This window comes from Haliotis cracherodii, unplaced genomic scaffold (genome assembly GCF_022045235.1).
Source record: "Haliotis cracherodii isolate W230 unplaced genomic scaffold, xgHalCrac1.p SCAF_5, whole genome shotgun sequence".
Lineage (NCBI taxonomy): Eukaryota > Metazoa > Mollusca > Gastropoda > Lepetellida > Haliotidae > Haliotis > Haliotis cracherodii.
Genome location: NW_027266308.1, coordinates 66,604,473 through 66,748,651, shown reverse-complemented (window position 1 = coordinate 66,748,651; position 144,179 = coordinate 66,604,473). Strand labels below are relative to the sequence as shown.

Sequence of the window (144,179 nt, the reverse complement as noted above, 5' to 3'; positions counted from 1 at the left end):
ATTAGGAGACAATGAACATGTTACTTGTTCTGAACTATGCGTGTACATTAACTTACCGTTTCAAGCCCATGAGATGTTTTCCATTGAACATAGAATCCATAGTTTCCGATGAATCATACTTGAATGCACAGATTGATAATGCTCCCCGCCATGGTTGTCGGTACAGATAACACGCGTTTGCACACAGTAACCCTACTGCATGCCCGTGTACGACTAAAACAGCATGAGAAAGCATTGAGTACAACATATCGGGCTAAATGGAAAGAGGACTCAGTATAAGTAATGTCCGTTAATAAAACGTGGATTTACTAATGCACATGGAATATATGAGCAGTCTAACAAAATTCTCATTGTGGAAAACTGTCTTTCTGTTACAAAAAGCTCTCCACGGATTTATTTTTTATCTCTTCCCTGTGTGTAGCGACCTTCTGTTCTACAAATTTCACTTTCTTTTTCACATCAGGGATGTTTTGTTTCAAAGAGGCAATTATTGATTGAATATCGACTTTCATTTGCATAAGAAGTTCAGATAATCTGTTTTCCATCGCCTGTACAATATCCAGCTGTGGCCATTTCCGACGAGTCAGTCGTTTGGACATTCAAATTCTCAATATCAATTAAATGTTCAGAGTCGTCCAATATTATTCACGGAAAATATTTGACCCTTCTATGTGTCATAGTCTCTGTTAATTGGTGTAATTTAACCTTCCATTTTGGCTGATTATTTGATTAAATCCATGGGAAGGCGAGAGTGTGAGTGAATTAAAATCTAACGTCGTATCGGAATTATTCCAGCCATATAGCGACGGGATCAGGTTAATATATTCACAACTGAGTCCTTTATGCAAAAAAACCAAAGCAAAATTGAGCATAACAATATCATGTGTATGGTTTTAAAACATGGGCTGTAGGACACCAGTAACCAAAGCAAGGCCACCTCTACTTCCTTCACTTTAGACACAGGTAGTTGTGCACATTGCTAGCTAATATTAAAAAACCCTCAGCATTGAGTTGGCTCAAAACACTGGTCGATGATAGTTACATGCATTATGATAGGATTATGTGTCACACACGGGCACAATAATTTTACGAAACTTGGACAGAGCCTTCAATAATGTCAGCATTTAAGAATTCACATACATATTTAAAATGTATTATACCGATTAATTTCTTTCAAGTAGCTGATAATGAGATGCCCGCAGACATGGCAAAAGTGATCTTGACGGTGAACCTTTCATCATGGGATACACTTAGGAGGTTCGTCCTCATCTGTCTTAAGCAGATATTCGTGTGTAAGCCGACTGTGGCCAATACGACATCGTCTTAAAACCACATTGTCATCTCTTGACTGATAACTTAAGTAGGTATGACCGATGGTTGGTTTTAATTCATGAAGTTTATTCCTTCCTACCTGGGTGTCCCACCCTTTTTGCATGAGATTCCGATGGTTGGTTTGATGGATGGTTGGTTTGAAATCACTGTACAGGATAAGTGGTTTAGCTGCAGTATCAGCTTTTGAGTTACCTGTTATGCTTACTTGATTATAGTTCTAAAATGTCTAGGATAATAGGGTGATAAGATGAGACACATTTTAGTTCCCGAAGGCAAGACAATGAATCTGAAAAGATGATGAAATTTTTAGACTGTTTTTGATGCTTGATATAGGTCAAAGCTTTAAAGGTAGCTTTGGCCTAAGCAGTAAAAATTGAACTAAACTACCGGGAAAAAGAAAGTTTTCACCGACTTAAATTGACCAAATACCAAAAACAAAGGCATATGTGAGATTTATGATGATTAATTTATAAACAGAAATCATTTTCCATGAATTAGAATGAAAATGCATTGTAATGTCGATATTGCATTCTCTGCAATACACAAAGAAAGAGTAAAGGGGTCCAAATTAAAAATTACACAAATCAGAGGTCATTGAAAAAGTGCATGAAGAGTCCATTAATGACACAGTGGTCAGGTAACATGTCATCAATAGCGAGTGTGACCACCCTGGGCATCCATGCACGCCAACACACGCCTCCTCATTGACGTCGTCAGTCGGCGTATAACGTCAACAGGAATCCTGTTCCATAAGTTCAATAGAGTCTGTTCAAGTTCCTGTCAGTTTGCTTGAGGCGGTACATGTTGTCTCAGCTGACGATCAAGATGATCCCAGAGATGTTCAATGGGGTTCATGTCTGGAGAACAAGGTGGCCAGGGCAATACGTTGACGTTAACGTTGTTCAGGTTGTCTTCAACAATTCGGGCAGTGTGAGGCCTTGCATTGCCTTGTTGCAAAATTAATCCTCTTGGATGTGGCATCACAACAGATCTCAACACTTCATCCCTGTATCGCTGAGCATTCAGGTTTCCTCGGATGATAACTAGTTATGTTGTAATCGGGCCACAAATGCCACCCCATACCATGACGTGTCCACCTCCAAACGGGTGAACTTCTCAAATGCAGTTTGGCGCCAGTCGCTCTCCACTTCGTCGAAAAACTCGAACTCTGCCATCGTTCCTGAACAGACAGAATCGACTTTAATCTGTAAAGAGCACTCTCGCCCAGTAACGTCGCTGCCACCAAGGTACAGTTCGTGCACATTGCAGTCTGCGTTGACGGTGGAGACGGGTCAAGGCCATTCCACGGAAGGGTCGGTAGGCTCGTATACCAGTCGTACGAAGTCGTTGAAGGACTGTTCGTCTGCTGATGGCATGCCCTCGTGCTGTTGCTGCCGTTGGCGTCGCCGTCGAACATCTGTTTCGGGGGTGAATCTGCCGGATGTAGCGGTCTTCGGCCAGTGTTTTCACTCTCGATCTTCCTGATCTTGGTCGGTCTTGATTCTGTCCTGTCTGTTGGTAGCAGATTATCAACTTGCTGATGGTTGTCTTGGAGCAGTTGAAGGTTCTTGTCACCATCCTTGGATCCATCTGTAAAAATGGATCTGTGAGAATTATATTTTGATCGTAATTGGTTATATGAATGTTGATATACCAAAGGATTAGTTTCAGACGATTTTATCTGGCTTAGAGTGAGATCTACCTCTGGCTTCACCATATGACAGGGAGGAGAAGAAAGAAGGTGATATAATATTTAGATCTATTTCAGCTGCAATGATGTGTTGTAGAATTCTGATTCCAAGTGGTGGAACAAGTTGGATAGATTTTTAAACAGTCTTTAATATTGAGGGTGGAAAACGCAATTGTATGCTGGATTTGCTTTATTTCAATGCTATGTAGTCACGTATTGCAATGAAAATTAAATGCGGCGCTGTTTGCAGTCGTGGATTACTTGAGGGCAAATGCAGTATCGACTCTACTCTGGCCAGCAATGAGCCCAGATTTGACCCCCCCACCCACACAAATAGGGGAGTGCTTAACTTGTTTTCTTTGTGTATAGAATAGGCATTTTGAATAAATTTATTTTTTGATTATGGAAGCATTTAGCAAACTTATGCCATGATAACAGATAGCCGCCTATATCATAAAGGTACCCACACCAAAACTGTCCATTTCCTGTGCGCAGTTTCCGGTTTAACGTTCTTCCGGTGTAATGCATTCTTTGTTGACGATGTTGTGACTCAATGTGACGCCTCGAACAGGACGTCTTGCTCGTAGACCTGCTGCTTTTAAACGGTTTCGTACGGTCTGGTCGGACATTCCGCGCATTCCGGGTATTTGGGATGCGGTTGAGGTGTCTGTGGTTGCCCATTCACAAAGGTAGTTCAGTCGGATGCAGCGATCTGGGGATGGGGTGGTTACTCTTGTTCGTCCCGATCTCGGCCGACCATGTGTTGACCCATGCTATTGAAGCTGATCCCATAGCCTTGTAATGGTGCTTGGCACTGGATTGAAAACCCTGGCTGGCTACAGTTGATCGTGATTCACCTGCTTGCAAGCGGCCTATCACGTTGTTTCTTTGTTAATCTTGGCATGTTGTTGAACTGTCAATGTTTGATTGACGCAGATGCCAGGCAATCAAAATCCCTCCACTTCAATACCATTCGTTGTGCTTCTTCACATGCAGTTCGTGCAGCTCCAAGGCCCTTTTGTTGATGCACTGGGGGCGTTTTTTTTCCGAATCGTACGTGTTTTAAATGGTTTGCATGTCCTTGTCATGCTCATTTTGATCACTGATACTGTAACACATTAAACCTCTACATTGTGCTCCTCTTGGTCCGCTAATTTTGCTATTATGGTGAAAAAAATATCCATATTGCGTGTTTGTATAGAGCACATATTTCCAGGAATTGGGAGGCAATAGTATGAGGGTAACGATATTTTTCTGTGCATTGTCATTTGCAGAATCCCGAGGTCTTCCATTAACTGCCCAACGAAGGAGGGTTGGTGGAAATGCCCTGAAAAATAGCCTTACTGTGATTCTAGATAAATTGAAACCAGATGATGTCACTATTGAACGTCATATGACGTCAGCACTAACAACGGGCGTAGTAATGGCCCGTTGTCAAGCAATATGAGAGCATTATCAAGTTATATTAGATAGCTACGCGATAAATCGCTAAGAACGATGAAGAATGAAGCGTGGTTTATTTCACAATAAAACGTTGTTCTATCATGACGTCATTTCTGGAGATTCGAACATGCGCTCGCAACACGATGACGTTATTTGTGAGAGGGGAGTGTCTAGTGAGTTGTTCCCCACAGACGTAGCAGGGCAACACAGATGGCTGAACGATCGCATCCAAAACCGGGAAAGATATGACAATCGGTATTGGGAGAAAAGGTACGGGTAATGGACCTGAGGCTTGTGAGAATATGCGGGAAATATCCAGCTGTGCATTAAATGGACTTGTCGAGGTAGGATTCTATTGTGGGAGTCATCATTATTTAAATAGGGGTTAAATAAGCTTGTACATATTATCAACAGCCTTAAAAAGGCTGTGCATAATGTTGATATTTCATATAAGACATAAACGACGAGTGGGATTTGTTTATCGTACAATAACTCACTGCGCCCATCCGGGTTTATTCTCCCCGCAGTGTTATATTATAATGGCAACGCTATTTTTCAGGGCATTATCATTTGCAGAAGCACGAGGTCTTCCATTAACTGTCCGACGTAAATTATATTCATTTTAGCTTTCAAAGTAATGTAAGGCGTGATGTTTTGTAGTCAGGCGGGAGCAAATGAAAATCTATTAATTAATGTTGTATGGCAAATTGTTCTGTGATAATTTTGCTTTAAGGAAAGTGCTAGTCGTGTGTAATATTGCCTTATGGAAAAAATCACTGGCTTGTGATTATTTCTATAACTGACGGTATGGCTGCGAATAGCTCCAATACTGCTGATGCGGCTTTAAGCAATATTACTCACTCACTGACGGTGATAGTTTTGTTTCCAGCCTTCGGCCACTTTCATGTGTTCACTATCATTTGACATTCATGTACATATTTTCATTTGTTAACTTATATTGATAATGTTTAGGGTTTTAATTTAGCTTACATAGGACACTGGAACAACGGGAGGGGACTCTACTCTGCTCTACATAGGACTTTGTGTATGTAAATTACATAGCATTTTCAAGCTGAAGTCATAATAAGTTTGCTAAATGCTACTCGGAGAATGAAGAGCATGAACGAAGCTTGACCAAAGGACTACTAACATGCGCATGAGCCTTGACCTTATGAAATTACGCATGCGCACGGACAGCGACCAAAACGCGAGAACGCCAGATCGTAAGAAAATGAAATGTCGCACTCTCGAGTTTTCGGAAAAGATATTTCTTGTACATGTATGTACATGTTTACATTCCGCCGACATGATTCAGTGAATTTTATTAAAAAAATATTAATAATAAAAAATTGTTAGATAAACCAGGAAAAATGGATTACCGATGATCCAACAATTGTCTCACACATCCATAAATCTTCAATTGGATTATTTCAAAATTATAAAGCCAAACAAATTACATAGACTGTTTGTGTTCTAAAAAGTATTTTTTGTTGTCTTTTGTGTCTGAATAGTTTTTGTTATAACTGCTTGACTGCATTGTATTTGCTGTGCAAATGTTAACTGACAGAACATATTACAAAGCTGTTTTTTTAAAAATGTTTTTCTACACGTTTATTTAATCTTTAATTTTACCTTAATTTAATACTTAATGCAAGAGCTCATGAGCATCGCATAACTAAAAGTGCCAAAACCATTTCTATATTCATAAGATATATCTACCAAAAGCAATATCAGGCACACGTATAACCAGTAGTCCCTTCACACACATACACACAAACACACACATAAGTGGTTAGTGAGTGTGTCAACAGGTGTGTCAATCGGCGAGTGCTTTTCTAAAATGGAGAGCCAGTATTCGTTATATTGAGGTTTCTGGTCATATTCAAATACAAACCAAAAGGAAAACAATGCGCGAAGAGTTCTACCTAACAAAAGTAGCATCAAAATACACGAACACAGATGTACAGAAAGGTATGTAGTTATGTGAGATACTCTCCTCTTTTGTCAACACACATAATGCTGGTGTCACCGCTTGGTGTGGGACACGAATTCACTGAAAATCCACTTCGGAAAACCCACTGAGCTTCAAAGGTAGCATTTAAACGGTTGAAATACGGTGTTGTAGCAGCAGAACCTGTAAACAGTGAGAGTTCGAAACCCATAATCAATAGTTTCAACACACATAATGCTGGTTTCATCACCAGTCGTGGGATACAATTTACCTGAAAAGAAAATCAGCTCGGAATAACTTCTACGTTTCAAAAGGTAGCATTTAAACGATTGAAATACAGTGTTGTCACAGTAGAACCTGAAAGCAGTGAGGGTTCGAAACCTGTATTCAACAGTTTAAAATTAAGCAGTCAGGGTTGCTATATTCTCCTCTGTCAACACTCATAATGCTGGTGTCATCGCCGGGCGTGGGACACGATTTCACTGAAAACAAAATCAGCTCGGAATGCCTTCTGCGTTTCAAAAGGAAGCGTTTAAACGATTGAAATGCAGTGTTGTCACAGCAGAGCCTGTTAACAGTGTTTGAAACCTGTATTCAGCAGTTTGAAAACAAAGTCTCTCCCATGACAAACTAGCGAAATACGAATATGACATGCTGCATACAATAGGCTAAGCTTGAAAAAGATGTTTTCATTACACTGTTGGACATGCATTCTCAAACTTATATTTTCCCTGAACTTTTGTGCACTTTAACCCATAACCTCTAGGGACTTCACAGAAATATGTATTTCATATGCACTTTGAAGTGGATAATTATTTTTGTAAAAATGAAAGCGCTGTTCAACTTTCTCTTCTTCATTATGTACATCCCTTTCTGACAAGGCAGTGTAATGGGTTTTCTCTGTTTAGTGTAATATGAGGTACAATTAAACCTTGATTCTAACAATGCTGAGTGCAGCGTTAAACAACAATCAAACAAACAAATCGTATACCCAGTCTGATTGACAGCGTGGTTCAAATATATATGACATTGAAAGTTATCAATAACCGACAATCAACAGTGTAAACAACACTATCAATAGCCAAACAAAGCATAAATAAATCTCTTTTCAAATTGATAATCAAATCTTTTCAACTCTTATCAATCGGCTGGTCATGCGTGGCCCGTTCATGAATTGTATTTGCACGAATTATATTTCTGAATTGCCATTTTACTTTAGACCTTGGCCCAGTTTATTACTAAAATGTCACATGATTTTGGAATATATGATTATTTAAGTAGCCAAGAGTTTTATGCCCAGAAGGCGGTGGCTTATGACCCTATACATTGGTTTAATTCTATCATTAACCATGGCTTAAACCCCAAAACACACAACAGTGGTTGTTTCTGTTGAGCTTCAGTAGAAGTTCAAGGTATTGTGTTTTCACAATGGTTCGTAGTCAGGAATCTTGTGCTGTCTGTGAGCAGTGGTATGGAAGTTACTGTATTTAGGTGGTTTTGGACAGCTTGGTTCCCTGGGTATGTTGCGCTGACGCTACGCTGACCCAGGCAATGACTGCACAATGGCCGCCTCCACCAGACGAACAAACATGGCGGACACGCCATGCATTTACTACAGAAAAACACTAGAACGGGTGGTTAATTTTTTTCCTGGCATTTTCGTGAATGCTCTTGCAATGTATATGTCACGAGAATAACGTCCATTGTTACTTTTTGTGAAGGAAAACATTATTTAAGCTTTTTCGAGACTCGAAAGTGGTCGTCACATCGGTGATATGTAAACGATAACACCCCCCATTTTCAACAGTGATATGTGCGTTAATATTTCGTGTCAGCTCACTGTTGTCACGAAATCGTGTACATGATACATGGAGAATTAAACGAAAACGTCAATGAAATACCGTTAGCATCTTTATTTCAGCAAATTTGATAAAGCAAATGTCGCCGATCATGCCCTGTTTTCTTCCATTGTGTCCGCCATGTTTGTTCGTCTAGTGGAGGCGGCCATTGTGCAGTCATTGCCTAGGTCAGTGTAGCGCCAGCGCAGCATACCCAGGGAACCATGCTTGGTTTTGGAGTGAAGTGTAACCTGGAATCTTTTGGAACAGCTAGACCGATCACTGTAGAAATGTGTCGTTTACTTATAATGTAGAGGATGGTTGGGTTTAGTACATGTTTGTTTCTCTGTTTAAATCAATTTCTTCTCTTGTTCTAACCCAAGCCTTGTTTTCATTGGCTGTTCAAACTGTGCACTTTTCATCCATCTTGCACTTGACACCACACCACTTTAGAAGTCAGTCAACATTTGGACTGGGACAGATCTTTAGATAAATAATTCGATTGTTAAGGTTAGTAGTATAAAATTGCTAGTTAATATGTATGTATGTATTTGTATAATAATATAACTTGTGTTTTCTGTGGTATGTGGAATGTTATTTCTGTATCATTAACATGCTTATCTCTGGTATGGTGATTGTGTCACGATATTGTTAAGTTAATAATTAAATGAGGCTAAGTAAACATTATAAATGCTCCTCATCCTTCTTCTATATTTCTGTGTGTGAATATTTGAGTAAATGCGTTGATTTTAATAATTGTGTAAATACAGTATTTGTATGCTACATGTATGTCACACCTGGTGTGATAGTTTGTAGTTAATGTGGTTACACTTCGAGTATATTCAATATCGTATATTTATATCACATTCACAGTTGACACTGTATATAGGATTGTGCTGATAACTGTATACGATAAACATCCCAGTGTCACCCACAGGGTACGGGTAATTTACATGTTTGTCGTTTCTCGAAATATATATTGTAAATATTGTATCATTCCAAATGTATGCTCAGTTAATAAATTGATATAGTAATTTCAAGAGAGTGGTAATTGTATTTGTAATGTTCATTGTATTTAACAACCATGGACCATGGTTTTATTGTATCTTATAAGTAATGTCGGGATCGAGTTATCGCCCTTGATGAACTGTTTGTTTACTTTTGATGAACTGTTTGTTTACACTAGTCCTTTAGAAAATGGCATCACCAGTCTTATGTGTCCGCCATGTGCATTGATGACTGCCGTGCAACGTCGATTCATGGAATGGACGAGGTGAGTCCACACTAGGGAACGCCTGAAGCAGTTCAGCTGCAGATGTCGGCCTTTGTCAGACGTTATTCATCGGTCTTTGAATCTCGTCCCACAGGTGCTCAATGGGATTAAAATAGGGGCCGAGGGCAGGCCACTGCATGGTCCTGATGCCATTCTGCTGGAGGAAGTCTCTTGTTGCTCTCGCAGTGTGGGCACGGGCTTTATCATGCTGAAACTCCAACGTGCCAAATGAGGTATGTTGTGTGGTCTCAATACTTGTTCAATGTACCGAGCTGCTGTAACACCATTGCCTCTCCCAGGACCGATGCAGTTTTACGTAGGGTGACGTTTCTTTTGCGGTTGAGTATATTTGTCATCACAAATCCCGGTTACAGAAATACTTTGAGAAGCTTACCTCAAGACCAGCGGTTACGTGGAGATATTATTATCACTGACTCAATTGCTATTACCACTGTTATTATCTTTTACTTTGACATTGTACTGCCATTGAATTTTGTACTACAACTCTATTGAACACACAATGCCTTTTAGAAAGTGGTCCCATATAACAACTGTTATATTTGGGATAACACTTTTATGAGTAAAGTACAGATACTCGTAATTGTTTTGGTTGAGTCCCGTCTCAAACCACTCAGCCATCAAGACCGAGACAAAAATGAAAGTCCGACAACGTGTAGTCTAGGTCACGTACTTTGTGTATCCCTCTGACAATTAATTATATACCATTCCTTTGTTCTTTGATGGTTTCACACTGAATTCTTTTGTCGACATACTTCTGGGTTAACTTATTATTACAATATGGAAGTCAACACATCACAGAATTTTTTTATGCTCTCTGATTCAGGCGCAGCGCACGTTCTGATCGTGACCTGAGCAGCGGGTTGGGTGGTTGTGCCTACCAAGTTAAACAAAAGACCTCTACTGGTATTACTAGAATTATTAATATTACTGTTTTGTTTACTGCTGATACATGTAATAATTTATCATAATAATAATACATATATATATATATATATATGTAAAGTTTTACAAGTATACATGTACCTAGACATATTAAAGCAATGCTATAAAATGCCTCATTCATTCATTCATTCATTCATTCATTCATTCATTCATTCATTCATTCATTCTGTTTACCTCCATGCATTCATCACACGCACCCTCACTTACCAAAAATGAGCTCTACCGGTATTACTAGAATTATTAATATTAGTGTTTTGTTTACTGCTTATACACGTTACAATGAATAATGCAAGAGAATAACCAAACTTGATGATTTTCTGCCGAAAGAGATTCCACTTAGCATAAAGAGCAAAATATCTATGAAAAATTTATGAAAATCAGTGATGACAGGGTTTTCGTCAAAAGAGCAACATATCCTGCCCTACCATTTGCTTTGAAAAGTAAGTATTTATTGCCGCACAAGCAGGACATGCTTGACCGTGATTCTTTCATCGCAAGTGATGCAGAATGGAGGATCCTCACCTATTAATATATACATGTATTCGTGAGTATAGCGAGAATGGTCAATACGACATCGTCTTAGAATGACGTCTTAAAATCTGGGCTGACAACCCAAGAAGGTATAACCGATATTTGCTTTTATTGCATGTAATTTATTTATACCCACTTGGGTGTCCCACTTCTTCTGCATAAGATCTCTGATGAAACATCTAATGACAGGTTTATAATCACTCTATGGTAGAAGAAGTGGTGTCACAGATTTGTTGAGTGCTGTTTTTGCAGCAGCATCAGCCATTGTATTACCAACGATTCCATCATGGCTGGGTAACAAAGAAAAGACGATGTCATACTGGCAAGTAGCAAGGTTATTCTGTAGTTCTAAGATGTCGAGAAAAATTGGATGCTGACACGAAGTATTTTCAATAGCCTGAAGACAGGAGAGAGAGTCTGAAAAAATTATGAATTCCTTGTGTTTAGTCTGTTTATTATAATATTCTGAAGCAATTAAAATGGCCTTTGATTCAGCTGTGAAAAATGGATGAGTTATCAGGTAATCGAATTGATAAAGTTCTGAATGAATAGACAAGGAAAGATGATGATAAGGTATGTTTGGTCAAGGTACTCCTATGGAGCTGGTACTTATCCGCAAATCCAAGGAAAGGGATAGTAGCTAGACCGAGGATGGTAATTTGGGGAAGCATTATCATAGAAGTACAGAGGAGATTTTTTCCAATCATGGGTTTGTGTATGAATTATACAGAGAAGAGTTCCAAACAAAAGCCCAGAGGCAAAAGGCAAAATGGAAGAAGAGGAGTGTGCGAAGTGCGAGGAGTGTCCAATAGAATTAGTTTAAAGTTCTTCCCTCCAGCCGGAAACTCAACGTTAAACCAAACCTTATGAAATACATTGGACATAAAAAGCCACATAACCAATTTCATCTCATGTCATGAGCTTGGGAACTCTGCTCTGAATGTAAACACTCATTCGGATGGACAAAGGATGCCGAGGACATTAGTGAATGATATTCAATTGCAAGTGGCCATGGGGAAGATAAAGTCTAAGCATTATCACATAAACGTTGTGCCTTAAATGCAAGTAAACACGAACATGTGAAGTGCTTACACATATGAATAACTAACATATAACATATATGTAAACCTTTTGCTTGTACTACAAACATCATAACTTATGTTTACCTCCATCTTTAGTAAACCACCATACACATATGCTCAGTGATAGTTGCAATACTGCATCTCGCAACAACTGCATGCATAATGAATGTCTTCAGTCATTCCAGGTGTTTCAAAAACTCAAACGCTACCTTTTGAACACCTTTCGGGGATATTCAGAGCTGATTTGTGTCCCACGCCTTGCAATGACATCAGCATTATTTGTGTTCAACAAGGAGAGCACAAATAAGTTCTTTGAAATGTGGCATGTATACGACTTAACATATTCAGATACCATTCAATAGATTCACAACAGCTGATAAAAATGAAAGCTCAGCTACTTGATTTCGCACGTTTTTTGCTTCATGGTTATACAAAAGATTCATTATATTTCTAGAGTACGTCACAAATGTCACAACTGTATACAAATCAAGTGTATTATTTAAACTAGGCTATTTATTCCAAATGTTGTCATTGGTAGAATCCACATTGGAACAAGAGTTTGCCACTAACGTGGCTATATCCCCCCGACCCTGTTGCAGAATTTATGACATAATTAAATCTAAACAAACCCTAACCTTTTTTAACCGAGGTGGAACTTGTTGTTATGGAAATTGTTAAAAAAAGAAAAGTTTGCTACTAACTTGGCCAAGTCTCCTGCCCCACAAATGAAGTTTATATTATGTCAACAATAGTGAAATTTGATCACACAAGCACATACATTTGAAAATATTCAAAATTTTGTAAAGAGTGAAAGGCAGCAGGGTAGCATCTACTTGATGTAAATGCAAATTATCCTGAAGAAACAAAATAAAATGCTGCAAAACACAATTTCACAAGTTCAAGAAAGAAATGAAACCTTTTTCACAAGATAAGATTCCTTAAACAGGTTAAATGGGTATCAAGTTGATTTTTTTGGCATATAAAAGAAGAATTCATTTCTAAAAGTTCATCTTGTTGCCATGGAAAAATAAAATTGTCTCAAATTTCGAAATAGCAAAAGGCACCAGTTCAGCATGTACCTAGCAGACATGCAAAGTTTCATGTAAAAATATTGAACGGTTTCTGAGTTATGCTCCGGAAACGAAACGTGACGACGTACGTACGGAAAGTAGCTGGGCGGGGGATAATAAATCCATTCTCCCAGCCATCTTTCATCCAAACGCATCAAATACCATAACCCTATACTGAATCATCACTACATTAGTTGTTTGATCGAAGAACTAGGTTTATGAAATAATGCCACATATAGGGCATAAGTGTGATAACTGAGGAAGAAAACTTCCAAAACCATGAGTACTTTGGGTTGACTGTAAAATCGGAAGACATTTCCATTCCTCTTTTGTAACGGATTCTAAAACACCAAAGAAATTCCGAAAAAGAGAGAAAAATTGCGGGGTCCAGTAAATGTACCATCAAATCCCTGTTTCAACGATTAACCATAATACTTAGTACAATCTAGAAAGGACTTTCTAAATAGTCAAAGAATGTATTTGAGACAAGTGGTATCAGTACCATGTGGATTCTCAGTTTGTTTGTTTGTTGTTTAACGCCATATCCCAGCAGTATTCCAGCTATATAACGGCGGTCTGTAAATAACCGAGTCTGGACCAGAAAATCCAGTGATTTACATCATGAACATCGATCCAAGCAATTGGGATCGATGACATGCATCAGCCAAGTCAACGAGGCTGACCACCCGATCCGCTGATTTGCTTAACATTTTGCAAACGCACAATAGAACCAAATTCAATTCTGTAAGATCATTTGAGTTTTCAGCTTTGTACACCACTTGCTACCCTGATCCATGGAAAAAGTATTGTTACAAAACGTGATGACCATAGATACAGTTATATGTCTATCTTAACCGGTGCATGTAGATTTATCAAACCCGAAAGCACATGCCATCAAAGGTTTACTGAAAACACAACATGTGACACGCTGGACCTGATAAGGTATATGTACAATTTTGGTGCAAGACATTAAGGCATAAGGTGGGCATTTCCATGGGCAGCAATTGTGCTCCCAGCATGATGTGTTCCTTTTTGCTTTTGAATCGGAATTTCTGATCAGATTGGCCAAGTCAAAACAAGGTAATTTGGCCAAAGTTAAGCGTTAGGTATATCGATGATCTAATAGTGTTCAATAACAATCAAACAGCCAATCGGGTGGTCACGCTCGCTGACATGATTGATGCATGTCATCGATCGAAATTGCGTGGATCGATGCTCTTGATGTCAATCGCTGGATTGTCTGGATTATGCTGTGACAACACTTTCATACCAATTCAAACACCCCAGTGCACAGACGTTACTGAGAGCCTATATTTGTGCCTGCTGCTACTTTTGTAAAATGTCACCACGTTTTCATTCTGGATTATACTTGAATATGGCCAGACACTTGAATATAACGAATACTGGCTGTCACTTTTCTTATTCTGCCAACAGAACGACGTCCTGCGAATTCACCTTTTTTCTGGTATTATGTCATCAAATTATGAAAGCCCCAACATTGTAGTGTCATTAAACATTTGTGAATAATTGCTTGTAATTAGTTTTGTAGTTCTGCTATTTGGCAGTGTTGAATGCTGTACTGTAATCCAAATTGAGCACTGTATGGATACTTGAGAAATGCATTTAGAAGATCAAAACGCCAAGAGAAAAGATGAACGTCGACGAAGTTACATCACTGTGAGATATTAGCTAGTCACATACTACCGCAATTACTCGGAAACAACTTTGAGTTTGTGTGGCGATATTGTCTTTCTGTGTCTACTTGTATCATTATGATTAACCATTTGTGAAGAGAGCGTATGTCAGAAAACACAGAATCTTACATTGTAGCTTATACACAGTTTAAGTGCATCCATTGTTGTGTAGGTATCCAAACGGTCGAACCCCCATCCTTGTTAATGGACACGCCAAGTTATCACCAATAGGCTAGCCAATCCCCTCACCACCCCGCCCCCTATTGGGTAGGTATATGTGCAACGGAATGCTTTTCAAGTACGCCTGCTTTATCGCCTAAAGGATCACATGATAAATGTGTGTTGTTACTGTTGCTATATGGCAGTGTAATGTGTTGCTTGATTATGTTGTAACTGTATTACATCGTTTCTGTTGAGATTCAGTTGATGGTCATAGCATTATGTTTTGGCAGTGGGTAGTTGTCAGGAATGAAGTAGTATGTACTGTACGCAGTTGTGTTGAAGTTATTTGGATGCTTTTGGAGTAATCCTAAATCTTCTAGAACATCTGTAGACTATAATTCAGGATGATATGGAACTTAGAATGTATTTAGCCTATATATAAATGGGGAAGGGAATGCCCCTCTCGTCTCACATTATATCAAGACCAGTGGTTAAGATCACGTTTTCTAGGTACACATTTGTGATTTTGCAAACTAAAGTAATGAGTTCTGACCAAGTGTAGAACTTAACGGCAGAGAAAAACAAGACCCGGTTATCTGATGAAACAGATTTTATTGGGCGTAAGATGCAAAATAGCGTTCAAATTTTTTTATAAATGCATCATAGAAAATCAGTGATGACACTAGGTGTTCGTGAAAAATGTAGGTACATCCTGCCCTAATACACACTTTGAAGGCAAAGGTGTTGTCGCCGATAGGTTTGTTTGTTGTACAACGCCGCACTCCTCCAGCTATATGTCTTCAAATAATCGAGTCTGGACCAGATAATCAAGTGATTGACATCATGAGCATCAATCTACGAAATTGAGACCGATTACATGCCTCAACCATGTCACCGAGTCTAACCGCCCGACCCCCTTAGGCCCCATTAATCGCCTCTTGCGTCAAGCAATAGGTGAAATATTACTTTAACGCTATAAATTATTTGAATTAAGTTAACAGTGAAACGAAATATGTGAAAAGGTAGTCTTAAACACACCAATTTGTATTTGCAAATATTAGTTTTGATCAAATGAAAATGTTCTCGTCCTTGCGCAAAACTTTTAATAACGCTATAAATTAGTTGAAAAGCATGCCACTGCATGATAAATAGCGCGAGACATTTATAAATATGGTATGGCAATTTCAAACCAATCAGCTATCCACGATGGCACTTGTCGCTTGATTAAAAAAACTAACCTGGGTTCTTATTTTTGTCACAGATGTCACTTTTGTTAATAGCTTTGATGAGTGAGCGTCAGAGTTCATGTGTCAGAGGTTATGTGTACAAGGCTTTCCCCTCAGTAAAAAGTTTGAGTTTGGAAACAATATTTTATTTCATTTTTTCTTCTTTAGTATACACCAATGAATTTAACATGTTGAATTGTGTAAACACCTTTGTCTGAAAGAGTGTCTAAAGCCTGGAAAGTTTCTGGACAAATGTGTTTTTTTTCTGAATTATGATAGGACCTGTTTAATTCAATAAGTCAGTCGTGTGTTTTCGCAAATATGTATCCTGGCAGGAACACAGAATTGAAAAGATTGACCAAAGAGCTACAAAAATGATATGTTTGGGAAGCCACTTGATCAACAAATAGACTCTCTGATTTGAAGTTATTTCATACATAAGCTCAAATGTCTTTTGATATATGGTCGAAAAGTGAGGTGAATACATGGCGTCCAAAATTATGGCACTGATATAGCAACGTGTGTGTGGCTGCTTGTACATGTGCCACGACCGAGAATGACGTCAGAGCCCCCCAAAGTTGGGATTACGTACAAAACTTAAGCTTTCAGAATCATGGACAATAGGCAGAGTATATAAACAATCGCTCACGTTCAATAACAAGTCATTAGTAGCGTGTGTGAACACCAAATGCCTCAATACACGCAAAAACTCTTCGACGCACAGAAAAAGTCAGTCGTCTGATGAGGTCACGTGGTATTTGACGCCATTAATCTTGGAGGGCCAAGATCAGTTCTTGCCGGTTGGCTGGAGAGTGTGTTCGTTGTCGAACACGATGATCCATTAAGTCCCTGAGGTGTTCTATAGGGTACATGTCGGGTGAGCGTGCTGGCCACGGCTGGACGTTGACGTTGTTGGCTGCGAGGAAGTTAGTGACAATTCTGGCTGCATGGGCTCTAGCGTTGTCAGGCTGATAAATGACACCACAGATCTCTCCCCACACCATGACACTCCTTCCACCATATGGTACGACCTCCTGCACGCAACACGCCGCCGTTGGTTCACCCCTTCGGCGATAAACACTTTGTCTTCCATCAGCCTTAAACATACAGAATCGACTTTCGTCAGTGAAGACAACCCTATGCCAGTACCCTCGTTGCCAACGTCGTACAGTCCGGGCCCAGTCGCAGACGACGATGTTGCACTGTCAATAGCTGTCCTCTGTATGGTCTAAAAGCTCTGATTCCATGAGCCCGGAATCTCCTGGCCACTGTCTGTTGACTAACCCTGTGATCTAAGGCATTTGTTGCCGTTGACGTCACTGTCAGGAAGCGATATCGGAGGTGCAAGGTATGCAAGTACCGGTAATCATGGGGCGTGGTCACTCTGGGTCTGTCTGTTCTTGGCCTGTCAGCAGTCCGTCCTGTCTGTCTGTAACGTTGCATCAAGTTGGTAACGGCAACACGGGAGCAACCGAAGGTTCGTGCAATATGGGTGTGGGTGGCTCCCATCTGTACCATACCCAAGGCTCGTTCACGTTGTTCGACTGTGGGTCGTGGCATTTCTTTTGTGTGTGTTTTTTTTTTATCACTTTGGATGTCTGACTTGCCGTTGCAATCGTTTGATACCCTTACCCGCACGTACATTTGCAGTTGTCCGTGGTGCACGAGTTTTTAACAATTTCGCGTGTTATCTCGCAAACATGTAACAGACGCATACCATTTTCTGCATACACTATTGTTGTATTTAGGTTATGTGTTTTAGATAGACTTCATCGAAAAAAAATTTATACTTTGTCTGAAAGTTATATTTTCAGTTGGTAAGGTTTATTTTGGACGTCAGTTTATATGGTCGCAAGGAACATAGAGAGTCGGGCTGAATAAAGCTAGACTTGCAAAACAATAATAGACTTAAATGGAATTTCTTTGGTAGTTTGGCGTGCTTTGCTTTTATACTAATGCCCAGCCTCTGAAAATATAAGGGAAGGGAAATAATATGGTTCGTGGACTGTGAGATGATCTGAATTGACTGATAGGCATTACTTAGAAGTTAACGGATGACAAAGTAGATACAATTTATGGATAACAACTTCTTTAATACGGTGAAGGCGAAGTTTCGGTTTCACACTGATTTACACTGATAAATATGGAAGACTCCTGGTAGTCTGGAGTGACAGCTCCAGCCGTATTTCACTAAATGATAACCAACCTATCCGATACACAATAAATCATCCTTAAAATCCTACTGTAGTGGATTCAATTCTAATTCAAGATCTAGAAAACAATGCCATTACTTGGAGAATTCTAAATTTCATTCACTCATTCCTAACTGACAGAAACATAACAAGTTATCGCACATGGAACAATATCAGACACACACACCCATTAGAAAATGGCACCCCACAAGGGAGCATTTTCTTGCCGAAATTATTTAACTTTATGATTGACGACATTTTTCCAAATCACCCAAATCATCATCATTAAATTTAATTAAAAACAAAATGTAGTCTGCACTGGATAATATTCAAAAATGGGCTTCCAAGTTGGGATTTCAAATCAACACTAAAAAAACTATTGGCATCTTATTAAAAAATAACATATTATACTCCCAATATGTACTCCCATATTATACAGACAAATTATACTCACAAACTACACTTAAATAATGAAGAAATTACATTGCAAAAAGAAGCAAGATTCCAAGGAGTTATATTTGACCAACACCTAACCTGGACACCCCATATATCAAAATTGCCCACTTCATGTGAAAAAAGATTTAAATTTAATGAGAGCCATCAGAGGCAATGACTGTGGGTTAGACAAACAAACCCTTCTTAGCATATACAAAACACAAATACAAACATAAATTGATTATGACGCTGCGGTCTTAAGTGGTATTTCTACCCAAAATCACAATTAACTCAAATCAATTCACTATAAAGCCTTTTAAATAGCCACTGGCAAATCTACAGCCCATAAATTAAAAAAAAAACCATCCAGAAAATGCCCCTTACCTCGACCACCTATACAAACTTCTACAAACACATAACCTCACCAATATCAGCCCTACCCCCCATACCCCCACCCCACCCCACCCTAACACTATATACGAGACTTACCGGTTCCTGAAAAAGACACCTCACTTCACAACATACTCCTTTCACAACCAAACATTTCCCCTACAGAAAACAACAGCAATAATATTAAATCACATTAAATCTGCCTGGCCATCTCATACACACATTTATTTAGATGCATCTCAAAACAAAAACAATAAAACAGGGCTAGTTTCCATATAGGCCAGGACCTCCCATCACCACAAACTATCATTACAATAACTACTCCAGTAACAACACTAGTACTGTTGAACTCCTAGCCATACATTCAGTAAAAACACTTAAACAAAAAACAATTTCTTAATCATTTCAGACTCACTTGGTGTATAAAGCAAACTCAAAACAAGGTAGAAACACTTTTATGGATAACAACTTCTTTAATACTGTAAAACGCGACGTTTCGATATAGATCCTTATACCATGGTCAAGCAAGACTGAAAGAGGGACATTGTACAGAATATATAGTTGGTGGAGGATTAACAGTAACAACAATTCAAGAAATCATACATTCACCTAAAAAGGCCCACTCAGCCACTGAGGCTTCCACAAAATGAAAGTCCGACAACTGGTAGTCTTGGTCATGTACTTTGTGTACCCCTTTGTGCAGCGTGCCAATTTACACTTGTCAGAGGGGTACACAAAGTAGTGACCTAGACTACCAGTTGTCGGACTTTCATTTTGTGGAAGCCTCGGTGACTGAATGGGTTAGATCGCTGACTGTGTGTGCTGGCGATTAGGTGCCTCACTTTGGGCGTGGGTTTGAGTCCCGGACGGGACTCAACCGAAAAATGTACGAGAATCTGTACTTTTCTATGAAAGTGTTATCCCAAATGTTACATTTGACCACTTTCTAAATGGCATTGTGTGTTCACATTTTGTTCATGTTGCTATGTAGTTTTTGTTGGGTGATGTTTGCAGACGGTGCTGATTTGAGATTTTATACTTTGTTTGCTTGGTATTCTTTTCTGCTTTTGGAGATGTAGTCTGGGATTGGGCGGGGGTAAGGGATGGTGTGTGTGTGTGTGTGTGTGTGGGTAATGAAGGTAGATTGTCTGTGGGGTGCCGGTTTGATTGGGTGTTCGTAGGGGGAGCTGTTGTATATCAGCTGTGACTGTTGTTTATGTGTTCAGTTAAGTCTTCTTGTCCATCTGATGTGTAATTTAGTAAAGAAATGGTTGTTGGTTTTGGTAGATCTGATTGTTTAGTTTCAATATGTGTTTTATAGGGCATGTGTTATGGTTAGATATGTGTCCTTCGGCTTGTCATTTTATACAAAAAGTGACCCAAGTGCACTCCTCCATAGCATGGTTTAGTGAGCCGCACCTGGGACAGAGGGGGAGATTTTTGCAGTCTTAAGATTTGTGGCCAAAAGATAAACAATAAGCATTGGGTAGGATTTTTTTAATTTGGGGGCGACGAAGGTTATGTGTGTGGGCAGTGTTGTTGACTGTTATAAAAACTGTTTGAGTGGTTGTTCTACCTGGTGTGTGTTCTTTCCTGTTTATAGCCTTAAAGTTTGTGATTTGGGGTTGTGTTTGGATCTGATTTGCAATATGTATGGATTCTTGAATGTCTTCTGTTGTGTCTTTGTTGTCTAGGTATATTACTCCTTGTATTTCTGTCTGCCACCTGGGGATCTGCCATTCATTATTGATTGGGCTGGAGAATATTGAGATTGATAGAAAGGGGATATCATAATTACGCCTGGTGAAAAAGATGATTGTAGATGACAAGAGAGAAACAAAACGAAGTTGGTGGAAAATGCCGAGCAGTGCAGATGAAGTCCGTGAGCAGGTGAGGTTGTTGCAATGGCGGCTTGGTCTATTAAGACGGTGTGGTGGGCCGGCCTCGGTATCCGGGCCGGCCGGGCTGAAGACAGTTGAGTATGCAGAGATAGGGAACTTTAGTGGTTGGAGTTGTTAGGATGATGATGATGATGATGATGATGATGATTATGATGTTTTTTAGGACATAGAGCGCTCATGGGCTTGATGTCGTCCGAAGACCATGATAAACAAAAATGGGACTGAATAAGGAACATTGTAGAGAATATATATAGTTGGTGGAGGATTAACAGTAGCAATTGCATCCATGAGTGGGATAACATGTGTAAATAATGACAATAGAAGGATAATACAACATGATTGACAGAGAACACATGGGTGGAAGTCAATGGGACATGAAGCCAATTAAAAGGATTAGTTTGCATAGGTTTGGTGATCATTGCTTGATGAGTTCATAGTAGGCAGATGGGATGAAAGACCTTGATCTCAGTTGATTGATGGCTTGTGGGGGCAAATGTGGACAGCCTCTGTTCGTTTTCTTTTAGTTTAATCATGGAGGTTGTTGGATAGGATTTGGACGTTGTCCCAGTTGATGTTGTGATTAGGACAGTTGCTGATATGGTCCGAGAGGGCCGATTAACTGTCTGATTTGATGGTTGAGGTTTAGTGCCCAAACACAATGCAACAGAACACAACACAAACACAACAGAAACAATACAACACAGTCACAATCACTGTTAAACAATAAAGTACACTGCCATATAACATTTTAAACCTGCACAATTGTCATTTAGACTACAAGTGAAGATCCAGGCTAGAATAGGTCTTCAGCTAACCATGCTTGCCATAAAGGCGGCGATGCTTGTCGTAAGAGGCGACAGAAGGGATCGGGTGGTGAGGCTCGCTGACTTGGTTGATGCATGTCATTGATCTCAATTGCGTAGATAGATACCCATGATGTCAATCACTGGATTGTCTGGTCAGGACTCGAGTATTTACATACTGCGGCCTTAAACAAAAAAAACAAAGACACAAACAAAGCTATTTAGACACATTGATTAACATTCAAGTTCAAATACGTTTCTCCTGTACAAGCAAGTAATATACATACATTTGATGCTTGTTCATTTTTTTCCATATTTACATTGTATAAACTAATGATTCGTGTTCCTGTAATGGGTAGTGTTTTCGAAGGAAATATTGGTTGATTTGTTCTGTTTGTCAGATATGAGCTTATTATGAGTTATTAGACTTCTTCAGGCAGGTGTATTGCTCTCATTATTTGATGACAATTCAAACAACAAAATAATCAACATTTTACCATTACTATAGAATATAGAATATACAATAACTCGCAATCAGTGGCTTCAAATCAAAGTAACATATCTCTTATAGATAAACAGACAATTTGTGTGGTGGTAAATTATTGTCTTAAGCTTTACACTAACAATCCCAAAAGAATAATAACTCTATTATTACATCTTTGTGCCCTTTTCTTGTCCGCCAACAGGACAAACACGAGACTCGAGATTTGACCCTGATCCACAGATTCTCCATTCTTGTCAGTTCTTCGTGTAACACTGACACTAGTACTTCCCCTGATGAAGCTATTTATAGCTCAAATAAGAATATCAAATTGTCCTTTGTTCGATATCAATATATTCTTATAGTTATCGTCGATGCATTACTACACAATCGTCTATTGATTGTAATCAATACAGTGAGGTGAGGAGAAATGGTATTTAACGTCGCGCTCAAGATCTTTATTGCCGTGCGCCAGACAGGGTAACACCAAGTACCATCTTTTAATGTTTCTTGGTATGGCGCTGCCGGGGATCGAACACCGGACCCTCCGCTCTCCGGGGAACTAATAAACTAATAATCTTGGTGTGTCTTTGAAGGAAATTAAGTTACAATTTCCACGAGGAAATGAGTCTTCAGTGAATTCGTACGACCTTCTCGGGATTGTCTTCGCCAGAACTGTGTCTTTTAAAGCAGCTTTTACCACTCTGCAGAGTAAAGAGAGTAAAGCTATGAGAACATGATATAAGATCAAACGTTCTCATAAATCAAGTCACAATAGGGAATTGCATTGGTCATAGATTTGTCTGTGATGTGTCATAATTGGAATATCCTCCACATTTTTTGTAAGCTTTACTGGGGCCTTGAATCTTGATCAAACAGCTTCTCAGCAAGAGTCTTATGACGTTGCCTGAAGTACTTATAGAAACTGATCTTGACGATTATAGTAGGTTTTACCCTATTTCTCAATTTAAGGTGTTGGGCACGTTCGATCTGAACGGACTGTGAGTTGTCGAACTCTACAGTGATCTCCAGAAAAAACATGTTCTACAATTTCTGTATCATTCCAATGGTGAACCATGACTCCCACGTATGAGAAGGCTCCTCCGCTGTCTAACCTTGTTTCAAGTTTATGCAACTGTGCTGTTAGCTTCTTGTTAGCATGGTTCCCGTACCTCTGGTTCTTGGACCGGGGTTCAGCTCCATGTCCCCAAACAACTCAAGTCCACGGGGAATGAAGACCATAATACACATTCACCACCCTGATTCTCTCGGTTGATACACGTGTATTGCACTGTTCATATTACCTTAATAGGTAAAAAACAGCCAATGTGTGCCCTCCATGATGATAGTGTGTCTCCAATTGTTGTTGATTTGTATCAAGACTCGTGCGCAAGCGCGTGCTGCGTTGTCTGCACAAGGAGTTCGTGAGCCGTATTATGTGGCAAGGCTCAGGTATAGGAAAGTTCAGATTTTCTGTCACAAGTTTACATGTTTAATGATTCGCAAAAGTTCAGTTTCGTCCAGAATATATATATATATATATATATATATATATATATATATATATATATATATATATACTCCTGGGGTGCCCAGGAGACTTTAAGTTGAGCGCAGGTTGAAGGTTTTCACTGCATTTTCGGCTCGAAGCAAGAGCTCCAGTCCTGTCCTGTCTTTCCATGTTGACGCATCTTTTGGGATACTAGTGAAACATAATTCTCGCGTGTACATGTTTACATTCCGCCGACATGATTCAGTAAATTATATAAAAAATATTAATATAAAAAATCTATATATAAACCAGGAAAAATGGATTACCGCTGATCCACCAATTTTCCACAACATCCATAAATCTTTAATTGGATTATTTCAAAATTATGAAGCTAAACAAATTACATAGACTGTTTGTGTTCTAAAAAGTATTTTTTGTTGTCCTTTGTGTCCGAATAGTTTTTGTTATAACTGCTTGACTGCATTGTGTTTGCTGAGCAAATGTTAACTGACAGAAAGCTGCTTGCTTTAAAATGTTTTTCTACACGTTTATTTAATATTGCTTAATTAATTAAATGCTTAATGCAAGAGAAAAATGGAGCTCACAAGCATGACATAGATAAAACTTGTGGAATACATCTTTTGAAAGATTGTACGTGTTTGTAGATTGCTTGGCGCTTGGCATTGAGGGGATAAAACACGATCGAGTGGGGTCAGAGTCAGTGTCTTTATGATAATCCATAATAAACTGAGGCAGTATACCAGTGGCGGTGATTGTGTAATTAATGCCATGTGGATTCTGAAAGACTCAAAGGATTTGCTTGACTTTTTGAAATCTCGGAAAAGAACCAAGTTCCATTCTGTCAAACATTTAATTTTTCAACTTTGTAACCACTATCCCACATGATAAAAGTAAGACAAATATTAATTTCTTGATCCATGGAGCAATTGTTACAAAACGTGCTGAACACCGATACAGTTACGTATCTATATTCAGAGGTTGAGGATAATTTGTGAAAAATGAAAGCAAATGCCATCTGAAGTTTACTGAGAAAACTATATGTGAAATGTTAAACTTCCCCATTGATACCATCTACATTGTACGTAGAATTTTGGGGTAAGACATATAGGCAAGAAGAAGGCATCCCCAGTGGGCATCAATTTTGCTCCCCTTCTTGCGGATCTGTTTTTTTTATGCGTATGAATCATAATTTCTGTTGGATTCAAAACAAGGTAATTTGGCCGAGGAGTTTAACTTAAGCTTCGGGTATATCAATGATCCGATATCGTTCAATAAGCAGCGAATAGCCCAATTCTCTTCCACTTAACTAGAAATAACGGATATAAGCTTCACTATTTAGATCTTTGCATAAAGATTCAGAGTGACAAAACACTCCCCACAAGACTGTGTGACAAGAGCGATGACTTCAACTTTCTGAAAGTCAACTAAACCTTCATGTCGAGCAATATCCCAGCAGCTCCAACCTTTGGTGTTTACATTTCGCAACTTTTGAGATTCAATCGAGCATGCTTATTCTACCAAGATTTCAGAGAGCATCATTCAACCCTTGCTCAGAAATTGTTTAATCAAGACTACAACAAGCTACAACAAGCTTTTGAAACGTTCTATGGTAGACATGTGGAGGACATTTCCAAATTTGACTCATCAGTGACAAAAATTATGTCCGATGCAATTCTCTATTTTGACTTGTACCATATATTCCCATGTTTTTTTCCAGGTGATCAATGGACTTGCCATTGTATGTGTTCGTGATGGGTGCCACCGATGGGGCAGGATACGCTCACCTTTTCATTGCAGGATACGATACCTGGTATCATTGCTATTTGCTATTGATTTATAAACACATGCTCATGATATAGTGTTGCTTTAATTACACATTGTAGATCTGTATGTAGGGACTGGACGTGTCACGTCAGTGCAGGGGACGGTGAATGGGAATTTTGCAATGCAGACCTGTATTTAGCGAGCTGACTTTGGTATAAGTATGAGATGAACGAGAGAGGTGTTGCATAATATCCGCTCCATGCACAACATCAGGGGCCACAAAAACTTACTTCACGCTTCATGATTTATGACTACGAACAATTGTTTATGTAATATACACGTTATCCAAAGACCGATTAACTGTGCCACCATGGCTTTATAGTCAAGTAAGTTTTGAGTAAACCTTTACGCAATATAAGTACAACCTGTAGTGGCTTCATAAACACTGAAACACACACACACACACACACACACACACACACACACACACACACACACACACACACACACACACACACAATGGTAAGTGAGTGTGTCAATGGGTGTGTCATTGGGTAATTGTTTTTCTTAAAAGGAGGGCCAGTGATGTACAGTAAGGTGTGTTGTCATGTGAGATTCTCTCGTCTTATGTCAACACACATAATGCTGGTGTCATCGCTGGGCGTGGGACACTACATAATTGGTAGCGTTTAAACGAGTGAAAACGGTGTTGTCACAGCAGAATCTGACAGCGAGTGTTCTAAACACATAATCAATAGTTTCAACACACATGATACTGGTGTCATCACCTGTCGTGGGACACAATTTCACTTAAAAGAAAATCATCTCGGAATATTTTCTGCGTTTCTAAAGGTAGCGTTTAAACGATTGAAGTACATTGCTGCCACAGCAGAGACTGTAAACAGTGAGTGTTCGAAACCTGTATTCAACAGTTTAAAATCATGCAGTCAAGGTTGCTCTGTTTTCCTTTGGCAACACTTATAATACTGGTGTCATCGCTAGGCGTGGGACACGATTTCACTGAAAGGAAAATCAGCTCGGAATGCCTTCTGCATTTCAAAAGGTTGCGTCTCGTGAAGATCCGGGGTAGAATATGTCTTCAGTAACCCATGCTTGCCATAAAAAGCGTCTCTGCTTGTCGGAAGAGGCGACTACCGGGATTGGGCGGTCAGACTCGCATGTCATTGACCCCAAATGCGTAGATCGATGCTCATGATGTCAATCACTAGATTGTGTGATCGATAATCAAGCATGCTCTTTCTACCAAGATTTACGACTCTTGCTCAGAAGTTACAACATTTAAGGACTCGGGGTCTGATGGGATGGTGTAAATCCTGCTGGGAAAGCGTGCAGGTACCACAAGTATATTTAGTTGCTGGCAATCTATTGGTTGTATTTATATAAAGTAAGGATAAGAATTCATGGATGAACAAATTCTTTATCACAATTAAGAGCGACGTTTCTGTGTAGGTTCTAACACCGTTATCAAGCAATGGTGGTAACGGTGTTCGAACCTACACCAAAAACGTCGGGGAAACGTCGCTCTTAATTGTAATAAAGTTGTTCATCCATAAATTCATATCCTTACTTTGTACTCCAACTTCTAAATGCCTATAAAAGAACGTATTTATATTGTGTCTGTGAATAATAGTGTATGCTTTTAAGTGTTCTTGATCTAATTGTTGTATTGTCCTTCGCTGACAGGTAATTATACAGTTTGGGTATATTTATTGGTAGTATATTGCTTGTTCTCGTCACGATATGGCTGAAATATTACCGATGTGACGTCAAATTTTAACTTCCTCACTCACTCAACCACAATCCCTGATCCATATGATTTTCCTTTTCACCCAGCATTTACTGTAAAGCTATAACTCGAAATTAGGTCATGAATTTCCACAGCTTCAGAATCTCCATCTCATCTCATCTCGTCCCATTCTTACCGTTGGGGTGATCATAAGCTCACAAGGAATTTGAGGGGCTATTCATATGGGAGGAACCATTTCAAGAGTAAATTAAATGACGTGATGGTCGGACATAAATTTCAATCATTAAAACGCTGCCTTGCTGCCTTTTGAAACGCAGAATGTATTCTGATGGTAAGCTGTTTCACTTTTCAATCAGATCGTGTCTCACCACGAGATAACACCAGCATTATATGTCTTGACAAAGAGGAACATATCGAAGTTCTTGTATATTCACATTAATATCATACTAAAGATTCATAATAACGTTCAATGTTGATTATATGTTTTGGCCGCTCACTATTTATATGTTGTGCTGTGACAATACTTACCACCGAAATCGTATTTCTCACATGTAACTGTTGTTATATGGCAGTGTAATGTATTGCTGAATTATGTTGTAATTGTAATACATTGTTTCTGTTGAGATTTGGTAGACGGCCATAGCTTTAAGTTTTGACAGTGGATAGTTGTCAGGAATGAAGTACAGACAGACAGACAGTTTAGTCAGTAATTTAGGCATCAAGGCCCATAGTACAATGCAGATTGGATATCAACATTCGTCACGTGATGTACATGATTAGATTTTAAATCAAGTTCCACATTCCTCGTTATAGATACAGGAACAGCATGGATCATATCAGGATTTCCAGAGTTTAGCAGATTTATCATTAACTGACAGTCTATAAAAAATACCTTGCAACATGGGGAGAAATTTGTACCTTAAATGGAATTCCACAATTACGAGCGTGAGTAAGACATTGTATTCATTCTCTACTTCTCTGCATGAACAGTTTGTACAAATAGAGTTCACAATATCACCGTCTTTGGGCCTTCGATATACATTTACATTACATTTGTGCAATGAAGGAATGAGTGAGTGAGTGAGTGAAAATTATCGTCCCATCGGCAGTATTTCAGCCATATCGCGACGAAACAGTTATAATAATTACATTGTGATTTAATAAAAAGCTGTCAACGATGGACAGTAAGATAACTAGAATATCACAGGTTCAATTGTAAAACTAGTTGAGAACAGTTAAAACAATACATGTATAATCAACAAGACAATATAAAAATGGGCTATAGATCCCCAGTAGTTAAGCACATCGGTATGGAACCGCTCCTGGCTTCTGATTGGTCGAGAGGATCACGTGACCTCTGTGACGTCACTTCCGGTCACGTGACCTGCGCAGTGCATGATGGGACTTGCGTGCGCATCCAAGATGGCGGCACATCCGTTTCCGGTCACGTGACCTGCGCGTGCCTCCAAGATGGCGTCGCTTCCGTTTCCGGTGGCGTGCGCCTCCAAGAGGGCGTCGCTTCCGTTTCCGGTGGCGTGCGCCTCCAAGAGGGCGTCGCTTCCGTTTCCGGAGGCGCACGCCTCCAAGAGGGCGTCGCTTCCGTTTCCGGAGGCGCGCGCCTCCAAGAGGGCGTCACTTCCGTGTCCGGTGGCGCACGCCTCCAAGAGGGCGTTGCCTCCGTTTCCGGGGAGGAGTAGGGGAAAACCCGGAGAAGCGCCCGTCAAAGGTGAACGGGATCGACATGGAAAGAAGCGCGTCAAACATCGTTTGTGGTGGTGGTGGTTGTTGTGGTTCTAAACATAGACGGGGATGGCGGTGGTGGAGGGAGGGAGGGAGGGTGGTGGTGGTGGTGGTGGTGGTGAAGGGAGGGAGGGAGGGAGGGAGGGAGGAGGAGACGGGTTCATGGTGTGGGTGGGAGGGTCGTCAAAGCAAAGGAGGAAAGTTGTCTTTCGGGAGAGATGGCGATCCTGTTTTGTTTTTCTTCATCCTACAGACCACACAACACGACTATGGGTTCAACTTTTTTTAATCCCCCGCTCACATGAACCAACACAACAAAACAAAAGTCACAGGATTAGGGGCGTCCCTGTGACTTTTGTGAACATGAACGTATGTACACGTATGTGAACGTATGTGAACGTATGTACAGTTTGAAAAAAAGAAGAACTTTTGCCACTTTGATAGTGAACGTATGTACATTCCTAAAACGCAGTGAACGTATGTACACTCCTCAATCAGGAATGTTGACAGTCAGGTGATCGTAGGTTCAGTGAACAAGTGTCAGGTCAATAAGGGCAGAAAGGTTGGTTCTTTTGATGTAGCGTACGCGTCTGGGCACTCAGTCGAAAGGCTGGCATCTCATCCACAGGAACGGAGGTAGACACTTTGGTATGAAACCATGCTAATACCATGGCATCATTCTTGGTGGTGTCCTTCCAGTCCAACGTATCTAACACTTGATTAAAAGTCCACCCACGCACGCGATAGGTCAGCATGTAGAGACAGTACACCCCACACAACGTGCTGTATCCATGTTGTAAGGGGCGTGTATTCCATCGTTGTTGAATCTGACCCATGCGATTCAAAGTCTCTTTAAACAGGGGTAATGAATACAGTCTATAGCTATCCATCATTTCCACGGATCCAGGAGCTGGACGATAGATGCTCACCCAGTGTGTGCCAGGTTGATCGCTTAAATCCGTGTTGATCACGTAGGCTTTGGGGTAAAAGGGGTCATCCTGTTGCCATCCCAGTCTGGCAAAGTCATCTCTGGCCAGGGTGCCCCGGTAGATGGCATGAAGTGGTTCGTCATCAGCCACGAGGGCTTCTAAATCCAAGGTGCTCAACCGGAGTGGTTCATCCATGGTTCCTTGTAGGAGGAGAAAAAGTGTGGCATGACCGTCTGTCGCTGCTCTTTTTATACCATCATCGCATTCCGGAAACGATCTATTTCCAGAACATTTTCGTATTCCTCATAGCAGATGAGGGTGGCTGGGTCCTCGAGAGCTTGTCCAAACTGGATTTCCAAAGCCAGCTTGCCAGTGTGTCGAGGGTAGTTGATGCCTTCATCAGCGCCAAGGTCTGGGGTGAGATCCACCACCCACAAGGTGTAACCTTGAGTGAAGGCCTTGGGAGTCAGTTCGCAGGTCTCAGGTCGCCATAGCTGCCCCGTATTTCGGAACAGATTCATGTAGACTTGTTTCAAATTGGCGCTGTTGTTGCTGAAGTCGCTTTTTATTTCCGTGCCATGGACTTCCTGGCCGTTGACTTTGAGCTTCATCATGGTGACATGATTGTGTTTGAAGTTGTACGGATTCTTCTCTTTGCTTCCTACGTAGGCACTATTGTCCACCAGTCCCAGGACCACGCGTTTTGGTAATTGGCCACCGATGAGGTGATCCTTGTGAAAGTCCCTACCGCCTCTCGGGATGTCATGGGCAGTCACATGCACACGTGAAAGGGGATACTTGGCAGTCACCCCAGCGTTCAGACTGGACACGTGTGTTTCTCGGACAGCAGGATCGATGTTGAGCTGACGCACATAGAATTCGGCTTTGGTCAGCGCTAGTTTGTAGGCACCATCAGCAGCACACATGAAGAAGAACTCATCGGGACTTCGTAACAATTCCAGTTTCATAGGGACACCATCCAGCAGATAACGGTCTTGAAGAAACAGGTCACAGTGTAGACGGCCTGTAAGTTCCACTTCTTTGGTGGGTACGATAAGATCGCGTCGCGTTCTGACACCTGTGTTTCTTGTGTTCGCATCTGCATCAGGATTGAAGACATCCATTTTACCAGCATCGTCGGTGAACCATCCAGGACATCGAAGGTGAGATGTTTTGGCTCCTGTACCATAACTCAGAAGGGTTTCCAAGTAGGCTCTGTAAGGGTAAGTGCCCATGGAGGGTGTGATCTCCAACTGATTGTGTCCTACTTGCAGCCGCACTTCGCGAAACAGGGAATGCATCACATTGTTGACTGTCGATACGGGGTTATCCGCTAGAACGGTATCCGTGCCATCATCTTTCGTCACGCGTAGACATACTCTCAGGTAGCACTGTTTCAAATCAATGTAAGCGTTCACGGGATTGGAAATGTTAAACTGGAGTGGTCCTGCTACAGAGGGTGGTGCCAAGGGACTATAGCGAATCCACTGACCCTCTTGCACAGAGGTGGACACAGGGGGTACAGTAAAGAGATCCAACTGGGCCTTTGAACATTCGCAAGCATCTCGGCGCATCATGATGATGGATGTTTCACCCTTTTCTCTGCCTTGAAGGACGTCTGGTCAGGTTGAAAGTCTGATGAGGACTGACCTTTAAACCGTTTTTCTTTATCTTTTACGCTGTTTGTGGTGGGTGGTGGTGGTGGTGGTTGGGACGACTTTACGGCTTTTAGGGGGTCTCGGCTCCTCACGTTCCTCCAAGACATCCATCAGGGCTGCTGTGCCGCGATGTTTCAAACTCTCTGACCATTTGCGTTTGCCTCCAACCACATCACTCACCAACCCAGGCAGGATCTTTTTACCCATCTTGAGCACCGATGTTCCGGCAGATTTAAGGAAAGGCAACGCCATCTTCAAGATACCTCCAAGACCACTGCCACGTTGCTGATAACGTCCTTTGTATACTTTGATACCACTCCCACGCTGGCCAAACTGTCCTCGATTCATCTGGTGTGCCATTGCGTGTCCCAACATGTTGTTTTCTGCGTTAGTAGCGGCGTCTGAAGTGAAGTGTCACGATGGCTTTCCCCATTTGAAATGGCACGGGTCGCCCTGTGTCGTCCATGATATAGAGTTTAATACCGTCAAAGGAACCATGACGCAACCCAAGGTAGTGAATGTGCTGAGGGCTTTTAATCACCACACTGTCTTGCATCATCTTCTTTGACACAGGCACGTAGATCAGCAAGGGAGCCATCGTATTGCCCACAATTTGATCTTCGACCAGGTTGGTGTAAATGTACACAGTATCGAATCCTGACAGATGATGTGCTTTTGTGTCACCTGTGATTTCCACATAGCCACCGGTCATGGGAGTAGCCCCCACTTGCCAATGGGCCAAGGCAGTCAAGGGAACGGCCGTCTCTGTGTAGGTTTTATAGTCCTCCTCACTGAGGAGCGGTAGTTGAACAAATCCGAGCATTCTCGAGAGTGGACTTGGCATGATCACTTCCGTGGAATAGAGTGGTCCACCAGTATTTCCCATGAGAGGATGATTGATTGCTACTTCTTGAGGGGCTTGGAATCGCACCTTTCCATCTTCAAGCATGTCAAATCGAAGACTATCTGCGGGATACTTGACATCAATGACAAACCGTCTTCCATCACTTTGGACGCTGTCTGAGGGCTGTTCTTTCAAGACATCCGTAATATGTTCCTGAATCAAACGGTTGAGGGTTTTCACCAAATCTTCAGATGAATAGACCCCTTTGTCGATAGGAATCTTCTTGCTTTCATAATGGACGACACCATACTGTGGCTGTGGTATAGCGCTCCCTGCGCTTTCATACACAAGGGTGTCTTTTTTCAGTTTGAGGTTCAGCGCAAACCAGTCAAAGGGTGGGGCGACGTTGTACCATGTCATCGGAAAGTGAACTTCGCTGACGCCCACCTCCCACTGTTGACGGTCCAGATGCAGAGGATAAGGCAACTTGATTTCATACGCATTGACGGTGTTGTTTGGATAGATGTCCATGGAGGCATCACTGGGCAGGGTCATGTAAAAGTCTTGTTTCGAAAAAAAGGTGGCAGCCATGATGACGTGAGTTAGGGTAGAAAACTCTGGGTGGATGAGGTATCAAGTTGAAGTCTTCTGGTGGACGGGGTCGTCGTGGGTATGCCTGGTGAGGCGGCCAAGGTGGGTGGTGGAAGTATGTATCCCAAACAACTGGAGAGCAGGGCTGTCCACAACTGTTTCTCTCCGTGATCCAAGGCCAACTGTACCATGCTCATGATGATCACGCCATATATCACAATGATCTGAGCAAAAAACACGACTTCACTGCGGGGTAACGTCATGCCAAAACAACACCAAGGTGAGTGTCGGCGCTGGTGATGACGAGGTGCAGCAGCAAGGGGTGGTTCATCAGTACCCACGGATGCTGAGAGGCTTCTCTGCAGAGGTGATGACGGTGGTGGTGGTGGTGGTTGCGGTTCTGTCATCGCGTGTGTCCACCCTCTGAATGAGTCTGAGAGACAGCATGCTCCTTATTTTATCTGTAAATGATCTGCAGGGATCCACGAATTAAAACTGGCAGGGTAACCAGTCCATTTCACCAAGACCTCTTCTTGACCCTGTTTCGGTCCTGGACGTCTTTTTAGCACGCGATCCACGGCATACACATCGTCTGTTTTCAAGATGGGTTGTATTTCTTCAGGGTAAAAAGTTCCTTGGAGGACTTCACCATGATCATCTTTGATCCGATACACAGGTGGTGTTCTCCCTGTCACCAACCGGTCCACCGTAAACAGTTCGGTGGTCCAGTTGGGGAGATAACCTTTCTCAAAGGTGCCTTTGGTTTTGTTCAGACGTACACGGGTGCCCGGCAGTAAAAGAGAGGGGGATCTTGTCTTGGGGGACGACAGTCTTTGAGCTGTTATTTTCTTTTTGCGCTGAAGCCGTTGTTGTTGTTGTTGTTTTTCCTCCATGTAGTCTAACACCCGAATTTCTGACGGGGGATCTCCTGGGAGGACGTCCACAGGTCGCTGGCCAATGGTCCGATGCACACGACGGTTGTAAGACTTGATCAACTGGGGTAAGACTTTCAAATAGTGTCTGGTCCCATGCTGTGTAAAGTATCGCCACATTTTATTTTTCAGAGTCCTTTGAAACCGTTCCACCACGGCTGCTTTCGTTTCAGGATTTTGACTGGTGTAGAAATGAATGCCATGCTTCGTCATGAGAGCCTGGAAAGGACGGTTGACAAATTCTCTGCCTTTGTCTGTTTGCAATTGAGCAGGGAGTCGATCTTTGGCTTGTTGCATCAACAAGGTTTGAAAACCTTCTGTCAAAGCAGAACTGCTCTTGGCCTTCAGGGGTTGCACCCATGCCATCTTTGAAAACACATCGATCACGCACAGCAGATATTTGAATCCTTCGTTGTCGTCTTGAAAGGCAATCATGTCACTCAAGTCTGCTTGCCACAGTTCATCGACCCCTCCCACGTGATAGTGGTCTCTGGGAAAGGAGCGTCTGGCTGGTTTGTGCAAGGTGTAGGTACTTTTGGTTTGCAACCAACGCTTGATTTGACTTTGCGATGGCTTGGTTTTCTTCTTGCTTTTACTGGTTCTTGCATCTTGAGCGTGGATGCGTGCTGCTTTCCACAAAGGTCGCCAGCCTCCAAAACTTGCAGGATGTTCAGGATGAAAGTAGGTTTTTTCCAACCAGGCCGTCCAAAGGGAAGTAGGAAATCCTTTGTTTTGTTTCCCTGCAGCAGCAGCAGAGGGAAGAATGCTCTGTCGCGTCTTGGCCTGTCGCTTCATTTCTCTCAGACTGATGCCACTTCCTACATGAATGGCCTTTTTATAGAGAAGGGGAGAGATTTATTTGTTTTTCTTAGGTGGTGCTAAAGGGTATCCATGAACCTCGCCTGTTGATGACTCTGTCCTGTTTGGTATCAGATGGAGGTGGAGTCATCAACCATGGGGTTGACATCACATCTTTTTCTTCCTCCACTGGTGGATCCAGTTGCCACGAAGGAGGTGGGGGTGGGATCTCATCTTCTTCCGCTTGTGGATCCAGCTGCCGCCTCCTTCTTCTTCTTCTTCTCTCTTTGTGACTTTGCGGGGAGAACGTGGGGAGGGAGAACTGGGTTATGGGTGTTTCTGGTGTGGCATGAGGATGGTGTTGCTGCTCCTGCTGTTGCTTCTGCATCCATTGCCATCGTTGAGGATTTCCAATTATTTCATGAGGGACATGACTGTTGGTGACTCAAAATGGTCCAACCTGCAGGTCCCTCTTTGGTTTTCCGGTGACACACTAAATCGTTGATCAAGTCCACCATGTGTGTGCCAGGGACAGGTTTCCCTTCCACGGTCAGGGTTCCCTCTGGAGTCCAACTCAAGTCGGGATTGTTTTGAATCCTTGTCATCAAATTCATGGCTTTACTTGACATGGCTTTAGGAACACTCATGACCACTTCGTCTATCACTTGTTGAGGAGGGGCAGGTCTACCTGTGGTGTCCATTGTTGATGGTGATGACGGTGGTAGTGGTGGTGTCACTTTGGGTTGTAGTGGTTTGATGGTGTTGTTGTTGCTGTTGTGGTTGTTGTTGTTGTGCTGTTGGCGCTGCAACTCTAGCATGTGTTGCAACAGTTGGTTGTATTCTTGTTCCCGCATGTGAAAAGGCTGCTGTGACCTCTGCATCAACGCGTCCATCTCTTCCAAATTTTGGAGACGTTTCTTTTCCAAGAGAGGGGTATGAAGTGTCTGACGATGACGTTGTTTGGTGGCTTGTAGACTTTGCCATGTGTCTTCAGACACCAACACCATCTTGCGTGCGTACTTCATGGTGACACACCACACACTGATCCCAACCTTCCTGGTGTCAGACCATTTATTACATTCCTCCAAACAACGAGGCTAGGGCAGAACCAATAAGAGGTATGAGTCCTCCTAATTTCCTCCTCCATGTTGAAGAAGTTTACGTTTCTTGCTTAGAGGTACTTGTTTTTTCATGAGCGTATTCAAGACTTTACCGTGTCGTTGCAAGTTTTGACGTTGCGTCGTGGTCATGGGAATATTGCCTGCATACAAGTTCACCACACATTCACAAAGGGCACGGATGAGATCGGTAGGAGCATGTTTGAGAATGGCTTTGCGCATCGCTGGAGCGGCAGCACACAAATGACACAGAGCGTGTTTCTGTTTCCTGAGGCACTGAGACATCTTTCTTGCATGGAGGTGTTAGTCTGAATGAGTCACCTGATCTGCAGCTTCTCTCTTTTATCAGGCAGTGGCAGGAGGGAGTTGCAACTGTTGATCTGACTTCTTGGACTTTCTTTGGGTCCGCATGTGCACCAATCGTCTGAGAGCATCAGCTTGATATGCTTTCATGACATTTTCATGAGCCTTTACTTTTGGCTTAGTAGTCATCGTTGTTGTTGTTGTTGTAGGCCGGTGGCGTCTGGTGTTACCCTGTTTGAGGAGTGGTGCTTGAAGATAATTTTGCCATTGCAACAGAATGCGTGTCAAGACCCCTGCAAGTGTTCCACTACCACTGCGTTGCATCAGGTAGTCAAGACGTTCATCCATAGGCAGACGTGGATTGACAATTTTAGCCAGGGTATCATTATGTCTCTGCAACCACGTCTTATGTTGAGCTTTCAATGGGATGTGTCCTGCTCTCAGGTTCCGCACGACAATCGCAAACCACTGCAAAAGACGATTTCTTCCTTTGACGGCAAGGGTTGTCGCATCCCTTGTCGGAAAAATAGACGGTCTCTTGTCTTTTTTCTTCCTTTGTGGGGTGTCCTGCTGCTGCAGACGTTGAAAGCGTTGAAGATCGAGTGGGGGTGAGGGTGCTGGTGAGGAAGGCCGTTGTTGTTCCTGACGATGCTTGTTCAAGGGTACCATCGAAGAGGAAGACGGACCTGGCGTGGACTTCTGTTGCTGCTGCTGCTGCTGTTGCTGTTGCAGAGGTTGAAAGCGTTGAAGATCATGTGGTGACGAGGGTGGCGAAGGTGCTGATGATGTTGAAGGACGTGGTGATGGGTGCTGCTGACGATGTATGTTCACGGGTACCATTGAAGAGGGAGACGATCCTGGAGGTGAAGGAGTCTTGTGAAATACAGAGGTCACAAGTCCCTGTAGCGATGAGGGGGAGACCATACTGTCATAGACATCATTCACCATCTCTTTGTCTTTGTTCTTTCCCTTCGTAGGATGAACCTGTTTCCGTCTTTGCCCCATGATGGATGTAGGTCAACTGAAGGAAGGTCTGAGGGTTCACCTCCTTTTATGAAAGTCTCTTCATCTCATAGGATCGGCACATACACGAGGGGTAATTCGGATCTCGAAAACAGGCGGGCGCGTACGCGATGGTCTTGCAACATGGTGGGCTTCAAGTCCAAGAACAGGTAAGTGTAAGGCTCTCGGGTAGCGTCTTCATAGACTTCACGCAGAAAAGGAACTTTGCCTGGAAACACCTGGCGAGCCAGACTGTCGATCTGCGATGCATCTCTCGGATTTTTAAAGAGGACCATGTAGTGAGCATTCAGAGTGATGGTGCGATGTTGCGGTGATTGAGCAAACAAGTTCTGAGTGAGATACAGCACAGATGTGTTTCGGTGATGACTTTTCTTGGTGAACCATCGCAGTACTTCGGTTTCTTCTTCTTTTGTATTGTCCCCCAGCAAATCATCGATGACCAGCCAATGTGGGGCCACCCCTTTTTCGGGCAAGGCACGATCCGCTTCTTTCATGCTGTGGACAAACTCAAGAGCGACCCCTAAGCGGTCTGCCATCTCTTCCAGTTCATGATGAAGCGGTTGCCATTCGCTGTACACCCACACGATGCGATGGGGTGACGTATCCAACACCTCGGGGCGATGCATCTGCTCCATACATGATTTCACAAAGGAACTTTTTCCTGATCCCGTGGGTCCCGCAATGAACATTGTAAAAGGATGGCGTAGGGTCAAAGGGCTGGTCATGACCTCTTCATCATCATGTGATGCCATCCTGTGTTCTGGCTGACTGACACCAGGCAACTGATCCTTTCAAGCATGACCTTTCTCTTTTATCTGTTATTTTTTTCTTCCTATCTCTCCCATGACCCATACAATTTCTTATGAAAAAAAGAAACACAACGGTCGGTCCGATTTAGAAAACCAGGGGCTAAGACCAACTGTCGGAAAGAACCCATCAGTACGATGCGTTTTCGACCAATCAGGAAGCAGGGTGTCAGTGCCTCTCCTATAAAAAGAGCGAAGCCACGCACACCGTCACAGTCGAGCACTGAAGGAGAGATCAACCATGTCGTCTCGATGCAACTGTCTGACGTGCCAGACCAACAGTCAACAATGCCAGCGGAGGATGAAAGTCTATTCGTGGACAATAGTGGGCTACCCACGGGGTGAATCGGAGACGATCCTATCGCAGAGCCCACACTGGTTTAAGAACAAGTCTGAGGCTATGTCAGCATTACAACAAACTATTCAACGCGGAATTGACATACCTGACTGTTGGGGTGGCCCGTATTATTATCTAGTATCGAGATCAAGGAAAGTAATGTAATCAAGGAGACAACCCTTGTCCAGCTTGTTTCCAGTTTGTTTTCCAACGGCCCTTTTCAGGGCCACCCATCTCTCCCGAAAGACAACTTTCCTCCTTTGCTTTGACGACCCTCCCACCCACACCATGAACCCGTCTCCTCCTCCCTCCCTCCCTCCCTCCCTTCACCACCACCACCACCACACTCCCTCCCTCCCTCCACCACCGCCATCCCCGTCTATGTTTAGAACCACAACAACCACCACCACCACCACAAACGATGTTTGACGCGCTTCTTTCCATGTCGATCCCGTTCACCTTTGACGGGCGCTTCTCCGGGTTTTCCCCTACTCCTCCCCGGAAACGGAAGCGACGCCCTCTTGGAGGCGTGCGCCTCCGGAAACGGAAGCGACGCCCTCTTGGAGGCGCACGCCACCGGAAACGGAAGCGACGCCCTCTTGGAGGCGCACGCCACCGGAAACGGAAGCGACGCCATCTTGGAGGCACGCGCAGGTCACGTGACCGGAAACGGATGTGCCGCCATCTTGGATGCGCACGCAAGTCCCATCATGCACTGCGCAGGTCACGTGACCGGAAGTGACGTCACAGAGGTCACGTGATCCTCTCGACCAATCAGAAGCCAGGAGCGGTTCCATACCGATGTGCTTAACTACTATCCCCAGCAACCAAAGATGAAGGAATGAAGTACTATCTGATGTAAACAGTGGTGTGGAATTTATTTTGATGCTTTTGGAGTCAAGTGTTATCTGGAATCTTCTGGAACAGCTGTAGACTGTAATTCAGCATGGTATGGAACTTTTTAGAAGGTGTTTAGACTATATAAGTGGGCAAGGGAATGCCTCTCTCATCTCACATTATATCCCAACCAGCAGTAAGATCACGTTTTCTTCCTGGATATCCAGCATCAGCTCATTTTGGGAGGTTGACCACTGCTAGGTGAATATTATCATCACTGACTGTATTATATTGCATACTACCATTGTCATTTCCACTGCTACTATATGAATTATATCACATATTAGTTAAATGATGTGTCCTGATACTTCTCGTTACACATTTGTGGTTTTGCAAACTAAAATAAGGACCAAATATAGAACGTTAACGACAGGGAATAACCAGGTTATCTGTTGAAACAGATTCTATTTGGCGTAATATGCAAAATAGCTATCAAATTACATAACTGGATCAGTGAAAAGTGACGACACTAGGTGATCGCGAAAAGGGTAGGCATGTCCTGCCGTAATAGACACTTTGAAGGCCAAGCTGTTTTCGCCCACATAAATATATATATATATATATATATTAGAATTGATATAAAATGAGTTAAAGTAGGTGTCATGTTACTTGAAGACATACCTTAATGTATTTGCAAAACTGTTCAGCGCCTTACATTTGCTGAATTAAGTTCCAAATGAGTTGAATAATATGTCATTGTACTTGTAGACACACATTTATGTATTTGCAAAACAACTTGGGCAAAACTTTTAATGACGTTATAAAGTAGTTGAATTTAGCCTGCCACTGCATTATAAATAACGTGAGATTTCAGGAGACCTTTACAAATATGGTGTGGCAAATTCATAAAAAAATCACCTATGCCCTTGGGGCACAGGAAAACGTGTAGCTTGTTTTATATACTAATCTTGCTGCTTTGCTTTATCACAGAAGTCAGATTGCAGGATACGCTCATCTTTTCGCGAAAACCTGGTATCATTACTATTTGATAGTGATTCATAAGCACATGCTTTTTGTAGAGATTTCTATTGGCTATGGAAAAGGTTTTGTCGCTTCATTTATAAAAAAAACTTAGTTGACAAAAGGTTTGATGTTTTACTGCGGTGCTTTGCGTTATGTTCTCTTCTCCATGTGCATTATATTTATGTCTTTATGTTCTAAGAGGCTCCTAACTGGGTAACCAATTCTAATTACACATAGAGTGAAGTTGGATTTAAAGTTTATTTAACAGAAAAAAGAACAACAGGGTCAAAATCCTTCTCTACTTATCTATAACTTGTGTAATTTTCCCCCTTATCTACGTATGCAAACCAATTCAACCTTCTTACTTAAACGTGTTCTTTTAACTACCCCTCTAACTCTCAAAAGTAAAACGTCTATAACGTCAATACTACTCTAATTTCCCCCCACCCATACCTCCTAATCTAATATCCCAACGAAAGCCCTATAATAAATAACAAATGACCCTGATTCAGGACGCGTGAGCCGACTGTATCTTACCAGATACTGGTGAGTGACGACTGACGATTCCTTACCCAGGGTAGGTTTATACAGCCAACACGCGACCATGTGACCAGGAAAACGGACAGAACCAATGAACACACTCCTTACATCTTGGCTCTCCCAATCATGTCTTCCGCCTAGCCGAACATGTAAAAAGCGTGTCACGTCTTCCCAGCCACTACGCCCGCGTGGGCATAAGCTTCTATATAAAGGACTACAAAGATAGGTACTACGTCAGCCGTTCAACTCCCCTTCAACTAACCCACCCACTACGTTCTTAAATATGTATTTTTACCCACAATAATTCCCAGTCGACCACATTCCACCCCCCCCCCCCACCCCCACCCACCCAAGGCAAAGTTTCCCTTTTTGCACCCTTCAAAAATACAAAAACAAAAAATATAGAAAAACCTGTAGGTTATATCAAAAATAGATAACAAAAAAAAGGATTTAGGCCCATACAATATCATCGAAATTCAAAAAATGCGACAATGCAAACATGCTCAATCACTTGAGACCAGACATTCCATAGGAGCCCGTACAGTAAACTGTTGTGATGGAGACCTGCCTCGTCCTGGACCTTGTTTACAGCCTGCACACAAGTCACAAGATTTCAACCATCTTTAAATGTCCTTGGACATTCGTGGCCAAAAAAATCTGTTTTTGATGGATAGTTTTTTTCATAGTTTTTTCTTGGCCAAAGTGACCAGCTGTACATGAAGTATGCAAATATTCAAAAATTGATGTACATACAGCTGTTGGTGCTACCAACTGTAAACGAGAGCCGAAAATATCAGATTCTAACTTGCGACACAACAGCCTATTCTCCAGCCTAAGATCTTGCCATTGCCCCCATAGCATCTTTGCATCTGAACTCCAATCTATGATTTCTGAGGCTGCCCACTATCAACCGACAACAACTTCTGTACCTGACCTATGCCAATGTCAGCTAATTGCCAATCGAGCAACTCATCCCGAGACACTTTTTCCACTTTAATTTTCCCAGGACCCTGCCCATTAATCTCTCGAAAGTAGCTGGAGCGTAAGTGAGTCCAAGCGGCATGACATTGAACTGATGGAGTCTGACATGAGTAGCGAAAGCGGTTTTATGCTTATCTTTCAGATCTATTTTGACTTGCCAAAATCCGCTAGCTATGACAAGGGTACTAAACCAATGACAACCACCTAACGTTTTTCATAAGTGTTTCATCTATTTGGGGCAAAGGATAGGCATCTCGTAAAGTGACGTCATTCAATTTCCTAAAACCAATACAGAACCTGCAGGATTCATTTTTCTTGGTTTCTAGACAAATGTGAGCAGACCAAGGACTACTACTAGGCTCTAAAATGTTCTGTTGCAGCATCTTGTCAATTTCCTCCTCGACTAACTGTTTCTTAGTTAAAGGAACCCTCCTAGCAGGTAATTTGATAGAAATTGCCCCACCAGCATTTATGGTATGTGTAATCTCATCCATCTATCCTAACAAACCATCTTCACTGATGAAAACATCCTGAAATTCTCCCACTAAATGAGAAACAGACTGTTTTTGGCTTTCTGAAAGATCAGTGGAACAGTGATCAACTAGTGACTGCAAGTGACTTGGTAAGCCCTGGCTTTCAGCATAAACAGCGGTAACAACATCCTCACAAGCAACCATGCCAACTGTGCCCATTACTGATGAGCTATCTTTGGTTACCCGCTTGCTATTCATATTCAGCACTGAAATGACAACTACATCCTTGTCAGGTTGGACTAGACTCCTAGCCACAAAATTCCCTTGTTTCTCCAATAATTGTTTGGCTCAACGAAACGCGAATCAACACCAAATGAACCATCAACAGTACATTTGATTAATTTCTCAGAATTATCATCCTGTAAACTCAGTTTCAGAACATCTTCTTGTGAGATAATCGAGACTGGAGACACAGTATCTAACAACAGTCTTGAGGTAACATCTTTCAATATCTATATACAAACATTTCTGAGGCTTTGAAGGACGCAAAACAACTTTCTCCCATGGACTAGACATACCAGTCCGTGTTGACGAAGATGACTTCATCGGTTCCCCTACACCTGATGCTGACAAAGATAACCTCTCCCCCACCCCAACTCCATGGAGTAAAGATTGCTTCACCAAGGGATCTGCACTATTCCCTACCAACTTAGGTAAAATTACCTGCATTCCAACATCACCAGTTAAAATAGGTTTTTCTTTCACTTCAGGTGAAGATAACTTCACCGGAACTGCATCTTCACATTGCCTACCCATCAGCCCAACATTGGCTGAAATCCCAGCCTCAATCTCAGCCTCATCTAGTTTCCCAATTCAGGTTTATTGGTAACAGAAGTATCCGGTAAACCCACCTTCGATAAGTAAGGACACCTATCACGAAAATGACCTGGTTGCAGGCATAGCAGGTATTGGGACTAACACTACGTAAGCTACGTTTGAAATTTCAAGATGATCAACTTTGCAACTGCCTCAAGCATCACCCCAGTACCACCAACTGGTTGAACAGTTTGATTGATTCCTGCTACCCTGTCTATAGTTTCACGTTTCTTTTTCCTGCTATCATCGACAGCTTCAAACTCTGTGGCGTATGAAATAGCATTTCCAAGTGTTTGGGGATGTACAAATGTGACATGTTTCCTCATGTCAAAGCTATGCAGGCCAGTTAAGAACTGATCAAGTAAATGTACCTCTAGTGATGAATAAGTGCTGGTAGGGTAAGCTAAATTTACTAATCTACGGAGCTGATACCCATCATCTGAAACTGTTTCGTCATGACCTTGTGGACGATTTCGGAATTCACTTCTATGGGCTACATTACGGATTCTGGGTTGAAACGCACTCAATGCACTTTTGACCGCCTGATAACTATTAAGGTGTCCTGATGTAAGATTACCCAAAGTTTTTGTGCTGCGCCTCTCAAACACATACTAAGTTGTTGAGCCTTTTCATACTCGGTCAACCCATTCCCTGTTCAAAATGAACAATACAATCTTGCCAATCACATGACGTCCCGTCAAATTTTTCAGAGCTAACTTCCCGATGAGAAACCCCATTTTTCTCAAATTCTGACAAAACAGTGCCAGCTGTATTTAATGGCCTTGCTTTATCAAAATCTCTGGGGCTCGGAAAATCAACACTTGACCTATCCTGTGGTATTTCTGGTGAACTTAAATGAACAGAACGGCCACCCGTCATGATGCCATCTGGTAAAGAGTGACCCAACAACCGATAATCAACGTTCAGGTGCATTATAGCTTGACCCCAAATATGTATCCCTGCCAGCCTGTCCACTCCTTAAACCGACAGCATATCCTACATAAGGTAGAGGTGTAGACGTACGATACGTGTTTTGCCGAGGCGGTGGTAACTCACTTGTCAAATCGATAAGTGGTTCCTGTGGATTAACACCGACACTACCAAGAAAATTATCATCATCAGTCACAGACAAAACTGACCAATTTAAACCTAAAACTTCAGTCATATTTTCACTTGAATTTTAGAAGCAGACTATAACTAGATCCTGGTCTCCTGGTCTTGGCACCAAATCTGTAATAGGCACCCTCTAAGGGTTGTAAAAGGCGCCCAGTGACAGCAGAACTATAAAAATAGTTGACAAAAGGTATGATGTTTTACTGCGGTGCTTTGTGTTGTGTTCTCTTCTTCATGTGCAGTATCCTTATGTCCTTATGTTCTAGGAGGCTCCTGACCAATTCTAATTATAGATAAAACACAAAGAGTGAAGTTGGATTTAAAATCTATTTAACAGAAAAAATAACAACAGGGTCAAAATCCTTTTCTACTTATCTATAACCTACGTAATTTTTCCCCTTCCCTACCTACGTAAACCAATTCAACCTTCTTACTTGTTCTTTAAACCCACCTTCTAACATAACTCCCAAAGTAAAACGACTATAAAACAAACCTATTCAGTGCTACTCTATTTTTTCCCCACCAATTCCTCTTAATCTAATATCCCAACAAGAGCCCTATTATAAATAATAAATGATCCTGATTCAGGACGCGGGAGCCGACTGTATCTTACCAGATACGGGTGACTGACAACTGACGATTCCCTACCCAGGGTAGGCTTATAAAGCTTTTTTGGTCCAGTACAATATTTAATCATATGCAGAATGTATGCAAAACACAAGTCAAAGATTTTATTCAGTGTTCTATGGAAATGTATTTTTTTAACAATAATTGTGTGTCTTATTGTTTATGGTTGAGATTTTATAGACGCTCATTACATTGTTTGGACAGTGATCAGTCATCAGAATGTTACTTTATTTAGGTCCACGTGTGGTGTGTAAATTGCTGGTCCGATATCCCGCGGACGGTAATACTATGTTATAGAAACATATGGAATGTTCTGTAATGTCCTAGATTTGCTAGACTGATGAGGGCACGGAAAAGAAACTTCCAGTAGCTTGCTAGGCTGTATAGGTATCTTCATCGCTTTGGAACCAGCTTACATATGAGGATCGCTCATCTGGGATTCCCTACCTTGCCCATCTTAGAAGCTTGACCACTGCCGCAGCTGGGTGAGTATGAATTAGAATCTGACTTTAGCTATCACCACTGTACTTTTTGTATTTGATACTGACCACTGCCATCATATAATATTGTGTAATTGAATCTTGTACATATACTCTATCGGATACTGCTATTGTAATTGCTGTGCATTTATTGGTATTGATTTGTAAAATTAGTGATTTTTTTACTTTTACGTACATATTTCTTTGTTAACACAACTATTTTCCAATGTTTACAAGTATAAAATATTCTAATGTATATAAATATCAATCCACTAAATGAGAGAAATATTTTATTAATTACCAAATTGGTGGAACATCCTTTGTCTCGATTCTTTATGACTCAAAGATGTTGTTGTAAATCACAAACACTTTTTACAATTATGAAATCAGAGAGTCTTATGAAACGATTTACACACACTAATATCAATAGTGATAAACGTTTTGTCACTGATACATTGGCATCCTTTATATCTACTGCACTTTTTATCTAATTCTAAGCAAAATGTTAGTGTAATGAAAAATCCCAATATACTATGAACATCAATCATATTTTGATAAAACATGTTTGTTTTATCTGTGTTGCAAATACGACTGGCATGTATTCTGTTCCAACATTCCAATAGGAAATATATCAGTTTAATTCATATATCTATATCTACATGATGAATGTTGAAAGTCATCAATGTTTGTTTGAACAATCCTTGCCAACGGGCAGTTATGTCACATGATTGCTGTGAAAGATTTCAAAGTCTCTGTTGCATGTTGAAACTGAGTCCTTTAGCGATCTACCTCTTCTTATGGGAGGAGGGCTGTGGTCGACTTTCATAATTGGCGATAATAACACCAGCTGCAGGAGAGGATCCATTCATAGCAACGCCATCAGAAGATGCAGTAACACAGAGCCCTGCATTGTTACACGCCTCTACTGTGCTGTAATACTTCACTCCAGGGATGAAGGCATGTGTCCAGTTGTAAGTAAAATATGTATGTAAGATATGTCATGTGTATTCACATGTTAACAGAAGTTATGAAAATATACTAAGTTAACAGTCAATTAAGAACAACATTAATGCTATATAGTAACTTGTCTGAAGTCCAACAGACAGAAAAGGCTGAACGTCCAAAACACGAGGTGAAGTTCCCTGTTTGTAGCCCTGGCTCCCAGAGTGAGGGTCGTGAAATCCTGTCCAGTGGCAGCCTAATTCCGTTGTGCTTGTTTGATAGTCTACCTCGTCCCTAGAGAAATGAAAAATGATCAATTTAATGGTGATATATTGCAAAAACTAAACGAAATAAAAATGGAAATGGCAATAAATCTACATTTATGAATGTAATGCAGCCTTTACAGGAGCGACGTGCAAGCAGTAAAACACAGTCAATTTGTCATAGGAGAATGGTTATAACACAACTTTTTGAAATGTCACAGATTAAAAAAGACGATTCACCTTAATGTCATCATAACCATACACAACACATGGTTGTTAGGTGTCAATGGTGAACGACTTTTAATTAGGAGATAAACCTACTGTGTTTTGAAATTTGATATAGTCCCACTGTAGAGTAGATACCTCTTTATTTCAATTTTGAACCGAGTGCTTTACCTTTACTAGGTTTATCTCCATTCTACCATGACATAAAATAAAGAGGTATCTACTCTACAGTAGGACTAAATCAAATTTCATAACACAGTAGGTTTATCTCCATTCTACCATGACGGCAACAGCAGTTTGAAAACGGTGCTCTATTGCAACGCCTAACAACACAGGTACACACGTCCCCCCCAATCTTAGAACATTTCGAAAATTGGTTGTGGCAGAACTTGACCGTGGCAGAACTTGATCACGGTTACTCACACCTCACAGGTGTCAATGGCTGACAATCTTGTGTTTACATTCTCTGTAACTAGTTAAATGAAACAAGATGACAACCCGATCTATGTTGTGGTTCAACATTAACCTGTAGATTTATTGGGATTGATCAAGCCTGCTGGCAAAAAAGATTACAAATGGAACTAAGTATGACTGAACAGCCGCTTTTTATGCTGTAGACCAGCCGGATATTTTGAAACGAGGTAGGGCCTATCCGCATGGTGTGACCTGTCAATTTCAAGATTTCATGGATCCAAAGCTAGACAGTGACAGAACCAGTGGTCCAGAAATAGTGGGTCGTTATGATTTTCTTAATTGTGCGTATTCCGAAATGAATTTCATCAAATTTGATAAGCTGTCACTTCAGTTGGGACATTGTTTTCGTCGACTTTCGAAAGGGAGTGTTTTCTGATGGACTTTTAAATCCCCTCCTGCCAAATCGTAACGGTTGTGGTTGACGGAGATAGCAAAGAATATCGATCACAAAAAGGTTTGTACACAACATGTTGTCATGAAAAAAGTTTTTTAAAAACAATTTTTATAATGCTCCATTTAACTTTTATTGTTGGTTGCTTCAATGAGGTAATAGCTTAAATTGTTCCGTTCCATAGAACATTTCCCTAACAATTTCATAAACATTTCATTTGTATGCAAAAGATATGCCTTTGTCAAATCTTTTAATGTCATCATCGAAGCTGTAAGGGTTGCAGCCTAGAACGTCCAAAATATCCGATATCAAACTTCCGTATTTCCTTTATTTGATACTACGTCGTCTATTAATTGTGCGAGAGTCCTTGACTCGGCGTGTATTAGAGCCCTGGCTGGTATTAAAGACCAAGCGTGCATTAGAGGAAATATAGATACGTTTTACAGTTCATTTGGGGGTGATTGATCGGCAGCCATTTTTTTATGAATCGATATGTAGGCTAGGAATCTATGTTTTCATACCCACGTATTTTGTGAAAAGGCTTAATATATTTGAAAAGGGTTCCCGTAGCAAAAAGAAAACCTCTTTTTAACCAATCAGATTGAAGCATTCATCAATGTCATGGTAGAATGTGCAGATAGGTTGATGCAGAGCGTTGATGGTGGCGTATAAGTTAAAGATATGCAGACAGAAATTGTGCAGCAACAACAAATATGTTAAGGCTTCAACTAAAGTTATGGTTTTTTTCATAATTCTTCCTACTGTTTACCTGAATTCTGACTTCATAAACATCTCCTTCAATTAATCTATCATCAAGGCAAATATTGGCAGATTTCGTCCCTGCAGATGTCGTGTCTCTGGGTTGACTCATGTGAAAATATTCAGATGGTAGGACTTAATGCCACTTTAAGGATCGTTTTTATTCCTCCAGTGGATGTGAAATGTCTTTGTCCTTACTACTTCCTTGTGCGGGAACAGTCCTTTTGAATAAATCTCACCCCATACAGGTCGGCTATAAGTGAGGTCAACTACTATTTAGGGAGAAATACGCTCTGACATGTGACCGACATGGTCTTTAGCTGAAAAATATCAAATTGGTGCATTATATTATTATAAACTGACGTCCAAAAGAAACTTTACCAACTGAAAATATAAATTTCAGACAAAGTATACATTTTTTTCGATGGAAGTCTATCTAAAACACATAACCTAAATGCAACAAGAGTGTACGCAGAAAATGTTAAGCGTCTGTTACATGTTTGCGAGACAACACGCGAAAAAGTAAAAAACACGTGCACCACGGACAACTGCAAATGCACCTGCGGGTAAGGGTATAAAACGATTGCAACGGCAAGTCAGACATCCACAGAAGAAATGCAACGACCCACAGTCGAACAACGTGAACGAGCCTTGGGTATGGTACAGATGGGAGCCACCCACGCCCATATTGCACGAACCTTCGGTTGCGTCCGTGTTGCCGTTACCAACTTGATGCAACGTTACAGACAGAGAGGGCGGACCGCTGACAGGCCAAGAACAGGCAGACCCAGGGTGACCACGCCCCATGATGACCAGTACTTGCGTACCTTGCACCTCCGAAATCGCTTCCTGACGACAAATGCCTTAGGTCACAGGGTTGGTCGACAGACAGTGGCCAGGAGACTCAGGGCTCATTGAATCTTGAGGACAGCTATTGACAGCGCAACATCGTCGTCTGCGATTGAGATGGGCCCGGACTGTACGACGTTGGCAACGACGTGACTGGCAGAGGGTTGTCTTCACTGACGAAATTCGATTCTGTATGTTTAGGGCTGATGGAAGACAAAGTGTTTACCGCCGATGGAGGCAGGAGGTCGTACCATATGGTGGAGGGAGTGTCATGGTGTGGGGAGGAATCTGTGGGCAGGAGAGGACATCGCTGGTCATCGTTGACGGAAATGTGACAGCTCAGCGTTACATGGATAACATTCTTTGTCCAGTTGTCCTACCATTTCTCCAACAGCAGCCACGTGGTGTCATTTATCAGCCTGACAAAGTTGGAGCCCATATAGCCAGAAATGTCACAAACCTCTTTGAAGCCAACAACGTCAACGACATGCCGTGGCCTGCACGCTCACCCGACATGTCCCTCATAGAACACCTCTGGGACTTGATGGATCATCGAGTTCGACAACGAACACCCTCTCTAGCCAGCCGGCAAGAACTGATCTTGGCCCTCCAAGAAGAATGGCATCAAAAACCACGTGACGTCTGTGCGTCGAAGAGTTTTTGCGTGTATTGAGGCATTTGGTGGTCACACACGCTACTAATGACTTGTTATTGAACGTGAGCGATTGTTTATGTCTATTGTCCATGATTCTGAAAGCTCAAGTTTTGTACCACCCCAACTTTGGGGGGCTCAGACGTCATTTTCAGTGTTGATTATGTTGATATATTGTTTGTTTGTTGTTTAACGCCGCAATATTCCAGCTATTTGACTGCGGTCTGTAAAATAATCGAGTCTGGACCAGACAACCCAGTGATTGACATCATGAGCATCGATCCAAGAAATTGGGATCGATGACATGTATCAACCAAGTCAGCGAGCCTGACCACCCGATCCCCTTTGTCGCCTTTTACGACAAGCATAGTCGATTTTTGATAAATGCTGATGGAATTGGGATTAGTTAGAATCATACAATGGATGTTATTATTGTGATTAATAATATGTAACAGGACAGGCTTTGGGCACATTTAAACACCATAACTTTGCGTTGTGATTCTTTTATCATGGAGATATTGATGCTGAAAATACTGAAAAAAGGTGTCTATGGTCCCTCTGTCTGTCCTTTACGATCTCAGTTCGTTGGATGTAGGGAGGCGATTCACAACAAAATATTAATCAAGTTTCAACAGTTTATTACAGAAAAATAAAAAAAACGAAAAACACAACTGTAACAAAATATACATACGAACTCAACAACAATTACAAATCAGTCAATCCTATTTCTAACTAAAATTTACATTATTCAGCCAAAAGATCCTACTTACTTATACCTTAAGAATAAAACTCAGAACCAGCTAAAGCAAACGAACAAACCCCTCACTAACCCACTTTTAAAAAATAATCCCTACAGCATCCTTAACACAGTCTACGAGGACAAACAAACCACCCTTCCAAACCTCCGAACACAATCGGTCAATGTAGCTACATCACATAGCTTACATTATTTCCTAATTAAATCCACCCGTCCAACCCACCTTTATGACAGTTTACCCATGAATTCTAAAGTTGCCACATAATTTAGATCTTTATTGCTTAAAATCACCTCTGAACACGGTAATTTGGTGTGGTCTCCATCACCTGTAATGATCTTCCCGAACATGCAAGACAATGAGACCATTCGCGCCAATCTCTTATATACTCGCAAGGACACGTAACCTCTGGGTCAACACGTCTAAACGGCGCAGCCACTGGCTAATCCAGTCTGTCACCAACCAATCAGAGCGCTCTTACCATACGACCCACAACTGAAAACACTAATTCGGCATGCAGCTGACAAACGCACGTGCCCGCACGGGGGGCAAGATCTGAAACGTGCTGTACAAAGCGATCTACATATATATTGGTAAGCAGCTATTAACCACGTTAATGCTACCATCTATCCTACATAATCAGAGGAAATTTCAATATTTCTACAAATAATAATCACCTTTTCAGACAGCTACTGAACCTTTTCGAATATTGACAGATTTTTACAAATTCAAGATGGCCGCCAATTGAAAGATCGCCAACAAGTTTTCTATATATGAGTCCAGACTGAAATCCTTTAACTCTAAAACAGTGTGCGTGGACTAAAGTATAGTTAGCTCTTTTATATACGAACCTGCCTCACCAGAGCCCCAGCTGGCCAAAACATCCAAGATGGCCGCCAAGAGCCTGGCGGAGAGTCATTGAATATCAATACACTGTTGGTCTCTGATGACATATTTGAATGATTTAAACTTCTACACTGGGGTAAATATGGTTTCAGTGTGAGCTCAACACATTTTGAACCAAACTGTCCAGGAAGGCAAAACACACCTACAGCTTTTGATACGAGTGGATTGGTAGCGTCAGCCTTCTAGATGTCTGAAATCAGAACAAATAACTGTACAATAATTCAATATTTTCTTTGATTAATGCACTAATATAGCCACGTACATACATAAGTGTGTGTGGCTGCTTGTATGTGACCGGAATATAATACCGGGTTTATAGGGCTAGCACATCGAGATTCCATACCAGACCTCACTCAGACACATTACACTGAATCCAAGTCGATGTTTTGCCACCATAATGCCGAGTAATTGAAACGCCAACTATATATAACATAATCAAAGGATATCTAACTTGACATTATAAGAGCCAGGGTCTGCTTGCATCCACGTTGTAACTGGGCTGATATTTGATTCTGACTTGACGATTGCCTACTGCATGATGCAGCTCCGAGATATCTTTCTAGATTTTCAACACGCAATGCTTGCTGCTTCAACAGATATGTGTGTTCAATCTATAGTTTCATCCTGTATTACAGAGACGATATTCCCGATGTCTGACAGATAGATGTATCCATAGCAAGGTGATATAGAAGATGAAACAGTCTCTCCACCCGAACATTAAGCTCGTTTCGATGTGAAGTACCTGGCAAACATACCCGTGAAGATTCCGGGGTAACTAACTAATCCCAATTCCATCAGCTTTTATCAGCATGTATAAATAAACTGACGTCCAAAAGAAACTTTACCAGAGTTTGAAATCACTCTTGCTCAAAAACAACAAAACATACATGCATGAAGTAAAGTGTATTGAGAAGATCAACAACATACCTGTGAAGATTCCAGGGTAGAATAGGTCTTAAGCAACCCATCCTTGCCGTAAAAGGCGACTATGCTTGTCGTAAAAGGCGACTAACGGGATCGGGTGGTCAGGCTCGCTGACTTGGTTGATGCATGTCATCAATCCCAATTTCGTGGATCGATGCTCATGATATTAATCACTGGATTGTCTGGTCCAGACTCGATTATTTACAGACCGCCGTCATGTAGCTGGATTATTGCTGAGTACGGCGTTAAACAACCAACCAACCAACCAACCAACCAACCAACCTTGCAAACAACGTGAGAGGATGAATTGATGCAGACATTAAGGGTTTCCAGCCTGTTGACACCTGTAAACCCTACCACATCATCCATACCAGCTGCTTACCCGAAGAACCCATCCAGTGAGCACAAGCTGAGTACTGCTGGTGGAAGTCCACATCTATTAAGGAGTCTACATCCGAAGGATCTACATCAACATCAGCATCAACAGCTGGACGAGAAGGGAATAGTGATGGATGAGTCTGTTCTTACAGTGGTGATGTGGCCTTGTAAATATACAACTCAAAGAGACATTTGTTTCCCAGTTGCAGATGCTGTAGAAGAACAAGTGGATACTGAATACCGCCAGCATGTACCCAAGCTTTACACATCTTACTTGCTCCTGGGAACTATGCAGTATTGTTGTAACATAGTACTCACCCATAACAACCTCCTTATCATGCAGTTATCAAATGACATATGAAACCTGGTTGCTTGGAGGTACATTCTGATGGATTGGAAGAAAAAGTATCGAAGATATTAATTAGTCTCATATTGATATTTGAGTGGATAGAGCGTGTGCCAGGATAGCGGAAGGTCGTGGGTTCGATCCCCGGTCGCATCAAATCAAAAGACATCAAAAGATGGAACTTGCTGTTACCGTGCCTGGTGGTAGGCATTCAGGGGCTCAATCAAGGACTGGTCGGCTCGGAGTGTCATTGATGTTTCATTCGGAGGGGTATTCATGCTATTTTGTGGCATGGTATCTCAGTGGGCTAGCACTATATAATCGGCATTAGTCGGATACACACACATACACATGCATGCACGTTGTTACATACTTGTATACGTAAGTGCAACAATCTTGAACGCGACGCTACACCCATTTCACCTCACTTCACCTCATATTAATTAACTGTGTAATGGAATATTCAAATGAAAATTCATGCATAGTAACTCCGAGTTAGAGATATTATTCATAAAACATTGTCTAGAACGGCCAACATTTTGAATGAAGCATTTATTGTTAATGTCATCAACATCGGCTGATCGTCCTTCAGAATAACATTCTTAAACAGACTGTGACTTTGTTTTCAGATGTTCTTGCAATTACTCATTGTCAAGATACACACGTTCTTCCAACTTACACTCCCCTCCTGGAAGATGAACTTTAACAATTTAGAAGATTTGTATATTTTATCCAAAGAATATGCTTACATGTTTTTTTTAAAACAAATTGACAACAGCATTGCAGAAAAGTTTAAGGCCATGTGCAACAATGGTGATGAAGAATACACCTACGTCTGAATTCAAAAGATGTAAATTTAACCTTAGACTTACCAGCACGATATGTAACTGTAAACTGCTGATGTACTTCTTTAGGATCAGAGAATGAGTGATTAGTCCAGCTGACGTGACATGGTTTCCAACTATCTCTGTTATCTTGTTGGGGTGTCATCTATCACCAAAGGACCAAGTGTCCTCACTAGCGAGCCACCAGCCTTGTTTTCAGTCTTGATGTAAAACTTTGTACCACTATCAAAACCAGTTTCATGACTGTTGAAAACTGTCTTCCTATAGTTTGGTTTATAGTTGGCTAGATCTGGTTTGCTCTATGCCGACACATCATATCCGAACACTTTAAAGAGATTGAGAATTTGGCTTTCACTTTCAAGTTTGCTCCACTCCAGAACACGTAGGTGAGACGGCACATAAATTATAGTCACTTTAAGAAATGGTAGTTCTTTACACAGGCTATCGACTTTCTCTTTGTTTATGTAACCTGTGTATACTACAGGAAAGCGCAAGTTTGCATCTGTGATGTAATCCTGGCATCGTTCAAGAACCCTTGACGCCAAAGGAAGCTTGTCCATGGTCATGTCAGAGTTTATTAACCATGTTTAATCAACTATAATAATTAATATTTAACAATTAACTAATATAAACCTAACTGTGTCAAACAAGAATTAATAAAATATATAAATGATGTAACTGTTAAATGTTTAGGTAAAAGAATCAGTACATGTTGTGATTGGAAATTGATATTTAATCAGGACAAAGACAATTGTAATTGTCATTTTGAGACAAATGATAGTTTAGATGTAAAAGACGCAAGGCAAGAATTATATCCATCTGCAAAAAGTTTCACCTGGCGACAACCAACACCACAAAAGCAAGCTCTTTTAGATAAGTATTTATTTTATTGTCTCACAGAATGTTCTACATGCAGTGGAAGACTGCTATAAGACTCTTTTGGAAAATAAACTCTTTGTAGCAACGGTTAAAACGACAATTATTTAGACTCTAATTAAGAATTTAACATTAGTTTGGATGGGCTTGGATGGAAAAATATCGTAACAATGTTTCCTTAAATTTGAAGTCCTCTGGTTTCGCCGAAGAACATTGCAACAATGTTATTTTGTCGGTATTTGCCTGCTCTCTGTCACGTTTCCCCACTCATACTCAGTTACGCAAAGAAAATAGTTCTTTGAGTATATACAACGTAATCTAGAAATATGTCAACATAATTTCATTCTCTGAACAAATTTACAAACAATATTTGGGATAAATCAAATCCTAAAAAAAGGTTACAGGAAGGTGAACAAAAATATAAACATGACCTAGATGCACCGAGGCGAGGTCAACCTTCAAGCGCGGATTTATATATGACGTCATTTCGAGTCGAAAGGGAGCATGAGGATGAAATTTATAATTACTGCTGTTGAAAATGACGTTTTTGGAGCAGTTATGGAAAACACCCCGACTCATGAACCCTCTCATGACACTAGCAAATTGGGAATATCACCGATTTATGAATGTATTGCTTGTGTTTGGATAATCGCAAACCAATTCGGACGATGCGGAATGGACTGGTGGAACTGAACCGATTGCTCCGAAGCTTGTGTGTTTTGTGATAATTTTCAACGTCAGGGTGTGTTATATTTGGACTTTGGGATTTGTCGCGTGTACTGTAATACTTTGCTTAGCTGGTGTTTCTTGTCACCTGAGATGGACCTATTGTATGACCTGATACCATTTTCATTTCTGTGCCCCGTCACTCCTCATGTGCCGCCGCTTCTCGGCCTAGAATGCACGGAGAAGGTCGGCCAACTCAGAAACCGGAATAGTAGATTTCTAATTCCGTCTACGGATATTTTCTCGTCCCCGATGACCAATCAGTAAAACAGGTAAGCAAGTTTTCTTGTTTTGTTTAAAAAAAATTATGTTTATGTTTTATAGTTTCTCAAAATCTTAGATTTTTCCCCGATACGATAGTGAATCGAGTTTTAGTTTGGGATTGATCAGAAGCAGTCGCGTTTGCTCTGTGTCAGCGGCCACGTCTTAGCAGGGTACTACCAGGTTTTCATTGTTGCTGGATTCCTGTCATTACTGAAAACAAGGCATCAAAGTCAATATCGCTTAATAAATCAACTTCGTTCAGCTCAGAAATTTTACAGAATTAATTTTCTTTACTTGCGTTATTAGTATTGAAAGATAGCCATTCCACATCCAAATCACCGTAAGGACAATCAATACTGTTTCATGTAGCAGCTAGACGACATTAAACACCAGAACCAAAGCAATTATTTATTTATAAGTCAGATGAAATGTTACAAGACCAGGCAAAAATACTAAATTAATTATTCTGCTGATAAATGCAAGGATTAAAAACAAAATAGAAAAAACGAGTTGGTCATAAACACCGATCGTGAATTCGGGGAAACCCCGGAAAGTAGTTCCGGCAAATGATCACACGATCAATTTCACAAAAAATTGTTCACATCGTGTGAACTCTTTTTGTCCGTTCACAAGTGTATGAACTCCAAATATCAGATCACGTGACTACCCCTTTAGCCAATCAGCATTAAAGAAACAGTGTAAACTTCAAAGTATTTCAATATGAAGATAAGACAGCCAAAAATGAGAGAGTATTTACAATAAATGACCAATTAGTCTGGTTATGGATGCTTTTAAATATTCAGAGGGGCTCAATTTCTACTAGAATATAGATACTTTTGAAACAAATCCTTAAAAATTACCTGAAAATGGAAATGGGACACAAATAGACACAGAAGATGAATTAATTCAAAAAGTAAGAGATTACTATCAGAAACTGGATAGAACTGAAGACTGCACCCAAAGCGATCTCCGATACTCTCTGATGTGACAACTCTTTTTCTCTCAAGGGTGAATTGACTTATGCTGAGGCACTTGAAGCATTGATAAAATGAAAAATAATATAAACCCTGGCACAGAATGGGATTTCAGCAAAATTAAAAAAAAGGGTGGATCATCATAGATTTTTGATAACTGCTCTACCTTATGCACATAAAAATGACGCTCTATTAGCAACCCCACTAAAAAGGATCGATAACTTGTATCCCAAAAGAAAATAAACCAAAATTATGTTTAAAGAATTGGCGCCCCATCTCCCCTCTCACATCTCATGAAGCATCCATTGTAAACAGAATAAAGCATGTTTTCACTTTATTTATTCATGAAGTTCAAAAAGGTTTTTCAGATGGTAGGTGTATAGGTGAGGTTACAAGAAAGATTTATGATGTGATGGAATATACAGAATGTTACAGAACACCAGGTTTATTGTTATTAATTGGTTTAAAAAAAATCCATTTGATTCTGTGGAAAGAAAATGAATGCATAAAATATGAACTTTTAGAATTTTGGACCAAGTATTCAATAGTGGGTAAATGTCTTATCATTGTAAATATCAAATCAAGAGTTTTGGTAATTGGATACGCTAGTTTTCTTTTTAAGTTTACAAGGCGTTGTTGCTAGGGGAATCCGATATGACCATATATTTATATTCCTTGCGCAGCAATCCTAGCAATAATGATAAGAAATAATAACACAATCAAAGTTATACAGGTGGTAATATCAAACCTCTGCTTGTACAATTTGCAGACAATACCACATGAAGTTAAGATGTATCTAGATAAATCTTCTCATCCTCAATGGGTACATTACATGTTTTTTTTGCAAAAACTCAATTTTGATATGGACAGAATAAAGACATAAGTTTTAAAAGTGACTGAAATTGTGTCTTGTTACAAACTCAGGTTATGTTATAAAGCATAGATTTTGACATTGATTTAGAAAATATGTTTGAAGAAAACTATACACACAAGTTTGACAGCAATATAAATGTTGGCAAAGAGAACACTGATAACTAGGGAAAGAAACGTTCTACTAAAATCAGTGTTGTTACCCAAGCTCAAACAAAAGTGTAATAGAAAAGAGTCATTCAAAATGTTTTCACTTCATCTGGACATCTTAACTGGACAAAGTCAAAAGGAAAATCATGTCATTACATCCTATACTTATATGGGGTAATTAGTGTCCCAGTGGTGGAAATGCTTATTGCTGTACAGAAACAAAGCTGACTAAGAGTCTGGTTTATGGTAACTCCACATGGTCAGCTGTCTTTCTTGAAATTTTAGTTAATGCGAATGTAATTTACCTGGCAGATGAGTGACTGAGTGAGTGAAATTTAACGTCACATCGGCAATATTTCAGCAATATCGTTACAAAACAGTTATAATAATTATATTTTAATTTAATAAAAATGCTGTCAACGATGGACAGTAAGAACACTAGAGTATCAAAGTTTCGATTTTAAAACTAGTTGAGAACAGTCAAAAGAATACACTTTCATTCAACAACACAATATAAAAAAAAGGCTATAGATCACCAGCAGCTAGAGTGGGCCCACCTCACTAGGGACCGTGGGGACTTACATTTCTTTTGCTACCTGCACGGCTCCCCAGCAGGATTTTCACCACCCCGTCAGCCGCTGGTGATGGGATGCAATTAAGGCAACAGTTAAAATAAACAAATATACTACGTTTAAAACCGATGTAAGAATAAATGTACTTGGAATGATGTGGTCTTACACATCCTCTTAGGGGGACAATAATTTTACGCTACTTCAACTCCCTTTGAGGATATAGCCACTAACAATCTAAGTTACATATCATACATTATCAATATAAAATATAGCTATTCAAAATTTATCAATAAGTTCAATTTCTTTTAAAAAGCCTATAATTAAATGAGAATTGATTCTATTAAAAAGATCCGTCATTGATGATGATTTGAAATATTTATCCCTGGTGATGGAAAACCTCTCAGATGAAGAAAGATTATTTGAAACATTTATGATCACTTTTGGAAAAATGTTATAGGTGGTCAGGACACTTGAATTGTTGTGATAATGTTAAACAATTTGCTGAAGATAAAATAAGCAAACCTTCCTGGTTTAATAATGAAATAAAACTTGATGGTAAGTCTATACACCTACCCCTACCCCTACCCCATTGGCATTAAAAGAGTATTGAATATATACATTACTTCATTCACGATGCAGGGAAATTATATGATCTCGATGAATTAGTACAAAAATACAGTATGAAGACCTGGCAAGGAGTAAAACTATCAGTATCCTGTTATTTACACAATAACAACGTAAACATCCTCTACTGCCATATTCTATATAAAGGATAAACAACAGAAAGGGAAACACGGTATTATATGAAGCCCTATTAAACTCTAAATCCAAAGTGTTACAGTAAATAGGAAGACTGTTAAGAAAAATAACAGCGAAACCGCATTATCGGTGGTTGGAGAAGGGAGCTAACTCCGTTTGCCTAATCGAAAGTTCGAGGTGGGCCCTCATTCGAAACTAAACGCACTTGTTGTTGAGAATATATACTACGTAAACAAACCCGCATAACGCACTCATAATTTGTCTATTTAAAATAAGTATTATGACTTATAATTGGATTAAAATGTACAAATAAGATGGCAATACAGCAGAACTCACTTCTACGAACATCGCCAAACTAGGTCGTGGGGTCATTAATATTCATGAGTTATTCCTTTTATGGAACACGTTCTCGGAAACGTTTGAGGCTTGTATCATGTCCGAGATCAATTCAAGTGTAGACATATGTTCAGGCTTATATCGCCACCAACACTTATGATTAGATTGATGTGTTATATTGGAAAAAGTAGAATGAGTGGTATTGCCTCTGTAAATTTAATTTCAAGTAGATTTAAATTTCTTGCTTGGTAGCTATTTTTATAAAACTAGTGAGGTCAGCTATGTAGCAGTTATTCAAACTTCAAAGACTTTTGTGCCTTTTATGGAATTAATGTCACACGAAATGATTTATAAAGATATTTCCCATCAATATTACAAAATATGAATAATATAAAATGTCACATAATGACAAACGTGAGCCCAATAGCCTAAATGACTTCGTCAACCTAATGAAACCCAGCGATTTAAAAATGTGGGCCCACCTGTTTCGATCACTATAAGACGGGAACAATGTGGGCCCACACTTTAGAAAATGGTTATAAGTAAGCCAAGCTAATGAAGCTAGCGATTTTTTAATGTGGTCCCTCCTTTTGAAATCACTATGACGGAAGAACGTCTACCCACTAGGCGATATACAAATGTGGGCCCACTTATTTCGATCACCATATATGACGGGAACAATGTGGGCCCACATTTGAGAAAATGATTATCAATATTTAAGTAGAATTTCGCGATTAATAAATGTGGTCCCTCCTGTTGCAATCAATATGACGGAAGAACGTCTGCCCACATTTAGGGATTGATTATCAGAACTAACGAAACAACCTAACGAAGCTAGGCGAAATACAAATGTGGGCCCACTTGTTTCGATCACCATAGATGACGGGAAAGATGTGGGCCCACATGTTAGAAAATCGTTATCACCACTAAACCATGAAGATGTACTGATGGAAACATAAATATATAATGCATTCAAACATTTAATTACGCATACGTTTTACCATAGGGATAAGCTGGGCATTTAATAGCTGGACCAACAACGTACAGCGTGGGTGACGCCATTACTCGCAAATACGAAAACAACGGAGATAGCTCCCGTTTGAAATTAGAGTGACCTCCCTTTCCCAATATGAACCACTGATAATGCGGTTTCGCCAGAATAACAGTATACACATATTGACTGGAAAACGTTAATCTTCTGGCATAAAAAATGCACACAAAGTACTGAATTATGATGATTTCAGTTTAGAGTTATGACTACTATTTTAAGTACTAACTGTTATTGATATTTAACTGCATGGATGGAATAACCAGTTTGTTCATTGTGTAAAAAAACATCCGAAAATATTACACATGTATTATGTATTCATCATTATGCTGCCTGTATATGGAAGAAACATTCAGATTGTCTTGGAAACATTACAGGAGGCAAAATTAATTTTAGTAATGAACACAAATTGTGTGGATTTAAAGAGAAGAATAACAATTCGCTCAATGCAAATATTCCTTGTCACAAAATCTATGCTTTTCACATAAAAAAGAAAAATTAAAACCATTTTATTAACTAATTCAAAAGATATTAAGAAATTACAAAATGTATACTCAACAACAAAAGTTCCTGTGACACCAATATTTTGGTGTATTTTTCAAAACATGTAAAGTTTGGTCTTCAATATTGTAGTACATGATTGGAATCAAGTCACAAAAACGCAACTGCTACAGAAAAGCATGCATTCCATGCAAATGGTGACTTTTATGCCAGCCCAATGCATATCACTACCCAAGAATGGGTACAAAAACATGTGCGTTAACGGGATTCCATATGCATTGTTTAGCATCGTGCTGACAACAACAACTAAAAAATACGCAATTATTCAACATTACGAAATGCCACGACTGTCCGAAAATGAGCGTCTGCGAGCCATTGGTATGCTTGAAGCAGGATCGAGTCAACGTGATGTTGCAAGACAATTTAACGTTCACAGAAACACCATTTGGTGTTTATGGAAACATTGGCAACAGACAAATGCAGTCAGGGACCATCCTCGGAGTGGCAGGCCATGCGTAACCAATAATCGACAAGACAACTGGATTCGAACAACACACCTATGAAATCGATTCCAGCCAGCAACAGTGACTGCAAGAAGCATCCCTGGTCTTCGACGAATATCTTCACAAACCGTACGTCATCGCCTCAGATGTGCAGGGGTTGTCGCCAAAAGACCCGCCAGACGTCCCATTTTGACAGGAAATCACCGTCAAGCACGTCTACAGTGGTGCAGACAGTGTCTACGCTGGACGGCCATGCAGTGGGGACAAGTTCTATTCACTGACGTGTCTCGTTTTCACCTCAGCCACAGCGATGGAAGGATTCGAGTGTACAGACGTCGAGGTGTACGTTACGTCAATCATTGTGTCATGGAAGAAGATCGGTTCGGGAGCTGCAGCGTTATGGTATGGGATTACAGCAAGACAGAGGACCCGTTTGATAGTGGCAGAGGGAAATCTCAATGGACAGTGCTACCACGACGAGATCATCTGCCCTGTTGTTCTACCGTTTTTGCGTCGTCATGTCCAGGCATTACCTTTCAACATGACAACGCCCGGCCTCATATTGCTCGACTTGTTCATGAATCTCTTCAACATCCACTGGTCAGTTCGGTCCCCTGATCTCTCACCAATCGAGCACATGTGGGATGAGATTGATCGGCGCCTTTGACGTCAAGCACGTGTTCCGAGAACTTCCAAACATGCTCCAGCAGATATGGACAGACAGGACCACAGGACTTTGTGCGACGCCTTGTCCATTCCATGAGACGATGTGTTGCTTGCATCGCAACCAGAGTTGGACACACACGCTATTTATTTGTAAATTGACATTTTGGTATGTTCATGTTATTTTATGAAATCACGCATTTTCTGAAGTCAGTACGGCAAATTAAACCATTTGAACACTTACAGGAGTCTTTTATCCGAACCGAAATTGTTTCATATTTGGTCAAAAATATCTTTGCATTAAATCTTATTCAGTGTCACAGGAACTTTTGTTGTTCAGTATATTTCATAATCAGGTTGTAATTATAGTTTCCATGCCTTCTGGTCTTCTTATCTTATTTAAAAACCCTGTATAAAATAGGAACATAACATTTATGATTAATATAACAACCATCCATGCATCATCTATGTATGAAAGTAAAATGTAAAATATTATGGGAAATGAAACAAAACAAGCAGAAAACAAAAAAACAACAATGTTTGATCAACTATGCAATGTGGACTTGATAAAGAAATTGCTTGGTGGACACTGGTGTTTTCAATCATACAGGGAGAGAGATAAAACGTGATACCATCAGAGCAGATAACAGCGGAGGGTTCAAGAGCGTGGTTGACAGCAGCAAGTGAAGTAAAATATCTACCTTCTGCAGGAAAACCTAGGGATAAACTTTCAGTTGTTGCTTTTTGAATGATGTTATGACTGGCATTTGTTTGCTTCAGTTCATCAATCGTAAGACATCTATCTGCTAACCCCACGATGTAATATCGGATACCACTCTCATGATCTATGAAACCTTGCCAACTGAGCAGTACATGTCCCTCACTGGTGTAATCTATGTCTGGACCATCAATGCTTCCCTCTTGAACAACGCCAACTTCAGGAGGTGACTCGTCAACCAGCACATCCAGGTGATCAAATTTCTTAAGCATGGCCCCGTTAGTTATGGAGAAGGTGAAGTAATACTCTCTGTTGTGTTGTCCTGTGTTGGTATTGTTGACTGTAAGACCAGTGCTGCCTAAATCCAATGTATAATTCTGGTATTCACAAGGCCCAACAGATGGACAGTAACAACCTGGCCCTCGAGGACAGTTAACCTGAAAGACAAATGTGTTCAGGAGATACATACAACACATTTTCAGATTTTCGTATGTTCAACTTTGAATACCACTCTCCCACACGACATATTTGTGAAAAAAAATCACAATCTTCAAAGGTCCAGCACATTTCGTAAAGCAATCTGAAAGCAAATGAAAAATGTGAACCTGCCTTACATGTTAAATATATTAATCTATGCATACACATGAGCACTAAGGTCAAGACAAACTTTTAAAAATCAGGTTTCCTTTTATGTCGAGCAATTTTCCAGCATCTCTACCCTTTGGTGTATACATTTCACAACTTTTTGGAGGCAACAACTGAGCATACTCTGACTGATCCGATCAACCATTGTATTACGCCCTTTGTAATCTTGGTATAAAGAGCATACTCAACTTGACATAAAAAATTGTCAGATATAGAGCTTCTGGAATACTGATCGACATAAAGGGAAGAGCTGACTTTTGTAAAGTTGACGTCATCCCTCGTGTCACACAGGATAGCAGGAAGTCTTGAGGATAGCTTTTTGTCGATCTGAATCTTTATGCATAGATCTGAATATGAAACAGATGAGGCGGTTTCACTGGTCTCTATATGTCTAGTCCATGTGGGTAAACCAGTAGTAAGGAATTTACTATTTGACCATTAACGAACGATATCAGATCGCCGATATAACTGAAGCTTAAATTAAACTCATTAGCCATATTTTGATTTTGTGAACCCGAGGAGAAATTCTGAATTATATGCATAAATAAACAGATCAGCAATGGGGGAATACTCCACATGCGTTTCATATTGTCAGAATCGTAAACTGGACTCATACGGCCCATAGTTTAACGTAATTACGAGGTATGGGTGTTTCTTCTAACTAACAATGCATGGTGTATGTACACTACAATATTTTGTAATAAAGTAATATTTGAGGTTGACACGATTTTGGAAAACAAATTAATATTTGGGTAAGATATAAACTTCTTTGAAATATACTTGTTTATTAATTGACGATAGAGTTTACACACAACCATAAAATGATACTCATTTTCTACAACATTAAAGTTACAAGATGTACAGATATTATTAGGCTATTTTTAAATATACATTTATAGATCTTTAAATTATATTTTCCTGCTCTGAACTGCGCTAGCGATACTCGAAGTTTTATTATTGTAACAGATATGAGATATTCTTCGGGTATATTTTGTTGTTTATGTATATGGTATATGTACATTTGCTATTTCTCAGTTTTCCTATCCACATTTTCTGAAAACAATCTTTAGCGCTTTGGAGTAATAATGACATAAACATCTTGACATTTCCAAAACCCTGATCCATCCATGCGTATCCAAGGCCTAAACTGAAAAGGATGATTTTGATATTTGTTGCCCAATTATTTTTATTGCGCAAGTGACTAGCATTTTGATCCAGATAGAACAGCATGTTATAGGCTTTTACTGGGTATCGCGTGGATGGAAGTCGTTAGTTTTAACCAATAATTTATACAGCGTTTAAGCGAAAATATATACAATGGATATCTGCCACATTCTCCAAGTACAATACCTTTTGGGGTGGAGGATCGAACCCTAGTTACACGTTTAAACGCATAAAGATGAACGTTTTCTATTCACCCATATTTTCTATAACCCCATATTTCTGATCCATAAAGTAAAATTGGCATTATCTTTGTATAAAAAAAATTTGAAAGTATAAATTACAGGGCAGATGATCATGTTTTAACAAACTTTGTAGGATTGACATGAACACTTTCTTAGCTTTACAGGTGTAGATTCCAGATATTTGTCCAACTCAAAGTCCCAGTAAACAATATTCCAAGGTAAGTATAAATGAAACTATCTCTATATGTGCGTCTTTGTATATCCATTTCTCTAATGTTGATACTTTCCCTCCGCTTTTAAAAACCCGCACTTCAGTTTTACGGACAGTGACCACTTGTCACAATACTTTTCTAAAAGATTGATTTGACGTTGAAGACGAATAACCGAATCAGAAAGTCAAGAGTAGGTCAAAGTTTTAAATTATAATAAAAATATAAACACCCTGACTAACTTATATTACCTGATCATCAAGTTTCTTAACAGGAAGTGCCCCGTTTCCGAGATCCGAAGCCTCATTTGTTGTCCCAAGCGCCCATAGCACAGATGTGATCCCACTGTGGACATCCCATGCTCGAAACTGAACAACCATCGTCGAAAGATCTGTGTTGTTGTGGACGTATATCTGACTCGTTCCATCTCTCACCAGCCAGGTATCAGCAATATCAGCCACACTCCTGTCTATGTGCACCACAACAGATTCCACTATGGTGTTCAGCATAATGTCCTGAGCCTTAATCCAGACTTCATATGTTTCACCATCCGTCAGATTCAGACTAAGACTCAAAGACTGGTTGGTAAAATCAGGAACGGATTCCCACGACGTGTTTGAACCATTGTTGAGACACCATTGATACTTAAAACTGGTGATACCATGGATACTCTCAGTGCCCATGACAGGTAAAATGCCTGTTACTTGATCATATTCACCTGATATTGCATTGCTTGTGTCTGGTTTCACATGGGAAAAATAATCATTCGTTACATAATGATCATTATGATAACGTTCGTTCCAATCTAACTGAATGTTTCCATGGTGAATTTGCCAAGTATATCTAGTGTCTGCTGACGCAGATGTCACATTCAATACTCTATTTGTATTAAGCACAAGTTTAGATGAATTATCATACAACAGAAAACGTCGAGCAAATCGGACATTTCCAGCAACATCGTGGACTTCCAAATATGTAACATACATGGCAGGTTCTGCTGGGAGTGAGACCGAGATATTCGTATTGTTTCCTTTCAGCTGATCCAATTCAAACACATGGTTAGCATAGTCCACATCCAGCGTATCAAGGCCAAGGAGTTTCATACCATAAACATCCACCTTAAAGTACTTCACTCCTGAGGCTTGATCTTGTTTCCCAGACTCAGGATAGGGGTCTACCCAGCCTGACACCCCAACAGTGATGTTAGGAGATTTAGTTGCTCTTGTGGATAAACGCAGGGGACTGTCAGAGGAACATGGGAATCTTGAATCTTTTGTACAGTGAACAGGGGCAACGTTGTCGTACCTGAAGCAGATGGTCTTGCTTTCCTCAAGGGAGTTAAATATGTTGTTGCCAAGGATGTGCCCACTGAAGTTCTTGTATTCAAATGAACCCCCTGAATAAACCTTAATTCGTCCACATAACCTGAAAGCATAATTTTAAATGTGTACACGGTAAAGACATGTTTAGTGTTGATAATGACGGAGATGAATTGCAGTGATAATGTCATGTGCGTGTGTGTTTTTGTTTGACAAGTGGCGTGATTCTCTCCTATAAGTCCTCTCCAGGTCTTTGTAATAAAACAAACCAGCCGAGTAAACACTCCTTGGTCCATATAGCCTAATAATACATGATAAACGTATCATTTTTCACGTAATTGCTCATAATTGTGTAATCAAAGTGCATGCATGGTCAATAATATCAATAAAAAAGCATATCAACCCGAAATTGCATACTATATTTACATATTACAGAATCTGTTGATAATCATATTAACTCATTCATCATGGTGAGGGACGTATCTGTAAATCAATAGTAACCCTAGTTACCATTCTCCATTTTGCAGGGAAGATGAACCATTCAATACTTTGTCACATGACATGAGTGCTGAAGGTGTGGATGACGAGAGAGTCGCGTTGCAGTGGCCACCTCCCCTCAACGTAGTGGATGACAGAGTCTGTTCTGTACCTTTAACATAGAAAGAAGTTTGTTAGGTAAATATTCAAACACAAAACATATAAAATTCGCTGTCCATGGTACTTTTGATCAATACACTTACATAAAAGGTCATTCTGAAATTGAGTGGATGGCGACAAGGAGTGGGATGTCTAAAGTGTATGTCAGACATATCATAAAATGCATAACCATGCGTAATGATCAAATGAGTAGAGTGGTCCATGTCCATGACAAATAACTACCATGTATATGGCCAAATGTTGTTGAAACTGTTAATTCTCTGGAAATCCTCTACGAGGTAGGACACGTTAGTGGAGAGAAGATGATGTCATATAACCTAACAGTTGTATTACTGGGGGATATTCTTCCTGGAGGACATTTCCAAATTTGACGCATTACGGACAACGATAATGTCTGACGCAATTCATTATTTTGACATATGTTTCCGTGTTTTTCTGCTCAACAATTGGCTTGTCTTTGCATGTGTTTGTGACAGTGGCACCGTTGGGGTCGGATACTCTCATCTTTTACGGGAACATCTGGTACCATTACTATTTGAAAGAAAGTCATAAACACATGCGTATGATATAATCGGAATCGTACTATCGATGCAGAGATTTAGTTCTATGGGATATGGAACAGGTTTTGTCAATGTATTTACATGTTACTCAGTGGTCAGACACAGAGACAGTTGTATCGTCAAAACAGTCCCTTGACAAAATTCGAATTCAGTTTAATAGAATAACTATGCCGTGCGGGAGAATACTATACAAAGTTGAAAAATCAAATGTTTTGTCATAACTGAGCATGATTCCTTTTAGATACATTCTTCGTGTTTTTGAGAATCCACCTAGTACTAATTCCACGTGTTTCAAATATGTTCTGTGAATATAAAAAAAGACCTTCTTGATTTTAGTTATCCCAAATGGTAGCAAGTTGTTGGGCGATATTAAAATAACTGATCAAGGTTGTGATTATCCACTGACAGAAATAGTTAGTGAAGTTTACTTATTGAATTGAATTTCTCTATCGACTTAAACACTACCGTGTAAGTAGATTTTATTAACCAATTGCTTAATTAACTATTGTAGTGGCCTATCGTAGACTAGAACAATGTACTAATCATTTGAGATTACTATTCATGTTTCAAAGAATTATATTTTCATAATTTTCTAACTGCGGTAGTATATTTACTAAGCTTGTAGTAGGTTTTACTACACTTCAATAAATGGTCGTTTCTTGGTCATTATGCACTCCATGTTGACAGCTGCTGAATACAATTTGCAAACAAACACGTAAATAACAAATGACATACACAATACAGGTGAAAGATAATATATAATGATTTGCCGTTCGGTTTAAGGCCAGACCGCTCGGATCCGATGTTGAAAAGGTCTAACCTATTTTAACTATGGTTGACATTCATTCAAAGAAACCTCAAATGTTCAAACATTGTTTGGATAACCACAATTTCAAATATACTCTTCAAAACAAGAAACTTGACATTGACCTTCAATATGTAATATAATGCGATTTATCAAAATAGGACACAGAAACCATAATTGAAACACTGTTTGAAGATCAATGTACACAATGTTCAAAACATTAGTCGTGTCACCTAGACAGACACACGTTCACGATACAGTTAATATCACAGGGGTACAGAAAATGCCAGTATCGGTTGTGCCAACCACGTGCATCAATCACCGCTTGACACCGACGACCGATAGATGCAATCAAGTTGTCAATAACACCCTGTTGGATGTGCTGCAATGCATGCTGAAGTGCATCAAGAAGCGCCTGAAGTGTTTGGGGCGGTGGATTCCTTCTGCGAATGCGTCGATCCAACTCGTCCCACAGATACTCAACCGGGGACAAATCTGGTGACTGGGCTGGTCAAGGTAATATCTGGATGTTATTGTGCTGTAAGAAGTCCTGACAAACACTTGCAACATGCGGTCGAGCGTTGTCCTGCTGGAACTGTCCGCCGTGAACGTTGACGTGAGGAAGAACGTAAGGCTGTAGGATCAAGTCTCTGTAACGCACACCTGTCAATGCATCTGCCACATGCACGAGAGGCGTCCTACCACCGTGATGAATTCCGGCCCATACCATGACACTCCCGCCCCCAAATAGGACAACCTGCTAAACGCAGGATCCTGGGCTGCACACTATTTACAGGCGGTTGCGTTTGGATAAAGCTGTAAAATTTATCCCCAAACGCTAGGTTTATTTGCTTTGCATGTGTTTTCGCGAATTATAGACACATCATCTTTCTGTTTGACTTATTTGGTTCTCATTTAATGTAATTATTTTAGATATTTGGCAAAAAGTGGTTTTACATCTATGTCAAGTTTCTTTTTTTAAAGAGTTTATGTTCCAGAACGTTTAAAGCTAGGCTTCACTGTGGGAACAGTGTGTGCGTCGGCCCTATGTGATGTACGTGAAATGTGTTCTACGTTTGTAGAATTCACTTGACTTTTTTCTCAGTGTCAGCAAAAGAGATGTCACCTGCGATACTACGACCAAGAGGTCGGTAGCAGTATGATGAATCTTAGCAGCCACAAGTAGAGTTTATATCATGAGCTGTAAGGTCCGGGTTCTACAACATGTTCCTATATTTGAACAACTTGGATCATTAATATATAATTTGACACATTATTTGAAACAAATGTGTGTCTGAGAATGTTACTGGAATTAAAAGCATCAATTCGCTAGTTAACAAATTTGTTACCAAAGGTTAGCATCTTTCTCTTTCTGATTTGGTGGAGTTTATTTCTTGTTTTGCCAAACGTTTCAAAACAATATTAAAACGACACTCTGTAGTTGATTCTGTGTGCTCTTGCTAGTTGTCAAATGCTAAAGTAGTTTGATTGCTTTAAACAACACTGAGTATGGTATTGTTCGTACTATTCTGTGGCAGTGTATTGTATTGTTTAACAATGATTGTAACTGTGTAACATTGTTACTGTTGATATTCGGTAGACGCTCACATTCCATTGTGTTTGGACAGTGATAAGTCGTCAGGAAATAACTATAGATGCTGGTGTGGTGTGTAAACTACCGGTCCGGTATATCGCGAACGGTGATAGTATGTTACCTCAAATTCAATGTTCTGTGTTGTGAGGGACTGTGTGGAAATTCCCAATAGCATGTTGGGCTGTATATATAATGGGACAAGAGCGTGTTTAGGTATCTCACACGCAGTTTTCATCACATCGGAACTAGCTTTCGTGTGAGGATCGCTGACAATCACTCAGCCTTTTGAAATCCCCAGTGTATTTTTTGTATTCGATACCGACAACTGCCATCATGTTATCATACTGTCATTGGATATTGTACTGTGCTGTGCATTATAGTTGCTTTGCAGTAATGTGTATTGATTTTGTAAACCTAGTTACTTTTTGTAATACATATGTTGATTGCATACCGCTTATTGGTTGTTTATTTGTTTCACACGAGGTTCTTTTAGTATTTATTCTGGATTAACATATTCTTTCAATTTGGGAATCGTCACGTGACAGTACAGTGGACAGTCCGAATTCCAATGTTTTTTGAAGGAGGAGCAACACATCTTCAAAACTGACGTTGGCAGTTGCTTGTTCAGAAAGACTGCCAATGTACATATGTTTTGCCATAACATCCATATAGTGATCAACGCCTTTTCACCATATGCAAGTAACATTTATTCAGATCAGTTGTATTATGTCTCGGGCATGGTTAAAAATATAAATTTAATGTGAAGTGTCCATGATATGTAGCTTTTCCATTGGACAAGAGACCAGTGACATGATCGGTGACATGATTGTTGACATGACAATGCATTTCGACGTCTCTACGTTCAGGAACTGTGATTCTTGAAATGACGTAAATACAGACGGCATATTTCGAATTACCTCGGTAAATCCTTCTAGAATAAATACACAAGAAAAAAATTCTGATAATTTAGACAATTCAATATTAAATTCTGCGTTTTTGCATACATTTAAAAGTATCCTCGCTGCGACCCATTGTAGGAACCAAATGAAGAAATGCGGACCCAACCTGTCAACTTTATACGTTCCTTGGCTGTCAATAACAGTCATCAATAATCTGCTGCCATCTATAAATTTTCTTCAGTATCTATTCTTCACATCACTATATTCACCTATGAATGATCAGCCAGTTGATTAATGATGACAAACACCTAATAGCCAGATTCGATGACAACTTCGCAAATCTCCCCGTAAATCGTGTCGGCCATTCTGTGACTTAGACGTAATTCCTAGCTACAAAACCACCACTACAAAAGAATTTACTGAAGACCTTTTTGACCACACATATACTTATGTCGTTTTTAAGAACTATTTATTTCTGCGACACAGCTGGTTTTTGCATATCTGTTAGTTGAGGCATGAAGTAACACGTATTATCTGCATGTTTCGAGGTACAAAAAGGGGGAAGTAAACAAATGTATGAATTGATTTCGCAAGCTGCGACGTTCACACAGTTTGGCCCTCTCGCTCCAATGAACTCACCCAAAGTGAAAGTCCAGCCTTAAATTGTTTCTGTAATTAACCGATCTTGTCCATACAACATATCAATCTAAGTCATCAGTATCTATTCCAGAAATGATGTCCTTATTCCAAAAAACCTTGACATGTATACGATTTCTTTTTTTGTACTTCATGATTTTGTGATTGCAACTTACTAAGGTCTCACTAACTGATGATGATGATGATGTGGTTGTTGTTGCTGCTGCTGCTGATACATCCCAAATCACGTTTTAAAGCAAAAACATTTCACTCATAGGATATTTAGTCCAACATTCATTTTACCTGGCAGGCTTCTTGTTACTGTCACGTTGCTATCCACGATGCCAATGTAGGTTCGACCAAGATACACAGGCGGAGAGGATGATACTTTCTGTTGAAAGTCAGCTGTGATTTTGAAGGACATAGACTCAGGCTGTATGTTGATATATACGTCTGTCTGTGAATAACAGTCGGTCATGATGCCAATGCTGGTGCTGTTCCTGATGTTACCTCTGTGGTCTTCTATTCCAACGTCGCAGGTGAGCAATGTGGCCTTTGTGTCAACTACCCAAAAAGTACACAAAACGCACTTTATGTGAAAGGAATTCATGCAATTTATAAAAACATTTATCATATAATTGATAGGTTTCTGGGCAGGATAAAGCCAACGGATAAAAGTAATTTCCATTGGGATCATATGTGAATATAGTTGCCAATATCAAAGGTCATGTAGGGACTACTTTCAGTGTTTCAGTCGCGCTTGTCATTCGGCGATCGAGTCAGAATTTACCATCGGGAATATAGGGAAACTACTGGGGTAACTGGTATCATTATCAAAAGAACTGTCTAATGTACTGAAAATCAGTGTCTTTGTGTTACATTTTATAAGTTTGAGCAAATTTGGAGATATAAATTGCGAAACAATATTGCGAGGGCACAAGGGGATCAAGTTGCCATTTCTGTGCTTGTAGACCTCTGCGACTTGGAACCTTTTCCACAAATTAAAATAGTTTGATTTGGCCGAAATATGTTACCTTGTTTCGTTTGTGTGTACATATGACAGCACTTCCTAACGGTATGACAGGACAGGCCGACTGTCAACAACGTCAGACCGTGGCTTCCCTTTGACAAAGGGCAGTTACTCTAGCGAACAGACAGATGGATTGCCGCGAAAGGCAAGTAAAAACAAGTTGTGAAGGCAATTGTTATTTTCGTACATGTTGTTTCGCCACTGCATAAGAAACAGATTTTAGTTGGAACTATATTGGCTAATGTCACTTTCCGACTGACACATCACTTACCCTGTTACGTAATATATATATTAATTAATGCGCACATTCCATGAAAACTTGCAATGTTTCGGCAATGGTTGTGAGGGATGGAAGGCGATTTTCAAGCACAGAATTGAAGAATGACATTATGTGATAAAGAGGTTATCACGCTTTTGTGTTTGGGGATGGTAAATATCCTGTATTAGGAATAAACAATATGTATTAAGCTCACCAAGGCTCGCTAAAAACAGTGTTCCTTCCTAATACGGTATATTTACATCCCCAAACACACAAGCGTGATGACCTCTATGTATGCATAGACATTATAACTACAAGTAATCACTACTACTTGCTGGCGAACAAGAGCCTGTTTTTATGTTGTAATGTAAAGTCATAACTGTTTCATGCTCTAATACTGCATTCAAAAGAAACTGCCATACACTAGTTGTGATACTGTCCTTCGTTGACAGATTTGCTATTGTATAATATGTATATGTATACCTAATTCAAGTCACAAATTGGTCCAAAATATACCAATAATACTGTACATGTTAACTAAGTGACTCACTAATTAAATTGGAAATTATATCAAAATGATAATTTGTATTTTCACATCGCTTGGCTGCTTGGTTATTTATGCCATACATCTTTCCTGACGAACCGTTCGCTTATATTAAAACGATTAATATTATCTACATACTACTCAAATTGTTTCAGCAACCAAACACCCACTCACCCACCCACTTAACCAGCCAGCCAGCCAACCAAACAACCAGTCCACCAACCCACCAACGAATCCGCCCAGCAACCCACCCACTCACTCACTCACCGTCACATATTGCACTGTCTTTCCTTCTGAATCCGGCATCACACAAACATGACTTTGTGAGACCATCAGAGCATGTTCCAGGCCAGCACCACCTGTCCTTCACGTACGAGCACGTGGCTGAAATAGTTTCAGTAAGATAATGATATGGCACAGTATTTGAAAACAGAGAGTAAATACACCTCTTCCAGCAATATCACAGACATAAAGAATTGGTTTCACACATTTTACATCTCTTCCTCTTATCCACGTTGTCATAGCTTTTTCTAATTTTCATTAACATCTATATGTTTCTAAAATATGCCATCGTTTCCTATTCTCCCACAGCGAACAGCCCAGCTCTACTTAACAGTCCTATTCAAGTCCAGTAATCCTGTTTAAAAAGTTAAACAGTCTAGTGACTCGTCTCGGGGGCACTGGTGGCCCAGTCGTCTAAGGCGTCGCGAGTCGCTGTGTAGAGTTGCGTCCTTGGGCACGCCAGGAACCTATGATTGCGGGTTCGAATCCCGGTTCGCCCCGATTATGTTTCTAGGTTTGTCAGCACCATACCAGTGCTCGTGGGTTTTTACCGAAGTGGTAAACGTCTGAGACCTGCATCACTTCGGGCTTTCCTCCCACATTAAGCTGACACGTCGCGATATAACTGGAATACTGTTAAAAGCGGCGTTAAACCCAACTCACTCACTCACTAGTGACTCGTTTCACTTCTCACTGCCACATTTGTTCTTTTGATTACACTGTTGATTTGGCAGGCGTGACATAACAAAGGACAATGTTGAAAGAAAAGAGTGTGGGGGAATACAGATAACATGACACATGCGTTATTATTACAGAGGCAGGAAAAATACTGCTTCATTATAGTCTGTATGTAATAAATTATATTATCACATACTCATTATATTACTTATATGCATTCAGAACACACTAGAAAACAAATATTATTTATCATTTTCATTTTGAAGGAGACAGGTACTGCTAAAAGTCTAGTATTCAGCGAGAACTGTACTTGATAACAACAGATAACACGCTCAGTGCATGTGTTGGTATACTCACCGTCACAGTGTTCGTTATCCGGACGTAACCACAATAGTGAATGTGTGACATACCCAGTCATATTCTCACAACTACCTGCAAGGAAAAATTGCCATAAGTTCAAGGTTGTATGCGCGGAAGCCAACATTCCGTCAGTATCAGTTCATATCCCTCATGAATTATGGAAATATTATGTATGTCGTCAAATTGAAGAAATATTACAAGAATGTTTAGAGTTATGTGTTAAATGTTATATTAACAATGACAATAAGCTTGAAACTAATATCCTTGAATAACTAAGCTACTTATGATTTATTACTTGATACATCGTTTGTACCAATGACAAATAGTACTTGTCATATTCAATATGACCGTATTGACCATTTGAGACAGAGCTTAGTTTCAGCACCTTTATCATGTTTGTTCTGATGGCGATAAACATGAAACGGATACCTTTGGATTATAGGTATGTCTCACAGTGTATGTCACTTTACATCAGGTATTGAAAACATATGACACATACGGTAACATTTTTTCTTGTCTTCTTGCATCCGATATATATAATTTGCAGTTGCAGGAGGGGTAACACATCTTCTGCATTTATGATACTTTTGGTCCAAGCAGTTTTCTAGACGTGGATACTCTGAAACATACAGGGCATCATGTTGTCATCAACTGTAACATAAATATTTTAATTCTAAGTAACTTTCTTATTGTCTATGTAATGTTACCCATCAATAGACATTGAAAATGTTTGACTGCAGTATCTTGTTTTAATGTGTTTTCTTATGTTCCAGTTATGACCTTTGCTTTCAATGAATAATTACCACCTTATCATTTTCTCGGTAGAACAGGCTGATATCATAAGACGCTGCAATGACCTTTGAAAAAGTGGAAATCACTTTTTGGTATGAAAGAATGAAAAAAATGCAAAGCTAAATATCAGAACTAGGATATAATTTTCCTATATTTACCCATGTTTTTGCAAATACGTAAACCATTCTATGATGCTGCATTGGTAATATTATCCGGGAGTATAAACTGCTGTCAGATAAACACGCACTGCATTATTAATGCAACATAACTGTTAGATTATAATCTGGTAAAAAAAGAAGCATAAAAGTGATTTAGATGTATATTTGTATATCATACAAAAAACCAACAAACCATAATCGTAATTGTTGAAAATTGGCACACATCAGAGCATGTAGCTGAAGTTTAATATAAAAAATGTTTAATACAAGGTGTTCGCGAAAAGGTGAACCCGCCAGTGTCACACGTCACATACACATGCAATGGCAAGTCAACTGTTCATCTATTTAATGCAACGGAAATGACGTAGATTACTAAGTAACGTAATACATCTGCTACATACATCGACAATAATTTATGAGTGACGAGGAATGACGGATTATCTGTCCCGAGTGTATCTAATTTTACCAAAAAATATTCACGAGGAACAGATAATCCGTCATTCCCCGTCACGAATAGTTGATTGTTTTTATAACCAGATCGTCAAATTCAGACATTTGAAGCTAAAAGAAACACCAACATTCATCCTGATGGGAGAGGCGAAGTCACATTTTGTCATATAACTACGCGTTATACGGTATCAAATTCCATGAATTTCACCAAAGCACAGTCCAGCTATTTTATGATTCCGCGATAGTAAAATAGTTCAATTAAAACGTATCAATATCTGGGAATATCAAACCAAATATTCCGGCATTCAGCATTGTGAATAAGTTATTTTCATTTATTTTAAACATTTAGTAATTCACAGTAGGTGGCTTAGGGTTAGTTAACTTCAAACCTCTATTAGTTGTCGTCATTGCGCTACATCATTTCAGAGTGAAAATTAAAAAAAACCTTGCGATTTCTACAATGTCAACTCCACCATAAAAGGATTCTCCAACAAGTGAAGTTTATTCCGTTTATTTATTATGCGAACAATTAAGAATTGACGTTCATACAGTTCGTCCCTCACTCTATGAAGGTTCATACTCCAATGAACTCACACAAAGTGAAAAATCAATATTTTTTTTATATCACTAGTTGTACCTCAAAGGCCGTAGACTTTGATCTATACACAATTACATTTAATGTGTGTGACTTTATGTTTACACTGACAGCCATACAACAACCAGCTGCATCGCTTAATAAAATAGTTCCTCAAAGCGAGAGGTGACATGAGCTTATGTATGCTAAACATGCTCAGCAGGGACAACATTTGTAGTTTCTTTAGATGAAATGTACTCAAATAATATCCTCATTAGATGATAAAGGTCTATTAAGGACTACCTCAGAAAGTCAGTCACAATTACATCGGATGATGTAGCTACGATGCAGAGACGTTTGGAAGGAGTGTGTTCAACCACAGGGATATGTAACGCAAAAAATAGCAGCTACAAGATATATGGTCACACCCATGTGTGAGTATACTATATAAAACGAAAGGGATATAACGAGGCCAACTCACGAGGACGAATTCAACAACATCCCTGTAAATACCCTTATAAAACTATACAAATTTCAAGTCAATACATTTGGAATCGATGACATGCATCAACCAAGTCAGCGAGCCTGACCACCCGATCCCGTTAGTCGCCTTTTATGACAAGCATAATCACCTTTAACGGCAAGCATGGGTTGCTGAAGACCTATATATTCTATCCCGCAATCTTCATGGGTCTCTGTACTTTTTGAGCTCGTGTCTTAGTGTTTTTTCGATTTCGATCCAAAATCCGTGCTCAGAATTTATACCCTTGACCCTTTGTGAATGTCACTGTTGTTGACTTCTACAAATCGTTTTGTATATTTGGCAATGTCCGGGGGGTCTAAATCATCCAAAGACAACTGCTCTAGGCCGAGATTTAGGTTAAACAACCCCAGAGAAGAGAAACAGAGAAATATGTTAGTTTATGGTATGTACTAAAGAACTGCTTTGAATAATGATATTCAAATCAACAAGATCAATTAAGATAAAAACGAATGTTGATTTGAATATCATTATTCAAATCAGTTTTACAGTACATACCATGAACTAAATCTTTTCCCCGTTCCTCTTCTCTAGGGCTGTTTTTCCCCTTTAATGTCCTAATCTTTTAGCCATAAATCGTCGTCGTGTGGCAGGAGTACTGACGTGCGGCGTTTGACAATATTTTTAATGCAAATTGTGTGTGTGAGCACGACTTGTAGACCAGGACATACTCGTGAACACCTAATTTTCGGTGATGTATTTATATAATTTGTAATATAACAGTAATTTAAACATAATCAAATGTATAGATCACATGAAGTTGCGTTGAAAACCTCTGTGAGTTCACTGTGGGGTGGGGGGTGGTCGGGGGGGGGGGGGGGGGGGGGGGGGGGGACAAAGTGATGTGTCCCTCGTTTGATGCCCACCGCCACAAGGCTGGCTGCATGCCCCCCACTGTCCTGTCGTCCAGCCACAGTGTGTAACAGAGAGAGGCGGAGGTTTTCACAAGTGTTGATATGATGACAACTATCATCAAATATGGAGTCATTCTAGAATTGATAGTAACACATGCTTCGTTAAAGTCAGCAATACACGTGTGATGTCTACCGTCCCTTAAATGCTGACAATTGCTGTCACACAAATATGCATTTGTTTGGCTCAGCACACGTGATCGGGAGGTGCGACGTTTATTTGACAGCTTAGTTCAGTAGCTCTATAGTACACGTACCAAATCAAGGGACAGTCTCAAACAGAAAATTTCAACACTGTTATAAATGTTGATAACAATGCCTTATCAGTCAAACGTATTTCTTTGTATGGGAACTATTATTGACTTTCAAACCATTTGATTTCTATTGTCAATTTGAATGGACCCCTTTACTATATTCAGCGATTAGAGTATAACCTTTTAACAGACCCATGTAAATATATACCAGATATATATTCTTGACATAGGTTCACAATGGGTCATGCTGTCTTGTTAACCAACGAACATCGGATTACTGAAAAAGGTTCACCTATACCTTGAGACCCAATGGGAAACATTTAGAGGAATGGAACGTACAGTGAATGCAGCAATCAGCCTCTTTTCTAACCCTCGGACTGGCTGTTTTAATCACCTGGTGATAATGGTCACAGGTCTTGCACCACCTGTCCCCAAACAACTGGTCAGACAGAGATAAATGCACAGACAAATGACAGTTTTACAACATTGTCGAGCTTCTTGCTTAAATCAAGCTGAACCAACTAAATATCATACGAATTAGAATGACATACTTTTTATTATTACTCGAATTTGTCTGAAAAGACAACCAAAAAAGTATGATGTCTCTATTTGGTCATCCTAAAGTTTATTGTCATACATTGAAGTTCGAATTCGGAAATGTTTAAACAAATCATTACAACATAAAAGAGGATTCTCTTCAAATCGAATTTCATTGTAGTTTCAAATGAATCGATAAGGTAAGGTGAAATGGGTTTAGCTCCGCGGTCGGTCGTTGGAAGAAAGATACAGCTTTAAAATATGACTGCCCGAGGTAGAATGGCTTCCCAACACACCCGACACATTGACCATGCAACACCTCTGTGGACATGGGTAGGGGGTCATTTTTCAGCGGAAGGTCGTCAAACCTCTGAACCCAAGTATTGTTGAGTTTCAACATCCACAGTAACACGTAAGCTCTCTAATCATTGAGAGCCAGACAATATCCAATGTGTCTCCGTCAGTGATTAGCAGACTTTGGAACAGATTTTGTCTAATAACCGATGACTCTGTTCGATAATCCTGATGTTTATAGTGTGTAGAGGGGGGGACGTATGAGGCATTCTTCATTTTGACACTTCAGTGATAGGTCACATCACTCGAAGCCATCAATATTTTTGATGTTCATCGTCAACAGTAACATGTATGTTCTCTATTCGCTTTAATGCAGTATTTGTGATCATATTTGGAATGCGTCGTCTTGGGGAACGTCTAATGGCTATTGGCATGCACAGTTCGAAGTAGCCATTTTGTTCACCGTGTCTCAGACTTTCAAACTGGTTACTACAAAATGCTATTGATCTGCCCTGCACAGGGCACACATCAACAAAAAAAAAAAAACAGTTAGAAAATTAGAAACAAGTCTGTTCACTTGCACCACATGTCTCTCATGAAGGTTTTGAGAACTTTACGTAGGCCTTGAATGTTGTAACCTTGATCAAACAACTTCTGAGTCGTATGACGCTCTTTAAAATCTTGGGAGAAATAGCATGCTCGATTGTATCTCAAAATGTGCAAAATGTAAACACCAAAGGCTGGAGCTGCTTGAATATTGCTCGACAAGAAGGGGAAGTTGACTATTGGCAAGTTGAAGTCATCCCTCTTGTCATACAGTCTTGTGGAGAGTGTTTTGGCATTCTGAATCTTTATGCCAAACACCACCACTCTGTAATGGCCAGTTATGAAGACGGACCATTTCCCCGTAGGGCACGTCTTGGACATGATCCGGAGATGTGTACGCCGACGTCATAGGCCTCTGCTACGCTAACCAGGCGTTGCAAGAAGAGTGGACAAGACTTCCTCAAATTGTCATTGTGAGAATGATTCGGCCCATGCCATACCGCTTAAACGAATGTTTCACCAATCACAGGGGCTGACCTATTATTGATCAAGTCATCTGAAACGTTCATGTTTTGACTACACACCCTTTGTAAACACATACTCTGCCATAATGCGTTCAGAGTTACAATTTGTTACAATAGAAACAACAGATAACAGCTGTCTCTCCTGTCGCAGATGACATTTTAATCATCTATTTACTGGTTTAATGTGAGTTTAAAATCTCCCGAAAAAGGTTTGACCTTCATGTGAATATTGGTCATAAAGTGAACACCTGGTGTCATCAATGATATTACTTGTTCTGTTGGCGCGGATTTTCCATGAACACAACAAACGGCGCAACAAAATACCAGCCCGCAAGTAAACTTAGACAACAAATATACATCTTCTTTTGGGATGCTAGTAAAACATAATTTTTGTATGCACATGTTTACATGATTCAGTGAGTTATATAAAAGTATTAATATAAACAAATGGATAGACCAACAAGGAAAAATGAATTATCCATTGATCAAACAATTTTCTCACACATCCATAATCTTCAATTGGATTATTTCAAATTACAAAACCTAACACATTACAAAGGTTGTTTGTCTTCGGTGTTATTTCAGTGTCTTTTGTGTCTGAATAATTTTTGTTATGGTTGCCTGACTTTGTCGTGTTTGCTGAGTACTCTTCAAACTTACATTTGTTTTTAAATGTTTATTGACACGTTTATTTAATCTTTCTTTATGCAAGAGAAAGATGGAGCTAATGAGCATGAAATAAATAACAGCGCAAAACCTATTCCATATTCATAAGAAAAAGCAGAGTCCATTGTATGTTTCCGAGTACATCACGAGCATGTGCTCATAATTTACAATGGAAAAGTGATGGTACTATGCGTTCGCGATAAGAAAAGCGTATCCTGCCCCACCGGTGTCACCCGTCGCACAAATAACTACAATGTATGGTAAATCCCGGCTGATTAGGTTAGCAGTGTCGGACATGGACTATTTAGTTACTGTCCGAGTATGTCGACCTCGGCACAATACTACCAAACACCGAGGGAAGTCACGAGGACGGTACGATTACCATGGCGTATGACTCCTCAGGTAAGGTAATTTTTAAACCAATAAAACAGCAAGCAAAGCGCCTGTCCCTGGCAAGCTGGACTTCAGCTTTCCACATTTTCATGTGTACTTACGTTAGTAGGCACTCCGAGGTCCGCACAACCCAGGGGTTGCTGTCCTACATGGAAACCATAAGAACGGCGGCACTTCGATTCGGGGGGGATGCCTGGTCAACCTACGACCAACAATTCCGACACAGAATGTCAAGGGACCCCTCACGACGCTGGGACAACATCGACGGGGAGTTGTGGCTGAAGTACATGGTAACACAGCCGGTACTACAACCAGAATCAGGCGGACGGGGCGCAATGACACGCGTACAGGGGGACATCGCCAGTCAGGTATGCTGGGATTTCAATAAATTTGGCTGTAGCAGGGTCAACTGTAAGTACACTCACAAATGCGGTAAGTGTGGCAAACATTCCCATAGCCCTAGGACCTGCTTTCGAGGGAATGGGGTCCAACCGACCCCATACAAGCCCAATCAGCCCTTTCCTAACAGAAAACCAGCCGGCAAGGCAGGTAAATTCAGTGGCCCCTTCCCCCGTGGATCTCAATGAAATGGCACCCTGGTTACGCCAATATGCTAGGGTCAATTACAGAGATGCAAATTATTTATGGGTAGGTTTTAGCTTTGGCTTTAAGCTCGAGTTCCAGGGAAGCCGCACGGGTCGCCTGGCACGAAACTTGCGACCAGCCACACACCAAGATACGGCAGGCTACGTGAAACAAAAACTACAAAAGGAAGTCGACCTTGGCAGGATGGCGGGCCCCTTCAAGGACACCCCCCTAGACAACCTCCAAGTATCCCCAATAGGCCTGGTGCCCAAGAAGCAGCCAGGATATGGTCAACACCTGGGTAAGCATGCGGAGGAATTCCGTCTAATTCACCATCTATCCTATCCCAGGGGTAAATCTATAAATGACTTCATAGACACAGAGGCCTGCTCCGTTGTGTACGCCAGATTTGATGAAGCTACCCAGATGGTACAACAACTGGGAAAGGGAGCATTACTAGCAAAATTCGACATTCAGTCGGCCTTTAGAATTATACCAGTCCACCCATCCGATTTCGAGCTGCTAGGCATCAGTTTCGAAGGTGAGTTCTATTTCGATAAATGCTTACCATTTGGCTGCTCCATATCTTGCGCCATATTTGAAACGTTTAGTACCTTCTTGCAATGGTGCATGCAATCGCATCTTCCAACGTGTCCGGTCATGCATTACCTGGATGACTTCCTAACGGGGGGCACAGCAGGCACCAGCCACTGCTCAGACAACCTCAACGGATGCGTGAATACACTTGAACAGCTTGGGGTTCCTATTGCTCACGACAAGACGGTGGGCCCCACAACCAAACTGACATTCCTAGGGCTGGAAATCGACACCATTGCAATGCAGATCAGAATCCCAGAGCCCAAGATCAAGGAGGCAACAAGGGAAATCCAAGACATCCTGTCAACAGGTAACATCAAGGTCACAAAAAGGGCCCTTCAGTCCCTCATAGGTAAGCTTAACTTTATGTGCAGGGCTATACCAATGGCAAGGGCATTCAGCCGCAGGCTAATCGATCTGCTTAGCAAAGGTAAGCAACCATTTCACCACATTAGGATTACCAGCTGGGTCAAGGAAGACCTACAAATATGGTTAACATTTCTTACGAGTTATAACGGCATTTCAGTGTTTCAGGACCAACTATGGGTGGACAGCGATTTCCTCCAGCTGTTTTCAGACGCAGCGGGTGGCGCCGGCTTTGGGGCCTACATGCAGGGCAAATGGTTTAACGGCGCATGGCCACCCCGGTGGGTGACGGATGGAACTACACGGGACTTGACGCTCCTGGAGCTGTTCCCCATCACACTGGCCATCCAAATCTGGGGCAAGCAACTCGCAAACAAAAAGGTCCTCTTTTACTGCGACAACCAAGCCGTCGTAACAATAATCAACAAGCAGTCAACCAAGGCCCCCAGAGTGATGAGCCTACTCCGTCGCCTAATCCTGCAGTGTCTCCGATATAATATTATGTTTAAGGCAAAGTATGTATGTTCCACTGCTAACACTATTGCCGATGCTCTCTCGAGGTTTCAGCTCAAACGCTTCCGAGAGGCAGCACCAACCGCGGACCAGAACCCCACACCTATCCCGTGCAACATATGGCTGATCTGAGGCAGGAAGCCGGCAGACTCCTACAACAATCTCTGTCTACTAATACATGGGCCACTTACCAAACAGGCATCAATGCCTTGCACCAGTTCCGGTCCGCACACCAGCTACAAGAGGTGTGGCCAGTCCCGCTGGATCAGGTCGTAAACTTTATTGCTTATCTGTCAGTCACTCACCACTCCCCTAACACAGTCAAGACTTACATTGCAGCGCTGTCTTCACACCACAAATTCCACGGGCTCACCGACTGTACAAACCATTTCCTGATAGGCAAGATTGTAACCGGCTTACACAAATCAGCGGGCCGACCAGACACCAGAAAACCGATCACTGCAGATCTGCTGCAGGTAGTAACCAACAATCTGCCTCACGTATGCTCATCAGCATATGAAGCCAGGCTGTTCAAGGCAGTCTACTGCACAGCCTTCTTCGGTTTCTTTAGGGTTAGCGAACTCGTCCAAACTGGACCCTCAAAAACAGGTTGCGCCATCCAGAATTTAAGCTTCTCGGGCAACCCCCAGCAGCTTTCAATCCATTTACCACACTCAAAGTCTGATCAGTACAGGATGGGGACAACAGTTACAATGTCACCTATACCAGGTAATCCGCTATGTCCAGTAGTCGCCATCAAGCACTACCTGGAGGCGCGCCCCTCCGGCCCACAACATGCATTCGTCCACTTTGACCATTCCCCCGTTACAAGGTACCAATTCCAGGCACTCCTAAAAAAGGCCTTAGCACACAGCAACATAAACACGGCCTGCTATTCTTCGCACTCCTTCCGCATTGGGGCAGCCACATCAGCAGCCATGAACGGGGTGCCTGAACACCTCATACAACAATACGGCAGGTGGAAATCAGATTGCTACAATGCTTACATACGCCTACCAACAAATTCAATGTTGCACAATTAAATCAAATAGTCTTTCATGGTACTTACTACACTTCTTATTGTTTACAGTTTGGATGGTGGGATCCAGCTACATGGCCAGGGCACGGCAGTACTTGCTCCTGAAGGGCACCAGCCCGAACTAACCGAGGATGCTATGGCTGGCACGAGGGGGGATGAGGTGGAAGGAGCTGGACACCATTCTGGATGCACAGGTCAAGGCGACACGGCGCAGCCCCAGAGCCCTCATCATTCACCTGGGCTCCAACGACCTGTGCTCGGTCAAAGGCAGCCAACTCTACCTTGACATGGTGGCATCAATCCTTCGGATACAACTCCAGCTTCCTGACACCAAGATCATCGTATCCTCAATGCTGCCCAGGCGCTACTGGCACGATGCCAGGGATCCACGAAAGATCGAGGGGATGCGGAAGAATATCAACCGCCGACTGACCAACCGAGTCAAAGAGCTCGGCGGTACAACAGTGCCACATCCCCAGATCCTGGCATCTGACAAGACATGGTACGCCTGGGAGGGCGTCCACCTCAGTGACAAAGGACTGTGTGTGTTTACGGACAATTTATTGCATGCCCTGGCGCTCGTTTTGCGCCAGTAAGGATATTATCTCCACAGGTTAGTGTTTCCTTTCAGTGCATAAGCAAGCCGGGCAACAATGCTATCTCCGCGTATCGCGTGGCCGTGGGTGTGGGGTAGCACTCTGGTGCTTTGTGGCGGGGTTCTTGTGGGCTACACTGCTAGTAACAAATTAACTTGCTTCCAAATTAATACTCGTGCTTAAGGCTACCTGCTTTTCAGCGGGAACCTTTCCGGGGTTACCTGCTTCTCAGTGGGAACCTTGTCTTTCCCGACTTTTCAGCCGGGGAATCGTAGAATAACATACGTTGGGGCAAACAGTTGCCACGTATATGGGCCCGGCGGCGGAAGTCGTCTTGTCAAGCGGTAGCTGACAGTTGGGTCCGCGGCGGGAGCCGCACAATGGTTTTGCTAATGGGGCCGGGCAGTGTGATCTGCTTTGGCCGGCTACCTGGGGCCGGGCAGCGGCAGTCTGACTTAGGCCAGCAGCGTGGAGCTGCTTTTGGCAACGTGGGAGTTGCCAAGCAATGGTAGCGTTTAAATATGCTACCGTGGGGGCCGGACAGCGGTAGCAGTCTCAGGCCAGCAGCGCTAGCTGCAATCGCCGTCGGCCACGCGCGTGGCCATGGCAACGGTAGCATTTTTGGTATATACAATTAGCAGCTAAGTAGCCCACTAGTACCTGCACACCCTCGGCCATTTAACCCAATCTCATCTTCTGTTTTATTACAGGCACGGGCACCAACGGCTCGGTGGCCCGTGCCTCTCCTTGGCATATCGCGGGATAATTACATTTAGTACTAACTACTAAATGACTTTATCGCGCGTATCCAAACCATGGGCTAACTACGTCTGTAACCCAATCACCCCTCGTAACTCAATCACCCCGGGCCACCACTCGGCACCGTGCCCGGGGAATAATCCCGCGCAAGCATCATCCCGCCCTTTGTTAGTCCGTCATTCGCGAGCAGCCCTTCCCCAAGTACACACGTGTGTCACTGTATCTAATCGCTTTCCCACCCACCCACCCAGCTTGCCACTCCTTTTTCTTTCCTTTTCAGCCTGACGTGTCCTCTTCACCTGGAATGCTAATCACTTCTTTTCTTCGGCGTTTATTCTATTACACGTACCAGCAGAGCGGATTGTATATATGTAAATAAACCTGTACATATGTAAAATAGGTTTTCAGAGCGCTTGTATATATGTACATACTTCTAAACGATTCTGATATATGTAATTAAACATGACTTCTTAATAGCTGTATATCTGTACATATGCAATACCTGTCTCAACAATAAACTATGTCGAGGTGTGCGGGGTTTCTTGTGGGCTACACTGCTAGTAACAAATTAACTTGCTTCCAAATTAATACTCGTGCTTAAGGCTACCTGCTTTTCAGCGGGAACCTTTCCGGGGTTACCTGCTTCTCAGTGGGAACCTTGTCTTTCCCGACTTTTCAGCCGGGGAATCGTAGAATAGGCGGGGTTCTTGTGGGCTACACTGCTAGTAACAAATTAACTTGCTTCCAAATTAATACTCGTGCTTAAGGCTACCTGCTTTTCAGCGGGAACCTTTCCGGGGTTACCTGCTTCTCAGTGGGAACCTTGTCTTTCCCGATTTTCAGCCGGGGAATCGTAGAATAACATACGTTGGGGCAAACAGTTGCCACGTATATGGGCCCGGCGGCGGAAGTCGTCTTGTCAAGCGGTAGCTGACAGTTGGGTCCGCGGCGGGAGCCGCACAATGGTTTTGCTAATGGGGCCGGGCAGTGTGATCTGCTTTGGCCGGCTACCTGGGGCCGGGCAGCGGCAGTCTGACTTAGGCCAGCAGCGTGGAGCTGCTTTTGGCAACGTGGGAGTTGCCAAGCAATGGTAGCGTTTAAATATGCTACCGTGGGGGCCGGACAGCGGTAGCAGTCTCAGGCCAGCAGCGCTAGCTGCAATCGCCGTCGGCCACGCGCGTGGCCATGGCAACGGTAGCATTTTTGGTATATTTAATCTTTCTTTATGCAAGAGAAAGATGGAGCTAATGAGCATGAAATAAATAACAGCGCAAAACCTATTCCATATTCATAAGAAAAAGCAGAGTCCATTGTATGTTTCCGAGTACATCACGAGCATGTGCTCATAATTTACAATGGAAAAGTGATGGTACTATGCGTTCGCGATAAGAAAAGCGTATCCTGCCCCACCGGTGTCACCCGTCGCACAAATAACTACAATGTATGGTAAATCCCGGCTGATTAGGTTAGCAGTGTCGGACATGGACTATTTAGTTACTGTCCGAGTATGTCGACCTCGGCACAATACTACCAAACACCGAGGGAAGTCACGAGGACGGTACGATTACCATGGCGTATGACTCCTCAGGTAAGGTAATTTTTAAACCAATAAAACAGCAAGCAAAGCGCCTGTCCCTGGCAAGCTGGACTTCAGCTTTCCACATTTTCATGTGTACTTACGTTAGTAGGCACTCCGAGGTCCGCACAACCCAGGGGTTGCTGTCCTACATGGAAACCATAAGAACGGCGGCACTTCGATTCGGGGGGGATGCCTGGTCAACCTACGACCAACAATTCCGACACAGAATGTCAAGGGACCCCTCACGACGCTGGGACAACATCGACGGGGAGTTGTGGCTGAAGTACATGGTAACACAGCCGGTACTACAACCAGAATCAGGCGGACGGGGCGCAATGACACGCGTACAGGGGGACATCGCCAGTCAGGTATGCTGGGATTTCAATAAATTTGGCTGTAGCAGGGTCAACTGTAAGTACACTCACAAATGCGGTAAGTGTGGCAAACATTCCCATAGCCCTAGGACCTGCTTTCGAGGGAATGGGGTCCAACCGACCCCATACAAGCCCAATCAGCCCTTTCCTAACAGAAAACCAGCCGGCAAGGCAGGTAAATTCAGTGGCCCCTTCCCCCGTGGATCTCAATGAAATGGCACCCTGGTTACGCCAATATGCTAGGGTCAATTACAGAGATGCAAATTATTTATGGGTAGGTTTTAGCTTTGGCTTTAAGCTCGAGTTCCAGGGAAGCCGCACGGGTCGCCTGGCACGAAACTTGCGACCAGCCACACACCAAGATACGGCAGGCTACGTGAAACAAAAACTACAAAAGGAAGTCGACCTTGGCAGGATGGCGGGCCCCTTCAAGGACACCCCCCTAGACAACCTCCAAGTATCCCCAATAGGCCTGGTGCCCAAGAAGCAGCCAGGATATGGTCAACACCTGGGTAAGCATGCGGAGGAATTCCGTCTAATTCACCATCTATCCTATCCCAGGGGTAAATCTATAAATGACTTCATAGACACAGAGGCCTGCTCCGTTGTGTACGCCAGATTTGATGAAGCTACCCAGATGGTACAACAACTGGGAAAGGGAGCATTACTAGCAAAATTCGACATTCAGTCGGCCTTTAGAATTATACCAGTCCACCCATCCGATTTCGAGCTGCTAGGCATCAGTTTCGAAGGTGAGTTCTATTTCGATAAATGCTTACCATTTGGCTGCTCCATATCTTGCGCCATATTTGAAACGTTTAGTACCTTCTTGCAATGGTGCATGCAATCGCATCTTCCAACGTGTCCGGTCATGCATTACCTGGATGACTTCCTAACGGGGGGCACAGCAGGCACCAGCCACTGCTCAGACAACCTCAACGGATGCGTGAATACACTTGAACAGCTTGGGGTTCCTATTGCTCACGACAAGACGGTGGGCCCCACAACCAAACTGACATTCCTAGGGCTGGAAATCGACACCATTGCAATGCAGATCAGAATCCCAGAGCCCAAGATCAAGGAGGCAACAAGGGAAATCCAAGACATCCTGTCAACAGGTAACATCAAGGTCACAAAAAGGGCCCTTCAGTCCCTCATAGGTAAGCTTAACTTTATGTGCAGGGCTATACCAATGGCAAGGGCATTCAGCCGCAGGCTAATCGATCTGCTTAGCAAAGGTAAGCAACCATTTCACCACATTAGGATTACCAGCTGGGTCAAGGAAGACCTACAAATGTGGTTAACATTTCTTACGAGTTATAACGGCATTTCAGTGTTTCAGGACCAACTATGGGTGGACAGCGATTTCCTCCAGCTGTTTTCAGACGCAGCGGGTGGCGCCGGCTTTGGGGCCTACATGCAGGGCAAATGGTTTAACGGCGCATGGCCACCCCGGTGGGTGACGGATGGAACTACACGGGACTTGACGCTCCTGGAGCTGTTCCCCATCACACTGGCCATCCAAATCTGGGGCAAGCAACTCGCAAACAAAAAGGTCCTCTTTTACTGCGACAACCAAGCCGTCGTAACAATAATCAACAAGCAGTCAACCAAGGCCCCCAGAGTGATGAGCCTACTCCGTCGCCTAATCCTGCAGTGTCTCCGATATAATATTATGTTTAAGGCAAAGTATGTATGTTCCACTGCTAACACTATTGCCGATGCTCTCTCGAGGTTTCAGCTCAAACGCTTCCGAGAGGCAGCACCAACCGCGGACCAGAACCCCACACCTATCCCGTGCAACATATGGCTGATCTGAGGCAGGAAGCCGGCAGACTCCTACAACAATCTCTGTCTACTAATACATGGGCCACTTACCAAACAGGCATCAATGCCTTGCACCAGTTCCGGTCCGCACACCAGCTACAAGAGGTGTGGCCAGTCCCGCTGGATCAGGTCGTAAACTTTATTGCTTATCTGTCAGTCACTCACCACTCCCCTAACACAGTCAAGACTTACATTGCAGCGCTGTCTTCACACCACAAATTCCACGGGCTCACCGACTGTACAAACCATTTCCTGATAGGCAAGATTGTAACCGGCTTACACAAATCAGCGGGCCGACCAGACACCAGAAAACCGATCACTGCAGATCTGCTGCAGGTAGTAACCAACAATCTGCCTCACGTATGCTCATCAGCATATGAAGCCAGGCTGTTCAAGGCAGTCTACTGCACAGCCTTCTTCGGTTTCTTTAGGGTTAGCGAACTCGTCCAAACTGGACCCTCAAAAACAGGTTGCGCCATCCAGAATTTAAGCTTCTCGGGCAACCCCCAGCAGCTTTCAATCCATTTACCACACTCAAAGTCTGATCAGTACAGGATGGGGACAACAGTTACAATGTCACCTATACCAGGTAATCCGCTATGTCCAGTAGTCGCCATCAAGCACTACCTGGAGGCGCGCCCCTCCGGCCCACAACATGCATTCGTCCACTTTGACCATTCCCCCGTTACAAGGTACCAATTCCAGGCACTCCTAAAAAAGGCCTTAGCACACAGCAACATAAACACGGCCTGCTATTCTTCGCACTCCTTCCGCATTGGGGCAGCCACATCAGCAGCCATGAACGGGGTGCCTGAACACCTCATACAACAATACGGCAGGTGGAAATCAGATTGCTACAATGCTTACATACGCCTACCAACAAATTCAATGTTGCACAATTAAATCAAATAGTCTTTCATGGTACTTACTACACTTCTTATTGTTTACAGTTTGGATGGTGGGATCCAGCTACATGGCCAGGGCACGGCAGTACTTGCTCCTGAAGGGCACCAGCCCGAACTAACCGAGGATGCTATGGCTGGCACGAGGGGGGATGAGGTGGAAGGAGCTGGACACCATTCTGGATGCACAGGTCAAGGCGACACGGCGCAGCCCCAGAGCCCTCATCATTCACCTGGGCTCCAACGACCTGTGCTCGGTCAAAGGCAGCCAACTCTACCTTGACATGGTGGCATCAATCCTTCGGATACAACTCCAGCTTCCTGACACCAAGATCATCGTATCCTCAATGCTGCCCAGGCGCTACTGGCACGATGCCAGGGATCCACGAAAGATCGAGGGGATGCGGAAGAATATCAACCGCCGACTGACCAACCGAGTCAAAGAGCTCGGCGGTACAACAGTGCCACATCCCCAGATCCTGGCATCTGACAAGACATGGTACGCCTGGGAGGGCGTCCACCTCAGTGACAAAGGACTGTGTGTGTTTACGGACAATTTATTGCATGCCCTGGCGCTCGTTTTGCGCCAGTAAGGATATTATCTCCACAGGTTAGTGTTTCCTTTCAGTGCATAAGCAAGCCGGGCAACAATGCTATCTCCGCGTATCGCGTGGCCGTGGGTGTGGGGTAGCACTCTGGTGCTTTGTGGCGGGGTTCTTGTGGGCTACACTGCTAGTAACAAATTAACTTGCTTCCAAATTAATACTCGTGCTTAAGGCTACCTGCTTTTCAGCGGGAACCTTTCCGGGGTTACCTGCTTCTCAGTGGGAACCTTGTCTTTCCCGACTTTTCAGCCGGGGAATCGTAGAATAACATACGTTGGGGCAAACAGTTGCCACGTATATGGGCCCGGCGGCGGAAGTCGTCTTGTCAAGCGGTAGCTGACAGTTGGGTCCGCGGCGGGAGCCGCACAATGGTTTTGCTAATGGGGCCGGGCAGTGTGATCTGCTTTGGCCGGCTACCTGGGGCCGGGCAGCGGCAGTCTGACTTAGGCCAGCAGCGTGGAGCTGCTTTTGGCAACGTGGGAGTTGCCAAGCAATGGTAGCGTTTAAATATGCTACCGTGGGGGCCGGACAGCGGTAGCAGTCTCAGGCCAGCAGCGCTAGCTGCAATCGCCGTCGGCCACGCGCGTGGCCATGGCAACGGTAGCATTTTTGGTATATACAATTAGCAGCTAAGTAGCCCACTAGTACCTGCACACCCTCGGCCATTTAACCCAATCTCATCTTCTGTTTTATTACAGGCACGGGCACCAACGGCTCGGTGGCCCGTGCCTCTCCTTGGCATATCGCGGGATAATTACATTTAGTACTAACTACTAAATGACTTTATCGCGCGTATCCAAACCATGGGCTAACTACGTCTGTAACCCAATCACCCCTCGTAACTCAATCACCCCGGGCCACCACTCGGCACCGTGCCCGGGGAATAATCCCGCGCAAGCATCATCCCGCCCTTTGTTAGTCCGTCATTCGCGAGCAGCCCTTCCCCAAGTACACACGTGTGTCACTGTATCTAATCGCTTTCCCACCCACCCACCCAGCTTGCCACTCCTTTTTCTTTCCTTTTCAGCCTGACGTGTCCTCTTCACCTGGAATGCTAATCACTTCTTTTCTTCGGCGTTTATTCTATTACAGGTACCAGCAGAGCGGATTGTATATATGTAAATAAACCTGTACATATGTAAAATAGGTTTTCAGAGCGCTTGTATATATGTACATACTTCTAAACGATTCTGATATATGTAATTAAACATGACTTCTTAATAGCTGTATATCTGTACATATGCAATACCTGTCTCAACAATAAACTATGTCGAGGTGTGCGGGGTTTCTTGTGGGCTACACTGCTAGTAACAAATTAACTTGCTTCCAAATTAATACTCGTGCTTAAGGCTACCTGCTTTTCAGCGGGAACCTTTCCGGGGTTACCTGCTTCTCAGTGGGAACCTTGTCTTTCCCGACTTTTCAGCCGGGGAATCGTAGAATAGGCGGGGTTCTTGTGGGCTACACTGCTAGTAACAAATTAACTTGCTTCCAAATTAATACTCGTGCTTAAGGCTACCTGCTTTTCAGCGGGAACCTTTCCGGGGTTACCTGCTTCTCAGTGGGAACCTTGTCTTTCCCGATTTTCAGCCGGGGAATCGTAGAATAACATACGTTGGGGCAAACAGTTGCCACGTATATGGGCCCGGCGGCGGAAGTCGTCTTGTCAAGCGGTAGCTGACAGTTGGGTCCGCGGCGGGAGCCGCACAATGGTTTTGCTAATGGGGCCGGGCAGTGTGATCTGCTTTGGCCGGCTACCTGGGGCCGGGCAGCGGCAGTCTGACTTAGGCCAGCAGCGTGGAGCTGCTTTTGGCAACGTGGGAGTTGCCAAGCAATGGTAGCGTTTAAATATGCTACCGTGGGGGCCGGACAGCGGTAGCAGTCTCAGGCCAGCAGCGCTAGCTGCAATCGCCGTCGGCCACGCGCGTGGCCATGGCAACGGTAGCATTTTTGGTATATTTAATCTTTCTTTATGCAAGAGAAAGATGGAGCTAATGAGCATGAAATAAATAACAGCGCAAAACCTATTCCATATTCATAAGAAAAAGCAGAGTCCATTGTATGTTTCCGAGTACATCACGAGCATGTGCTCATAATTTACAATGGAAAAGTGATGGTACTATGCGTTCGCGATAAGAAAAGCGTATCCTGCCCCACCGGTGTCACCCGTCGCACAAATAACTACAATGTATGGTAAATCCCGGCTGATTAGGTTAGCAGTGTCGGACATGGACTATTTAGTTACTGTCCGAAGGAAGGTAGTGGTTCGTTCCCCGGTAACGTCATATCGATCGACATAAAAAATGGGTACTTGTTGGTACATTGCGTGGCGTTCGGCATTAAGGGGATGAAACACGGGCGGGTGAGCTTGACTCAGTGCACTATGCCTTAGGCATAGCCATCCTAAACTGAGACAGTATGCAGGGGTGGTGTTTAGGATTTATATATTGTAGGCCTGTACGCAGGGTGTTGTCTTATCACGTCAGTACAGGGAACGGTGAACAGGAATTGTGCAATGAAGACCTGTATAGAGAGAGTCGACTTGAGTATAAGTATGGGAGGAACGAGAGAAGTGTTCCGGAATATTCCTGCCATGTACAACATGAGGGCCGCAAGAATGGGCTTCAGGCTGTCATTTGTGACTGAGTGAAAATGTTTTTATGTAATATATCCGTTATGCAAAGTACGATCAGCTGTGCCAGGAATGCTTTATACTCATGTCAGTTTTGGACGAGTGAGTAAACATGGCATTATGCAATATCAGGCACAACACTATACTAGTGGGTAGTGAGTGGGTCGATTGTTGTGCCAATGGGTGAGTCATGCACAACACACTAAAGGACAACCAGTATTCGTTATATTCAGGTTTCTGGTCACATTCAATAAATAAAGCGACAAAATCTTTTCCATATCGAATAAAGCAGAGTGTTTGTATGATTTAGACTATATCACGAGCACTGATAAAAAAGGTATGTTGTCTTATCAGATACGCTCCACTTTTGTCAACACACATAATGCTGTTGTCATCTCTGGGCGTGGGACACGACTTCACTGAAAATTCACTTCGTAATACACTCTGCGTTTCAAAAGGTAGCGTTTAAACGATGGAAATACAGTGTTGTCACGGCAGTGCCTGTAAAACGTTTGTGTTAGAAACCCATATTCAACAGCTCGAAATCAAGCAGTTAAGGTTGCTACGTTCTCCTTTGTCAACACTCATAATGCTGGTGTCATCGCCGGGCGTGGGATACCATTTCACTGAAAGAAAATCAGCTCGGAACGCCTTCTGCATTTCAAAAGATAGCATTTAAACGAAGGAAATAGGGTGTTGTTACGGCAGATCCTGTCAAAAGTGTGTGTTAGAAATCCATAATTAATAGGTTGAACATCCAAGGTGCTGTTGTCATCGCTGGGTGTGGGGCATGGCTTCACTGAAAATGCGTTTCAAAAGGTAGCGTTTAAACGATTGAAATACGGTGCTGTCACAGCAAATCCTGATTACAGTGTATGTTAGAAACCCATAATCAACAGTTTGAAATCAAGCATTCAAGGTTGCTATCTTCTCCTTTGTCAACACACAGAATGCTGGTGTCATCGCCGGGCGTGGGACACGACTTCACTGAAAAGAAAATCAGCTCGCAATACCCTCAGCGTTTCATTTTAACCAATGAAATACGATTTATAGAAGACCATAATGTAATTTCAATTACACTTGAAATGAACCTTAGTGTGTGCACACAGAAACACGCGTTTATTTTATGTCTACGTAACAGTTGTGCATAAAGTTTCATTTAAGGCATAATTTTGACAAATTTAAGTAGACAACCAAAGCTTTACATATCCATACAGCCCTTGCGGCGGACGATCACGATGACTATTTCACCACAATCCATGCGTGAATCGTGTGAGAACTTTTGTACACTTAAGTCTACACAGAAAATGCCAGTTTGACACTAATTGATATGAGTGGGACTTGTACTTGTCTGTGTCTTTGCTGGAAGTAAAATCTGCAGTAAAGATGATGAAGAAGGGGAAGTTGACAGGGACACCAAAATAAGTACAACCAATAAACATTGTATAGACCTATTACACCGTATTGTATGCTACAGTTCCGACAATTCTAACGCACCATCCGAGGAGAGAAGGAGTAACCCTATCGCACATGCACCGACCCTGTATAATACAGAGTAATTAGCCTCATATCAACACCATCCTTGCAAAGTGTTGAACTGTAGAATACGGAAGTGGTTGGAATCGAACACGAATCTTGCCAAAGAGCAGATTGGTTTCAGATCGGACAGAAACTGTATTTATCACCTTTCACTATATATGATATAATAAACAATCGGAAATGTTCTAGGATGTCAACCTATGTTTTATTTGTCTATATATCGTTTGATAGGCATTTCTTAGAAGTTGATTTATGACAAAGTAGATAGAAATGTTGGATGGATAACACCTTCTTTATTATACTGCAATTGCAAAGTTTTGGTTTTGTATGACAATTATTGTTACTTTTAAACCTTACCCTACCATATATGATTCTCTGCCATGTGTATCAGCCAGTCCTGCTTGCCAACTGTATAACAATCTATACCAAAACGTCGCAATTTCAGAATAATAAATAAGTTGTTATCCATAAAACATTTTGTTTACTTTGTTGATATAAGAGAGTTTAGACGGAATGTATCGTACATGCTTTTGGTACAAACTGATATATGTGGGTATATGATGTAACATGATCCGAGCTCTACAGGATTTATATACTAATGTAACATGTTCTGTAAATTTAAATAGTTTTAGAACCGATTCATATAATATTTCACTGGGTGTTAATCAAATATGCAAATTGTTACCGACGCTGTTCTCTCTCTCTATATATATGATATGGTGTCAGAAAAAAATGGCGACTAAAACATATATAGATAAGACCAAGTATAGTTCATCAACAGACAGATAGCTGCAGTTATTTCTAACAAAGAATGTTTGCAAGAAAATGGCTTTAAATTTTCTGAAGCCAAGAGCAACTGTTTTGATTTTTGTTGAAACTATACAACACATCAGGACAAAATGGACCTCTCATCCGCTCAACATTTGATTAGTTTACATCTGTATTTGTGTGTGGTGATACTTTTGTAAGATGTCAGCACGTTGTGTTTCTTTAGGGTTATATTTGAATATGACCAGACACCTAAAAGTAACAAACACTGACTGTCCTTTAATTTGTTCTGTCAACAGGTCTACGCCCTGCGAATTGCCCCACATTTCTCTGGTATTATGTCTATGAATTATGACAGCCCCAACATTGTGGCGTCACGAAACAGTTTGGAATAAATGCTTGTAATTATATTGCAAAGTTCTGCTATTCGTCAGTGTTGAATAATGCACAGTAACCACAACAAAGTCACACAGTTAAAACCTATGTTCAAGACTGCCGTCTCATGCACAAAGAATAGTCCAATTACCTTTAGAAGAACAAAACGCCTGGAGTAAAGATGAATGTCGACGAAGTTACATCCCTGTGAGACTGTGAAACATTGTCGCGAAATTGTCAATCTGTATCTAATTGTATCAGTTAGTATTAACTAATTGCGAAGAGAGAACGTTCATCAGAAAACACAAACATCTTACAATGGAGCTCATACACAGGTCAAGTGCATCCATTGGTGTGTCAGTGTCCAAACGTTCCACTGCATCCTTGTAAACTGACAGGTCAAGTTATCACTAATATGTTAGCAAAGTGTTTCGCCAGTGGGCGAGATATTTTAATAGCGCTATAAATAAGTTGAATAAAGGCACAGTGAGTATAATTATGTGTCATGATACTTGTAGACAGAACTTTATTTATTTGCAAACCATTTTATGCCGTTGGACGAAATATTTCAATAACGCTATAAATCAGCTGAATCAGCCATCCAATCTGGTATCTGGAGTGAAAGTATGATTAAATATGGAAGTAGTCCGTCAGTGTTTACGTCATTTCAAGAACACGGTCTCGTGAAAAACGTACGAACGTCAAAATGTATCGTTCATACACTTATGGACGTCAATTTCCGGTCATGTGATCGATCTCTCGTCCAATGGAAAACCTGAACGCAAACTTCAAATTAATTTTTTTTATATGTTTTTAAACAACAGTCAGTGTCAAATATGAACATTGGAAAGGTGTGCAACCCTGACCTCGAAGTGATTAGTGTTTTCGCAGCACGAAGTTACGGAACGAGCTTCCATTTACTGTTCACGAGTGTATAGCAACCTAAGACGATTGTCTGTGCTGGGACGAACAGTTTGCTGTAATCTACACTTATTCGAAATCGTCCCTAATGTTTCAGGCATAAAGAGCCGTCGTGTGGCAGGAGTACTGCTGTGCGGCATTTGACAGCAATACCTTTTTAGCAAATTGTGAGTGTGAGTGTGAGTTCGACTTGAAATAGACCAGGACATACTCTTTTCGGGAACACCTGGTTTTCTGTGATGCATTTATATGATTTACATCACAATTTTGCTTTTCATGCCCAATGGAAGCTGTTTCGTTTGACAATCGAGACTGGTTATTCTGTGAAGTTGATTGTATGGTAAAACAAAATACACAGAGGTGTAATATAACAAATAATTAAAACATAATCAAATGTGTGGTTTACATGCAGTTATTTGCAGTCTTTGTGAGTTCACTGTAATTTGTACAACAGACATGTTCGTATTTGTATGTACATTTTGATGGTGTTTACTGCTGTATTATTATGCTGTCTTTATAATAAGATGTATGTAATTATATTCAGAAGCAAATGACCAAATGTTCTCACAATACAGCTGTGATATAACATTTTAAGCGTTTTCTACATCGGTAAAACAGTGTAAAATGTTGTCTTACCCTCCAGACAGCATCTACCTCTGTATCCCTCTCTACACCTGCACCGGCCATGAAAAGTACCACCGTTGTAGCATATGTTGTTACATCCTCTGCTCTTTGACGGGGGGGTAGCAAAATGACTGCATCGCTTATGACAGTAATAAGCTTGCTCCCCCAACAAACAACAAAGTGATGTTTCCCTCGTTTGAAATCCACCGCCACAAGAGTGGCTGCATGCTCCCCACTGTCCTGTAGTCCAGCCACAGTGGTCTAGACAGAGAGAGGCTGAGGTTTTCACAAGTGTTGATATAATGACAACTATCATCAAATATGGAGTCATTCTAAAATTGATAGAAACATATGCTTCGTCAAAGTCTGCAATACACGTGTGATGCCTACCGTCCCCTAAACGCGGACTGTTGCTGTCACACAAATATGCATTTGTTCGGCTAAAACACGTGATCGTTGGGTGCGACTCTTGTCTGACAGCACAGTTCAGAGCTCTTTAGTACGCGTACCAAATCAAGGGACAGTCTCACACGGAAAACGTGCATGCTGTTACAAATGTTGCTAACCATCAGTCAAACGTATTTCTTTGTATGGGAACTATTACTGACTTTTACACCATTTGAATGCTATTGTATATTTGAATTGACCCCTTTCATACAATCGATTAGAGTATAATCTTTTAACAGACCCATGAGAATATATCCTAGATATATTTCTTGACATAGGTTCACAATGGATCGTCTTGTTACCTATCGAACATCGGACTACTGAAAATGATTCACCAATACTTAAAACCCAATGGAAAACATTTAGAGGAGTATAAAGTACAGTGTATGGAGTAATCAACCCCATTTCTCATCCTCGGACTGACTGTTTTAATCACCTAGTGCTAATGAAAGAAACACACCCAGCATGGTTTTGTGAACATGTTGGACACAGGTCTAGCACCACCTGTCCCGAAAAGAAGCTGGACAGACAGAGATAAATGCACAGACAAACATTGTTGAGCTTCTTCCTTAAAGCAAGCCGCACTTTCTAAATACTATGCAAATTGGAATGCTATGATTTGTATTATTATAATTATCCAAATTTGTCTGAAAAAAAATAAGAATAAAATATAATGTCTCTGTGTTGATCATCCTAAAGTTTATTGTCAGACATTGAAGTCCGATTTCGGAAATGATCTAATGATTTCGGAACTAAATTATTACAACAAAAAAGAGGATTCTCTTCAAATCGAACTTCATTGTAGTTTCAAATGAATTCATACGGTGAGGTGATATGGGTTTAACGGCGTGGTCGGTCGTCAGAAGAAAGAGCAGCTATAAAACAGACTGCCCGAGATAGAATAGCTTCGGGACCAAAACCGAACGCCCCAACACACCAAAACAGTGTCCATACAATTGCACTGTGGACATGGGAAGGGGGTCATTCTTGATTTTGATACTTACGTGAGTGAGTGAGTGAGTGAGTATGGTTTTACGCCGCTTTTAGCAATATTCCAGCAATATCACGGCGGGGGACACCAGAAATTGGCTTCACACATTGTACCCATGTAGTGAATCGAACCCGGGTCTTCGGCGTGACGAGCGAACGCTTTCACCACTGGGCTACCTGACTTAAGTGAGAGGCGTCAAACCCTAGAGCCTTAGTATTGTTGATGTTCATTATCCACAGTAACATGTAGGCTCTCTAATCATCGAGGGTCAACCAATATTTCTCGTTCTTTTGTGTCAATTTCGTTTCTATAGTTTTGGCTTCTAATACTATAGGGGCGGTCGGGTAGCCTAGTGGTTATTGCTGGAATATTGCTAAAAGCGGTGTAAAATCAAACACACTCACTCACTCTAATACTAGGATAAATAGTCTATTGTGATGTTTTAAGTCCTTTCGAACCTCGTAAAAATTGTTAATCTATCTGGACTTGAATTCAGTCAATTTGTATATTCCTGAAATATTTAGACATTTCATAAATTGCCTGAGTGAATCACATTTTACACATTGAGTGTAACACATACGCCTACAGGAACAAGAGGAACAAAAATGATTCTATTCAATGCAACAGCAAATGAATGAAAACAAAATGCAAATATAGGTGCAAAGCAGCAATGGCGGGCTCCAAGTTACACTGTGCACAAACATCCATGTTCGAATCCTCAAAGGGTTTCCTTGTACCAAATGCGTCACATGTAGGCACAACTTGCAGGGTATCGCCGCTACGAAATTGACGTGTGCTAAGTCTGTTCTAAACCCATTTCTGACATCAAACATGTTCGAATCCTCAAAGGGTTTGTTTGTACCAACTCTGTCAAAAGATAGTCACCGTTTGCAGGACATCTCCGCTACGAAATTGGCGTGTTCCAGGGGTGTCCCAAATATTAATCAAATATTACCACCAAGTGTTGTTCCATGCATCCAAGAACAGAAAATAATATGCATATGATACACTAACTTCATGTAAACTTATCTGCGCAATCCAAAATCCGAAAATGCTTTCACTGCTGGGATACCATTTTTTTAACTATTAAACTATAACCGCCTGGGGTATTTCCAAATAATGACATCCGATGAGCTTCAATCGTTCTTATTGTCCGTTTGTTTAGGCTGAAGAAATTAATTAACATGTGCCTTTGTCTGAGATTCATAGATTACATGTTGCCAGTGTTCTTGAAAACGGTAGCACAGTCTCTTGTCACGCTCAGTTGGGTCAGCGAGCTAATCGACTTACGGCAGATATTGAGCCCAAGCTGGCAGTGTTATGCCACCCTGACACTTGCACGATTTTTGTCTCTGCAATGCCGCGCAATGCGTTGTGGCAAGGCGTGCCATTTCGGTAGTACGCAGCGGAGCGTAAAGCCGCGTTTGCGCCCTGTTGGCGCACTGTTCACGCATTAGTTACACAATGTCTACGCAATGCACGGCAAAAAATGGGCCACATTGACACGCAGTGGCACGACTTGTCGATGCATAGGTTAAGTATTGTTCGCGCATTTTTCACGTCTACCGTACCGAATGTCCCATAGTGTCACACACGACTCGCATAGTTCCCATTGTTTTCCCGCATCTCCACGCATTGCCCCAACGACTTCGCGCATGCGTGAAGTCGTCGTGGCAATTTTTGGTCCCTCTTTGTCCCGCTTATGGGCACGCTTCAAATCCCGCTGTTGGCGTATGTACATAAACTCCAAATAGAAGAGATGCTTCATTCCTTGACACGCTGTGGACGATACAACATGCTGCATATCAGAGACACTGTTATTGCAGAACAGAGAAGGTGTCTATATATGTCAGCTGCAGGACTATTACTTCTTGAAGAGCATGAGAAAAAGCAGTAAGAGCAAGAGGAAGAGCATGAGAAAGAAGAAGAGACAACCCTAACTAGAATAAGGAAAGCAAGGAATGGTTGGCTAGAAAACATCAGTTCGGACATTATGATCAGCTCTTGACAGGACTCCATAAGAAAGATCCCAGAGGCTACAGGCTCCAGATGGAACTATCACAACTGTCTGGGGGCCCTGGACGGCAAGTACTTTGCTATGAAGAAGCCACCCAAAGCAGGCTCCCTCTATTATAATTACAAAGGGCTTCAACAGCATTGTACTCATGGCAGTTGCAGATGCTAGGTATAAGTTCTTGTATGTTGATGTTGGGGCAGAGGGTGGTGCCCCATTGAGCCAGTTCTTCTGTCTCTTGTCATACAACTTCGGGTAGTCTTTTACATATTCTGCTAATTTCATGGTACACTAATCTGTCCAGTTATACTCAGGAATGGTTTCCTTGGACACTCTGTTTCTCTCCTTCTGTTTTACTGTGGGCTTGTCTTCACTTGAAGTTATTAAAGAGACTCAAATAGAACTGTATCTACCACGCTTTTAGATTACGCGAGTCACTCACAATTCACTGATGTATTATTGATGTATTATATTCTTTTCATGTATTTATGCATACACTTTAATGAGATCATGTATGTTCTATGGGCCTATGGCCTGAAACTTGGAGGAAATAAACTCTCGATATATAAATAGAACTGTCAAATTGTGTCTGTGGAGCAACATCCACACCTGAGCAGGAGGAAGGAGGAGGAGAAAGATCCCTCTCCCTGTCTGCAATCTGTATCTCTTGCTTTGTCCCTGGCCTGTCCTCTTCCTGTCTCTTCTGCACTGGTCTTCCCCTTCTTCTAAGGACGTTCTCCTTGTAAGGCATGTTGTTCGTTTGCTGGCCAGGACCCGCTTACATACGCACTGACGCGAGCGCCGTCGTCGCTCATTGGTCGGGAACTACGCGCGAACAATGCTTAAACACTTCGTGAGCAGTTCGTGCATTGCGCGAATGGTTGGTGACGTGCGCGACCTATGCGTGAGCTGGGCGTTCCATGATTACGTGAACAACTGTTGAGAACACCCTAACGACCGCATGATCACTCCGCGACACGCTCGAATGCGTGAATGCGCGCCCACAACGTGGACAGTTCGTGACCATTGCGTGGCATGGCGTGTCAGAGCGAGCAGTGGATTCCCATGGCACGTATTGACACGCACCTTCGGCAATGTTCGCGCCGAGTTCGTGCAGTCTTCACGCATAGTTCACGCAAGTGGCACCCACGTGACACGAACATTGATGCGTGCCGAATTATTTAACATTTCAAAATTCTCTCTATGACAATGGCACCCTTCACACACTCCTTCCCGAAGACTTTAATCATTGGCACGCCGAAGTGCAAGTGTCAGGGTGGCTTTAGACAGCCGAGAAGAAGATTAGTGCCCCTTTAAACCGACAGGCCGGGATTTAACTGAAATATATATACTGTTCAAAGCTGTGTTAAGGCAAACTCTAACTTATTCAGAGCCATGCCGGTCCCTCAGGCTGGATATTTGGGGTACTTTTCCAGTATAAGCATGCCTGTCATTTGGATGTTAAGGCCGCAATAAATTAATAGTTACAGTTTGATTGATATTTTGATAACATGGGAGACAGGAGGCATTTTATTTTACGTTTCATTTTGTTCTTATCGACCTACTTTAGGCATATGTGTACATTAGAATAATGTAATGTAATGTTTTGTTGTCAGGCGGGAGCGGATGAAAATCTATTAATTAAAGTAGTGAATATGGTATCGTATAAAAAACCATCGGAAAATATCATTTTAACCGAATGCTACAAATTGGTCTGTGACAGTTTTATTTTAATGATTATTCTAGCCGTGTATAAAATTGCCTCTTTGAGATACTCACTGGCTTGTGATCATTTTTGTAACTGACAGTGTAGCCGCCAATAGCTGCAATACTGCTGATGTGGCTTTAAGCAATATTACTCACTCACTCACTGACAATGATATTTTCGTTTCCAGCTTTCGGACACATCACTATCATTGGACATTCATGTACACAATTTCTTTTGTTAAATTATATTGAGCATGTTGAGGGTTTTAATATAAAGTACATAGGAAAGTGTCACAACGGGAGACTACGCTCCTTATTCCACATAGGACTTTGTGGTTGTAAATTACATAGCATTTTCAAGCTCAAGTCATAATTTTGCTAAATGCTACTTGGAGAATGAAGAGCATGAAAGAAGCATGACCAAAGGACTACTAACGTGCGCATGCGCCTTGACCTATGATTTAACGCATGCGCACAGACAGCGTCTAAAACGCGAGATCGCGAGATTGGCCAAAATCTCGCGCTCTCGTGTTTTGTGCATATTTAGCTCGTTTCCAAAGGTCGAGATCGCGAGAATGCGAGATCGCGAGAATGTCCCTTACAGTATTCCATAGGTCCTGGAGATTTGTTTCTTTTAACGTTATGTATTTGTGATACTTTGTGAGACTTGGATTTCTGTATACAGGATATCATCTAGTGGATCATGATTATGAAGATTTTGTTATGATATAATGAAGTTTTGATACAATGGTGAGTTTAAAGTTTCCGTCAAAATCATCAAACTGATGAGGCTTTGCCAAGTCTGAATAATAGTCACCCCACAGTTTACATATATAAGCTGAAGAAACAGCACTACGTCCATTGTAAAATAATTTATCAATAACTGGACTCTTGCGTCTCAACTTACGAACATGTTTATAGAATGTATTTATATCGGCTTCACATGTCTTTTCTAGTTCTGTACTTATTTCTTTACGCTGTTTACGTTTTTATTTTCGGTGTAAACATCTAAATTCCCTTTTCGCATTTTTATAGGATTTGTATAATCTAGAGTTTCCTCCCCATGGCCTATTATCCGCTATCCATTCTCGTCTGGCCACCCTCATTTCATAGTGGGACTGATTCAACCCATCATTTTTTTCCAATAGGGCTTCAAATAAGACCTATACACACTTTGGGGGATATGGTTAGAGCTGGCCTTCATCAGACATTTACTTAGCTCTCTGCCGAAATGCTCTATGACATCAGGTTGAACATACAGAGGAGAGAAGTGTATCAACTTCTTTTGTATACATATTAAATGTGTATTTCGTCTGCTTTGTGTCACTTTGGAACATGTGTTGTTTCCACATTGGATGGTGTTTGATGTGTACATTGTATGCAGACAAGGAAAGGCGAGTGGTCCGAAGTATCGTACTGACATTAATCAAGTATGCTACAGTGGATAATTTAGTTACTCATGTTGGATGGTATGAGGGCATTATCAATAAGTGATGTATTAATATTGTCTTTACATCTGTACGTATACCCCGGACATGTGTTGCATAGGTTATGAGTTACACTAGCTAGGTGCCTATGATCTTTTACCTTTTGGAGTAGCTTATCACGAAGAGACATGCTTATTCTGTGGATATCAGAATTCAAAACACCTAATATGACAGTGTCACCATTGGCTCTTAAAGTATCATACATGTCAATGAGTTCATCTAATGCGTTGACATACACTGAATGTTAGACGTTAGCTCAACTAAGACGGCAACATATGACGAAGACATCATTATAACCCTTAGCATTAATAGTAACAGCTACAAAGAAATGAGAGTTAGTATGTAGCACTCCACCTGGATGTGTCATTACATAGAATAGCCGTGCCACCAAAGCCTCTAGCAGAAAGTAATTGTGAATTGCATGAATAGGTAATAACTGAAAAACCAGACAAATGTAAAAATCTAAACTCACAATCCGGCGAAAGCCAGTTTTTTCTGAATAGCCAGTATTTCCACTGAGTTTGGAATTACACTATTTATACCACGTGTACCATATAACAGACCATGTACATTCCATGTAAAAAGACTAAGAGTCATAATTAGAAACACAAGGGACATGATCGAGTGGGTCACTGCAGCTGGTTTCGAAAATACATGTTTTCTTCTGACGTTGTTGGTTGTTACCACTGTACTCACGGTGCTTTTCATAGTTCCTGAAGCGTGGAACGTAGTCACGACCTTGTATATCTTCAAGCCAGATTCTTTTGTCACTAATGACATAATCATAATCGTCACACGCCATATTGACCTGAACTGTGTATGTCTCTGTATTGTCGTAGTGGACACGTTTCTTCAGCAGTCGTGCATGAGTAACACGTATGTGGCGTTCATGTGCGTAGTCAAAGATTAACTGTTTGACATCTCTTAAGTTGGTTTGATTGTATGTATTAGAGTGTGGTTGGACTGTGTGTGAGCTTTAAATATGTTATGTAAGATTGCTTGGGTCAGGAGTGAACGTCTTTTGTTGTATGATCTGTGTGATTGAATGGGTATTTAAGAAGACTGATAACTAAAATTCAGTGCAGTCTATGAGAATTCTAACTTTTGGTAAGATGGTTTGGGTTTTGGTACGTTGTCCAAATCTTGTGGCGTAAGTTGCATTTTATTTGAACATTGTTTATGCTTACATTCTTGTAGCTTGATCATGTATTTTTTATCTGTATAGTTACACGTGTATATAATATTATATACATATAATATATTATAATATATATATATGTAATGATAGAATAGTAATCTTTGAGATCTCACACAAACACAGTAAGTCTTAATTTGGAAGTCGTCGTTGTATTGAAAACAACCTCCATAATAATATTATGTACGTTAGTTTTTCATTGTACCATTCTGAGTATATAATCCTCGATGTAAGGTGAATGGTCACTTGCATGTAAACTTACGTGTATACGTTTGTTATATGGTTGTCCGGGGACCCAGAGGGGCACCTGTATGTAATATGAGGAGGCAGGGACATTCGTTGTATGAAGCCTGACCCCAGGGCGACAGATGGCCAAGAATATGAGAATGCTAATATGGACAGGATGAGACCTGAGTGAAGCTCCTAAACAATGTACAGTGTATAGTGCATTGACGTGGAAGGAGGCGTTCGGAAAATGACTTTGTACAGATTGTGTATATGATATGAGATTATTCATTGTTGACATGCATGTATTGAAGTGTATTTAAGTATTAATGCCCAAAGATGTCAATGTATTGAGGTGAAGATTACTATCACTTAAACAGCTTACCACAACTTAATATCATCCAATGTGCAATGGACGAGTTGAAAGTTTTAATGACACCTTGAAAACCATGCTGAAGTGGTTGAGTGCAGAGCAACCCCAAGACTGTGATCGTTATTTACCAGCCCTGTTATTTGCTTATCGTGAGGTCCCACAGGAAAGTTTGGGATTTGCTACATTTGATTTACTGTATGGTAGGATGGTGAGAGGTCGAGTTCAGGTTTTGAAAGAATCATGGACAAAGGATATCCCAAATGAAGAGACTAGGACTACTTATATCGATTTTGTGTGGACTTCCGTCGGATTAACCAGTTTTTCACTCAGAGCCAAAAACTTTGACAGAAAGTTTATTCACTCGTCTTAGCAAATGTTACACATATTCTTAAATTGACATAAACAAGGCTTATTGGCAGATTCCCATGGAAGAAGCAAGTAAAGCATGTACAACTTTTGTTACGCCAGATGGGTTGTATCAATGGACTGTAATGCCATCTGGGGTTGTGAAAGCCCCTGCAGTGTTCACGAGGTTAATGAGGAAGGTGCTTGGATGAAGAGCTCATGTGGACAGCTACATTGACGATATTTAAGAGGGGACAGAGGAATGGTCTGAACATATAGATAGCTTAAGAGCTGTTTTAAGTCATTTACGGTAATTGGGTACCATACACTGCAGTTTTTAGGCCACACTGTCGGTGAAGGTGAGATTTCTCCAGACAGGAAAAATTAGACAAAATCCTAGAACTGTCGAGGCCGACCGCAAAGAAACAGGTACGAGCTTTGATTGGTCTATCTGGGTATTATCGCCGATTTATCCCAGATTTTTGAATGGGTCCTCGGTGTGGCCTGTGACAGTGGAGGTGTTTGCTCGTCAATTGTCGACGCATGATGTACGCATAAATGTGTCGCTGTTGTGTCCCCTTGGTCTGTCGAGCAGTTTCCGCAGCAGTAACAAAGCAATCTTGAAGATGCTGTCGCACAATCTGACGATCCTGACGTCGGGTGGTGACCCTTGGTCTTCCACTACGTGGTTTGTCATCTGTACTGTTGATGGTCTGGTACCATTGCTTGAGCCTGTATATGGTCCTTATGTGGACTTGAAATGCATTGGCTACTTGCCGGGTGGTTTGTCCAGCTTGTAATCGTCCAAGGTCTTGGTGTCGCTGATTTCTTGTCAGTCTTGGCATGTTGTAGTAATTCAATAACGAAAGAATGTTATCCGATCTGGATTTTTATAGGGCAAGAAATAGAGGAACGCATGTGCATTTCAATTTGCATAGCACTCAACTATACTGAACCGCTAAAGAAACAACACCCGAAGTAACATTGCAAGTTGTCATTCAAATATCTGTCATTGTCAATTCCTAAAATTTAACATTACCTTGTCCGGAAAAATGAATTTTGATGATAAAAAAACAAAGTAGATGACAATAAAACCAATCGACCAAACGCATCACAGCAACGGCCATGGTAAAGCGATGCACGTGAGTTCCATGACATAGAGTCTGTGGTCTGTGTACCTATAAGTTAGCCTCAATGATTCAGAGTCAAAAGGCATGTTTCAATGCTGGTCCAATATCTTTATCAAATTCCAATGCCCTCTTTGCTGATTCGTTTCCAGTATTGTGTTCAGTTACATAATTTAAACCAAGCTCATGCAGTCTAATGCATTCCCCAGATCTGCCTTATGGAATACAGGTCTTGCTTGAAATGAATGAATTTTAGTACAAAAAGCTTATACATTCAGTAAAGCATTACTTGGAATTGTGTTAAAGCCAAATTTGATTGAAATGTTTGCAATGAACAAATGATACTGATATTGTGGACAAACATTTGACATTTTTTTAATAATACATTGTAGCAATTAGGTTTATATGAATTTGGACCATAAATATAAGTGAGTGTGAATCGTATCCCCTCCACTCTTATGTCTCGTATGATAAAATTTCCCCTTAATGTACTCTATGTATTTTAAATTATACAATATTAATAGAATTTCTACACTGCTAGTATTAGATTTGTAAGGAGCTACAGTGCATTCTTAACCCCATTCATAATGTTTTCATTGTCTTCAGAAATATGGATATCTGGTAAACATATATTAGAGCACTTTATCTTCTTATCAATTTAGAACTTCTTTACGTTTCCTTTACTCGGCTAAGCATCTACAGTTTGCCGACACAATACTTATTCTGTCATCTATTCCCATCAAATGTTGTAAACGTATCCATGGTTGATATGACCTTTCAATCAAAATGGGGAGGGCGATGAATTTGGGAACTGTGGAGAAGTTGTTTATGCTTTGCATTCGTAATAAATTAGGAGACAATGAACATGTTACTACTTCTGAACTATGCGTTTACATTACTTACCGTTTCAAGCCCATGAGATTTTTTCCATTGAACATAGAATCCATAGTTTCTGATGAATCATACTTGAATGCACAGATTGATAATGCTTCCCGCCATGGTTGTCGGTACAGATAACACGCGTTTGCACACAGTAACCCTACTGCATGCCCGTGTACGACTAAAACAGCATGAGAAAGCATTGAGTACAACATATCGGGCTAAATGGAATGAGTACTCAGTATAAGTAATGTCCGTTAATAAAACGTGGATTTACTAATGCACATGGAATATATGAAGCCTGACCCCAGGGCGACAGATGGCCAAGAATATGAGAATGCTAATATGGACAGGATGAGACCTGAGTGAAGCTCCTAAACAATGTACAGTGTATGGTGCATTGACGTGGAAGGAGGCGTTGGGAAAATGACTTTGTACAGATTGTGTATATAATATGAGATTATTCATTGTTGACATGCATGTATTGAAGTGTATTTAAGTATTAATGCCCAAAGATGTCAATGTATTGAGGTGAAGATTACTATCACTTAAACAGCTTACCACAACTTAATATCATCCAATGTGCAATGGACGAGTTGAAAGTTTTAATGACACCTTGAAAACCATGCTGAAGTGGTTGAGTGCAGAGCAACCCCAAGACTGTGATCGTTATTTACCAGCCCTGTTATTTGCTTATCGTGAGGTCCCACGGGAAAGTTTGGGATTTGCTACATTTGATTTACTGTATGGTAGGATGGTGAGAGGTCGAGTTCAGGTTTTGAAAGAATCATGGACAAAGGATATCCCAAATGAAGAGACTAGGACTACTTCATTGACGATATTTAAGAGGGGACAGAGGAATGGTCTGAACATATAGATAACTTTTGAGCTGTTTTAAGTCATTTACGGTAATTGGGTACCATACACTGCAGATGTTTTCCATTGAACATAGAATCCATAGTTTCCGATGAATCATACTTGAATGCACAGATTGATAATGCTTCCCGCCATGGTTGTCGGTACAGATAACACGCGTTTGCACACAGTAACCCTACTGCATGCCCGTGTACGACTAAAACAGCATGAGAAAGCATGGAGTACAACATATCAGGCTAAATGGAAAGAGTACTCAGTATAAGTAATATTCGTTAATAAAACGTGGATTTACTAATGCACATGGAATATATGAGCAGTCTAACAAAATTCTCATTGTGGAAAATTGTCTTCCTGTTACAAAAAGCTCCCCACGGATTTATTTTTTATCTCTTCCCTGTGTGTAGCGACCTCCTGTTCTACAAATTTCACTTTCTTTTTCACATCAGGGATGTTTTATTTCAAAGAGGCAATTATTGATTGAATATCGACTTTCATTTGCATAAGAAATTCAGATAATCTGTTTTCCATCGCCTGTACAATATCCAGCTGTGGCCATTTCCGACGAGTCAGTCGTTTGGACATGTATTCAAATTCTCAATATCAATTAAATGTTCAGAGTCGTCCAATATTATTCACGGAAAATAGTTGACCCTTCTATGTGTCATAGTCTCTGTTAATTGGTGTAATTTAACCTTCCATTTTGGCTGATTATTTGATTAAATCCATGGGAAGGCGAGAGTGTGAGTGAATTAAAATCTAACGTCGTATCGGAATTATTCCAGCGATATAGCGACGGGATCAGGTTAACATATTCACAACTGAGTCCTTTATGCAAAAAAACCAAAACAAAATTGAGCATAACAATATCATGTGTACGGTTTTAAAACATGGGCTGTAGGACACCAGTAACCAAAGCAAGGCCACCTCTACTTCCTTCACTTTAGACACAGGTAGTTGTGCACATTGCTAGCTAATATTAAAAAACCCTCAGCATTGAGTTGGCTCAAAACACTGGTCGATGATAGTTACATGGATTATGATAGGATTATGTGTCACCTTCAATAATGTCAGCATTTAAGAATTCACATACATATTTAAAATGTATTATACCGATTAATTTCTTTCAAGTAGCTGATAATGAGATGCCCGCAGACATGGCAAAAGTGATCTTGACGGTGAACCTTTCATCATGGGATACACTTAGGAGGTTCGTCCTCATCTGTCTCATATTCGTATGTAAGCCGACTGTGGCAAATACGACATGGTCGTAAAACCACATTGTCATCTCTTGACTGATAACTTAAGTAGGTATGACCGATGGTTGGTTTTAATTCATGAAGTTTATTTCTTCCTACCTGGGTGTCCCACCCTTTTTTGCATGAGATTCCGATGGTTGGTTTGATGGATGGTTGGTTTGAAATCACTGTACGGGATAAGTGGTTTAGCTGCAGTATCAGCTTTTGAGTTACCTGTTATGCTTACTTGACTTGGTAACCAGCAAAAGACAATGTCACATTGGCCAGTAGGAAGATCAATTATAGTTCTAAAATGTCTAGGATAATAGGGCGATAAGATGAGACACATTTAAGTTCCCGAAGGTAAGACAATGAATCAGAGAAGATGATGAAATTTTTAGACTGTTTTTGATGCTTGATATAGGTCAAAGCTTTAAAGGTAGCTTTGGCCTAAGCAGTAAAAATTGAACTAAACTACCGGGAAAAAGAAAGACTTAAATTGACCAAATACCAAAAACAAAGGCATATGTGAGATTTATGATGATTAATTTATAAACAGAAATCATTTTCCATGAATTAGAATGAAAATGCATTGTCATGTCGATATTGCATTCTCTGCAATACACAAAGAAAGAGTAAAGGGGTCCAAATTAAAAATTACACAAATCAGAGGTCATTGAAAAAGTGCATGAAGAGTCCATTAATGACACAGTGGTCAGGTAACATGTCATCAATAGCGAGTGTGACCACCCTGGGCATCCATGCACGCCAACACACGCCTCCTCATTGACGTCGTCAGTCGGCGTATAACGTCAACAGGAATCCTGTTCCATAAGTTCAATAGAGTATGTTCAAGTACCTGTCAGTTCGCTGGAGGCGGTACATGTTGTCTCAGCTGACGATCAAGATGATCCCAGAGATGTTCAATGGGGTTCATGTCTGGAGAACAAGGTGGCCAGGGCAATACGTTGACGTTAACGTTGTTCAGGTTGTCTTCAACAATTCGGGCAGTGTGAGGCCTTGCATTGTCTTGTTGCAAAATTAATCCTCTTGGCTGATGTCGAAAAAAGGGCATCACAACAGATCTCAACACTTCATCCCTGTATCGCTGAGCATTCAGGTTTCCTCGGATGATAATCAGCCATGTTGTAATCGGGCCACAAATGCCACCCCATACCATGACGTGTCCACCTCCAAACGGGTGAACTTCTCAAATGCAGTTTGGCGCCAGTCGCTCTCCCCTTCGTCGACAAACTCGAACTCTGCCATCGTTCCTGAACAGACAGAATCGACTTTAATCTGTAAAGAGCACTCTCGCCCAGTCACGTCGCTGCCACCAAGGTACAGTTCGTGCACATTGCAGTCTGCGTTGACGGTGGAGACGGGTCAAGGCCATTCCACGGAAGGGTCGGTAGGCTCGTATACCAGTATACCGGTGCATACAGGCACGATATCCTCCTGTACAAGACTTACGCCAATTCGAAGAAGCATTGCACCAGGAGTGGGTGTTGTTGACCCATCAAATGAACAAACGTCTGACTAGTGGCATTAGACGTAGGGTCAAATGCGTCATCCGGGCAAGTGATAGTTATACCTGCTACTAATCTGTTCCACATGTCATGTCAAAGTAAAGACTTTAAGGAATATTTTCACATGAAACATAAAACGTATCTTGTTTACTTAATCCTGCAGCTCCATACCTTTTTAAGTATTGTCTTAGGTCAAAAACAATACCTGTGTTACCATGATGTCTGATGACATTGGTATGGCCCTGCTCCTGTTGTCAGTCATCCCATGCCATGACTTTTGCCGTTTGTCATGGTTCACAAATAGGGGTGTGCTTAACTTGTTTTCTTTGTGTATAGAATAGGCATTTTGAATAAATTTATTTTTTGATATTGGAAGCATTTAGCAAACTTATGCCATGACAACAGATAGCCGCCTATATCATAAAGGTACCCACATCAAAACTGTCCATTTCCTGTGCGCAGTTTCCTGTTTAACGTTCTTCCGGTGTAATGCATTCTTTGTTGACGATGTTGTGACTCAGTGTGACGCCTCGAACAGGACGTCTTGCTCGTAGACCTGCTGCTTTTAAACGGTTTCCTACGGTCTGGTCGGACATTCCGCGCATTCCGAGTATTTGGGATGCGGTTGAGGTGTCTGTGGTTGCCCATTCACGAAGGTAGTGCAGTCGGATGCAGCGATCTGGGGAGGGGGTGGTTACTCTTGTTCGTCCCGATCTCGGCCGATCATGTGTTGACCCATGCTATTGAAGCTGATCCCATAGCCTTGTAATGGTGCTTGGTACAGGATTGAAAACCCTGGCTGGCTACAGCTGATCGTGATTCACCTGCTTGCAAGCGGCCTATGACGTTGTGTCTTTGTTAATCTTGGCATGTTGTTGAACTGTCAATGTTCGATTGACGCAGATGCCAGGCAATCAAAATCCCTGCACTTCAATACCATTCGTTGTGCTTCTTCACATGCAGTTCGTGCAGCTCCAAGGCCCTTTTGTTGATGCACTGGGGGCGTTTTTTCCGAATCGTACGTGTTTTAAATGGTTTGTATGTCCTTGTCATGATCATTTTGATCACTGATACTGTAACACATTAAACCTCTACATTGTGCACCTCTTGGTCCGCTAATTTTGCTATTATGGTGAAAAAAATATCCATATTGCGTGTTTGTATAGAGCACATATTTCCAGGAATTGGGAGGCAATAGTATGAGGGTAACGATATTTTTCTGTGCATTGTCATTTGCAGAATCCCGACTTCTTCCATTAACTGCCCAACGAAGGAGGGTTGGTGGAAAGACCGACAGCTTCTGCAAATGATAACGCCCTGAAAAATAGCCTTACTGTGATTCTAGATAAATTGAAACCAGATGACGTCAGCACTAACAACGGGCGTAGTAATGGCCCGTTGTCAAGCAATATGAGGGCATTATCAAGATATTAGATAGCTACGCGATAAATCGCAAAGAACGATGAAGAATGAAGCGTGGTTTATTTCACAATAAAACGTTGTTCTATCACTACGTCATTTCTGGAGATTCGAACATGCGCTCGCAACACGATGACGTTATTTGTGAGAGGGGAGTGTCTAGTGAGTTGTTCCCCACAGACGTAGCAGGGCAACACAGATGGCCAAACGATCGCATCCAAAACCAGGAAAGATATGACAATCGGTATTGGGAGAAAAGGTACGGGTAATGGACCTGAGGCTTGTGAGAATATGCGGGAAATATCCAGCTGTGCATTAAATGGACTTGTCGAGGTAGGATTCTATTGTGGGAGTCATCATTATTTAAATAGGGGTTAAATAAGCTTGTACATTTTATCAACAGCCTTAAAGAGGCTGTGCATAATGTTGATATTTCATATAAGACATAAACGACGAGTGGGATTTGTTTATCGTACAATAACTCACTGCGCCCATGGTTTATTCTCCCTGCCCTGTTATATTATAATGGCAACGCTATTTTTCAGGGCATTATCATTTGCAGAAGCACGAGGTCTTCCATTAACTGCCCGACGTAAATTATATTCATTTTAGCTTTCAAAGTAATGTAAGGCGTGATGTTTTGTAGTCAGGCGGGAGCAAATGAAAATCTATTAATTAATGTTGTATGGCAAATTGGTCTGTGATAATTTTGCTTTAAGGAAAGTGCTAGTCGTGTGTAATATTGCCTTATGGAGAAAATCACTGGCTTGTGATTATTTCTTTGGCTGCGAATAGCTACAATACTGCTGATGCGGCTTTAAGCAATATTACTCACTCACTGACGGCGATAGTTTTGTTTCCAGCCTTCGGACACTTTCATGTGTCCACTATCATTTGACATTCATGTACATATTTTCATTTGTTAACTTATATTGATAATGTTTAGGGTATTAATTTAGCTTACATAGGACACTGGAACAACGGGAGGGGACTCTACTCTGCTCTACATAGGACTTTGTGTATGTAAATTACATAGCATTTTCAAGCTCAAGTCATAATAAGTTTGCTAAATGCTATTCGGAGAATGAAGAGCATGAACGAAGCTTGACCAAAGAACTACTAACATGCGCATGAGCCTTGACCTTATGATATTACGCATGCGCACGGACAGCGACCAAAACGCGAGAACGCGAGATGGCAAGAAAATGAAATGTCGCACTCTCGAGTTTTTGGAAAAGATAATTCTTGTATGTACATGTTTACATTCCGCCGACATGATTCAGTGAATTTTATTAAAAAAATATTAACAATAAAAAATTGTTAGATAAACCAGGAAAAATGGATTACCGATGATCCAACAATTTTCTCACACATCCATAAATCTTCAATTGGATTATTTCAAAATTATAAAGCCAAACAAATTACATAGACTGTTTGTGTTCTAAAAAGTATTTTTTGTTGTCTTTTGTGTCTGAATAGTTTTTGTTATAACTGCTTGACTGCATTGTATTTGCTGTGCAAATGTTAAAAGAAAATATTACCAAGCTGCTTTTTTAAAAATGTTTCTACACGTTCATTTAATCTTTAATTTTACCTTAATTAAATACTTAATGCAAGAACTCATGAGCATCGAATAACTAAAAGTGCCAAAACCATTTCTATATTCATAAGATATATCTACCAAAAGCAATATCAGCCACAAGTACAACCAGTAGTCCCTTCACACACACACACAAACACACACATAAGTGGTTAGTGAGTGTGTCAATCGGCGAGTGCTTTTCTAAAATGGAGAGCCAGTATTCGTTATATTCAGGTTTCTGGTCATATTCAAATACAAAACAAAAGGAAAACAATGCGTGAAGAGTTCTATCTAACAAAAGTAGCATCTCCATACACGAACACAGATGTACAGAAAGGTATGTAGTTATGTGAGATACTCTCCTCTTTTGTCAACACACATAATGCTGGTGTCACCGCTTGGTGTGGAACACGAATTCACTGAAAATCCACTTCGGAAAACCCACTGAGCTTCAAAAGGTAGCATTTAAACGGTTGAAATACGGTGTTGTAGCAGCAGAACCTGTAAACAATGAGAGTTCGAAACCCATAATCAATAGTTTCAACACACATAATGCTGGTTTCATCACCAGTCGTGGGATACAATTTACCTGAAAAGAAAATCAGCTCGGAATAACTTCTACGTTTCAAAAGGTAGTATTTAAACGATTGAAATACAGTGTTGTCACAGTAGAACCTGAAAGCAGTGAGGGTTCGAAACCTGTATTCAACAGTTTGAAATTAAGCAGTCATGGTTGCTATGTTCTCCTCTGTCAACACTCATAATGCTGGTGTCATCGCCGGGCGTGGGACACGATTTCACTGAAAACAAAATCAGCTCGGAATGCCTTCTGCGTTTCAAAAGGAAGCGTTTAAACGATTGAAATGCAGTGTTGTCACAGCAGAGCCTGTAAACAGTGTTCGAAACCTGTATTCAGCAGTTTGAAAACAAAGTCTCTCCCATGACAAACTAGCGAAATACAAATATGACATGCTGCATACAATAGGCTAAGCTTGAAAAAGATGTTTTCATTACACTGTTGGACATGCATTCTCAAACTTATATTTTCCCTGAACTTTTGTGCACTTTAACCCATAACCTCTAGGGACTTCACAGAAATATGTATTTCATATGCACTTTGAAGTGAATAATTATTTTTTGTAAAAATGAAAACGCTGTTCAACTTTCTCTTCTTCATTATGTACATCCCGTTCTGACAAGGCAGTGTAATGGGTTTTCACTATTTAGTGTAATATGATGTACAATTAAACCTTGATTCTAACAATGCTGAGTGCAGCGTTAAACAACAAACAAACAAACAAATCGTATACCCAGTCTGATTGACAGCGTGGCTCAAATATATATGACATTGAAAGTTATCAATAACCGACAATCAACAGTGTAAACAACACTATCAGTTGCCAAACAAAGCATAAATAAATCTCTTTCAAATTGATAATCAAATCTTTTCGACTCTTATCATGCTGGTCATGCGTGGCCCGTACATGAATTGTATTTGCACGAATTATATTTCTGAATTGCCATTTTACTTTAGACCTTGGCCCAGTTTATTACTAAAATGTCACATGATTTTGGAATATATGATTACTTAAGTAGCCAAGAGTTATATGCCCAGAAGGTGGTGGCTTATGACCCTATACATTGGTTTAATTCTATCATTAACCATGGCTTAAACCCCAAAACACACAACAGTGGTTGTTTCTGTTGAGCTTCAGTAGAAGTTCAAGGTATTGTGTTTTCACAATGGTTCGTAGTCAGGAATCTTGTGCTGTCTGTGAGCAGTGGTATGGAAGTTACTGTATTTAGGTGGTTTTGGACAGCTTGGTTCCCTGGGTACGTTGCGCTGACGCTACGCTGACCCAGGCAATGACTGCACAATGGCCGCCTCCACCAGACGAACAAACATGGCGGACACGCCAGGCATTTACTACAGAAAAACACTAGAACGGGTGGTTAATTTTTTCCTAGCATTTTCGTGAATGCTCTTGCAATGTATATGTCACGAGAATAACGTCCATAGTTACTTTTTGTGAAGGAAAACATTATTTAAGCTTTTTCGAGACTCGAAAGTGGTCGTCACATCGGTGATATGTAAACAATAACACCCCCCATTTTCAACAGTGATATGTGCGTTAATATTTCGTGTCAGCTCACTGTTGTCACGAAATCGTGTACATAATACATGGAATTAAACGACAACGTCAATGAAATACCGTTAGCATCTTTATTTCAGCAAATTGGATAAAGCAAATGTCGCCGATCATGCCCTGTTTTCTTCCATTGTGTCCGCCATGTTTGTTCGTCTAGTGGAGGCGGCCATTGTGCAGTCATTGCCTAGGTCAGTGTAGCGCCAGCGCAGCATACCCAGGGAACCATGCTTGGTTTTGGAGTGAAGTGTAACCTGGAATCTTTTGGAACAGCTAGACCGATCACTGTAGAAATGTGTCGTTTACTTATAATGTAGAGGATGGTTGGGTTTAGTACATGTTTGTTTCTCTGTTTAAATCAATTTCTTCTCTTGTTCTAACCCAAGCCTTGTTTTCATTGGCTGTTCAAACTGTGCACTTTTCATCCATCTTGCACTTGACACCACACCACTTTAGAAGTCAGTCAACATTTGGACTGGGACAGATCTTTAGATAAATAATTCGATTGTTAAGGTTAGTAGTATAAAATTGCTAGTTAATATCTATGTATGTATTTGTATAATAATATAACTTGTGTTTTCTATGGTATGTGGAATGTTATGTCTGTATCATTAACATGCTTATCTCTGGTATGGTGATTGTGTCACGATATTGTTAAGTTAATAATTAAATAAGGCTAAGTAAACATTATAAATGCTTCTCATCCTTCTTCTATATTTCTGTGTGTGAATATTTGAGTAAATGCGTTGATTTTGATAATTGTGTAAATACAAGATTTGTATGCTATGTCAAACCTGGTATGATAGTTTGTAGTTAATGTGGTTACACTTCGAGTATATTCAATATCGTATATTTATATCGCATTCACAGTTGACACTGTATATAGGATTGTGCTGATAGCTGTTTAGCTACCACATAAGGCGACTGCCTTGAGACGACAAACATCCCAGTGTCACCCACAGGGTACGGGTAATTTACATGTTTGTCATTTCTCGAAATATATATTGTAAATATTGTATCATTCCAAATGTATGCTCAGTTAATGAATTGATATAGTAATTTCAAGAGAGTGGTAATTGTATTTGTAATGTTCATTGTATTTTACAACCATGGACCATGGTTTTATTGTATCTTATAAGTAATGTCGGGATCGAGTTATCGCCCTTGATGAACTCTTTGTTTACTTTTGATGAACTGTTTGTTTACTTTAGGGTTCAGATTATGATTTCATATATCATTGATTATTAAGTTCATGTTCATGTGCAGAATATAGACGTATGTTAATATGAAATGTCACTTTGTATTGTATGAATATGTATGTGTATGAAACCTGTGCACTACTGTTTTTATAATGTTATTGTTTGTACATTGCACGTTGTCATTATCTACTCTGGCAATAAAGACTCACACCTATAACCTGTGTTGGACTTTGTATGCTAAACCACAAAAGAAACGTAACCATGGATAGATATATGAGAAACCATATTCGTCCAAACACTGTAAACATATTTTGAGACATATTAAAAAGATGTAACTTGGCAAAACTGATCACCAAGGTTGAAATGTCAATTGTTCTAAAAGTGAAACACAACACTAGTCTCTGAGAAAATGGCATCACAAGTCTCATGTGTCCGCCATGTGCATTGATGACTGCCGTGCAACGTCGATTCATGGAATGGAGGAGGTGAGTCCACACTGGGGAACGCCTGAAGCAGTTCAGCTGCAGATGTCTGATGCCATTCTGCTTGAGGAAGTCTCTTGTTGCTCTCCCAGTGTGGGCACGGGCGTTATCATGCTGAAACTCGTGGTTGCGGCGACGTGCCAAAAGAGGAATGTCGTGTGGTCTCAAGACTTGTTAAATGTACCAAGCTGCTGTATCACCATTGCCTCTCCCAGGACCGATGCAGTTTTACGTAGGGTGACGTTTCTTTTGCGGTTCAGTATATGTCATCACAAATCCCGGTTACAGAAATACTTTGAGAAGCTTACCTCAAGACCAGCGGTTACGTGAAGATATTAATATCCATGACTCTATTGCTATTACCACTGTTATTATCTTTTACATTGTCATTGTACTGCCATTGAATTTTGTACTACAACTCTATTGAACGCACAATGCCTTTCAGAAAGTGGTCAAATATAACAACTGTTATATTTGCGATAACACTTTTATGAGTAAAGTACAGATACTCGTAATTGTTTTGATTGAGTCCCGTCTCAACCCACTCAACCATCAAGACCGAGACAAAATTGAAAGTCCCACAACGTGTAGTCTAGGTCACGTACTTTGTGTACCCCTTTGACAATTAATTATATACCATTCCTTCGTTCTTTGTTGGTTTCACACTGAATTCTTTTGTCTACATATTTCTGGGTTAACTTATTATTACAATTTGGAAGTCGACATGTCACATAAATTTTGTTATGCTCTCTGATTCAGGCGCAGGTGCCTACCAAGTTAAAAAAAGACCTCTACTGGTATTACTAGAGTTATTAATATTACTGTTTTGTTTACTGCTTATACACGTAATAATGAATCATAATAATAATACATATATAAATATATAAAGTTGTACAAGTATACATGTACCTAGGCATATTTAAGCAATGCTATAAAATGCCTCATTCATTCATTCATTCATTCATTCATTCACAAACTATCATACCAGGTTTGATATCGCATACAAATCCTGTATTTACACAATTATTAAAATCAACGCATTCACTCAAATATTCACACACAGAAATATAGAAGAAGGATGAGAAGCATTTATAATGTTTACTTAGCCTTATTTAATTATTAACTTAACAATATCGTGACACAATCACCATACCAGAGATAAGCATGTTAATGATACAGAAATAACATTCCACATACCATAGAAAACACAAGTTATATTATTATACAAATACATACATAGATATTAACCAGCAAATTTTAAGGAAAATCAGCTCGGAATGCTGCTTTTCAAAAGGTAGCGGCTCGTGAAGATCCGGGATAGAATAGGTCTCCAGCAACCCATGCTTGCCATAAATAGCGTATCTGCTTGTCTGAAGAGGTGACTAACGGGATCGGGTGGTCAGACTCGCTGACTTGTTTGATGCATGTCTTTGACCCCAAATGCGTGGATCGATGCTCATGATGTCAATCACGAGATTGTGTGGTCCAGACTCGATGATCAAGCATGCTCTTTCTACCAAGATTTACGACTCTTGCTCAGAAGTTACATTTAAGGACTCGGGGTCTAATGAGATGGTGTAAATCCTGCTGGGAAAGCGTGCAGGTACCACAAGTATATTTAGTTGCTGGCGATCTATTGGTCGTATTTATATTAAGTAAGGATAAGAATTCATTGATGAACAATTTCTTTATTACAATTAAGAGCGAAGTTTCGGTGTAGTTTCTAACACCGTTATCAAGCAATGGTGGTAACGGTGTTAGAACCTACACCGAAAACGTTGGGGAAACGTCGCTCTTAATTGTAACAAAGAAGTTGTTCATCCATAAATTCATATCCTTACTTGTACTCCAACTTCTAAATGCCTATCAAAGAACGTATTTATATTGTGTTGCTGAATAATAGTGTATGCTTTAAAGTGTTCTTGATCTAATTGTTGTACTGTCCTTTGCTGACAGGTAATTATACAGTTTGAATATATTTATTGGTAGTATATTGCTTGTTCTCGTCACGATATGGCTGAAATATTACCGATGTGACGTCAAATTTTAACTTCCTCACTCACTCAACCACAATCCCCGATCCATATGATTTTCCTTTTCACCCAGCATTTACTGTAATGCTATACCTCGAAATTAGGTCATGAATTTCCACAGCTTCAGAATCTCCATCTCATCTCGTAAGCCTAACTTAAAGGTGTATATATTAAGCTCGTCCTGTGTGGATGAAACTTTCGGAGAAAGTTTAAATGCTAATACATACGTCGTTCTGTATGCTCGCGGTGTTCGGTTATTTCTACTCGCGTTCTTACCGCTGGTGTGATCATAAGCTCACAAGGAATTTGAGGGGCTATTCATATGTGAGGAACCATTTCAAGTGTAAATGAAATGACGTGATGGTCGGACATATATGTCAATCATAAAAACGCTGCCGTTCTGCCTTTTGAAACGCAGAATGTATTCTGATGGCAAGCTGTTTTACTTTTCAATCAGATCGTGTCTCACCACAAGATAACACCAGCATTATATGTCTTGACAAAGAGGAACATATCGAAGTTCTTGTATATTTACATTAATATCATACTAAAGATTCATAATAACGTTCAATGTTGATTATATGTTTTGGCCACTCACTGTTTATATGTTGTGCTGTGACAACACTTACCACCGAAATCGTATTTCTCACATGTAACTGTTGTTATATGGCAGTGTAATGTATTGCTGAATTATGTTGTAATTGTAATACATTGTTTCTGTTGAGATTTGGTAGACGGACATAACATTAAGTTTGGACAGTGGGTAGTTGTCAGGAATGAAGTACAGCCAGACAGCCAGTTTAGTCAGTAATTTAGGCATCAAGGCCCATAGTACAATGCAGATTGGATATTAACATTTGTCACGTGATGTACATGATTAGATTTTAAATCAAGTTACACATTCCTCATTATAGATACAGGAACAGCATGGATCATATATTTCCAGAGTTTAGCAGATTTATCATTAACTGACAGTCTATAAAAAATACCTTGCAAAATGGGGAGATATTTGAACCTTAAATGGAATTACACAATTACGAGCGTAAGTAAGACATTGTATTCATTCTTTACTTCTCTGCATGAACAGTTTGTACAAATAGAGTTCACAATATCACCGTCTTTGGACCTTCGATATACATTTACATAACATTTGTGCAATGAAGGAATTAAGTACTATCTGATGTAAAGAGTGGTGTGGAATTTATTTTGATGCTTTTGGAGTCAAGTGTTATCTGGAATCTTCTGGAACAGCTGTAGACTGTAATTCAGCATGGTATGGAACTTTTTAGAAGGTGTTTAGACTATATACGTGGGCAAGGGAATGCCTCTCTCATCTCACATTATATCCCAACCAGCAGTTAGATCACGTTTTCATCCTGGATATCCAGCATCAGCTCATTTTGGGAGATTGACCACTGCTAGGTGAATATTATCATCACTGACTGTATTATATTGCATACTACCATTGTCATTTCCACTGCTACTGCCATTTTGTTGCAGTAGTTTGTGTTGATTTGTAAACCTAGTTAATTTTATAATACAATTGCTAATTAGATTGCATTGTTTCTTGTTGGTTGCACACATTTTTCCTTCCCCTATAGTTACCAAGGTTAAGTAATTATTGAAGTCGACATGTATCACTATTTTTTTACGATTTTCCAATAATATTATAATTTAAAAAGTTGTATTACGTGTGATGATAATTATAGTTATGCCAATACTCATCAGATGTTGAGATGCTTATATGCGCACCTTTGTCTTGAGCGAAGAGAATTGTTTTTAATACCACTAGCACTTGTTGAATTATATCACAATTTAGTTAAATGATGTGTCCTGATACTTCTAGTTACACATGTGTGGTTTTGCAAACTAAAATAAGGACCAAATATAGAACGTTAATGACAGGGAATAACCAGACCCGGTTATCTGTTGAAACAGATTCTATTTGGCGTAATATGCATAATAGCTATCAAAATTACATAATTGGATCAGTGAAAAGTGAAGACACTAGGTGATCGCGAAAAGGGTAGGCATTGTCCTGCCGTAATAGACACTTTGAAGGCCAAGCTGTTTTCGCCCACAAAACACAATGAATTAGTTAATTAAGTATATATATATATAAGTAGAACTAATGTAAAATGAGTTAAATTAGGTGTCATGCATATGATACTTGAAGACATACCGTAATGTATTTGCAAAATTGTTCAGCGCCTTACATTTGCTGAATTAAGTTCCAAATGAGTTGAATAATATGTCATTGTACTTCTAGACACACATTTATATATTTGCAAAACAACATGGGCAAAACTTTTAATAACGTTATAAAATAGTTGAATTTAGCCTGCCACTGCATTATAAATAGTGCATGATTTCAGGAGACCTTTACAAATATGGTGTGGCAAATTTATAAAAAAGTCACCTATGCTCTTGGGGCACAGGAAAACGTGTAGCGTGTTTAATGTACTAATCTTGATGCTTTGCTTTATCACAGAAGTCAGATTTCATAAAAAAAGCTCACATGTCTTTTGATATATTTTCGAAAGGAACAAGGAGTGTTAGAATAAAGTTAGACTCGCAGAGCAATAATGATTACATGGGATTTCTTAGGTAGTCTTGGATGCTTCACGATATGCCTAGCCTCTGAAAATATACGAGGGAAGGGAAATAATATGGTTCGGGGACTGCAAGTCTGTCCACTTCGTGGTCTGTATGACAGATCTGTTAGCTGAGGGCCCTTCCTTCTTGGCAAAGCAAATTGAGTAACCTGTTTGCACCAGTCAGTAACCAGTCACAACATGTCTTGATGCACATGAATCGGAATGTCTGTACAGATTGGCAAAACTACATAATTTGGTAACTTAAGCTTCAGGTATATCGATAATATGATATCGTTCAATAACAATCGAATAGCCAATTCCCAACCACTGATTTACCCACCTGAACTAGAAATAAAGCAGACCAGTGAAACCTCCTGCTATGTTTCATATTTAGATCATTGCATAACAATTCAGGGTAACAAAACACTCTCCACAAGACTGTATGACAAGAGTCCCATCCTAACCCTAGCTTTTGTTTGGCCTTAGGTGGATACCACTGCCACACAAATGAGGCTCCTTCACATGATCTTGCCTTTTGTTCATAGGTTCTCTTTTGTAATGGAGCGGCTATACCTAGGTGGTCATTTGCAAACTGAAATATGCCTTGCATGGTCTCCCTCAACCATTTCACGTATTCAATAGACCTGTGAAGATTCCGGTGCAGAATAGGTCTTCAGCAACCCATACTTGCTGTAAAAGGCGACTATGCTTGTCGTAAAACGGGATCGGGTGATCAGGCTCGCTGTCTTGGTTGATACATGTCATCGATCCCAATTGTGAGGATCGATGTTCATGATATTAATCACTGGATTGTCTGGTCCAGACTCGATTATTTACAGACTGACATCATATAGCTGGAATATTGCTGAGTGCGGCGTTAAACAACCAACCAACTAACCAACCAATGTATTCAATAGGGCAATGGTCACAATCAGTTGCAGGTGCGGTATCCATCATGAGATCTATGGTTAGGTGAGCAGTGAGTGCTATTGTGTTCAGAAGCTCTACACACCATGAGCAAGTATGGAAGATGGTCGTCCCAATCAAATGGCTCATGATCAGAGTAAATGCTCAGCTTGAAGGTCCTATTGAAGCGTTCAACTAACCCGTCTTATTGAGGTCTATAAGGTTTTATCAATCCCGAACAAACGACTCACTTCTTTGAATAAATAGGACTCAAACTCTCTTACCCGATCGGTGTGAATCTGCTCGGGACATTCAAACCTCCAGAGCACCCCAGACACTAATTTGTCAGCAACAGTTAATGCTGTATGCTCTCTCAGTGCAAATGCTTCTTTCATTTGGTGCAATAATCTACAACTACCATAATGTATCCATTGTCATTTCTACTTAAAGGTAAAGGACCAACAATATCTATGACCAGACATTCCATAGGAGCCCGTACAGTAAACTGTTGTAATGGAGACCTGCCTCGTCCTGGACCTTGTTTACAGCCTGCACACAAGTCACAAGATTTCAACCATATTTTAATGTCCTTGGACATTCCTGGCCCAAAAAATCTGTTTTTGATAGATGTCACAGTTTTTTCTCGGACAAAGTGACCAGCTGTACATGAAGTATGCAAATATTCAAAAATTGATGTACATACAGCTGTTGGGGCTACCAACTGTAAACGAGAGCCGATAATATCAGATTCTAACTTGCGGCACAACAGCCTATTCTCCAGCCTAAGATCTGGCCATTGTCCCCATAGCATCTTTGCATCTGAACTCTAATCTATGATTTCTGAGGCTGCCCACTATCAACCGACAACAACTTCTGTACCTGACCTATGCCAATGTCAGCTAATTGCTAATGAGCAACTCATCCCGAGACACTTTTTCCACTTTAATTTTCCCAGTACCCTGTCCATCAATCTCTCGAAAGTAGCTGGAGCGTAAGTGAGTCCAAGTGGCATGACATTGAATTGATGGAGTCTGACATGAGTAGCGAAAGCGGTTTTATGCTTATCTTTCAGATCTATTTTGACTTGCCAAAATCCGCTAGCTATGACAAGGGTACTAAACCAATGACAACCACCTAACGTTTTTCATAAGTGTTTCATCTATTTGGGGCAGAGGATAGGCATCTCGTAAAGTGATGTCATTCAATTTCCTAAAATCAATACAGAACCTGCAGGATCCATTTTTCTTGGTTTCTAGACAAATGTGAGCAGACCAAGGACTACTGCTAGGCTCTAAAATGTTCTGTTGCAACATCTTGTCAATTTCCTCCTCGACTAACTGTTTCTTAGTTAAAGGAACCTTCCTAGCAGGTAATTTGATAGAAATTGCCCCACCAGCATTGATGGTATGTGTAATCTCATCCATCTATCCTAACAAACCATCTTCACTGGTTCAACCAGCGATCAACTAGTGACTGCAAGTGACTTGGTAAGCCCTGGCTTTCAGCATTAACAGCAGTAACAACATCCTCACAAGCAACCATGCCAACTGTGCCCATTACTGATGAGCTATCTTTGGTTACCCGCTTGCTATTCATATTCAGCACTGAAACTACAACTACATCCTTGTCAGGTTGGACTAGACTCAAAGCCACAAAAATTCCCTTGTTTCTTTAATAATTGTTTGGCTCAACGAAACGCGAATCAACACCAAATGAACCATCAACAGTACATTTGATTAATTTCTCAGAATTCTCAGGAACAATAACTTTATCACTTATCCTGACCTGTGCACAATTGCTTGTGTTCAATTTGTACAACTTGAGCCTACCTCCAGATGTAGACAGTTGTTTTCATCTCACATATACTTCACCATCATAATCGTCCAGGAAATCCATGCCAAGAATACTACCAATGGTACCCAAATCTGCAACCACAAGCTCTTGTTGAAACTGCACGTTTCCAACACAAAACTGAAAACAAGCAGAATCATGAATAACTATAGGTGTAACGTTGGCCGTAAAGAGATCTTTATGAACTTCCTTCAGCTTATCATCCTGTAAACTCAGTTTCAGAACATCTTCTTGTGAGATAATCGAGACTGGAGACACAGTAATTTACAACAGTCTTGAGGTAACCCCTTTCATCAGAACATCTATATACAAACATTTCTGAGGCTTCGAAGGACGCAAAACAACTTTCTCCCATGGACTAGACATACCAGTCCGTGTTGAGGAAGATGACTTCATTGGTTTCCCTACTCCTGATGCTGACAAAAATAACCTCTCCCCCAACCCAACACCATGGAGTGAAGATTGCATCACCAAGGGATCTGCACTATTCCCTACCAACTTAGGTAAAATTACCTGCATTCCAACATCAACAGTTAAAATAGGTTTTTCTTTCTCATCAGGTGAAGATAACTTCACCGGAACTGCATCTTCACATTACCTACCCATCAGTCCAACATTGGCTGAAATCCCAGCCTCAATCTCAGCCTCATCTAGTTTCCCGATTCAGGTTTATTGGTAACAGACTGATGCGGTAAACCCACCTTCGATAAGTAAGGACACCTATCACGAAAATGACCTGGTTGCAGACATAGCTGGTATTGGGGCTAACACTACGTAAGCTACGTTTGAAACTTTCCAGACGATCATCTATCAACTTTGCAACTGCCTCAAGCGTCACCCCAGTACCACCAACTGGTTGAACAGTTTGATTGATTCCTGCTACCCTGTCTAAAGTTTCACGTTTCTTTTTCCTGCTATCATCCACAGCTTCAAACTCTATGGCGTATGAAATAGCATTTTCAAGTGTTTTGGGATGTACAAATGTGACATGTTTCCTCATGTCAAAGCTATGCAGGCTAGTTAAGAACTGATCAATTAAATGTGATGAATAAGTGCTGGTAGGGTAAGCTAAATTTACTAATCTACGGAGCTGATACCCATAATCTGAAACTGTTTCGTCATGACCTTGTGGACGATTTCGGAATTCACTTCTATGGGCTACATTACGTTCTACCGGGTTAAAACGCTGACTCAATGGACTTTTGACCGCCTGATAACTATTGAGGTGTCCTGACGTAAGATTACTCAAAAATTTTTGTGCTGCGCCTCTCAAACACATACTAAGTTGTTGAGCCTTTTCATACTTGATCAACCCATTCCCTGAAGCAACTTGTTCAAAATGAACAATACAATCTTGCCAATCACATGACGTCCCGTCAAATTTGTCAGGTCTAACTTCCCGATGAGAAACCCCAGTCTTCTCAAATTCTGACAAAACAGTGCCTGCTGTATTTAATGGACTTGCACTGTCAAAACCTCTGGGGCTCGGAAAATCAACCTATCCTGTGGTATTTCTGGTGTACTGAAATGAACAGAACGGCCACCCGTCATGACCCCTTTGGTATAGAGTGACTCAACAACCGATAATCAGCGTTCCGATGTGAAGGTGCATTATGGACTGACCCCAGATATGTATCCCTGCCAGCCTGTCCGCTCCATAAACCGACATCATCTCCTACAAAAGCTAGATGCGTGTACAGTGTAGATGTAGGATACGTGTTTTTCCGAGGCGGTGGTAACTCACTTGTCAAATCGATAAGTGGTTCCTGTGGATTAACACCGGCACTACCAAGAGAATTATCATCATCAGTCTCAGACAAAACTGACTAATTTAAACCTTAACCTTCAGTCATATTTTCACTTGAATTTTAATTTAGTTTTCAGAAGCAAACTATAACTAGATCCTGGTCTCCTGGTCCCGGTACCGAATCTGTAATAGGCGCCCTCTAAAGCCCGTAAAAGGCGCCAAGTGACAGTAGAACTATGAAAATAGTTGACAAATGTTTTTTTCCCCACCCATACCTCTTAATCTAATATCCCAACGAAAGCCCTATAATAAATAATAAATGATCCTGATTCAGGACGCGGGAGCCGACTGTATCTTACCAGATACGGGTGACTGACGACTGACGATTCCCTACCCAGGGTAGGCTTATTAAGCTTTTTTTGTCCACTATAATATTTAATCATATGCAGAATGTATTCAAAACAAAAGTCAAAGATTTTATTCAGTGTTCTATGGAAGTGTAATTTATTGTTGAACAATAATTGTGTGTCACATTGTTTATGGTTGAGATTTTATAGACGCTCATTACATTGTTTGGACAGTGATCAGTCATCAGGAAATTACTTTATTTAGGTCATCGTGTGGTGTGTAAATTGCTGGTCTGATATCCCGCGGAGGGTAATAGTATGTTATAGAAACATATGGAAAGTTCTGTAATGTCCTAGACTTGGTGGACTGATGAGGGCACGGAAACAAACTTCCAGTAGTTTGCTAGGCTGTATAGGTATCTTCATCGCTTTGGAACCAGCTTTCATATAAGGATCGCTCATCTGGGATTCCCTACCTTGCCCATCTTGGAAGCTTGACCACTGCCGCAGCTGGGTGAGTATGAATTAGAATCTGACTTTAGCTATCACCACTGTACTTTTTGTATTTGATACTGAATCACTGCCATCATATAATATAGTGTAATTGAATCTTGTACATATACTCTATTGGATACTGCTATTGTAATTGCTGTGCATTTATTGGTATTGATTTGTAAAATTATTGATTTTTTTACTTTTACGTACATATTTCTTTGTTAACACAACTATTTTCAAAGGTTTACAAGTATAAAATATTCTAATGTATATAAATATCAATCCACTAAATGAGAGAAATATTTTATTAATTACCAAATTGGTGGAACATTCTTTGTCTCGATTCTTTATGATTCAAAGATGTTGTTGTAAATCACAAACACTTTTTACAATTATGAAATCAGAGAGTCTTATGAAACGATTTACACACACTAATATCAATAGTGATAAACGTTTTGTCGCTGATACATTGGCATCCTTTATATCTACTGCACTTTTTATTTAATTCTAAGCAAAATGTTGGTGTAATGAAAAATCCCAATAAACTATGAACATCAATCATATTTTAATAAACATTAAGCTGACACGCCGTGATATAACTGGAATAGTGTTAAAAGCAGCGTTAAACCACACTCACTCACTCACTCACTCATATTTTAATAAAACATATTTGTTTTATCTGTGGTGCAAATACGACTGACATGTATTCTGTTCCAACATTCCAATAAGAAATATATCAGTTTAATTCATATATCTATATCTACATGATGAATGTTGAAAGTCATCAATGTTTGTTTGAACAATCCTTGCCAACGGCCAGTTATGTCACATGATTGCTGTTAAAGATGTCAAAGTCTCTGTCGCACGTTGCAACTGAGTCCTTTAGCGATCTACCTCTTCTTATGGGAGGAGGGCTGTGGTCGACTTTCATAATTGACGATCTGAGACACGTCATCCTTGACCATGATATTTGGTATGAGTGTCAGTGTGCCCGACAAAAACAACACCAGCTGCAGAAGAGGATCCATCCATAACAACGCCATCAGAAGATGCAGTAACACAGTCCTGCATTGTTACACCCCTCTACTGTACTGTAATACTTCACTCCAGGAATGAAGGCATGTGTCCAGTTGTAAGTAAAATACATTATACTTTCAACCTAAGATATGTCATGTGTATTCACATGTTAACAGAAGTTATGAAAATATACTAAGTTAACAGTCAATTAAGAACAACATTAATGCTATATAGTAACTTGTCTGAAGTCCAACAGACAGAAAAGGCTGAACGTCCAAAACACGAGGTGAAGTTCCCTGTTTGTAGCCCTGGCTCCCAGAGTGAGGGTCGTGAAATCCTGTCCAGTGGCAGCCTAATTCCGTTGTGCTTGTTTGATAGTCTACCTCGTCCCTAGAGAAATGAAAAATGATCAATTTAATGGTGATATATTGCAAAAACCAATGTTGATTCACACGTATATCTATTTCATATGGAAAGGACTAAACGAAATAAAAATGGAAATGGCAATAAATCTACATTTATGAATGTAATGCAGCCTTTACAGGAGCGACGTGCAAGCAGTAAAACACAGTCAATTTGTCATTGGAGAATGGTTATAACACAACTTCTTGAAATGTCACAGATTAAAAAAGACAATCACCTTAATGTCATCATAACCATACACAACACATGGTTGTTAGGTGTCAATGATGAACGACTTTTAATTAGGAGATAAACCTACTGTGTTTTGAAATTTGATATAGTCCCACTGTAGAGTAGATACCTCTTTATTTCAATTTTGAACCGAGTGCTTTACCTTTACTAGGTTTATCTCCATTCTACCATGACATAAAATAAAGAGGTATCTACTCTACAGTAGGACTAAATCAAATTTCAAATTTCAAAACACAGTAAGGTTATCTCCATTTTACCATGACGGCAACAGCAGTTTGAAAACGGTGCTATCTTGCAACGCCTAACAACACAGGTACACACGTCCGCAATCTTAGAACATTTCGAAAATTGGTTGTGGCAGAACTTGACCGTGGCAGAACTTGATCACGGTTACTCACACCTCACAGGTGTCAGTGGCTGACAATCTTGTGTTAAAATTCTCTGTAACTAGTTAAATGAAACAAGATGACAACCCGATCTATGATGTGGTTCAACATTAACCTGTAGATTTACTGGGATTGATCAAGCCTGCTGGCAAAAAGGATTACAAATGGATCTAAGTATGACTGAACAGCCGCTTTTTAGGCTGTAGACCAGCCGGATATTTTGAAACGAGGTAGGGCCTATCTGCATGGTGTGACCTGTCAATTTCAAGATTTCATGGATCCAAAGCCAGACAGTGACAGAACCAGTGGTCCAGAAATAGTGGGTCGTGTATGATTTTCTTAATTGTGCGTATGAATTTCATCAAATTTGATAAGCTGTCACTTCAGTTGGGACATTGTTTTCGTCGACTTTCGAAGGGGAGTGTTTTCTGTTGGACTTTCAAATCCCCTCCTGCCAAATTGTAACGGTGGTGGTTGACGGAGATAGCAAAGAATATCGATCACAAAAAGGTTTGTACACAACATGTTGTCATGAAAAAAGTTTTTTAAAAACAGTTTTTATAATGCTCCATTTAACTTTTATTTTGGTTGCTTCATTGAGGTAATAGCTTAAATTGTTCCGATCCTGGTCACCATAGAACATTTCCCTTACAATTTCATAAACATTTCATTTGTATGCAAAAGATAAGCCTTTGTTAAATCTTTTAATGTCATCATCGAAGCTGTAAGGGTTGCAGCCTAGAACGTCCAAAATATCCGATATCAAACTTCTGTATTTCCTTTATTTGATACTACGTCGTCTATTAATTTTGCGAGAGTCCTTGACTCGGCGTGTATTAGAGAACTGGCTGGTATTAAAGACCAAGCGTGGATTAGAGGAAATATAGATACGTTTTACAGTTCATTTGGGGGTGATTGATCGGCAGCCATTTTTTTATGAATCGATATGTAGGCTAGGAATCTATGTTTTCATACCCACGTATTTTGTGAAAAGGCTTAATATATTTGAAAAGGGTTCCCGTAGCAAAAAGGAAACCTCTTTTTAACCAATCAGATTGAAGCATTCATCAATGTCATGGTAGAATGTGCAGATAGGTTGATGCAGAGCGTTGATGGTGGCGTATAAGTTAAAGATATGCAGACAGAAATTGTGCAGCAACAACAAATATGTTAAGGCTTCAACTACAGTTATGTTTTTTTTCATAATTCTTCCTACTGTTTACCTGAATTCTGACTTCATAAACATCTCCTTCAATTAATGTATCATCAATGCGAATATTGGCAGATTTCGTCCCTGCAGATGTCGTGTCTCTGGGTTGACTCATGTGAAAATATTCAGATGGTAGGACTTAATGCCACTTTAAGGATCGTTTTTATTCCTCCAGTGGATGTGAAATGTCTTTGTCCTTACTGCTTCCTTGTGCGGGAACAGTCCTTTTGAATAAATCTCACCCCATACAGGTCGGCTACAGGTGAGGTCAACTACTATTTAGGGAGAAATACTCTCTGACATGTGACCGACATGGTCTTTATCAAATTGGTGCATTATATTATTATAAACTGACGTCCAAAAGAAACTTTACGAACTGAAAATATAAATTTCAGACAAAGTATACATTTTTTTCGATGAAGTCCATCTAAAACACATAACCTAAATACAACAAGATTGTATGCAGAAAATGTTAATCGTCTGTTACATGTTTGCGAGACAACACGCGAAAAAGTGAAAAACACGTGCACCACGGACAACTGCAAATGCACCTGCGGGTAAGGGTATAAAACGATTGCAACGGCAAGTCAAACATCCACAGAAGAAATGCCACGACTCACAGTCGAACAACGTGAACGAGCCTTGGGTATGGTACAGATGGGAGCCACCCACGCCCATATTGCATGAACCTTCGGTTGCGTCCGTGTTGCCGTTACCAACTTGATGCAACGTTACAGACAGAGAGGGCGGACCACTGACAGGCCAAGAACAGGCAGACCCAGGGTGACCACGCCCCATGATGACCGATACTTGCGTACCTTGCACCTCCAAAATCGCTTCCTGACAGTGACGTCATCGGCGACAAATGCCTTAGGTCACAGGGTTAGTCGACATACAGTGGCCAGGAGACTCAGGGCTCATGGAATCTTGAGGACAGCTATTGACAGCGCAACATTGTCGTCTGCTATTGAGATGGGCCCGGACTGTACGACGTTGGCAACGACGTGACTGGCAGAGGGTTGTCTTCACTGACGAAATTCGATTCTGTATGTTTAGGGCTGATGGAAGACAAAGTGTTTACCGCCGAAGGAGGCAGGAGGTCGTACCATATGGTGGAGGGAGTGTCATGGTGTGGGGAGGGATCTGTGGGCAGGAGAGGACATCGCTGGTCATCGTTGACCTAAACTTGACAGCTCAGCGTTACATGGATAACATTCTTCGTCCAGTTGTCCTACCATTTCTCCAACAGCAACCACGTGGTGTCATTTATCAGCCTGACAACGCTAGAGCCCATACAGCCAGAAATGTCACAAACCTCTTTGAAGCCAACAACGTCAACGACCTGCCGTGGCCTGCACGCTCACCCGACATGTCCCCCATAGAACACCTCTGGGACTTGATGGATCATCGAGTTCGACAACGAACACCCTCTCTAGCCAGCCGGTTAGAACTGATCTTGGCCCTCCAAGAAGAATGCCATCAAATCCCACGTGACCTCATCAGACGACTGACTTTTTCTGTGCGTCGAAGAGTTTTTGCGTGTATTGAGGCATTTGGTGGTCACACACGCTACTAATGACTTGTTATTGAACGTGAGCGATTGTTTATGTACTATTGTCCATGATTCTGAAAGATCAAGTTTTATACCACACCCAACTGTGGGGGGGCTCCGACGTCATTTTCAGTGGTGATTATGTTGATATATTGTTTGTTTGTTGTTTAACGCCACAATATTCCAGCTATTTGACGGCGGTCTGTAAAATAATCGAGTTTGGACCAGACAATCCAGTGATTGACATCATGAGCATCGATCCAAGCAATTTGGATTGATGACATGTATCAACCAAGTCAGCGAGCCTGACCACCCGATCCCGTTTGTCGCCTTTTACGACAAGCATAATCGATTTTTACGGCAAGGATGGGTTGCTGAAGACCTATTCTACCCTGGAATCTTCACGGGTATGTTGTTGATATATTGATCTTCTCAATACACTTTACTTTATGCATGTATGTTTTGTTGTTTTTGAGCAAGAGTGATTTCAAACTCTGGTAAAGTTTCTTTTGGATGTCAGTTTATTTATACATGCTGATAAATGGTGATGGAATTGGGATTAGTTAGAATCATACAATGGATGTTATTATTGGGATTAATAATATGTAACAGGCAGGCTTTGGGCACATTTAAACACCATGACTTTGCGTTGTGATTCTTTCATCATGGAGATATTGATGCTGAAAATACTAAAAAAAGGTGTCCATGGTCCCTCTGTCTGTCCTTTACGAGCTCAGTTCGTTGGATGTAGGGAGGCGATTCAAAACAAAATATTAATCACGTTTCAACAGTTTATTACAGAAAAATGAAAAAAACGAAAAACACAATTGTAACAAAATATACATACGAACTCAACAACAATTACAAATCAGTCAATCCTATTCCTAACTAAAATTTACATTATTCAGCCAAAAAATCCTACTTACTTATACCTTAAGAATAAAACTCAGAAGCAGCTAAAGCAAACGAACAAACCCCTCACTAACCCACTTTAAAAAATAATCCCTACAGCATCCTTAACACAGTCTACGAGGACAAACAAACCACCCTTCCAAACCTCCGAACACAATCCGTCAATGTAGCTACATCACATAGCTTACATTATTTCCTAATTAAATCCATCCGTCCAACCCACCTTTATAACAGTTTACTCATGAATTCTGAAGTTGCCACATAATTTAGATCTTTATTGCCTAAAATCACCTCTGAACACGGTAATTTGATGTGGTCTCCATCACCTGTAATGATCTTCCCGAACATGCAAGACAATGAGACCATTCGCGCCAATCTCTTATATACTCGCAAGGACACGTAACCTCTGGGTCAACACGTCTAAACGGCGCAGCCACTGGCTAATCCAGTCTGTCACCAACCAATCAGAGCGCTCTTACCATACGACCCACAACTGAAAACACTAAATCGGCATGCAGCTGATAAACGCACGTGCCCGCACGGGGGGCAAGATCTGAAACGTGCTGTACAAAGCGAACTACATATCGGTAAGGAGCTATTAACCACGTTAATGCTACCATATATCCTACATAATCAGAGGAAATTTCAATATTTCTACAAATAATAATCACCTTTTCAGACAGCTACTGAACCTTTTCGAATATTGACAGATTTTTACAAATTCAAGATGACCGCCAATTGAAACATCGCCAACAAGTTTTCTATATATGAGTCCAGACTGAAATCCTTTAACTCTAAAACAGTGTGCGTGGACTAAAGTATAGTTAGCTCTTTTATATACGAACCTGCCTCACCAGAGCCCCCAGCTGGCCAAAACATCCAAGATGGCCGCCAAGGGGTTGACGGAGAGTTATTGAATATCAATACACTGTTGGTCTCTGATGACATATTTGAATGATTTAAACTTCTACACTGGGGTAAATATGGTTTCAGTGTGAGCTCAACACATTTTGAACCAAACTGTCCAGGAAGGCAAAACACACCTACAGCTTTTGATACGAGTGGATTGGTAGCGTCAGCCTTCTAGATGTCTGAAATCAGAACAAATAACTGTACAATAATTCAATATTTTCTTTGATTAATGCACTAATATAGCCACGTACATACATAAGTGTGTGTGGCTGCTTGTATGTGACCGGAATATAATACCGGGTTTATAGGGCTAGCACATCGAGATTCCATACCAGACCTCACTCAGACACATTACACTGAATCCAAGTCGATGTTTTGCCACCATAATGCCGAGTAATTGAAACGCCAACTATATATAACATAATCAAAGGATATCTAACTTGACATTATAAGAGCCAGGGTCTGCTTGCATCCACGTTGTAACTGGGCTGATATTTGATTCTGACTTGACGATTGCCTACTGCATGATGCAGCTCCGAGATATCTTTCTAGATTTTCAACACTCAATGCTTGCTGCTTCAACAGATATGTGTGTTCAATCTATAGTTTCATCCTGTATTACAGAGACGATATTCCCGATGTCTGACAGATAGATGTATCCATAGCAAGGTGATATAGAAGATGAAACAGTCTCTCCACCCGAACATTAAGCTCGTTTTGATGTGAAGTACCTGGCAAACATACCCGTGAAGATTCCGGGGTAACTAACTAATCCCAATTCCATCAGCGTTTATCAGCATGTATAAATAAACTGACGTCCAAATGAAACTTTACCAGAGTTTGAAATCACTCTTGCTCAAAAACAACAAAACATACATGCATGAAGTAAAGTGTATTGAGAAGATCAATATATCAACAACATACCTGTGAAGATTCCAGGGTAGAATAGGTCTTCAGCAACCCATCCTTGCCGTAAAAGGCGACTATGTTTGTCGTAAAAGGCGACTAACGGGATCGGGTGGTCAGGCTCGCTGACTTGGTTGATGCATGTCATCGATCCCAATTACGTGGATCGATGCTCATGATATTAATCACTGGATTGTCTGGTCCAGACTCGATTATTTACAGACCGCCGTCATGTAGCTGGATTATTGCTGAGTGCGGCGTTAAACAACCAACCAACCAACCATGCAAACAACGTGAGAGGATGAATTGATGCAGACATTAAGGGTTTCCAGCCTGTTGACACCTGTAAACCCTACCACATCATCCATACCAGCTGCTTACCCGAAGAACCCATCCAGTGAGCACAAGCTGAGTACTGCTGGTGGAAGTCCACATCTATTAAGGAGTCTACATCCGAAGGATCTACATCAGCATCAGCATCAACAGCTGGACGAGAAGGGAATAGTGATGGATGAGTCTGTTCTTACAGTGGTGATGTGGCCTTGTAAATATACAACTCAAAGAGCCATTTGTTTCCCAGTTGCAGATGCTGTAGAAGAACAAGTGGATACTGAATACCGCCAGCATGTACCCAAGCTTTACACATCTTACTTGCTCCTGGGAACTATGCAGTATTGTTGTAACATAGACCTCACCCATAACAACCTCCTTATCATGCAGTTATCAAATGACATATGAAACCTTGTACTGAGTCCTGGTTGCTTACAGATACATTCTGATGGCTTGGAAGAAAAAGTATCGAAGATATTAATTAGTCTCATATTGATATTTGAGTGGATAGAGCGTGTGCCAGGATAGCGGAGGGTCGTGGGTTCGATCCCCGGTCGCATCAAATCAAAAGACGTCAAAAGATGGAACTTGCTGTTACCGTGCCTGGTGGTAGGCATTCAGGGGCTCAATCAAGGACTGGTCGGCTCGGAGTGTCATTGATGTTTCATTCGGAGGGGTATTCATGTTATTTTGTGGCATGGTATCTCAGTGGGCTAGCACTATATAATCGGCATTAGTCGGATACACACACACATACACATGCATGCACGTTGTTACATACTTGTATACGTAAGTGCAACAATCTTGAACGCGACGCTACACCCCATTTCACCTCACTTCACCTCGTATTAATTAACTGTGTAATGGAATATTCAAATGAAAATCCATGCATAGTAACTCCGAGTTAGAGATATTGTTCATAAAACATTGTCTAGAACGGCCAACATTTTGAATGAAGCATTTATTGTTAATGTCATCAACATCGTCTTATCGTCCTTCAGAATAACATTCTTAAACAGACTGTGACTTTGTTTTCAGATGTTCTTGCAATTACTCATTGTCATGATACACACATTCTTCCAACTTACACTCCCCTCTTGGAAGATGAACTTTAACAATTTAGAAGATTAAAGGGAAAGTGTATATTTTATCCAAAGAATATGCCTACATAGTTTTTTTTTAAACAAATTGACAACAGCATTGCAGAAAAGTTTAAGGCCATGTGCAACAATGGTGATGAAGAAAACACCTATGTCTGAATTCAAAAGATGTAAATTTAACCTTAGACTTACCTGCACGATATGTAACTGTAAACTGCTGATGTACTTCTTTAGGATCAGAGAATGAGTGATTAGTCTAGCTGACGTGACATGGTTTCCAACTATCTCTGTTATCTTGTTGGGGTGTCATCTATCACCAAAGGACCAAGTGTCCTCACTAGCGAACCACCAGCCTTGTTTTCAGTCTTGATGTAAAACTTTGTCACACTATCAAAACCAGTTTCATGACTGTTGAAAACTGTCTTCCTATAGTTTGGTTTATAGTTGGCTAGATCTGGTTTTCTCTATGCCGACACATCATATCCGAACACTTTAAAGAGATTGAGAATTTGGCTTTCACTTTCAAGTTTGCTCCACGTAGGTGAGACGGCACATAAATTATAGTCACTTTAAGAAATGATAGTTCTCTACACAGGCTATCGACTTTCTCATTGTTTATGTAACCTGTGTATACTACAGGAAAGCGCAAGTTTGCATCTGTGATGTAATCCTGGCATCGTTCAAGAACCCTTGACGCCAAAGGAAGCTTGTCCATGGTCATGTTAGAGTTTATTAACCATGTTTAATCAACTATAATAATTAATATTTAACAATTAACTAATATAAACCTAACTGTGTCAAACAAGAATTAATAAAATATATAAATGATGTAACTGTTAAATTTTTAGGTAAAAGAATCAGTACATGTTGTGATTGGAAATTGATATTTAATCAGGACAAAGACAATTGTAATGATAAACATATCAATGACCTCGAAGCAAGGAAACATTTTGAGACAAATGATAGTTTAGATGTAAAAGACGCAAGGCAAGAATTATATCCATCTGCAAAAAGTTTCACCTGGCGACAACCAACACCACAAAAGCAAGCTCTTTTGGATAAGTATTTATTTTATTGTCTCACAGAATGTTCTACATGCAATGGAAGACTGCTATCAGACTCTTTTGAAAAATAAACACTTTGTAGCAATGGTTAAAACGACAATTATTTAGACTCTAATTAAGAATTGAACATTAGTTTGGATGGGTTTGGATGGACAATATCGTCACAATGTTTCCTTAAATTTGAAGTCCTCTGGTTTCGTCGAAGAACATTGCAACAATGTTATTTTGTCGGTATTTGCCGGCTCTCTGTCACGTTTCCCCACTCATACTCAGTTACGCAAAATAGTTCTTTGGGTATATACAATGTAATCTAGAAATATGTCAACATAATTTCATTCTCTGAACAAATTTACAAACAATATTTGGGATAAATCAAATCCTCAAAAAAGGTTACAGGAAGGTGAACAAAAATATAAACATGACCTAGATGCACCGAGGCGAGGTCAACCTTCAAGCGCGGATTTATATGACGTCACTTCGAGTCGAAAGGGAGCATGAGGATGAAATTTATAATTACTGCTGTTGAAAATGACGTTTTTGGAGCAGTTATGGAAAACAACCCGACTCATGAACCCTCTCATGACACTAGCAAATTGGGAATATCACCGATTTATGAATGTATTGCTTGTGTTTGGATAATCGCAAACCAATTTGGACGATGCGGAATGGACTGGTGGAATTGAACTGAGTGCTCCGAAGCTTGTGTGTTTTGTGATAATTTTCAACGTCAGGGTGTGTTATATTTGGACTTTGGAATTTGTCGCGTGTACTGTAATACTTTGCTTAGCTGTTGTTTTTTGTCACCTGAGATGGACCTATTGTATGACCTGATACCATTTTCATTTCTGTGCCCCGTCACTCCTCATGTGCCGCCGCTTCTCGGCCTAGAATGCACGGAGAAGGTCGGCCAGCTCAGAAACCGGAATAGTAGATTTCTACTTCCGTCTACGGATATTTTCTCGTCCCCGATGACCAATCAGTAAAACAGGTAAGCAAGTTTTCTTGTTTTGTTTAAAAAAAAATATGTTTATGTTTTATAGTTTCTCAAAATCTTAGATTTTTCCCCGATACGATAGTGAATCGAGTTTTAGTTTGGGATTGATCAGAAGCAGTCGCGTTTGCTCTGTGTCAGCGGCCACGTCTTAGCAGGGTACTACATTGTTTTCATTGTTGCTGGATTCCTGTCACTACTGAAAACAAGGCATCAACTTTACTTGCGTTATTAGTATTGAAAGATAGCCATTCCACATCCAAATCACCGTAAGGACAATCAATACTGTTTCATGTAGCAGCTAGATGACATTAAACACCAGAACCAAAGCAATTATTTATTTATAAGTCAGATGAAATGTTACAAGACCAGGCAAAAATACTAAATTAATTATTCTGCTGATAAATGCAGGGATTAAAAACAAAATAGAAAAAACGAGTTGGTCATAAACACCGATCGTGAATTCGGGGAAACCCCGGAAAGTAGTTCCGGAAAATGATCACACGATCAATTTCACAAAAAATTGTTCACATCGTGTGAACTTTTTTTGTCCGTTCACAGGTGTGTGAACTCCAAATATCAGATCACGTGACTTCCCCTTTAGCCAATCAGCATGAAAGAAACAGTGTAAACTTCAAGTATGAAATTATTTCAATATGAAGATAAGACAGCCAAAAATGAGAGAGTATTTACAATAAATGACCAATTAGTCTGGTTATGGATGCTTTTCAATATTCAGAGGGGCTCAATTTCTACTAGAATATAGATACTTTTGAAACAAATCCTTAAAAATTATCTGAAAATGGAAATGGGACACAAATAGACACAGAAGATGAATTAATTCAAAATATAAGAGATTACTATCAGAAACTGGATAGAACTGAAGACTGCACCCAAAGTGATTAAAAAAACCCTGTTCTCTGATGCTCTCTGATGTGACAACACTTTTTCTCTCAAGGGTGAATTGGTGACTTGTGCTGAGGCACATGAAGCATTAATAAAATGAAAAATAATAAAAACCCTGGCACAGATGGGATTTCAGCAAAATTAAAAAAAATTCTTTAGGGTGGATCATCATAGATTTTTGAGAACTGCTCTACCGTATGCACATAGAAATGGCCCTCTATTAGCATCTCCCCCTAAAAGGATCGATAACTTGTATCCCTAAAAGAAAATAAGCCAAAATAATATTTAAAGAATTGGCGCCCTATCTCCCTTCTCACATCTCATGAAGCAACTATTGTAAACAGAAAAAAGCATGTTTTGACTTTATTTACTCATGAAGTTCAAAAAGGTTTTTTAGCTGGTAGGTGTATAGGCGAGGTTACAATAAAGATATATGATGTGATGGAATATACAGAATGTTACAGAACACCAGGTTTATTGTTATTAATTGGTTTTGAAAACACCCCAACCATTTGACTCTGTGGAAGGAAAATGTATGCATAATATATGAACTTTTAGAATTTTGGACCACGTATTCAATAGTGGGTAAATGTCTTTCGTAAATATCAAATCAAGAGTTTTGGTAATTGGATACGCTAGTTTCCTTTTAAGGTTTACAAGGCTAGGGGAATCCTATATGACCATATATCTTTATTCCTTGCGCAGCAATCCTAGCATTAATGATAAGAAATAATAACACAATCAAAGTTATACAGGTGGTAATATCAAACCTCTGCTTGCACAATTTGCCGACAATACCACATGAAGTTTTGATGTATCTAACTAAATCTTCTCAACCTCATTGGGTACATTACTTGTTTTTTTTGCAAAAACTCAATTTTGATATGGACAGAATAAAGACATAAGTTTTAAAAGTGACTGAAATTTTGTTTGGTTACAAACTCAGGTTATGTTATATAGCATAGATTTTGACATTGATTTAGAAAATATGTTTGATGAAAACTATACACACAAGTTTGACAGAAACATAAATGTTGGCAAAGAGAACCCTGATAACTAGGGAAAGAAACGTTCTACTAAAATCAGTGTTGTTACCCAAGCTCACACAAAAGTGTAATAGAAAAGAGTAATTCAAAATGTTTTCACTTCATCTGGAGATCTTAACTGGACAAAGTCAAAAGGAAAATCATGTCATTACATCCTATACTTATATGGGACATTAGTGTCCCAGTGGTGGAAATGATTATTGCTGTACAGAAACAAAGCTGAATTGGGAGTCTGGTTTATGGTAACTCCACATGGTCAGCTGTCTTTCTTGAAATTTTAGTTAATGCAAATGCAATTTACCTGGCAGAAGAGTGAGTGAGTGAGTGAAATTTAACGTCACAATGGCAATATTTCAGCCATATCGTTACGAAACAGTTATAATAATTATATTTTGATTTAATATAAAAGCTGTCAATGATGGACAGTAAGATAACTAGATTTTAAAACTAGTTGAGAACAGTTAAAAGAATACATTTTCTTTCAACAATACAATACAAAAAAGGCTATAGATCATCAGCAGCAAAAGTGAGGCCACCTCATTAGGGACCATGGGGACTTACATTTCTTTTGCTACCTGCACGGCTCCCCAGCAGGATTTACACCATCCCTTCAGCCGCTGGTGCAATTAAGCCAAAAGTTAAAATAAACAAATATACTACGTTTAAAACCAATGTAAGAATAAATGTACTTGGAATGATGTGGTCTTACAAATCCTCTTAGGGGGCAATAATTTTACGCTACTTCAACCCCCTTTGAGGATATAGCCACTAACAATCTAAGTTACATATTATACATTATCAATATTAAATATAGCTATGTACACAATTCGAAATTTATCAATAATTACAATTTCTCTTAAAAAGCCTATAATTAAATGAGAATTGATTCTATAAAAAAGATCCGTCATTGATGATGATTGAAAATATTTATCCCTGGTGATGGAAATATCAACACAGTCAACCTGTCAGATGATTTTTTGAAACATTTATGATCACTTTTAGAAAAACGTTATGGGTGGTCAGGACACTGGAATGGTTGTGATAATGTTAAACAATTTGCTGAAGATAAAATAAGCAAACCTTCCCGGTTTGATAATGAAATAAAACTTGATGGTAAGTCTATTCACCTACCCCAACGGCATTAAAAGGGTATTGAATATATACATTACTTCATTCACGATGCAGGGAAATTATATGATCTTGATGAATTAGTACAAAAATACAGTATGAAGACCTGGCAAGGAGTAAAACTATCAGTATCCTGTTATTTACAGAACAACAACGTAAACATCCTCTACTGCCATCTTCTATATAAAGGATAAACAACAGAAAGGAAAACAAGGTATGATATGAAACACTATTAAACTCTAAATTCACAGTGTTACAGTAAATGGGAAGACTGTTCAGAAAAATAACAGTAAACACACACTGACTGGAAAACGTTAATCTTCTGGCATAAAAAATGCACACAAAGTACTGAATTATGATGATTTCAGTTTAGAGTTATGACTACTATTTTAAATACTAACTGTTATTGATATTTAACTGCACGGAATAAACAGTTTGTTCATTATGTAATAATCCATCTGAAAATATTACTCATGTATTATGTATTCATTACTATGCTGCCTGTAT

The 144,179-nt window shown here is 40.7% G+C and overlaps 3 protein-coding genes and 4 pseudogenes across 3 annotated transcripts in view; 2 read left to right on the top strand and 5 right to left on the bottom strand.

The window, feature by feature from the left end:
- Positions 1–30,419: 30,419 nt before the first annotated feature.
- LOC139443848 (uncharacterized protein F54H12.2-like) lies at positions 30,420–31,748 on the bottom strand. The gene has a single exon (XM_071224747.1). It carries the CDS (start codon positions 31,746–31,748, stop codon positions 30,420–30,422), a length of 1,329 nt encoding a protein of 442 aa, XP_071080848.1.
- Positions 31,749–43,217: 11,469 nt separating this feature from the next.
- Positions 43,218–44,476, bottom strand: LOC139443847 (uncharacterized; annotated as a pseudogene).
- Positions 44,477–46,315: 1,839 nt separating this feature from the next.
- Positions 46,316–72,407, bottom strand: LOC139443846 (uncharacterized). The gene is made up of 7 exons (XM_071224746.1): positions 72,233–72,407; positions 67,289–67,427; positions 65,711–66,884; positions 63,114–63,636; positions 53,028–53,157; positions 51,692–51,744; positions 46,316–46,377 (listed from the first exon to the last, which is right to left on the bottom strand). Exons 1-7 carry the CDS (start codon positions 72,405–72,407, stop codon positions 46,316–46,318), a joined length of 2,256 nt encoding a protein of 751 aa, XP_071080847.1.
- A 10,326-nt stretch (positions 72,408–82,733) lies between these two features.
- Positions 82,734–85,972, top strand: LOC139443976 (uncharacterized; annotated as a pseudogene).
- Positions 85,973–88,767: 2,795 nt separating this feature from the next.
- Positions 88,768–92,006, top strand: LOC139443491 (uncharacterized; annotated as a pseudogene).
- A 35,535-nt stretch (positions 92,007–127,541) lies between these two features.
- On the bottom strand, positions 127,542–130,601 carry LOC139443844 (uncharacterized; annotated as a pseudogene).
- A 5,771-nt stretch (positions 130,602–136,372) lies between these two features.
- LOC139443843 (uncharacterized) overlaps positions 136,373–144,179 on the bottom strand; it is a 15,969-nt gene continuing 8,162 nt past the window's right edge. Inside the window, exons 5-6 of the mRNA XM_071224745.1 lie at positions 137,489–137,593; positions 136,373–136,380 (exon numbers count right to left, since the gene is read on the bottom strand). Of these exons, the coding sequence (XP_071080846.1) occupies positions 136,373–136,380; positions 137,489–137,593 (113 nt within the window). The remainder of the gene's footprint in view (positions 136,381–137,488; positions 137,594–144,179) is intronic.

Coding starts and splice junctions, on each gene's coding strand:
- LOC139443848 (XM_071224747.1), bottom strand. CDS start 31,748: ATGATGCGCCGAGATGCTTGCGAATGTTCAAAGGCCCAGTTGGATCTC.
- LOC139443846 (XM_071224746.1), bottom strand. CDS start 72,407: ATGACCGACTGTTATTCACAGACAGACGTATATATCAACATACAGCCT. Junction 66,885..67,288: donor TCCCTGCAAAATGGAGAATG/GTAACTAGGGTT, acceptor TTATGCTTTCAG/GTTATGTGGACGAATTAAGG. Junction 63,637..65,710: donor TTAAGAAACTTGATGATCAG/GTAATATAAGTT, acceptor TTTGTCTTTCAG/GTTAACTGTCCTCGAGGGCC.